Genomic DNA, 144,179 nt, shown 5'->3' on the forward strand with positions numbered 1-144,179 from the left:
GCGGAGGGGGGAGGTGGCCAGCAGGTGCCTGGGCTCCAGGCCCCTACCCCCACCCTCGTCCCCACCCTCACCCACACCCAGGGATTGGCCTCGCCCCCTGGCGGGCGAGCGGTAGGTGTCGAGGCACTGGGGTGGGGGGTGCAAACCCCGCGGGCAGCGGAAAAGAGGCCGTGGGGGGCCTCCCAGCGCTGGCAGACACCGTGAGGCTGGCAGCCCCCGGCACGCACACCTAGTCCTCAGTCCCGAGGAACATGTCCGCAGCCAGGGCACGGAGCAGAGTCCCGGGCAGGAGAACCAAGGGAGGGCGTGTGCTGTGGCGGCGGCGGCAGCGGCAGCGGAGCCGCTAGTCCCCTCCCTCCTGGGGGAGCAGCTGCCGCCGCTGCCGCCGCCGCCACCACCATCAGCGCGCGGGGCCCGGCCAGAGCGAGCCGGGCGAGCGGCGCGCTAGGGGGAGGGCGGGGGCGGGGGCGGGGAGGGGGGTGGGCGAAGGGGGCGGGAGGGCGTGGGGGGAGGGTCTCGCTCTCCCGACTACCAGAGCCCGAGAGGGAGACCCTGGCGGCGGCGGCGGCGCCTGACACTCGGCGCCTCCTGCCGTGCTCCGGGGCGGCATGTCCGAGGCTGGCGGGGCCGGGCCGGGCGGCTGCGGGGCAGGAGCCGGGGCAGGGGCCGGGCCCGGGGCGCTGCCCCCGCAGCCTGCGGCGCTTCCGCCCGCGCCCCCGCAGGGCTCCCCCTGCGCCGCTGCCGCCGGGGGCTCGGGCGCCTGCGGTCCGGCGACGGCAGTGGCTGCAGCGGGCACGGCCGAAGGACCGGGAGGCGGTGGCTCGGCCCGAATCGCCGTGAAGAAAGCGCAACTACGCTCCGCTCCGCGGGCCAAGAAACTGGAGAAACTCGGAGTGTACTCCGCCTGCAAGGTACGCGCTCGCCGCTCTCGGACCGCGGATGGGTGCTAGGGGCCCAGCCCGCGGGACCCCCCTCCCCCTCCCGCTTCCACCTCCGCCTCCTGCCTCCTGCCTCTCGCCTCCCGCCTGGGGCCGCTGCACCGCGGAAGTACTCTTGTCGCCCGCGCCCAATTAGCTTCTTCTTGGATAAGAGTCCTGCTGGGTTTGAAGAAGGGGGATCACTAAGACGGAGAGCCCTTCATTCCTTCCGCTTGAAAGGAGTAGCTTCGGCATCCGAGCTCCTGGGCTACCTTGGGGTTTTGTTGCTCTGTAGGAGCTCGCTGGAGTCACTTTCCCGGGAGTGGAGCGGTGCTCTCCATGTGGCGGGTGACCCAGGGGCAAGGAAAAATCTTTTGGGGGACTGAGTGGTCCCTTCTGCAATCGATCCCTTCCTGTGTCCCACTGGGAGGAACTGGGTGCAAGGAGTGGGGGTGGAGAAGACTCCCGGACTCCTGGCGCTTTGGGAAAGCGAATGGGAGGAAAGCGCGGGGTGGGAAGGTGGGCAGAGTCCGAGGCGAGGGTCTTGTGGCGCCTGGCGCCCTCGGCTGGGGGCGGAGGCACTGCCGCGCGCGGTGACAGCCCTGTCATTATTGTATTATTACTTGTTTAGTTAAAACGCTGTCCCAGCTGCTCGAGGTGTAAACAGGATTTGGCAAAGTGACAGCCCAGCGCGGCGGGCGCTACTGCTCAGTTTGAGGACACCCATTTCTTGCTACCCACTCTCCATGCCAGTTTAGGCACCCTGTCACCCCCAGCTGCAGATCCAGATGTGGAGGCTGTGTTCCCGAGGTGGGAGGATTGCCCGAGGCCGCGGGGCAGGCTGGCCCTGCGCTGTCAGCAGCGGCTTTGTTTTGACAGGGTGACAGCTGAGGGGGGCGGGGACTTGGCCTTGTCAGCTCCTGCGGCCTGTGGCTGAGGCAGGGAAGAGACACACTCACACACACTCACACCTCCCTGTATTCTTCCTGCCTGCTGCAAAGAGGGTCAAGTTCCCAGATTCCAGATTCCCGATTGTCACAACCAAGCTGCAGTGACCACTTCTGAATTTTGACATAACTATAATTTATTCTACTAGAACATCTAGGTTATACTCTTCTTGGTACTTGCAGGAGCTTCTCAGTCACAATGGAATGTCTATGCTTGCTCTTTTTCCACACCATACGCTCAGGTTTATGTTAAGCACCTCTGTATCCTACACTGGTTCAATAAATATTTGTTGAGTGAATGTAGGATCTAGCCCAGTGCTCCTCAAACTTTAATGTGCATGGGAATCTCCTGGGGAAGCTGGTTAAAATGCTGATTATGAATCAGGTGGTCTGAGGTGGAAGCTGAGAGTTTGCATTTCTGACAAACTCCCAAGTGATGCTATGCTAGTCCACAGACCACATTCCAATTCAGACCTGGACAATATATTATTTGTCCCCTTTGATTTTAGCAGAAAAGACAGAAACAAATAATAATGCTATGTGGTTATTTCTGAAGAAGGAATGCAAAAAAGATGAAGTGGGGAGTGTGCTTCTAAGAAAGGTGCAAGCCCAGGAGTTGATCATGAAGGGCATTAGACGAATGAGAACAGGACACTGACTGTAGTAGGCAGAAGGGCGAGCTATGTACAGAATTAAGAACAAGGTCATGGGTACAGGGCATACTGCTTGGGTGATGACTACACCAAAATCTCACAAATCACCATTAAAGAACTTATGTAATCAAACACCACCTGTTCCACAAAAACCTATGAAAAAAAAGAGCAAGGTCAATTACTTGGTGGCCTTGGCGTTTTGCAGCCAAAGTGGGCTCATGCAGGAACTGTCTCAACTCAGTGTTTCTGTTCTGGCTTTATTTTAAAATTTATTTATTGGGTTCTCATCACCAGCACCTCTTAAAGATTTCCTGCTGCCTGCTGTAGCTTTAATATCTGAAAACTTTCCTGAAGTTTTGGTTTTGTCTAAAACCATGAGCATATGTGGCCTGCATTGATATTTTTGATCTTTTCAAATTTCCATGGGTGAGATGTAGCACCACTTCCAAGTGGGATTTGAGTGTTTCCTGGTCACTTTCATGACCCAACAAGAGAAAGAGAAAATTTATTTTAACGTCTTTTTTTTTTTTTTTTTGAGACAGGGTCTCACTCTGCCACGTAGGCTGGAGTGCAGTGCCATGATCGTAGCTCACTGCAGACTCAACCTCCCTGGGCTCAGGTGATCCTCCTACATCAGCCTCTTGAGTAGCTGGGACTACAGGCATGCACCAGTACACTATTATTATTATTATTTGTATTCTTTGTAGAGATAGGGTTTCACCTTGTTGCCCAGGCTGTTCTCAAACTGCTGAGCCCAAGCAATTTGCCCGCCTTGCTTCCCAAAGTGCTGAGATTATAGGCATGGGCCACCATGCCTGGCTGAAAGTGTTCATTTTTATGTATCCATTCATTCGGTAAATATTTAGAGGGTTACCAACTGGGTGTCAGGCATTGTGCTAGGTGCTGGGCCTATGACACACAGAATTTGTCCTTCAGGAGTTACTTGTTGTGTGTGTGCACAAGTGCATGTGTGTGTATGCATGTGTTGGGGGCCTAGGGATGAGGGCAGTGAACCAAAATTACAGAGAAGTTCAGAAAAACTACTTTCTTGGAGTAGTTGCGGACCCAGAGCAGGACAGTTCATAGACTAGGGCACTGGTAGGGTGGGATTGGCTTCCTGGAGGAAGTGTCAGTGGCTGCTAAGAACTCTTGGCAGGGCAGAGTGGGGTGGGGTGAAGCTTCTTGTAGTGGAGAAACTGAAAGCAGTTGTGGAAGCTTGGAGGTGGGCCAACTGAGCCAGACCTTTGTTGCCTAGGGCCACCGGCTGGAGTGCGTGGCCAAGAGGGCACTGAGGAGTGCAGGAATCTTAACCTGGGGAGTGACACTATCTCAGATTTGCTTTTTAAAAAAAAAAAAAATTTAACTGGACTTGATTGGGTACGAGGGAGTGTAAGAGAGCAAAATCTGTGGTTCTCTCTCAGCTTGTTTCTGCACTTAATATGAGCAAGCCCAAAAGGACAGATTGCTCTACCTTTGCCACAGGCCCCTTGGCAAGTTAGATTAGAGAGATTAGAGAATGAGGAGGGATCTAGAAAGAGATAAAGTAGTTCACTGGGGGGCTTTTGAAAGAAAAACAGGTCCCAGGCCTGATATAAATCTGGCCTTTAAACTTCACAAACGAAACCAAAAAAGAAGGGAGCTAACTCATCCAGGGTGATGTGCCACACCCCAGAGAAAAGAAAAAGAAAAAAAAAAGAAAAAAGAAAAGAAACAAACAAACTTGTTTCACAGGATCCAGATCTTTGAACTGTGTCCTGGTAAAGGTTGCTTCAGAGTCGTTTTGGTTCTGTGTTCATTAAAAATGTAGATCTAGGCCAGGCGCAGTGGCTCAGACCTGTAATCCCAGCACTTTGGGAGGCCGAGGCAGGAGGATCACTTGAGTCCAGGAATTTGAGGCCAGCCTGGGCAATATAGTGAGACTTTGTCTCTACAAAAAATAAAAAATTAACCAGGCGTGGTGGCAGAGGTTGCAGTGAGCTGTGATTGCACCACTGTACTCCAGCCTGGGTGACAGAGCAAGATTCTCCCTAAAAAAAAAAATAAATAAATAAATAAATAAAATAAAGTAGATCTGACCATGTTATACCCACACTTCAGGCCCTTTAATTTCTCTTTATTGTGGTCCACAAGGCCCTGCATGGCCTGGCTACTGCTATCTGTGGCTCCTTATGGAGGGTTCAGGCACATGGTTTCCTTTCACCTAGTGGGGGGTGAGGTGGGGTGAGGGGCTTTGCACATGCTGTTCACTGGGACTGGAAGCTCTTCTTTCCACATTTTAAAATTAACTCCCAACCCTTCCTATAGAACTCAGATTCCTTGCCTTTCCTTTACCCCCCTGAGCAGCCTTCCCATTAGAAATTATCCAAATTCATCTGTACTCTTCCTGGTGCTTATATTATGATTTTTATGATTTGTATGATTATTTGATGTGCATTTAGAATCTTTGAATAGATTCTTAGCGATGCGGTTATTGACTAAGCGAATGAACCAGAGAAGAGAAAATGGAAGAAATGATTAGCTGTGATGTTAGCAGTTGTGGAATTTTAACTTAATCACTTCTTGACAACTAAGTAGAGATTTGTCATATAGGACAGTTCTAGGTGTCCCACAGATATTGATAGGATTGGGTTATTTATTTATTTATTTATTTTTTTGAGACAGGGTCTCGCTCTGTCACTCTGGCAGGAGTACAGTGGCGTGATCTTGGCTCACTGCAACCTGTACCTCCCAGGCTCAAGTGATCCTTCCACCTTAGCCTCCTGAGTAGCTGAGACCACAGGCATGCACCACCATACTTGGCTAATTTTTGTATTTTTTTTGGTAGAGATGGGGTTTCGCCATGTTTGCCAGGCTGGTTTCCAACTCCTGGGCTCAAGCAATCTGCCTGCCTCCACCTCCCAAAGCGCTGGGATTACAGGTGTGAGCCACTGCACCTGGCCTATTTATTTATTTATTTATTTATTTATTTATTTTAGAGACAGGGTCTTGCTCTGTTGCCCAGGATGGGGTACACTGGCACGATCATAGCTCACTGCAGCCTTGAACTCCTTGACTCAGGTGATCCTCCCACCTCAGCCTCTTGGGTAGCTGGGACTACAGGTCTGCACCACCATGCCTGCTTGGGATTGGGTTTTTAATGTTATAAAAGAAACCTCAAGTGAATGTATGAGTAGGCCAAATCCAAATCTTCTTGAATTAAAGTATATCATCTACTAACTTCAAAAGAGAAACAAAACCCATTGACTAACCCTTCCTAAAGGAGCAGGCCATTTATATTAATACGTAAGAGGAGACAATAGGGTATAGTGGCTAAGAACATGGGCTTCAGAGTTCAGGCTAATCTGAGTTCAAATTTTGGGATATCCAGCTCTGCAACCTTGGATAAGGATTTCATTTAAGCCTTTATTTCCCTGTCTGTAAAGGAATGATGTTACCCGCCTCATGGCATAACAGTGAGGATTTAAAATGGGCTGTATTAGACATCCAGCATGGTGTCTTGCCCATGGCAAGCCCTCAGAAGGTAGGGGAGACGCTGTTAACTTGAAAGTCAAGTAAGAGCAACAGACTCAGTCCTGAATCCACCCCAGCTCTGCCACTTGTGTGATCTTAGGCACAAGTCACTTAGTTTTTCTCTGAGCCTCAATGACTGCATGTATAAAGTGGTGATCATGACTTCAACCTTAAAGTTAAAAGAAAAAAGTGTCCCCAGAATTCCTAGAACATAAAGATGCTAGGTTAATGCTGGCTAAATAAACGGAATTGCCTGGTGCTTTACTCATATATCAGAGTCAGTGGCCACAAAGCATTTATGGAGAACCCCGTTGCTTGGGTTCTTGGCAAGGTGCCACATTTAAGGAGTTTCATGGGTACAGGACTATAAAATTAGTCTTAATTGAAAAAATAGGCCCAGGGCATGGTGGCTTATGCCTGTAATCCCAGCAGTTTGGGTGGCCAAGGCAGACGGATCACTTGAGCTCACGAGTTCGAGACCAGCCTGGGCAACATGGTGAAACCCTGTCTCTACAAAAATTACGAAAATTAGCCGGGCATGATGGTGCGTGCCTGTAGTCCCTAGCTACTCAGGAGGTTGAGGTGGGAGGATGGCTTGAGCCTGGGAGGCAGAAGTTACAGTGAGCTGAGATCATGCCACTGCACTAGACCTTGTCTCAAAATAATAATAATAATGATTTATAATCTAGAAGTAGCACTGGTTGTAGAATATACAGAGAGCAGAGGTAGATGTGCCACCACAAAACAAAAAGCATCCTCTGTTGGCTAAGGGCTGGTGGGTGGGGCACTAGAACAGGCCTTATAGTTGGAGAGCGCCCCCCAACACCTTTGTATTTGTCAGTCACTCCCCCAGAGAGCAAATTGTCTTTTTCATTTGTCAGCATTTAGAGCAGTGGCTCTCACCCAGGAGCTATTTAACCTCCCAGGGGACATTTGACAATGTCTGGAGACATTTTCAATCTTTGCAGTTGGGAGGAGGGAATGCAACTGGCAACTAGTGAGTGGAGGCCAGTAATGTTGCTATACATCCCACAATGCACAGGACAACTCCCCCCAACGAATAATTATCTGGTCCAAAATATTAATAGAATTAACAGAAGTTGAGAAAGCCTGTTTTAGACAAATACCTTTGCAGCACAGAAAGAAAAAACATCAATGGTTTTTGTTTTGCCCCCCCCTTTTTTTTTTCTGAGGCTTTTTTGAGGCGGGGTCTTACTCTGCTTCCCAGGCTGGAGTGCAGTGGGCTCAGGTGATCCTCCCACCCTAGTCTCCCAAGTAGCTGGGAGGCTACTTGGCCAGGCTCACGTCACCATGGCCGGCTAATTTTTGTATTTTTTATAGAGATGTTTCGCCAACCTGGGTTTCGCCATGTTTAACAGGCTGGTCTTGAACTCCTGGGCTCAAGCAATTGGCCTGCCTTGGCCTTCCAAAGTGCTGGGATTACAGGCATGAACCACCACGCCTAGCCTAAACCAATGCTTTTAATATGAATATGACTAACACTTAAAATCTGAAAAATCTCACTTTGTGAATCATGGGCATATATTTTAAACAGCTTTATTGCGGTATAATTTATAGATCATAAAACTTGCCCACTGTAACTGTGCTGCTTTTGAGTTAATGTATGCAGTTGTGCATCCATCACCACAACCCAGTGTTATGACTTCTTCCATCCCCGAAAGTTTCCTCTTGCTGTGAGTACGTTTTTTTTTTGAGACGGAGCCTCACTCTGTCACCCAGGCTGGAGTGGAGTGCAGTGGTGTGATCTCAGTTTACTGCAGCCTCCACCTCCCGGGTTCAAGCAATTTGCCTGCCTCAGCCTCCCGAGTAGCTGGGATTACAGGCAAGTGCCACCATGCCCTGCTAAATTTTTTTGTATTTTTAGTAGAGACGGGGTTTCACCATGTTGGCCAGGCTGGTCTCAAACTCCTGACCTCAAGTGATCTGTCTGCCTGCGCCTCCTGAAGTGCTGGGATTACAGGCATGAGCCACCACACAAGGCCCATGAATACCTTTTTAAAGTGATATTTTGTATCAAATTGGTTGTTGGTTTGCAAACAGAAACTAAATTAGAAATATCTTTTTGGCAAGGCTTCAGATAGGCAATATTGTCACAGCAAAGTACAAAACATGGAGGGAGGCGGATAAGATGTTGTTTTAAAAGATCAGTCTTTAGCCACATAAGTTTATTGCATACAATTGTATCCTGTGGTGACTTCTCTAAAATGCGGTAAGTGTCATAAAGCCAAGCATACAAAGGAAAAAATGTTTCATTTGGCAGGCGCGATACAAAAAGCCTGAGAGAAAGATGTCCAAATTTAATTCTGTATCCTCAGAAATTTTCAGGGAAGATGGAAATTCAAGCCTGCAAAGCCTTCAGATTGCAATTTGTAGTTTTATATAACTGAGAAAGTAGTTTACAGGGCAAAACAGCAAAATCTGCTGAGGACTGTTTTGTTTTAGGAAGTGTGTGCTTGGAAATAGCGATTTGTGATATAGCACGGTTTAAGGTTTTTGTTTTGTTTTGTTTTTAAAAATCATCTGGCAGATTTAAACTCAGTTGCCTCGGTGTTAGCCAGATTTAATTCTGCGGTTGTTAAGTAAATCCATAGGGTCTGATCCATCATGGTGACTATGAAGGGTGAAATATAAACTTTCCTGTAAGATGCCTGGGAGCAGTCAGCACATCTGCTTCTCAGATGAATACTCTGTGTAGTGCCAATAAAATTAGGATTTTCAAGGCTCAGTGGCTTCTGATTTAGTCTGTCGTTAAGAGAAAAGTGGCTATTTAGGAAAAATTGTCAACAGTTTCCTACTCTTGCATGGTGCTTTTCTGCCGTGGTCATCTGATTCAAACGGGGAATTAGAACAGGCACATTGGCTACTCGCACATGGGGAGAGAAGAGGGGAATCCTTGCTTCTTTCCCTCTATGCTGGGTGCCTTTGGGCAGCGCCCCCCTTTTCTTTTTTTTGAGACGGAGTCTTGCTCTGTCGCCAGGCTGGAGTGCAGTGGCGTGCACTGCAACCTCCACCTCCCAGGTTGAAGTGATTCTCCTGCCTCAGCCTTCCGAGTAGTTGAGACTACAGGCCCCCGCCACCAAGCCCGGCTAATTTTTGTATTTTTAGTAGAGACAGGGTTTCACCATGTTGCCCAAGATGGTCTCGATTTCTTGACCTCGTGATCTGCCCACCTTGGCCTCTCAAAGTGCTGGGATTACAGGTGTGAGCCACCGCGCCTGGCCGGGCATCGCCTTAACTGCCTAGTTTCAGTTTCCTCGGTGAAGTAGGAGTCCAGGTGCCACCTCATTGACTTATTGTGAAGATTAAATACTTCAGGATATATGAAAGTTCTTGGAACCTGGGCATTCCACAAATGTCTATTTAATTTTATTTGTAAAAAACGTTCCATTGGTATTAGCAGTTTGTGTGTTTGCCAAAGCGTTATGTCTCACGTCATTTGATTCTTCTACCCGGGGTAAGTGGAAGGTAAGGGAGGTCATTTTACTAGCAGGGAACTGAGACTCAAAGAGGTTAAGTGACTTCTTCAAGCTACAGTGGTTACTCAGGAAAGCGTCTGCCCAAGTAGATCCTCTTTCCTATGCACCATTTTGCCTCCTCTTCCAAAACTTTCGCATGGGGTAGAGGGGGTTGCTTTTCTTCCAGATGGTTTCTTGAGAGGATTACATTTGTTTTAGGCATTCTGCTGTCGTTTGAAATTTATTGTACTCCAATTGAGAGGTATGTTCAAAGGATTTTCTAGTCCATTGAACCTGTGCAGGCCATAAAGTAAACAAAATAAGCATTCTTTATTACTGGCCCAGGACAGACATATACATGCTCTTGATTGTTTTAAAGTTGACAATCAAGACTGGTCACTGTGCTGGCCCAATAAAATTCTCTGTTGAAGAAAGATGAAAGAGATACCTACTCAGGCTATAGAAGGTGCCAAATGTGTCAGAAAGTTAAGAAATTGACTGTCTTGAAAGTTTAGAAGTCCAGCTGGGCCCCGTGGCTCCCCCTTGTAATCCCAGCATTTTGGGAGGCTGAGGCAGGCGGATCGCTTGAGCTCAGGAGTTCGAGACCAGCCTGGGCAACACGGTGAGACCCGGTCTCTACTAAAAATACAAATATTAGCAGGGCGTGGTGGCTTGCGCCTATAGTCCCAGCTACTCAGAAGGCTGAGATGGGACGACTGCTTGAGCCCAGGAGGCGGAGATTGCAGTGAGCTGAGATCATACCACTGCGCTCTAGCCTGGGTAATGGAGTGAGACCCTGTCTCAAAAAAAAAAAAAAGATTTAGAAGTCCCCCAACCAGTTTATATAAGACGGTTCACACAACAGTATCTCAACATGATAAAAAGGAGTCATTAAAAAAAACTTTTAGTTGCATTACACATAAAGGGCCCAAATCATGTTTATAGCGCAATTAATTTTTACATGTGTATACATCTATGCAACTGCCACCTAGATAAAGCTGTAGGACATTTCCAGCATCTCAGAGGGTTCTCTTGTGCCTCCTCCCCACTCCTGGTAATCCTTATTCTAACTTCTATTACCAGAGATTAGTTTTGTCTGTTCTTAAACTTTACATAAATTGAGTCATATGGTATGAATTATTTGTGTCTGGGTTCTTTCACTCAACATTATGTCTGTCAGATGCATCTATATTATTGCATATAGCAGTAGTTTGTAAAGACACATGTTTTTAAATTAAAAAATTAAAACATTGCCAGCAATTTTCAGGAGGAAGTCATTGGATGTGGACAACCTCATGGGATGAATCTTTTTTTTTTTTTTTTTTTGAGACGGAGTCTCGCTCTGTCACCCAGACTGGAGTGCAGTGGCATGATCTCGGCTCACTGCAAGATCTGCCTCCTGGGGTCATGCCATTCTATGGGATGAATCTTTAACTAAGCTTTTGAAAGAAAGGATGGGAATTTGATAGTCAAATTTGGAAGAACCCAGGAGGGCAGGAATGTGGATAAGAAATCAAGGAGGTGGCCGGGTATGGTGGCTCATGCCTATAATCCCAGCACTTTGAGAGGCCGAGGTGGGCAGATCGCTTGAGGCCAAGAAATCAAGACCAGCCTGGCCAACATGACAAAACCTTGTTTCTACTAAAATACAAAAATTAGCTGGGCATGGTGGCACACACCTGTAGTCCCAGCTTCTTGGGAGGCTGAGGCATGAGGATGGCTTGAACCCAGGAGGCAGAGGTTGCAGTGAGCCAAGATCACACCACTGTACTGTAGCCTGGGTGACAGAGCAATACTCTGTCTCAAAAAAAAAAAAAAAAAAAAAACCCAAACAAAAAAAACAAATCAAGGAGGGGTACTTGGCCAAGTAGATGTAGATAAGGAATATGAAAGGAAGAGAGGCAGAATGATAAGGAGGTGGGTGCATGTGGGCTGATGATGTCACTGCTGGTAGTATGTCTAGCCTGCATAGCTCCTTCTCCCCTGGAGTCCGTATTGGTGAGTCCTTACTGGTAAATATTCATGTGAAATCCTGTTGCCACTTGTCCCTGGTTCTGTAAGATGACTAGAGTTGCTGTACGTTGTAGTCGGTGAGCCATGCAGAACCATACATGTTGAGAGTGATGGCAGCTTTCCTAAAAGGCTGGCAGAGCCCAGTACATAAAGCTCCAGTGGGCAATGCCACCTTTCTTATGTGGGCCTAGGTGATAGGGATGTTGGAAAGAGAACATTCAGTCCTGTGTTCTCTAGAACTACTTGCTGAGGCCATTAAATGCCACCCTCTCCCCAGGAATGACAGTGAGAAGCAAAGATTACTCTACAGCTCCACAAAGATTTTTCATAACAACTGTCCCTGAAAAGTAGTATTGAATATATGATGAGCTCGTTATTTAATGGCTGATTCATTTGAACCACCCACTTATAAATTAGTCTTTTCCGTAATTGGTATATTTAACAAAATGGGAATTTACTTAAAGATTGTGTGTTTGCACACATGGGGTGTTATATCTATTGCCATTTATGTATTCATTTAACATTAAATTCCATGGGCTGCTTTGGAAGATTTCTGCTCAGGTACCTCCTGTTCAAACTTCTTAAGATAATTTATCACCTAGTTATAATTGAAATGGAATCAAGTCTTTTATAATTTTGAATCACATTCATCTCTAGCATCTAATTGTGCATGTGGTTACCTGCTGCTTTGCACACTTTTCTCTGCCATGTATCTCTGTATCTTGTTCTCAAAGCCTCATTCCAGTCTGTTCTTAAATGCCAGCTTCTCAGAGAAGCCTTCCTGACTCTCCGGTCTAAAGTAGCAGCACCCCACCTATCACTCTATAATCTTATCTTGTTTTGTTTTCCTTTACTGCACTTCTTAATATTTGGAAATTGTGTTTTAAAAAATGATTTCCTATCTGTTTTCCTTATGACAATAGAAGCTCCATGAAGCGGAGATTTGGGTTCATGGAGCCCATAAGGCCTCAGCCCATAGGAGAAACAGACAAGTTGTACTGGGCATTAAATTCCATTAAATTTTCCATTAAATTCATATCTCGGGTGGATCATACCTTGCACATAGTAGGCACTTGATAAATATTTGTTGAATAAATTGGTAATTTGATATTCACAGGCTTTGTGAGATTGGTGGAAAGGAAACTGTATTGTAAAGATGGCCAGGCATGGTGGCTTATGCCTGTAATCCCAGCACTTTAGGAGGCTGAGTTGGTGATCCAGCCTAGGCTACGGAGAGAGACCCCATCTCTTAAAAAAAAGAAAAAAAAAAAAGAGAGAGAAAAAGAGGCCGGGCACGGTGGCTCATGCCTGTAATCCCAGCACTTTAGGAGGCCGAGGTGGTCACATCACCTGAGGTCAGGAGTTTGAGACCAGGCTGGCCAACATGGTGAAACCCCATCTCTACTAAAAAAACAAAAAGACGAAAATTAGCCAGGTGTGGTGGCAGGTGCCTGTAATCCTAGCTATTCGGGAGGCTGAGGCAGGAGAATCACTTGAACCCAGGAGGCGGAGGTTGCGGTGAGCTGAGATTGCGCCACTGCACTCCAGCCTGGGCGACAAAAGCTAGACTCCGTCTTCAAAAAAGAAAGATGAGGAAACTAAGGTGCAGGGAGGTTTAGTAGCTAGCTTTGTGGTCTGCAGCAGGGCAGCCTCCAGCTGAGGCTGGAACAACACCTACTCATAGTTAAGTGTGTTTCCCCTTGGTTCATGGCAGACTTGATGACAAGCAACAGTTATCTTATGGCCTGAACGTCTCCTACAAATCAAGCAAAGAGGAATCACCTATATTTTAATCCTCTCCAACCACTGTTTCCTCTTCTGCAAGTTACAATTAAATTCTCAAGGCCAGGAATGTGGCTCACGCCTGTAATCCCAGGTGTGGGATCCTACTTTTGGGTGGCCAAGGTGGGCAGATTGCTTGAGCTCAAGGGTTTGAGACCAGCCTGGGCAACATAATGAGACCCCCATCTCTATAAAAATACAAAAATTAGCTGGGCATGGTGGCACATGTCTGTAGTCCTAGCTACTCAGGAGGCTGAAGCAGGAGGATCACTTGAGTCCAGGAGGTCGAGGCTGTGGTGAGCCGTGAGTGTGCTGCTGCACTGTAGTTTGGGTGACAGAGTGAGACCCTGTCTCAAAAAACAAGACAAAACAAAAAAACTCAGGAAGGTATATGGGTGTTATAAGATCAGTGAGTTAAAAGCTACAAAGTGAGACAAAGTTTTAGCATATATTCTAGAAGTCTGTATTATATTAGTAAACTTAAAAATCAATTGTATATGAAGGCATTCTTTAAACTACTATTTATATTTTTTGTTACTTTGTGGCCCACTTTAAAGTCTACAATAGACTTTCTTTAATTGTTCCTTTACCGTTTAGGCTTATTTTTTATTTATTTTTATTTTATTTTATTTTTTTGAGATGGAGTCTCACTCTGTAGCCCAGGCTGGAGTGCAGTGGCATGATCTCAGCTCACCGCAACTTCCACCTCCAGGTTCAAGTGATTCTCCTGCCTCAGTCTCCCAAGTAGCTGAGATTACAGGCATGTACCACCACACCGAGCTAATTTTTGTATTTTTAGTAGAGATGGGGTCTCGCCATGTTGGCAAGGCTGGTCTCAAACTCCTGACCTCAAGTGATCCATCCGCCTCGGCCTCCCAAAGTGCTGGGATTACAGGCATGAGCCATTGTTTCCGGCTTTAGGCTTATTTTTTTTGTTTTTGTTTTTTGGTTTTTTGTTTTTTTTTTTGAGACGGCGTCTCGCTCTGTCACCTAGGCTGCAGTGCAGTGGCGCGATCTTGGCTCACTGCAATCTCCGCCTCCCGGGTTCAAGCAATTCTCTGCCTCAGCCTCCTGAGTAGCTGGGATTACAGGGGTCTGCCACCATACCCAGCTAATTTTTGTATCTTTAGTAGAGACGGAGTTTTACCATCTTGGCCAGGCTGGTCTTGAATTCCTGACCTCGTGATCCACCCTCATCGGCCTTCCAAAGTGCTGGGATTGATTACAGATGTGAAGGAGATGGATGCATTTATTTTGGAAAAAAGTGTGAATAATGTCTCTAATGGTCCACTTGGAACAATACATCACCTAATATCAGGAGGAGGTTTAGGGTAATCTTGTCAGTAACCTCAGGGCAAGTTGTATGGGGTTGCTTCCATTAAATTCCATGCCATCCTAATCAGTCCCCATGCGTTGCGTACTCTTGGCTTGTGCAGCCTTTTGCGAGGTTTGTGTGGTATGCAGGAGGTTCCAGAAGTACGAGGATGAGACCTGAGTAATATCATAGTGATTGATGGTGGCAGTGCCAATTTGCATCAGCTCTGACAAGCTGGTGTTGAAACTAGATGGCAGAATGCCAAAGACGCCAAGGTCAGCATACTTTGAAATAATGAAGTGAGTCATGTAACCCAGGATTGGCACATACTCACAGGCCTACCTGACTCATCCCACCTCTAAAGGAACACATCTGTGAGTGCCGGTTAGGGGCCTGTGGCCACTTCTCTGCTACGTGTGCAAAAGGAAGCAAAAGCCACAAGGAGCCCTTTTCTTGTTGAGGAGACAGATATTAAGTGAAAGAAAAATTAAAATGAATAATCAAGCATGAAGTCAACGCAGAGAGAAACCATTGTGAGCCAGGGGGAGGTGAAAGGGTGGGAGAGAGACCCAGCCCAGATAGAGGGAACAGAGTAAAACCAAGCAGAGAAGCAAAACTGTTGTGAGCCAGACGTGAGAGTAGTTTAGAACATGGACCTGGGCACCAGACTGCCTGGGTTTGAACCCTGATGTGTGACTATGGGGAGGTTACTTATGCTTTACAAGCCTCAGATTTCGCAGCTGTAATATGGAGACAGTGATATATGTCAACTTTTTCCGTTTACTCAACAAATTGTTATTTAATGTGCCAGGTGTTGATTTAGATGCTGGTGATACAGTGACAGATGGGTCCTTATTCTTGCAGAGCTTGCTTTCTGGTAGCAGAAGCAGACAATAAGCCAGAAAATAACAGAAAGTGGTAAGTGCCTCGCAGAGAATGAAAACAGAGAATTAAATGAGAATGCCTGGGGAATTCCTCTAGATACATGCCCAGGAAATCCTTCTGCAGGAGGGACACGGACCGAGGCCTACATGATAAGAAGTGAGGAAGAGGGTGCTGTAGAAAGACTCTGGGGCCAGAAGTGGCTTGTCGTGTGTGAGGCCTGTCAGGAGACCTGTGTGGCTAGATGGAGGTGGGTGGGGTGGGGGGTATGAGTGTAGGAGATTAGGTGGAAGGGATAAATGGGGGCCAGATTGCCAACATATAATTTTTACACAGTGATGTCAAGATCTTTAGTTCTGATAAGTTTCAACAAATACGTATCAAGACAGAACATTTCCATCCCCCTAGAAAATTTCCGCCTGCTCCTTGCCATTCAAGTCTCTCTCCCTTGGAAGCAAGCACTGATCTGATTTGTGTCACTTTAAGTTAATTTAGCTATTTTTCATATAAATGTTACCACATAGTACATACTGTTCTTTCACTCAGTATATTTTTGAGATTAATCCGTGGTGTTGGATGCATTGGTAGTTAATTTCTGTTTATTGCTGAGGAGTATTCTGCTGTATGGACGTACTAGTTTGTTTATCTGTTGACTTGTTATGGACATCTGGGCTGTTTCCAGTGAATTCAAATTAGATTTCCGGTTTGAAGTGACCCCTCTGGCTGCTCTGAGAAGAATAAAGTATATGAGAGAAACAGTAGATAAAGAGGGCCAGTTGGAAGTTATTATAGTCTAGGTATGAGTAGATGGTGTCTTGGGCTAGGGTAGCAGGAATGGAGGGGTGAGAATTAGTTTGGGCTATATTGTAAGGGTAGAGGCAACAGGACTTAATTTGTTACAAGGGAGGTGGTGATGAAAAGACAGAAATGAAGGATAATGTCCAGGTTTTTGGCCTGAGCAACTGAATGGATGGTAGTTCCATTTACCAAGATAGAGAATACCATAGGAGAAGCAGGTTTGGGTAAGAATAAAGAGTTCTTTGTTGGAGGTGATACATTAGATATGTCTGTTAATAGACAAATGCTATTTTGAGGATAAAATGAAATAATGTATTTAGTAACTTGGTATAGAATCTGGAACATTCTGAATGCCTCATAGATGTCAGTTACTGTTACAATTAAAACAATGCTAAATAATAATTATTGTTTTTAATAAAGAGGCTAACCAACTTGGAGGAAAAGAGAAATATGGTCAAAGAGAAACTGGGAAATAGGGTCTGCTAGGTTAGGAAGAAATGAGTTGATAGAAGGTCTTGAATTTCAGGTAGAAAATTTTGGACTGAATCCATTTGATAATAGTGTCCTTGCCCTTTAAGACGGAGGAGGCACAAGGTATTTTAGAATGCCACAGAGGAGTTCTAGGTTTTGATGTTGGCTTCTTGTTCTTTGCCAGCTGAGTGAACTCAGGCAAGCCACACCCCTTCTCTAAGCATTGAATTACTTGTCCTACAGGGTTGTTGGGAGGGGAACATAACATGATTTGGACTGCAATTGCCTTGGAAAGTAGTAAACACAAATGCTTGACGTTCTTAAGTGGCATTTTAGAGTACAGTGATGTGAGCTGGTATTAGGAGGAAGGTTGGGAGTGGGAATGTATTGGAAGAGGGGAGGAAGTATTTCTTCTAGTTGGCTGATAAGGGCCTGAACTGGGGCCCTGGCAATGAGAATGGAGAAGGTATAGATCTGACAGAGTTTGAAAGAAGAATCAGGTGGCCTGGATGAGGGCATTGAATGCAGATTAACCTTAGGAGCTGGGAGAAGGACAGTGCCAACAAAGGGAATAGGGTAGTTGAAAAGGGAGTATTGGGATGGAGGGCAAGCCTTTTTGTAAAACTGACTGGGCAGAAATGCTGGATGTAAGCAGTTAGAAATGAGGGCTGGAAGTTCTGCTTTACAGGTTGGGCTGGTTATGTGGATGTGAGAGTCATCATCTCAGATAATGACTGATACCATGAGAACGTGAGCTGTCCAAGGAAACAACATATAAGGCACTACTTATTTTGCTCATCCTGGTTGATTTGGTGCCAAAACAACAGGCGGAAGGCTGAAAAATTCTATTAGTCAGCTGGTTGTCTGAACTGCTCAATGTTAGCCAAGCAGTTTGACAGATCTTTCCACTGTGTCGAAGTCTGAGCTGACTGCTCTGGCATTTTGACAGATAATTTCTGATAAATTCTGTGTGTGTGTATTAAATGGAAAGAAATTGTCTTGGATTTAGCATTCCAGGGTACTAGTTTCTAGGCCCCAGTGTCACCCAGGACCTCCTGAGGCCTTTTCAGGGGTAATGCATGCTTAGGTTTGCTCCTGGAGAGGTCACTCGGATGTAATGAAGGGTCTGGCCAACCCCTAGGCTATTTGATAACAACTGGAGCCATTCCAGCATCTTCAGAGAGCCTGCCAAGGGGGTTCCAGACCTTTCAGTCAGCGGGACCTAATTATAATATTTAGCAAAGGGAGGGCAGTTTCTTATTCAACTCCAGCATAAACACAAGGATTTCTTCCAGACAGGGATGTCATGAAGATTTTCTGTTGATTTGATTTTGGAGTAACCATGGAGAGCATAGATGAGAAGAATTTGAATGAGGTGTTTATTTATACCTGGGTTGTTTTGTCTTGGGTCATTTCCTCATGATATGCTTTCCACTCTCTTTCTGTAGCCTTGACCACTCTTTAATATTTGTTTTTTTGATTCCTTGTGGCTTCACAGACCAAAATGGCACTCTAAATTAAGGTATTCAGCCAGGTGCGGTGGCTCACGCCTGTAATCTCAGCACTTTGGGAGGCCACGGCAGGCAGATCACCTGAGGTCAGGTGTTCAAGACCAGCCTGGCCAACATGGTGAAACCCCGTCTCTATTAAAAATACAAAAATTAGCTGGGTGTGTTGGTGGGCAATAATCTCAGTTACTCGGGAGGCTGAGGCAGGAGAATTGCTTGAACCTGGGAGGCGGACTTTGCAGTGAGCCGAGATTGCGCCACTGCACCGTAGCCTGGGCAACGAGCGAGACTCTGTCTCAAAAAAAAAAAAAAAAAAAAAAAATAAGGTTTTCAGAGATGCTTCTGATAGTGAATTACCTCACTAGTTATCTTTTCTCTCTATTTCTATCTCAATCCCAGGCAATTTTGTTCTCCTGAGGGAACCCTGATCCCCACCCTGTATACTTTCCTCTTTTCACTTGTGTCAGATTTTTAAAGTTCCCATAGTTAAAAAAATCCCAGCTTGAAGTCATAGCATTATGGTATCTTCTCCTGGCCTTCCATGTACAACTGTGTGAACTGGAAGGATTGTCACACAGTGGAGGAAGAAAAAGGGCTTATGTCCCAGGGAAGGATTACTGAACCATTTAATCTGTATATGAAAAGCTAAAGTTAATTCAGGGAGAAGAGAAAGGTGTTGCTGAAGTCAAACCATCTTTATCTCTTCAAATCTTGGCTACTCAAAGAGTGGTCTTCACCCAGGAACTTTTAGAAATGTAGAATCTCAGGTTCCACCCGACACCCACTGAATCTTAATCTTCATTTTGATGAGATCTCCAGGTGATTCCTGAGTAGATTGGAGTTTGAGAAGCACTACTCCTAATTACATCAGCATAATTCAAACTGCTCATTTCCAAAGAGAAAACTTCTGGCAATCCCAGCTGCTTACAGTGGACTCCAGGTGTTGTTTTTTAAAAATATAATTAAAATATCTTGCTGGGCATGTGGCTCACACCTGTAATCCCAGCACTTTGGGAGGCTGAGGTGGGCAGATCACTTGAGGTCGGGAGTTCGAGACCAGCCTGGCCAACATGGTGAAACCCCCCGTCTCTACTAAAAATACAAAAATTAGCCAGGCGTGGTGGCATGCGTCTAGTAGTCCCAGCTACTCGGGAGGCTGAGGCAGGAGAATCGCTTGAACCTGGGAGGCGGAGGTTGCAGTGAGCTGAGATCATCATGCCACTGTACTCCAGCCTGGGCGACAGAGACTCTATCTCAAAAAAAAAAAAAAAGGCCAGGCGTGGTGCCTCACGCTTGTAATCCCAGCACTTTGGGAGGCCGAGGCGGGCGGATCACGAGGTCAGGAGATCGAGACCATCCTGGCTAACACGGTGAAACCCCATCTCTACTAAAAATACAAAAAATTAGCCGGGCGTGGTGGCGGGCGCCTGTAGTCCCAGCTACTTGGGAGGCTGAGGCAGGAGAATGGCGTGAACCTGGGAGGCGGAGCTTGCAGTGAGCCGAGATCGCACCACTGCATTCCAGCCTGGGCGACTGAGCGAGACTCCATCTCAAAACAAAAACAAAAACAAAAAAAACTTTACTGAGTTATGATTTAGGTACCATAATATTCTCTAGTTTTAAGTGTACAATTCAATGATTTTTAAGAAATTGACAAGTTGTACAATCATCACTACAATCTACCTTTTAGAAGATTTCCATCACCTCCAAAGGATCCTTGGGTCCATTTACAGTTAACCCTGTTCCTACCCCCGACCCCAGATGACCACTAATCTTTCTGTCTCTATAAATTTGCCTTTTCTGGATGGTCATGTAAATGGAAGTATACAGTATGTGGCCTTTTATGATGGGCTTCTTATGCCGAGTGTAATGTGTTTGAGATACATCCATGTTGTAGCATATGTCAGCACTTCTTTATTTTTCATTGCAAGTAATAATCCGTTATATGACTAGAACACATTTTGCTTATGCGTTAACTAGTTGATGGGCATTTAGACTATTTCTGCCTTTTGGCTATCATGAATAATGTTGCTGAGGTATCTGCATGCAAGTCTTAGTATGGATATATTTCTGTTTCTCTTGGGTAGATACTTAGTGGATTTGCTGGGTCATGTGGTAAATTTATGTTTAACTTTTTGAAAAAATTGTTGTTTCTTAAAAAACTGTGGGCTGGGCATGGTGGCTCACGCCTGTAGTCCCAGTACTTTGGGAGGCCAAGGCAGGCGGATCACCTGAGGTCGGGAGTCTGAGACCAACCTGACCAACAGGGAGAAACCCTGTCTCTACTAAAAATACAAAATTAGCTGGGCATGGTGGTGCATGCCTGTAATCCCAGCTACTGGGGAGGCTGAGGCAGGAGAATCTCTTAAACCCAGGAGGTGGAGGTTGCAGTGAGCTGAGATCACGCCATTGCACTCCAGCCTGGGCAACGAGAGAGAAACTCTGTCTAAAAACAAACAAACAAACAAACAGCAAACTGTGGTAATGCTGGGCATGGTAGCTCATGGCCTGTAATCTTAGTACTTTGGGAGGTTGAGGTGGGAAGATCCCTTGAGTCCAGGAGTTTGAGACCAGCGTGAGTAACATAGTAAGACCCTGTCTCTACCAAAAAATAAAAATAAAAAATAAAATAAAATAAATTATCCAGGTATAGAGGTACGTGCCTGTGGTCCTGTCTACTCAGGAGGCTGAAGTTGGAGGATTGCTTGAACCCAGGAGGTTGAGGTTGTAATAAACCGTGATCATGCCACTGCACTCCTGGGCAACAGAGTGAGACCCTGTCTCAAAACAACAACAACAACAACAACAAAACTGTGGTAAAATATAGATGATCTAAAGTTTACCATCTGAACTATTTTTAAGTGTCTAGTTCATTGGTATTAAGAAATTCACATTATTGTGCAATCATCACCACCATTCATCCACAGAACACTTTTCAGCTTGCAAAACTGAAACTCTGTGTTCACTCTTCCTTCCTCCAACCCCTCGGCAACCACCATTCCTATCTCTATGAATTTGGCTACCATAGACACCTTACCTAAGTGGAATCATACAGTATTTGTCATTTTGTGACTATTTTACTTAGCATAACATTCTCAAGTTTCATTCAGGTTGTGGCATGTGTCAGAGTTGCCTTTCTTTTTAAGGTTATATAATAGCCCTTTGAATGTATATACTACGTTTTACTTATTTATTCATCTCTTAAGGGATGCTGGGGTTGCTTGGACCTTCTTGCTGTTGTGCTTAATAATGATACTAGGACATGGGTGTCCAAATATTTCTTTGAGTTCCTACTTTCAATTCTTTTGGGTATATACCCAGAAGTGGAATTGCTGCATCATATAGTAATTCCATTTCTAATATTTTGAGAAACTGTCATACTGTTTTCCATAGCAGCTATACCATTTTACGTCTTCAGCAGGAATATTCAAGGTTTCCAGTTTCTCTACATCCTCTCCAACACTGTTTGCTGTTTCTTTTGTAGTAGCCATGCTAATGGGAGTGAGGTGGTATTTCATTGTAGTTTTAATTTGTATTTTCATACGTATATATGAAAAAATAATGTATATGAAAAAATATACATAAAATATATAATTTATAATACATAATATATAATATATATTATATATTATACATAAAATATATAATATATAATATACATAAAATATATATAATATACATAAAATATAATATATTTGTATAAAATATGTATTATATATTATATATGAAATATATAATATATAATATATAAAATATATAATATATATTATATAAAATATAAAATATATAATATATAAAATATATAATATATAATATATAAAATATATATTATATATAAAATATATAATATATATTATATATTATATATAAAATATATAATATATATTATATATTATATATAAAATATATAATATATATTATATATAATATATAATATATATTATATATAAAATATATAATATATAAAATATATATTATATATAAAATATATAATATATAAAATATATAATATATAATATATATAATATATATTATATAAAATATATTATATATAATATATTATATATATTATATATAATATATAATAATATATATAAATATATATTTTATATAAAATATATAATATATAAAAATATATACAAAATATATAATATATAAAAATATATATAAAACATATAATATATAATATATAAAATATATATTATATAATATACGATATATATAATATATAAAATATAATATATAATATATAATATATATTATATATATTATATATAATATATAATATATAATATATAAATTATATAATATATATTATATATAATATATAATATATAATATATAAATTATATAATATATATTATATAATATATAATAAATATAATATATTATATAAATATAATATATTATATATAATATAATATATAATTTATATATTATATAATATATAATATATATTATGTAATATATATTATATATAATATGTATTATTATATATAATATATAGAAATTATATATATATATTATATATATATATATATATATTAGAGGTAGTTTTGCTCTGTCACCCAGGCTGGAGTGCAGTGGCATGATCTTGGCTCATTGTAACGTCCGCCTCCTGGGTTCAAGCGATTCTGTTGCCTCAGCTTCCCGAGTAGCTGGGATTACAGGCATGCGCCGCCACGCCCAGCCAATTTTTGCGTTTTTAGTAGAGACGGGGTTTCGCCTTGTTTGCCCGACTGGTCTTGAATTCCTGAGCTCAGGTGATCCACCTGCCTCAGCCTCTCAAAGTATTGGGATTACAGGCGTGAGTCACCGTGCCTGGCCCATTTTCATAATTATTAATGATGTTGAGCATCTTTTCATGTGTTTATTGACCATTTGTATATTTTCTTTGGAGAAGTGTCTGCTCAAGTCCTTTGCCCGTTGTAAAATTTCGTTGTTGTTGTTGTTGTTGAGTTGTAGGCATTCTTTATATATTTTGGATATTAATCTGTTATCAAATATATGGTTTGCAAATATTTTCTCCCATTCTCTGGGTTGCCTTTTCACTCTGTTGTGTATGTCTTTTGGTGCACAGAAATTTAAAGTTTTTACTAATTCCAGTTTATCTGTTTTTCTTTTGTTGCCTGTGTTTTTGTTACTTATTTTTAGACAGTATCTTGCTCTGTTGCCCAGGCTGGAGTACAGTGGCACAGTCATGGCCCATTGCTGCCTCGAATTCCTAGGCTCAAGGGATCTGCCTGCCTCAGCCTTCTGAGTGGCTGTGACTGCAGGCGTGCACCACTATGTCCAGCTAATTTTTAAAATTTTTGTAGAGATGGAGTCTTGTTTGTCGCTCAGGCTGGTCTTGAACTCCTGACCTTCCCAGCGTGCTGGGATTATACACCTGAGCCACCACACCTGGCCGCCTGTGCTTTTGGTATTATATCCAAGACACCATTGCCTGATCTAGTATCATGAAGATTTTTTCTGTATTTTCTTTTAAGAGATTCTTTCTTTCTTTCTTTCTTTTTTCTTTTGAGATGGGGTCTCGCCCTGTTGCTCAGGCTGGAGTGCAGTGGTGCGATCTCACCTCACAGCAACTTCTGAGTAGGCCTTTTTTTTTTTTTTTTGAGATGGTTGCTCTGTTGCCCAGGCTGGAATGTAGTGGCACAATCTCAGCTCACTGCAACCTCTGCCTCCCAGGTTCAAGCAATTCTCCTGCCTCAGCCTCCCAAGTAGCTGGGATTACAGACGTGAGCCACCATGCCCGGTTAATTTTTGTATTTTTAGTAGTGACAGGGTTTCACCATGTTGGCCAGGCTGGTCTTGAACTCCTGACCTCGTGATCCAACTGCTTTGGCCTCCCCAAGTGCTGGGATTACAGACGTGAGCCACCACGCCCGTCCGAGATTCACAATTTTATGTTGAAGTCTTTCATCTATTTTGAGTTCATTTGTGTGTGTGTTATTAGCTAAGGGTCCAGCTTCATTCTTGTGCACGCAGATACCTAGTTTTTCCAGCACCATTTATTGGAAAGACTGTCTTTTCTCTATTGAATGGTCTTGGCACACTTGTCAAAATCATTTGACCATTATCTGTGAGGGTTTATTTCTGGGCTATCTATTCTGTTCCATTAGTATATAAGAAGCTAACAAACTGTTTTCCAAGGTGATTGTACCTTGTTACATCCCACAAACACTGTATGAGGATTCCAATTTTTCACATGCCTGATAATTTGTTATTGTCGGCTCCTTTTGAAAAAAGAACTTATTTTGTGTTTAATTGACACCTAATAATTATACATATTGATGGGGGCATAGTGTGGTGTTTTGAAACACGTATACATTGTGTAATGGCCAAATCAGTGTAATTAGCATGTTCATCACCTCAATCACTTGTCGTTTCTTTGTGATGAACATTCAAAATCCTCTCTTGTAGCTATTTTGTAATATGCAATATATTATTGTTAACTATAGTCACTCTGCTGTGCGATAGAACACCAGAATTTACTCCTCCTATCTATATTTGGTTAGAGAGATCTTATTGGGTGAGAAGTTACGGTTTTGATCCTTGACATTTAAACATTATGACTTTGTCCAGCATGGAGCAGAGAGGTAGTGAATAAGAGTGAGTCCTTCCTCTCTCACAACCACAGTGCCAGTTACCTGCCTGGACACATTTTGTGCATCTGCAGGGTAGAATGAGTAACCCCAGGCAAGTCTCTTATCACCTAGAGCCTCAGCTTTCTCTTTTAATAATGGCAATAATTCATACTTTACTTACATCGAGTGAGATAAGAGTACATGTACATTTTTAATTTTGGGTGCTAAATAAATGTTGGATCAGTTATACTGAATAAATTTTCCATCAACGTGTTCTTGCTGTGGGACATCCTTGACACTAATTTAAGTTTTCCAACAAATGCGACTTTCCAATATTTTAAGCATGACAGAATTTTGCTAGACAGCTGGCTGTCTTTCTCCTGTTCCTCTGGATGCCACTCAAATATCTTCACACCCATCTCACTCATTAACACTGCGTGAACTGTGAGCTCTCCACCCCTTGTCTGTCTGTAATCTGGGTTGTGACTACTTGTTTATCCAGTTTATCTTCTTTCTCATCATCCATCCTGGTTTCTGCATACTATAACAACATCGGTTGCATACTATTGACCTCTAACCCTGGATCCTGTTGGGATGAAAACATTATCCCAGTCCTGTTGAAAGTAGTGCAGTGGCCTTTTCTTCTTTCTTGGTTCTGCAATGTCTGCAGAGATGTGCTCTTGGGGGGATGAAGTCATCTGGGTAGCTTTCCCCTCCCTGTGCCCAGGTTGCTAGCTGCTACAGTAATTGGCTTGGCAGTGCACTCCCTAAAAGGTTGTCCTTCAGCTGGTACTTCATTAAAGCTGCAAGGCCAACTCCCTTGGGAGTTCCCTTAGACAGCAGCTGTCATGCCTAATTAAGGAGAGACATGGGAAAGGTGTTTTGAAAGGAGACCTCTTATCTCAAAGAACAGTGGCCAGGCCTGAACATTGGAATGGGGAGATGAAGGCCAAAGTGGAGGGCATGGTAGCAGCAGCTCAGAAAACTTGGCAGAAAATGCTTTGCTGGCAGTCAAGGATAAGAGCATTGACTGTTTTTTAAAGGACACAGTATGTCCTTTTTAGCAAATCAAGCAACGAGTCCCATATATATTAAACATTTTCTACACTTAGGTTGTTAGGTGTCCCATGGAGCATGCACACATGCAAGAACCAATTTTCATATCCTGCAAAAAATACTGAAACAAGTAAGGAAAACTCAAGGGATTCTCATATATATCAACAGGGTATAACTTTAAAGAGTTAGGACCACTTAGGGATGCTGAGACTATTCTATGCTTAAACTGTTAGGGTCCATAGTGAAGACCTGGGGCTTGGGGGTGGAGTCCCTTTATAGTCTAGTGCACCAATATCCAATAGTAATATGGAGGCCGCATGTATTATTTAACATTTTCTAGTAGTCCTGTGTATTAGTTTCTTAGGCCTGTCATAACAAATAACCACAAAATATGTGGCTTAAAACAACAAATACAGTTTTTTTTTATTCACAGTTTTGGAGGCTGGAAGTCTGAGATCAAGATGTCATCTGGGCCACACTCCTTTCGAAGGCTGTAGGGAAGAATCCTTCCTTGCCTCTTCCTAGCATCTGGTGGTGCTTGGCAATCCTTGGCATTCTTTGGCTTATAGTGAGACCCTGGTCTGTCTCATAGTGAGATCCAGCCTCTGCTTCTATCTTCACTTGGCCTTGTTTACTGTTTGTCTGTGTCTGTCTCCCAATCTCCTTCTTCTTTCTCTTAGGAAAACGCCAGTCATTGATTTTAGGGCTTAGGATAATTTCATCTGCATGTCCTTAACTGATCACATCTGCAATGAACCTATTTCCAAATATGGCCCCATTTTGAGGTTCCAGGGGAACATGAACTTTATTTATTATTATTATTTGAGACAGTCTCACTCTGTCACCTAGCTGGAGTGCAGTGGTGCCATCTCAGCTTACTGCAACTTTGGCCTCCTGGGTTCAAGCAATTCTCCTGCCTCAGCTTCCCGAGTAGCTGGGATTACAGGCGTGTGTCACTATGCCTGGCTAATTTTTGTGTTTTTATTAGAGACAGGGTTTCACCATGTTGGCCAGGCTGGTCTCGAACTCCTGACCTCATGTGTGATCCTCCCACCTCGGCATCCCAAAGTGCTGGGATTACAGGCATGAGCCACCACACCTGGCTGGGACATGAACTTTAGGGCACACACTATTTAACCCACTGCACCGCATTAAAAAAAATCAGAAAAGCCAAAAATTTAATTTTATTAATTCTAACTTTTACTTTAACTGAATATTTCAAAATATTATTATAGTATGTAATCAATATAAAATAATTCTTAATGTGATATTTTAACATTTTTTAATACTAAGTCTTTGAAATTCAGGATGTATTTTCAAACACTCATAACACATCTCAATTTTTATTGCCAATTTTTAAAGACTCCGTATTCGCTTGTGGCTGGCTGCCACATCTTGGACAGCACAGTTGGAGTGCTGCGGGGCTGACAAAACTTTTATGCTTCTCAGTGTTTCACCCCATGTTGTCTCCCTCTCTTCATTCCTCTTAGTTTTCAGGGAATTTTAATTTGTTTGGGAAGTCTCAGTCATTATGAACAAAAGAAATAAAAATCTACTTTGTACTGGGATCCCAAGACTCAGTGGAGGAAGTAAAATCAGCCAATTTTGAAAGAAAAGATCTTTATTCAGTTACATTTTTAAGCATCAGTGTTTATTGTATGGTAGAATTCATTAAGCACTCTATCACAAGTGGTTTCAACACGTGCGGTTAATATTCAAGATGTAACTTTTTTTTTTTATTGAGTAGGGGAAATATAAGACCTTATTATTACAAATCTCCCTGCCATGAGATTTGTGACTCACCCATTTATGAGCCCCCAGTGAACACAGCCATTATTCTCTGTCATGTTAAGACAAGAAGGGGCATAAACAAACTTTTTTTCTGGGCTGACTGAACTTAGTCTGTTGCAACAATGAAGTTAAGATCTATATCTCTAAAACTCTGTGTTGTCTTCTCCAAGAATTTAAAGCTTGTTACTTGTTAGCATGCATCTCAGGGCAAGGCAGAGTTTTATAAGCAAGCCCATAGGAAGAAAAGTTTTAGATCCTTGAATTCTTTATTTATTTATTTATTTATTTATATTTTTTTAAACTTCTGAGACAGGGTCTCACTCTGTCACCCAGGCTGGAGTGCAGTGGTGCGATCTTGGCTCACTGCAACCTCTGCCTCCCGGGTTCAAGCGATTCTCCTGCCTCAGCCTCCCAAGTAGCTGGGATTACAGGTGCCCACCACCACACCTGGCTAATTTTTGTATTTTTAATAGAGATGGGGTCTCGCCATGTTGGCCAGGCTGGTCTCGAACTCCTGACCTCAGGTGATCTGCCTGCCTTAGCCTCCCAAAGTTCTAGGATTACCTGTGCCTGTCCCGTCTGGCTTAGTTTCATTTCTTTTTTCTTTCTTTCTTTCTTTTTTTTTTTTTTTTTTTGAGGCAAGGTCTTACTCTGTCACCCAGGCTGGACTGCAGTGGCGCAATCTTGGTTCACTGTAACCTCTGCCTCCCTGGTTCAAGCGATTCTGCTGCCTCAGCCATCTGAGTAGCTGGGATTACAGGTGTGCACCACCATGCCGACTAATTTTTGTATTTTTAGTAGAGATGGGATTTCACCATGTTGGCCAGGCTGGTGTCGAACTCCTGACCTCAGGTGATCCGCCTGCCTCGGCCTCCCAAAGTGCTGCAATTATAGGTGTGAGCCACTGTGCTCGATCCTGTCTGGTTTAATTTCAACACGTCTTTACCCACTGTGCTGTAGCCACATTGGCCTTTACTTTCTGTTGAGCAAGCCAGGCACTCTCTTGCCTTTGCGCTAGCTGTGTTTCCCTTATACTAGATACCTAATGACCAACTCCCACCTTTCTTCAAGTCTTTGCTCTAAGGTCATCTCAAAAAGTCCTAGTTAAAATTATACCTTTTATCCCACCCTCTGCTAAGTTCCCTGTACTCGTCCTTTTTTCTTTCTTTCCATAGCACCATCACATTCTCCAGTATATTCTATAATTTACTCATTTGTGTTAATCTTGTTTTCCCCATCCCCGGCTACCCCTAATGTAATCTCCAGGAGAGTAGAATCTTTGTTTCATAGTCAATAGTACCTGGCATGTAGTAGGCCTCAATAAATATTGTTGAAAGAATGAGTCAGTGTGCATAACTGCTTGGCTTGAAATGCTGTTCTCCAAACTCAAGGTGTTTTTGGTTATTACTGTTTTTTCCTTCTAGGTTTGGCCTGCCATATTTAATTGCTTTGTTGGGGCCATTTAGTCATTTTTCTTTCCCTAACTTAAGGTCCTTTGGGAAAGGGCTGTGGATCAGACCAACTATTCAGAAAAGCTGGAGGCTTAGGGAGTTCCTGGAAGTAGCTATGCGGCAACTAAGAGAGGTTGGTCCACAATAAGGGTGGTTTCCTCTGACTCTACAAAATCTTAGTGATACTTTTGTAGGGGAAGAAAGCTGTTTTCCGTTTACCATTTTAGGTGCATTGGTTGGGGCCCTGTCAGTCAGACTAACAAAATACATTAACAAGAGAAAAACAAAAACAAGTTTATTGACATATTCATTGCGTATGAACATGAGAGCACCCAGTGAAGAGTAACTCAAGGAGGTAGTTAGAACTTGGGCTTATAGGCTATCTCAGCAAAGACTAGTAAATTTTTAGAGAATCCAGAAGACAAAGGAAAAGGACCTTGAGCTGCTAGGGACAGCAGATTGTGGGAAGGCAAGTATGTGGGGAAACCAATGGTAGATCAGGGCTGGTTTTAGCAAGGTTTGTTAGGTAGATTCCCCTGGTACCCTATCTGGGCTGATAAAGGTCAAGAGTTGTCTCCAAGATCAACTTCTGTCCTTCTTGTTAGAGAGGGAAGTGGGGATAGCTTTAAGAATTTATGTCCTGCTTCTGGGGATATAGGGGAGGGCAGAGAGCTTTTCTTTTTCTTTTCTTTTCTTTTTTTTTTTTGAGACAGAGTCTCACTCTGTCGCTCAGGCTGGAGTGCAATGGCGCAATCTCAGCTCATGGCAACCTCTGCCGCCCGGGTTCAAGTGATTCTCCTGCCTCGGCCTCCTGAGTAGTTGGGATTACAGGTGCCTGCCACCATACCCTGCTAATTTTTGTGTTTTTAGTAGAGACGGGGTTTCACCATTCAAGACTGGCCAGGCTGGTCTTGAACTCCTGACCTCATGATCCACCCGCCTTGGCCTCCCAAAGTGCTGGAATAACAGGTGTGAGCCACTGCTCCCGGCCAAGCTTTTCTTGTATCTGCATTTTAATAACCCTTAGGCCAAAGTTGTATATTTTGGTTTGCCATATTCTCCTATTCACTGTCTTCATTGTAAATTCTCATGACAATTTCCTTCAAGAACATGGCCTCTGAGATCTTTGCAACCTCTGAAGAGGTGGATGGCTCATTACAGAGAATTTCAAGGCCAGGTTCAGCCTGGCAACAGAGAACTCTGGGGGTAAGAGTTGGGCCTGCCTGATGCCTAGACAAAAGACGGTCACTTGAGCTACTCACTGGGGGATGTAGCTATGGGGATGCTGATGTAGGTGCTTCTCCTGGCCCTGCCTTCTCCATCCTCATTAATACAAAATGTGAAAAGCAGTCAGGTTAGGTATTCCAGATTCACATGGCCCACTGAAAAGGACTCATTCAAAGGCAGATTTTTCTTCTACCATGACCCTTCTTACCTTGCCAATCGTTTATTCTCTTTTCTTTCTTTCTTTTTTTTTTTTTTTTTTTTGAGATGGAGTCTCGCTCTGTACCCAGGCTGGAGTGCAGTGGTGCGATCTTGGCTCACTGCAATCTTCGCCTCCCAGGTTCACGCCATTCTCCTGCTTCAGCCTCCCGAGTAGCTGGGACTACAGGCGCCTGCCACCACGCCCGGCTAATTTTTTGTATTTTTAGTAGAGATGGGGTTTCACCATGTTAGCCAGGATGGTCTCGATCTCCTGACCTCGTGATATGCCCACCTTGGCCTCCCAAAGTGCTGGGATTACAGGCATGACCCACCGTGCCCGGCCTCTCTTTTCTTATACTGTTATACATATATACACACTTCAGAAATGATCTCTGTCCTGGAGAATTTTATGTATGAGGTCAAAGCAGCAGCCACTCTGACAATTTTCTTCAAATTAGACTTATGCTGCTGGTCACGGTGGCGCACGCCTGTAATACCGGCACTTTGGGAGGCCAAGATGGGCGGATCACTGGAGGTCAGGAGGTCGAGACCAGCCTTGGCAACATGGCGAAACCCTGTCTCCACTAAAAATACAAAAATTAGCTGGGTGTGGTGGCGCATGCCAGTAACCCCAGCTACTCAGGAGGCTGAGGCACAAGAATTGCTTGAACCTGAGAGGTGGAGGGTGCAGTGAGACAAGATTTTGCCACTGCACTCCAGCCTGGGCAACACAGAGAGACTCTGTATAAAAAAAAAACAAAACCCAAAAAGTTTGGATAACTGTATTACAAAAGTAAAAATAAGTCAATATTAATAATATCTTTTCTTTAACCCATATATCTAAAATAATACATTTAAACATATAATTTCAATATATAATATAAAAATTGTTAATGATATATTTTATATTTTGCGCTAGTCTTCTAAATCTGTATATTTTGCAACTACAGTGCACTTTGATTTGAACTAGCTGGATTTCTAGTGCTCAATAGCCACATGTGGCCAGAGGCTACAGTACTGGATAGTATATGTAGATGGCTCTACCCTAGAGTAACTTCATCTGTGTTACATGTTATTCTAACAATGTATCTTCTGGTTTCCCAGCCACAGCTGACTTGAAGCAGTAAATAAATGGTGAGAGTGACAGAGTGCTAAGAATAGTAGAGAAGGGGCAGAAGAATTATTTTTATAAGTGGCTGAGGTCATTCATTGCAAGCACAAATGAAAGGTATGAACCTTTCATACGTTGAGACCTGCTGAAGCATACAGTGTGGTACCTGGTAGAATAACTGATAATTTTTCATGCTTCCATTTCATAGGTCAAATCACTTAAAGAAGGCCACATCCTGTTCACTCTTGTCTACAAACATAGGGAAGTGTGAAGAGTATGTGGACAAAGTTAAGGAAGCTTTCTATCAAGTGTTGCTAAAATAATGGTGTTCTAGTACAGGAAACCTGGGAAATGTATGTGTAAGTAGAAACCCAGGACTACATGATGAAGCCCTCTTCATTTCTAAAGCTGGGAGCTCACAGAAGTCTTGGAGGAGCCTGCAAGTGTGCCTTCAGCTGGGTGTGCCCCGTCTCATCTTCCTAAGATTGCTAACTTCTTCTCTTCTATGGGTTTCCCTTCTGGTCCATGGGGCAGAGATGCAGCTGGTGCCTTGGAACCTGCAAGGCTCAACCTTAGCCTAGACCTTAGCTGTGTTTGTGGGACATCAGGAGTCTGGCTTGTGGATTTGGAATGTCCATCTTTTGAGATGGACTTTCTTGGAACTCACCACTTCATGGACACCCACTGGGGGCAATGGTAGCAAAGTGTGTGGGTCAGCTGCGTGAGCTGTGGCATGCAGATTCCAGCCAGCAGAAAACAAAAGAAAACAAAAAGCAAAGCACTCAAATCAAATACCACCTTTGGGTTTTCTGTTTTTCTCTTGTGTATATGGAAGACGACAAAGTCAGGGGTGAGGGGATAGCTGTTGTATAATTAGTGTACATTGTTCTCATGTAAAACCATCAGTCCACGGCTGCCTGTTAAATAATTTTGTCTCTTTCTTTATTCCATTTTTAGGCCGAGGAGTCTTGTAAATGTAATGGCTGGAAAAACCCTAACCCCTCACCCACTCCCCCCAGAGCCGATCTGCAGCAAATAATTGTCAGTCTAACAGAATCCTGTCGGAGTTGTAGCCATGCCCTAGGTGAGTTCCTAAATCTTCAAGGAAAGTATAATGAGTTCATTGTAGCGTGAGACTCTTAACTTACTGAATTCTGTGGGTTCACCAAATTTGAATGCTATGTACCTCTGTATGAGACCAACAACAAGAGTCTCTCTAGTCTCACGAGTTTGCTGGGAAGGGCTTCTCGTGAGAGACAAATGCTGCACTGTGTGCAGTGACTTTGTCCCTTCTTCCTTTCAAGAGCTGAGTTGGACTGGGGGATTGCCAAATAAGATGAAACATGACAATCGAGCTAGTTAGCATGAATAATGTGTAACATGTCCTGATTCATTTTGGGGGTTGGGGCCTGAGGGTCTTTGACCTCAGGGTTGAAACCTCAATCAACTGGTTTAATGATAATAATGATCATTTTTATTATTTCTGTTGCCCTGAACTTTCTGGGGTGCTTCATTTTATCTTCATATTCCTTAGTTTTATGTATCTGATAGCTCTTTCTTCACTGGGCTGCTCTTTATTGTGTTTATTGAATGTTTACTGGTGGTTTCCCTTTCAACTTTCTTATCTGACCCTGCAAAATAATCATTGTCAGTGATGGCTCAGTAGGCCCTGCTGCAGTCACTCAAAAGGCCTGTGCTAGTATATTGTTCTTTGTCCTAATACTAGTTTTATGATTAAAATATTTAAAAAAATCATATGTTGTTTGAGTAGATAAAAGTTGAGGAATTAGTTTTTCCTAGATACTAAAATTTCAGTCCACGAAGAATCTTAGACTATTCTTACTTTCCTGCCTTCAGTTATACAGTCTCCCCCAAAATGTCAACAAGGCCAGTTTGCTGTCCGTGACTGAAAGGACATAGCACTCACTGGGCAGAACGTTCTTGCTAAGGTACTTGCTCTTTCCACCTGACCATTATAAGTGGGTGACTTCTTATGCCATCATTTCTCTAGAGCTTCCTGCTTACAAGAAATGGTGTCGCCTCCAAGGTTAGCATGGTGTTAGGTCGTCTGAAATTTTATTTTGTACTCAGAGAGTATTTCAATATTTACAGAGCATAAAAGTAGATAATGTGATCTTCCCAAGAAGTCATCACATTGGAATAACCTTCTGAAAACAGAAATAGTCCTGATCTCACAAAAGCAACACACTAATAATTTCATCATTTTGTTAACTTAATTGGTATCTCAAATAATGTGAGCTCTGAGTTTTGAAGCACTCAATACAGAGCAAAAATTTCAAAAGTTAGAGAACCGTCCTTGATTATAATTTACCTTTTTTTTTTAAAAAAAAAAAAACAAAACAAAATGAAACAAAACAACCACTAACTATGAATGGAGTGAATGGAGTTTAGGATTGCCTCAGGAAATATGACGTAATAAATGTCTGGACTCAAGAAATCCTTAAGCCCTAGGCTTGAAGTGTATTTGTTATTGATTGGGAAATCCTATTATCCTACATCAATTAACGTTTAAAACAGGATCTTCTTTCTTTCTTAGCTGAGCAGATTGTCTCCATTCTAAGCACGTAAACACACATGAATGCCTGAAGGCAGAGACAGTGCTTCACAAAAAAAGCCAACTTTGTTTCCTTTTTTATTTCTTACCAAGCTTTGAAAACAAATGCCCTCATTCTGCAATACATAATCAAGAATGAAGAATGAAAAAAAAAAAGTCACATATCCTTTGACCTGGCAAATCCATGCCAGAAATTTAATCTGTGTGTAAATTAAGATGTGCCCTCAAATTAAACTAAAAGGACGGTGACAGTGTTTTCTGGCCTTACTTACGATAGTAAAAAGCATGAAACAACCTAAATATTCCAATGTAGGAGATGATTGTGAAGAAATCAGGTAATAAAGTAGCTTGATAGGAGGTTTTATAATTTAGGACTAAATTATTGGATCTATCAGCCTGAGTTCAAATCCTAACTCTGTAACCAGTAGCTGTGAGTATGAGCACATTACTTAATCTACCTGGACCTCAGTTTTTTCAACTCTGAAATGGGTTAATACATAGTAGTATTTACCTTGCAGGATCATTGTGAGGATTAAATGAGATAAGAAAAAATCTTAGAATAGTACCTGGCATGTAAATACATGATTATTGGCTGATGTTGTTAGTAGTAGTGGTACTATAACACTATCAGGGTTCTTTCACTTCACACAGCAGATATATACTCTGTCTAGCTTAAATAAGAAAACAATGCATATAAGAAGGGTACTAGTAGCTTCTAGAAGCTGAAAACAATGGGAAAACAGGTTTTGATCTTGTTTGGGGATCTCAGCTGCAGAAGTTCACAGAGCTTCTGTTCAGTCTGCTGCCACTCAATGATTTAGGATTCAGCTCCAACTGCCTCTGTCCCTGTGAGTATTGGTTCAGGATTTAAATACCCTGTGGAGGAGCTTGTGCCTGTTATGTGTCTAACCCCGAAGTTTACCCCAAGGGAACTAAGAAGTTGGTCCTTTCCCAAATACAGGATGCTGACTCAGAAACAGCATTGATGTTTCATGAGTATAATCCCATTTTATTACTTTAGAAAATATAATACCATAAGGCTGGGCGTGGTGGCTCACGCCTGTAATTCCAGCACTTTGGGAGGCCGAGGCGGGCAGATCACAAGGTCAGGAGTTCGAGACCAGCCTGGCCAACATGGTGAAACCCCGTCTCTACTAAAAATACAAAAATTAGCTGGGCATGGTGGCAAGCACCTATAATCCCAGCTACTCGGGAGGCTGAGGCAGGAGAATTGCTTGAACCTAGGAGGCGGAGGTTGTAGTGAGCCGAGATTGCACCACTGCACTCCAGCCTGAGCGATATTGCGAGACTCTGTCTCAAAAAAAAAGAAAAAAGAAAATATAATAGTATAAAACTTTTTTCTACTTTACTCAACACAGAACACTTCTGTGACCAGATGTGTGGGGTTTTTTTTTCTTCACTCACCAAGCAATTCTCCCACTCTCTGAACACTAGCTGGAGGTCCCATAATTCATTTCGGTTCTGACATGACCTACCTGGAGATAGCATCACATCCCACAGGTTAAGGGCACAGTCCCACAATACTGCTCCCACTTCAGATGCCAATTGCAAGTCCCAGGTTATGACCTTTGCTTCTGACCGACCGGCTATAAATCAGGGTTCCCATCATACCCCTTCCTTGGTTTCAATAATTTGCTAGGATGGCTTACAGAACTCAAGGAAACACTTCAGTTTACTGGTTTAATATAAACGATACACAGACAGCCAGATGAAGGGATGCACATTGCAAGGTTTGGGGAAGGGGAGTGAAGCTTCCTTGCCCTCTCCAGGTGCACGACCCCCCAGGCACCTCCACATGTTCAGCAACCTGGAAGCTTGAGCCTGTAATCCCAGCTACTTGGGAGACTGAGGCATGAGAATCGATTAAACCTGGGAGCAGAGGTTGCAGTGAGCCGAGATCTCACCACTGCAGCCTGGGCGACAGAGCGAGACTCCCATCTCAAAAAAAAAAAAAAAAAATTTTTTTTTCATACGGCTTTATCTCTACACTTTCCCTCCCTTACCTTTCTTGTAGATTGATGGGTGGGGTTGAAGGTTCCAATCCTTTAATCTTCTAATAACCTGGTCTCTCTGGTGAGCAGCTTCATCCTGGGTTATCTATGCACTATCTTAAGTCACCTCATTAGCATAAACTCAGGTATGATCAAAAGGGGCTCATGATGAACAATAAAAGATACTCCTCCTGCTCAGGAAATCCCAAGGGTTTTAAGAGCTTGTGACAGGAACTGGGACAAAGACCAAGTATATTTCATACTCTACCACAAACATATATTTTAATATATATGATCAGGAAAAGGTCTGGAAGGATGTATATTGAGTTGCTGACTGATTTTCTCAGGGTACGGGGGGTATAGGTATTTAAAAAATATTTCCCCCTACTCCTTCCTTTCTTCCTTGTTTCTTCTCTATTCTTTAGTCTGCTTTCTTAAAACTGAAATTACTGCACATTTTCAACTGGTCTTGGAATTATTGTTGGAATGCCAGTGTTTATTTATTGGTCTTAGTATAACAGCTCTAGAAAACCTTTTTCTGAGATTACTCTTCCTTCCTCCCTCCTTTCCGTGCTTTTTGAAAAACTTTTTTTCTTAATGGAAAGTTTCAAACACCCGTAAAGGCAGAAGGGATAGTTTAATGAACTGCCTTGGACTCAGCACCCAGCTCTAATGATTATTTACATTTGCCAATTTTGTTGTATCTAACCCCCTGCTTTTATTTGCCAGAGTATTTTAGCAAGTTTCCTACATTTTTTCTTATCTTATTCATGCAGATATCTTCTTAATTGTTACCGACAAAGTACAAGTTGGGGTCTAGGAAATTCTGTTAGGAATTACGCAAGCCTGAATTCTCAAATACATTTCAGTTGGTATACATTGTTGTTCTGTTTTCACATACAGTAGTCACCATTCTGAGCATGGTTGATTTACTCACCAGTAATTGTACACACGAAATGAAATATTCTTGAATTTGTCAGAACAAAACATACTGGCTTATTGATTGAGATAGTATCAATTCTATTGATTAAATGTTGGGTTTCTTTTGCCTCAGCCATATATGTTCTTTGGAGCTCTGGTTTTATGTAGTCTCCTGACAATTTCTTTCATCCCAGACATCTTTGGTCTACCATAATTTAATACTGTTCTGTGTTTCATGGACATAAAACACAGGAGTGAGATAGTCTGATCAAGTAGAAAGAACATTCAGTTGGGAACTAGGAAGTAATAATTCTAGCCTGTCTGGGTATGGTGGTTTGTGCCTGTAATGGCAGCTACTCAGGTCGCTGAGATGGGAGGATCCTTTGAGCCCAGGAGTTTGAGGCCAAAGTGAGCTGTGATGGGGCCACTGTGTGCGTAGCCTGGGAGACAGAGCAAAACCCCACCTCTAACAAAACAAAACCAAGAAAAGAATTCTAGCTTGGCCCTGCAGTTTACCAAGTTCCTTAACCTTTTTGCTGTTTAGTATCTCCATCCACAGAATGAAATGGTTGGTCTAGACCTATGCTGTACAATACGGTAGCCACTGGCCACATGAAATGTGTTTACTCTGAATTGAGATATGCTGTAAGTGTAAAATACACACAGTTTTTGAAGACATCATAAGCAAAAACAATGCAGAATGTCTCAGTAATTATATTTTATATTGATTATATGTTGAAATGATAATATTTTGAATATGTTGGGTTAATGTATTATTAAAGTTATTTCTACTGGAAAATTTAAAAATCACATTGTATTTCTATTGAATTGTGCTGGTTTAGAATATTCTAGTTCATTCTCTGAAATTATATTTGGGATTGGCACAATAATATTCAGTTTACAAAAATTTGACAAAGGGATCTAACAAAGTGCTTTAGTTGGTGCCAGCATTTCTCCTTATTTTAGTATTAATAAAGATTTTTCTTATTTTGGGACTGCTATTTAAAAAGCAGCTTGGGTCTTGCATGGTGGCTCACACCTGTAATCCTAGCATTTTGGGAGGCTGAGGCAGGTGGATTGTTTGAGCCCAGGAATTCGAGACCATCTTGGGCAACATGGCGAAACTCCACCTCTACAAAAAATACAAAAATCAGCTGGTGTGGTGGCATGTGCCTTTAGTCCCAGCTACTCGGGAGACTAAGGTGGGAGGGAGGATGGCCTGAGCCTGGGAGGCAGAGGTTTCAGTGGGCCGAGATCGCACCACTTGCACTCCAGCCTGGGTGATAGAGTGAGGCCCTGTCTCAAAAATAAATAAATAAATAAATAAAAAAGCAGCCTGTTTTTATGAGTAGGAAACAAATCCTTGTGATCAAAACATAATTGGAATTTCTATTGTTATTTTGGAGTCCATTGTTCTGAACTGTTTCAGAATAGACTGATTATTAAATTTGTCTAGTAATAATATTTTAGTTTAGAGGTTTTTTGATTATTTTTCAGTGTTGTCACGTTTTTCTTTCTCTTCTGTCCAGGCTGGTGTGCAGTGGTGCGATCTCAGCTTACTGCAACCTCCCCCTCTTGGGCTCAAGCGATCCTTTCACTTCAGCCTCTCGAGTAGCTGGGACCACAGACATGCAGCAACATGCCCAGCTAATTTTTTTTTTTTTTGTATCTTTGGTAGAGACGGATTTTGTTATATTGCCTGGGCTGGTCTCAAACTCCTGAGGTCAAGCGATCTGCCCACCTCGGCCTCCCAAAGTGCTGGGATTACAGCTACCGCACCCGTCATCATCTTTTTCTGATATATGTGTATATATATGTATATATATATGTACACATTCAGCAGTGGGAACTGACTGTTTTTTGTCACTATAGATTCCTTGCTTTCCTGCTTGTTTACAGTAGGGAATTTCTTTTCTGTTAACTTTTAAAATTTTGAGTTAGGCAGACCCCTCACCCTACAACCAGAATTGATTCAAAGAGACTCCCAGAGCTTTTTTTTTTTTTTTTTTTTGAGAAGGAGTCTCACTCTGTTGCCCAGGATGGAGTGCAGTGGCGTGATCTCCACGATCTCAGCTCACTGCAACTTCCGCCTCCCAGGTTCAAGCAATTCTCCTGCCTCAGCTTCCCAGGTAGCTGGGATTACAGGCTTATACCACCACACCCAGCTAATTTTTGTAATTATTATTATTATTATTTTTTAGTAGAGAGTGGATTTTGCCAAGTTAGCCACGCTGGTCTCAAACTCCTGATCTCAGATGATCCACCCGCCTCGGCCTCCCAAAGTGCTGGGATTACAGGCATGAGCCACCACACCTGGCCTCTTTTTTTTTTTTTTTTTTTTTTTTTTGCCACAGAGTCTGGCTCTGTCACCCAGGCTGGAGTGCAATGGTGCGATCTCGGCTCACTGCAACTTCTGCCTCCCAGGTTCAAGCTATTCTCCTGCCTCAGCCTCCCAAGTAGCTGGGATTACAGGCACCCACCACCATGCCCGGCTAATTTTTGTGTTTTTAGTAGAGACGGGTTTTATCATGTTGACCAGGCTGGTCTCAAACTCCTGACCTCAGGTAATCTGCCCGCTTCAGCCTCCCCAAATGCTGGGATTACAGGCGTGAGCCACCGCTTCTGGCCTGAGACTCCCAGAGATTTTTAAGGAAGGTCAAGAGTTAGCTTTAACAATCACACTAGAGCTTACTTCTTGAGTATTATGAAGAAAATACCAGTATTTTTCTCATGGAAATTTCAAGTATTTAAATCATTTATGCAGATCATTTGACTCAACACATTTTCTTTGATCATACGACATTTGCATAGACTTGTACCATATAATTGCCCCCTCAGTTCCCATTTATACATGTACTGTGCAGATGCCAAAGGACGTAAACATGGGGCCCAGCTAGCACAATGACGCAGCCTCCTGAATTGAGCCAGCATATTCCTCTTGGCTGGATGTCCACTGCTGGCTAATGCAGCCTTTCAGATGCCGGTTTCAGAGTTTTCAGGAGCTGTGGGTCGGGCACAGCAGGAGTTAAGGGGATAATACTGGTAATATTTTCTCTGCTCATTTGGTATAAGTTATGTCTCCCTGACGTCCTCTGGTCATGAAATCCTGTTTGATACTCCCTTCAAGTTCCTGCCTCTAGCACTGGCTGAATTTAGGCTTTTCCTCATTATTCCTTGCCTGTGTCTGCTGCAGCTTCTGGAGTTCTTATTTCCATTCCTGCATACCTGGCTTTCCCATAAAGTGATGATACAATGTGATCCCATTCTCCTGCTTAACCCCTCTGAGCTTCTCATTATCCTCAGAGTGAAGGGTGATCTGTAGTTGAGCAAGCAGGTTCAGTTCATTGAGGCCTCTTTATTTTCAAAGCTTTTCTCTAATTATCTTCATTGCATTTTGGCCATCAGGCTGCTCCATGTTCTCCAAAGGTTCTTTGAACTTTCTCCCACCTCTGCCTTAGATCTGGAAGCTCATACCACCTTCAATGCCTTTCCTTCATTTTCTGCCAGGGAATTCTGCTTATCCTCCAAGGCTTGACTGCAGAACTCTGTAGAGAGAATAAAGGCCCTCTTAGAGCTCTGTGGCAATGTTCCTTCTTATATAACTATAATTATATACCAATCTGTACTGAACTGTGATTAAGAGTTGACTTTTTCTCTAGTTTGTAATATATTTAGTTCGTTGTGCATAATTGTGCTTATTCTTTTGTTGGTAAATAGTCATTGAACTCAATAATGGTAAAATGAGGGCTGGTTGCATATATTTGCAGAGGAGCTTTCAAAGTTTATAATCTATACCTGCTGTGTCCAACACAGTAGCCACTAGCCATGTGTGGCTATTGAACACTTGCAATTTCACTAGTTTGAATTGTGCTGTAAGTGTGAAATGCACACAGGTTTTGAAGACTTAGTACAAGAAGAGGAATGTAAATAGTAACTTTTAATATGGCATACATATTGAAAGAATAATACTTTGGTATATATTAGGTTAAATAAAATATATTATTAAATGAATTTCACCTGCTTCTTTTGTCTTTTTAAACACAGCTACTGGAATACTTAAATTTACATATGTGGCTTGCATTATATTTCTACTGGACTACTCTCATCTAATGGGCTCTTACTCTTAGGCTTCTCTTTTTTTTCATTCCAGATCTGAGATTACAGAAAATGAAACCACTTTTAAATGATAAGCCTTTTGCACGTTAGTCAATTTGACAGATTTCATTGCAGTCATTAATTTTACCTCTTCTAGCCTCGATGCCAAATTCCCATGAACAAAAAATGTATTTGAGCAGCCTTCAAATCCTATTGTGTTATTTGCTTCTGGTCCAGAGGAGCAGGGACATGTTAGCTGCCTGCCCAGCTGCTGCCTGTTCACACTGCAGGGCATGTGAGGACTGGCTGGCTGTCTTCACGAGAAGTGCAGGCCAATGATACACGGAGCCAGAGCTTAGTGAGGGTCACGGCACACAGTGACAGTGTGCTTCCTGTTCTCAGCAAGGTTGACAGCTGCACCGTGATTCTTGGCAGCAGTCACACGGCGGGTCACTCTCTGGCACCCTGGGTGTTTGCAAGTCTGACACAGCACTGAGAGGTGCCAAGGTATACCCTTCTGGAGTGATCTAAAGAAGGCAAAGCCTCCCCTCGTCCCCTCACTTGCACCTTCTGTCTGCTTTCTTGTGCCCTTCACACAAAGTGGACACTGGGGGAACTGTGGCCCACCAAAAGGAATAAACTTTGTCACAGCTCAAGGGTTGGTCAATCTTGGGTAATTAGTGTATATCAATGCTTTGTATCAGGCTCTTGGAAGACTATTTAAAGTAAAAGCAGGATTCTTTAATGATCAAATTCAGGTGGAGGAAACATTGTAAAAAAACTTTTAATTTGCAAATAATTAAAAATTTACATAAAAGTCATGAGAATAATAACGAAGAATATCCCATAAATCCTTTCCCTAGATTTACCTATTAGTAACATTTTATTTTATTTGCTGTCATTGGCTCATATATATATATATATATGTATAAATGTATATAGAGAGTCTCATATATATATATATGAGTCTCTATGTATAAATTTGTTTTTCTGGAACTATATGAGAATAAGTTACTTATATATCATAGCCCTTCCTCCCCTAAATATTTCAATATACAGTTCCTAATAATAAGGTTTTCTTTTTTTGAAATGGAGACCCACTCTGTTGCTCAGGCTGGAGTGCAATGGTGCAGTCTTGGCTTACTGCAGCCTCCACCTCCTGGGTTCAAATGATTCTCGTGCCTCAGCCTCCCAAGTAGCTGGGATTACAGATGCCTGCCACCATGCCCAGCTAATTTTTTTATTTTTAGTAGAGATGGGGTTTCATCATGTTGGCCAGGCTGGTCTCGAACTACTGACCTCAAATGATCTGCCCTCCTCAGCCTCCCAGAGTGTTGGGATTACAGGTGTGAGCCACCGCACCTGGCCACGGTTTTCTCTTAAAAACCTCAGTTCAATTACCAACTTTAGTAAATTTAACATTAATATAATACCTTTATCTAATCTACTGTTTGTATTCTAATTTTATCTGTTGACCCAAAAATGTTCTTTATAACATATTTTCCTTTCCATTAAGCATCCACTCAAGAATCACATATCTGTTTAGTTGTCATGTCTCTTTAGTTTTCTTTAATCTGGAGTTCCTCAGCATTTTATTTTATTTGTTGACTTTTATAACATTGACATTTTGATGGAGGAATGTTTTAAATTTTAAAAACAAACTCTTTAAAGAGCTAGGAAAAATACATTTTTTGTTATTTTTTGTTTATGTAGGAAAAACCTTTGCAAGCAAAACCTTAAAGAACTGCCAACGTAGATATGGCTTTCTAAAAAGATTAACATTTTTCTACAGCCAAACCAAATAAACCAAAAATCCCTCCCCACCAAATACGTAAGCATTTGCAATGAGTATGGCAGACTAAAGGTTAGTACATAAGGTTTATTCAAGGTGGTAAGAAAAAGACTAACATCTTAAAAACCAAGCAAAGGAACTCAAATTGGCAGGTACACAGGAGATCAAATACAAACAGCCAGTAGTATGAAAAACAAACAACTCCCTGGGCCTTCCGTTGAATGCAGATCAAAACAGTAGGGGGTGCTTATTAATTTTCAAAAGATTGGTTAAATTACCGAGGATGGTTCTCCACTGTAGGCAGAGCACAGGAAAAAGGAATAGTCTCTCACTACTGATACAGTGTACATTGATGCACATCTTGATGAGGGAGGTTAAATTAGGGAGCAATACATCAAAGTTTTACATAGCAGCGACTTCATATCTTGAGTTTTGTGGCAGGTTGACTGCTATAGATTTGTGCATTGTAGTTTATAGATTTTTATTTTTTATTTTTTAATAATATGCTCCTAGACTCATAAATAATAGAGGCCTATCTCTTTAAGAAAACATACTTTTAGATAATTGAAGGGAGCCTATTTGCATCAAAAAGTCTTCTTAATAAAAGGTTAAGAGAAGGGTTTCTTTTAATAATGAATGACTCTTTTTGGTTTAATATGAATTGATTGTCAGTATAGTAAATAGTTTAGCTTTGCAGTTAGAGTGAGGTTCACCTGGGTGTTGACATGGGTTGGGATTAATTAGGAGACTGGTAAATCTAGAGATAAGTTAAACAAGTCTAATTCTGGTCAGCATCCCCAAAGAGCCAGGAGTAGTCTCTGGATCTGGTAGAGATGGGGTTGTTTAAGGAAAGTGGTATTTTAGGAAGACTACCCTGGCAGCAGAGAGAACAGTCTAGGGGGCAATTTTATTACAGTAGGTTTGACATTCCAATGGAAGAAAGGTAGGATGGGGAAATGCAGTGTCTCTGAGAGAGAATGAGGAAGCTCAGTGGAGTCTGGTGGCTGGTAATGTGTGGAAGGTAAAGGACACTAAAGGAATGAATGATGGGCTTGTTGGCAGAAACAGGGCCAGCAAGAGGTAGCTGCCATTTTGAGGAGGGCCATGAGGAGTTCAGTCTTTGAGTCATTTTCCATGATGGTGGTGCACCTATTTTGTTGGGATAGGGAGGATGGAAGGTGGGGTTCGGGGAAGATTGGAGCTGGAGAAGAGGTTAGCTGGTGATGTGTATTTGTTGAGAACAGAAAGTTCAGCGCTACTTCCTCAGAGATTGAGTTAGGTGAGAACTGAAAAGGATTTTTGGTCAAAAGGGATCTGTAGTTGGCCTCCTTGGAGAGGGGCTACATTGGAGGGTCTGAGAAGTTGGCACATTTAGACAACTACGTATTTATATAGTGTAGTCATAGCTGTTCTTGTCTGGCTTTCTTATTACAGGGAAGCTTCTCTTTGATAACTTGTCTGGACCTTTTTCCACCCTTCTCCAGCAGACTGTCCACTCCATCTACTTTCATTTGATCTTCCTCCACCTCATTGTTTATTCTAGGAAGCTTAACCTTTCTCATACAATATTCTCCTGCTTCAGTGCTCCCCCTACCACTCCAGACCTGCATTTATTTCATTCTCAGAGTAAGAGCTATCCTCTTCTGCTATGAAAGTTACTCACCCTTTGTACAGGGGAGCCTCTTTCTTCTCTTCTGGGAAACTGTTGCTGCTTTATTTACATTTTCCCCCATCTCCATCTCCCTATTCCTTTTTACTTTGGATTTCACACAGAGCCCTGAGGAGAGATCACATATTGCATTATGGTAATAAATAAATAAATAATTAATAATTGCAAAAAAAATCACAAAGCCACAAGCACATTTCATTATGGGCAGAGTCAGAGGGAAATGAGCCTCCTCAGGTTTCACTTAAGCATTTTAATTTTTATCAGGCTACTCTTCAAAATATGCAAAAAGTTGGTTCTAAACAGTGGTTTTAAAGCTGCAGAATCCCAACAAGGGAATGGGATGGGTTCTTGAGCCTTCTAAAAATAGAAGCTTTCACCTCTATTTCATCCAGAGCAACTCCTTCTAATTCTGATTAGTAATTAATTTTGGTAAAGTGTTTTGGGGCTTTGAAAAAGTAAGCTACTATTTCAAAAGTAAATCATGGCATGTACTTCCATGAGTTAAACCTACTATATGTAGCACCTTAATTAGATGGTTTCATATTATGGAGCATCTGAAGGAATTTACTTGATATTGTATACTGATTGCTTTCATAGCTTATCACAAAAAGAGATTAAAAGTTTCTAAGACAGGCCAGATGCAGAGGCTCACACCTGTAATCCTAGCACTTTGGGAGGCCAAGGTGGGAGGATTGCTTGAGCCCAGGAGTTTGAGACTAGCCTGGGCAACATAGTGAGACTCCCTCTCTATGTCTATTAATTTAAAAAAAAAGTTTATAAGACAAAAATAGTCCTAAATAAAATTATTTCTGTAAATAACTGACATAAAAATGTTGACCTAGTTGTCTCCAGAATGAGGCCTGTTTCCCAAAGGCTTCAGAGTGACCTCAAGGAAAATTTTGCAGTCTTAAGAAAAAGATGACCCAGCAAATGTTCTACCTAAGATGAAGTCTGATTTTGGGTATCTTTTAGAAAGTGATGAGGTAACGTATTGTATAGTCAAATAGCAAATAATATATTTAAACATTAATTTTTGTGTTTACACACACACATAGTTTTTCTTTTTTCTTTCTTTCTTTTTTTTTTTTTTTTGCGGGGGGACAGAGTCTTGCTGTCTCCCAGGCTGGAGTGCAGTGGTGCAATTTTGGCTCACTGCAGCCTCCACCTCCTGGGTTCAAGTGATTCTCTTGCCTCAGCCTCCCGAGTCGCTGGGACTACTGGCATGCACCACCACACCCGGCTATTTTTTGTGTTTTTAGTAGAGACAGGGTTTTGCCACACTAGCCAGGCTGGCCTCTAACTCCTGACTTCAGGTGATCCACCTGCCTTGGCCTCCCAAAGTGCTGGGATTACAGGCATGAGCCACTGCACCCTGCCTACATGTAATTTTTCTATGATGTAAGTTATTTATATACTTAGAAACAATTTAATTGATTATTCTTTTTCTGTTTGATAATGTAATAATACAGTGTTGACATTTTATTCAATACTGCTGAAGTCAGACAGATTATAGAGATTAATTCCTCTCTTCTTACCTTTTAAAAATGCTGTTTTGAGCTGGGCATGGTGGCTCACACCTGTAATCCCAGCACTTTGGGAGGCCACAGTGGACGGATCGCTTGAGCTCAGAAGTTCGAGACCAGCCTGGACAACATGGTGAAAGCCCATCTCTACATAAAAATACAAAAACTAGCTGGGCATGATGGTATGCACCTGTAGTCCCAGCTATTTGGGAGACTAAGGTGGGAGGATTACCTGAGCCCAGAAAAGTCGAGGGTGCAGTGAGCCATAATTGTGCCACTACAATCCAGCCTGGGTGACAGAGTGAGACACTGTCTCAAAGAAAACAAAAACAAAAAGGAAGAAAAACAAGCTGTATTGGAGTCTGGGCATGGTGGCTTACACCTGTAATTCTAGCACTTTGGGAATCCGAGACGGGAGGATCAGTTGAGCCCAGGAGTTCAAGACTAGCCTGGGCAACATGGTGAAACTTTGCGCCAACGGAAAATACAAAAAAATTAGCCAGGCGTGGTGGTACACGCCTATAGTCCCAGCCACTTGGAAGGCTGAGGTGGGAGGATCGCTTAAGCTCAGGAGGTCAAGGCTGCAGTGAGCCAAGATCGCACCATTGCACTCCAGCTTGGATGACCAAGGGAGACCCTGTCTTGACACTGCCCCACCCCCCAAAAATGCTGTATTGGGGTGCACACCCATGCATATTCCTCATCACGGGTCCATCACTCTGCCTTTCAATTACTTTTCTGTATTAGAGAGAAATGAAAGGTGGGTGCCTTCTACCTCTCTAATTTTAAGCCCTTTAATCTGTCTTCCTCTAGGACATTTGTGTTATTTAAAAACAAATAGTTTTTTTTTTTTTTTTTGAGATGGAGTCTCGCAGGCTGGAGTGCAGTGGCGCAGTCTCGGCTGGAGTGCAGTGGTGCAATTTCAGCTCACCACAACCTCCACCTCCCGGATTCAAGTCATTCTCCTGCCTCAGCCTCCCAAGTAGCTAGGATTACAGGCATGTGCCCCCACGCCTGGATAATTTTTATATTTTGAGTGGAGATGGGGTTTCACCATGTTGGCCAGGCTGCTTTTGAACTCCTGACCTCGTGATCCACCTGCCTTGGCCTTCCAAAGTGCTGAGATAACAGGCGTGAGCCACTGCGCCTGGCTGAGATTTTTTAAAGGATACAAAATTACAGCTGGATAGGAAGAATGAGTTCTAGTGTTCTATGCCACTGTAAGATGACTGTGGTTAACAATAATATCTAGTTTCAAATAGCTAGATGGATGATACCGAGTGTTTCCAACACAAAGAAATGATAAATATTTGAGATGATGGATATGCTAATTACACTGATCTGATCACTGTATATTAAATGTATCAAAATATTGCTGGGTACCTCATAAATATGTACAATTATATGTTAATTAAAATGAGAAAATAATTTTTTTCAGTTTTATTAAGGTTTAATTGACAAATAAAAATGTATATATTTATCATGTATAATGTGATATTTTGAGATGTATATATTATAAAATGATTAAATCAGGCTAATTAGTACATCTATCACCTCACATACTGTTAATTTTTTGTGGTGAAAATATTTAAAATTGATTCTGTTAGCAATTTTCAATTATATAATTACAATGTATTATTATTAACGATAGTCACCATGCCACACAATTGATCTCCAGAACTTCTGGGTAAATGAAACTTTGTACTCTGTGACCAGCATCTCTACCCATACCTCACGTTCCAAGTCCCTAGTAACCATCATTTTACTTTCTGCTTCTGTGAGTCTGACTTTTTAAGATTCTACATACAAATAAGATCATGCAGTATTTGTCTTTCTGTGCCTGGCTTATTTCACTTAGCCTTAAGACAGGCTCTCACTTTGTTGTCCAGGCCAGAATGCAGTGGTACAATCATAGTTCACTGTAGCCTCAAACTCCTGGGCTCAAGGGATCCTCTTGCCTTAGGTTGCTAAGTAACTGGGGCTACAGATCTGAGCCACCATACCTAGCTAATTAAAAAAAAATTTTTTTTTGTAGAGACAGGGTCTTGCCATCTTACCAAGGCTGGTCTTGAACTGAGCTCAAGCAGTCCTCCTACTTCAGCCTTCCAAAGTGCTAGGATTACAGGTGTGAGCCACTGTGCCTGGCCATTTCCTTAGTTTTTAAGGCTGAATAGTATTTGATTGTGTTCATATACTACATTCTCTTTATCCATTCATTTGTTGGGGTGGACACTTAGGTAAATTCCATATTTTGGCTATTGTGAATAATGCTGCAGTGAATATGGGAATGCAGATGTCTTTTTGACATACTGATTTCCTTTTCTTTGGATATATATCCAGAAGTGGAATTGCTGGGTCAGGTCATATGGTAGTTCTGTTTTGGATTTTTTGAGACATATCCATATGGTTTACCATACTGGCTGTACTAATTTACATTCCCACCAACAGTGTGCAAGGGTTCCTTGTCCCCACATTCTTGCCAACACTCATCTTTCATCTTTTTGATAATAGCTATCCTGAGCGTGAAGTGATATCTCATTGTGATTTTAATTTGCATTTCTCTGATTAGTGATGTTGAACATTTTTCCATATGCCTGTTGGCCATTTGTATGTCTTCTTTTGAGAAATGTCTGTTCATATCCTTTGCACATTTTAAAATTGGGTTGTTTTCTTACCATTGAGTTGTATAAGTTCCTTATATATTTTGGATATTAGCTTCATCAAATGTATGGTTTGAAAATGTTCTCTTCCATTCCATAGGTTGTCTCTTTACTCTGTTGATTGTTTCTTTTCCTATATAGAAGCTTTTTAGTTTGATGCAATCCAGTTTGTCTATTTTTGTTTTGTTGCCTGTGCTTTTTGATCATATTCAAAAAATCTTTGCCAAGACCAATGTCAAGAAGCTTTTTCCTATGTTTCCTTCTAGTAGTTTTACAGTTTCAGGTCTATATTTAAGTCTTTAGTCCATTTTGAATAGGTTTTTGTATATGGTATGAGATAAGGGTCTAATTTCATTCTTTTGCATGTGGATATCCGGTTGTCCCAACAGCATTTATTGAAGAGACTGTCCCTTCCCCTTGGCATCTTTGTTGAAAATCAGTCGACTGTAAATGGATAGATTTCTGGGCTGTCTATTCTGTTCAGTTGGTCTATGTATTTGTTTTTTATGTTGGTAGCATTTTGTTTTGATTGAGATAGCTTTGTAGTAGATTTTGAAATCAAGTGTAGTGTGATGACTCTGCCTTTGTTCTTTTTGCTCAAGATTGCTTTGGCTATTTGGAGTCTTATGTAGTTCTGTACAGATTTTAAGATTATTTTTTCTATTTCTGTGAAAAATGTCATTGGAATTTTGATAGGGATTGCATTGAATCTGTAGATCACTTTGGGTAATATGGACATTTTAACAGTATTAATTCTTCCAATCTGTGAACATAAAAGATATCTTATCACTTATTCGTGTCTTCTTCACTTTTTTTTTTTTTGAGATGGAGTCTCACCTTGTCACTCAAACTGGAGTGCAATGGCGCAATCTCAGCTCACTGCAACCTCCGCCTCCCAGGTTCAAGTGATTCTTCTGCCTCAGCCTCCTGAGTAGCTGAGATTACAGGCGTGCGCCACCATGCCCGGCTAATTTTTTTTATCTTTAGTGGAGATGGGTTTTCACCATATTAGCCAGGCTGGTCTCAAGCTCCTGACCTTGTGATTTGCCTGCCTCAGCCTCCCAAAGTGCTGGGACTCCCAGTGTGAGCCACTGTGCCTGGCCTACTTTCTTTCATCAGTGTTTTATAGTTTGTAGTGTACATATCTTTCATCTCCTTGGCTAAATTTATTCCTAGGTATTTGATTGTTTTTGATGCTGTTATAAATGAGATTGTTTCCTTGATTTTTTGTTTTGTTTTGATAGTTTGTTGTTAGTATACAGAAACATGGCTGGGCATGGTTACTCTTGCCTGTAATCCCAATGCTTTAGGAGGTGGAAGGATTGCTTGAGCCCAGAATTTGAGAAGAACAGCTTGGGCAACATAGTGAGAAGCCATCTCTATTAAAAAACAAACAAAAAAAAAAAAAGAAAAAAAAAACGAATGGTACTGATCTTTGTGTGTTGATTTTGTATCCTGCAACTTTACTGAGTTTGTTTATTAGTTTTAAAAGTTTTTTGGTGGTGTCTTTAGGGTTTTCTGTTTATAAAATTATGTTATCTGCAGAGACAATTTAACTTCTTCTTTTCTGATTTGGATACTTTCATTTCTTTTTCTTACTTAATTGTTTTGGCTAGGACTTCCAATACTACGTTGAAAAGAAGTGGCAAGGGTGGGTATATTTTTCTTGTTCTTAATCTTAAAGGAAAAGCTTTCAGCTTCTCACCATTGAGTGTGATGTTAATTGTGGGTTTGTCACATACGGCCTTTTTGTGTTGAGGTACAGCACATTCCCTCTATGCCTAATTTGTTGAGAGTTTTTATCATGAAAGGATGTTGAATTTTGTCAAATGCTTTTTCTGTATCTTTAGAGATTACCATATGATTTTTCTCCTTCATTCTGTTAATTTGCTATATCAATTTATTGCTGAACCGTCCTTGCATCCCTGGGATTAATTCCTCTTGCTCGTGGTGAAGGATTCTTTTAATCTGCTGTTGAATTCAGATTGCTGGTTTTCTGTTGTGTATTTTCGCATCCATGTTCATCAGGGATATTGGCCTGTAATATTCTTTTCTTGTAGTGTCCTTGTCTGGCTTTGGTATTAGTATAATGCTGACCTTGTAAAGTGAGTTTGGAAGTATGCATCCCTCTTCAGTTTTTTGAAGTTTTTTTTTAGAGTTTCACTTTGTCATAAAGGCTGGAGTATAGTGGCACAAGCATGGGTCACTGCAACCTCAATCTTGTGGGTTCAAGCAATCCTCCCACCTCAGCCTCCTGAGTAGCTGGGACTACAGGCATGTGACACCACACCTGCCTAATTTTTATTTATTTATTTATATTTTTTGTAGAAACAGGGTCTCACTATGTTGTGCAGGCTTGTCTTGAACTCCTAGGCTTAAGCATTTCTCCTACCTCAGCCTCCTGAAGTGCTGGGATTATAGGCATGAGCCACTGCACTTGGGCTTTTTGAAGAGTTTGAGAATAAGTATTAGTTCTTTTTAAAGTGTTCGGTAGAATTCAGCCTTGAAGCCATCAGGTCCTGGGCTTTTCCATGATGGAAGATTTTTTATTTAATTACTGATTCAGTCTCCTTACTTGTTATTAGTTTGTTCAGATTTTCTATATTTTCATGATTTAGTTTTGGTAGGTTGTACATTTTCAGGAATTTACCCATTTCTTTTAGATTATCCAATTTATTGACATAACTGTTCATCATAATCTCTTATAATCCTTTGTATTTCTGTGGTATCAGTTATAATGTCTCCTTTTTCATTTCTTATTTTGAGTCTTCTCTTTTTTTTCTTTTGTAGTCCAGCTAAAAGTTTGTCCATTTTTTTATCTTTTCAAAGAACCAACTTTTAGTTTTGTTGATCTTTTCTATTGTTTTTCTTGTTTCCATTTATTTCTGCTCTGATCTTTTTTGTTTACTCTTTCTACTAACTTTGGACTTTAGTTCGTTCTTCTTTGTCTAGTTCTTTGAGGTGTAACATTAGGTTGTTCATTTGAGATCTTTTTTCTTTTTTAATATAGGCATTTATTGCCATAAGCTTCTTTCTTAGAACTGCTTTTGCTGCATTTTGTAAGTTTTGGTATATTGTATTTCCACTTCTGTTTGTCTTAAGATATTTTTAAATTTCCCTTTTAAGTTCTTCTCTGACCCATTGGTTGTTCAGGAGAATGCTGTTTAATTTCAACCTATTTGTAAATTTTCCAAAATTCCTCCTGTTAATGATTTATATAGGTTGGTCCAAAATAATTGCGGTTTTTGCCATTGAAAGGAATGGCAAAAATGCTATTATTTTTGCACCAATCCAATACTTTCCTACCAGTGTGGTTGGAATAGACAGTTGGTATGATTTCAGTCTTTTAAAAGTTGTTAAGACTTGTTTTATGGACTATCATCTGATCTGTCCTAGAGAAAATTTCATGTGCACTTGAGAAGAATGTGTATTCTACTCTCATTGAATGGAATGTTCTGTATATGTCTGTTAGGTCCATTTTCTTTAAAGTATAGTTCAAGCCCAGTGCTTTGTCATTGATTTTCTGTGTAAATGATTTATCCATTGTTGAAAGTGTAATATTGAAGTCCCCTACTATTATTGTATTTCATTCTATCTCTACTTTCAGATATTTATTTATTTATTTATTTATTTATTTGAGATGGAGTGTTGCTCTGTTGCCTAGGCTGGAGTGCAGTGGCATGATCTAGGCTCACTGCAGCCTCCACCTCACAGGTTCAAGTGATCCTCTCCCATCAGCCTCTCAAGTAGCTGGGATTACAAGCATGTGCCACCACATCCAGCTTATTTTTTGCATTTTCAGTAGAGACGAGGTTTCACCATGTTGGCCCCACTGGTCTCAAACTCCTGACCTCACATGATCCACCCACCTTGTCCTCCTAAAGTGCTGGGATTACAGGCATGAGCCACTGTGCCCAGCTCAGATTTATTAATGTTTGCTTTATATTATATTATATATATATTTTATATATTTACAGCAAACATTAGGTGCTGTAACATTAGGTGCATGTGTATTTACAATTGTTATATCCTCTTGATGAATTGATCCCTTTATCATTATATAATGCCCTTTTTGGTCTCTGTATCGTTTTTTGTTGTTGTTGTTGTTGTTGTTGTTGTTGTTGTTTTTGAGATGGAGTCTCCCTCTGTTGCTAGGCTGGAGTGCACTGGTGTGATGTTGGCTCACTGCAATCTCCGCCTCCTGGGTTCAAGCAATTCTCCTGCCTCAGCCTCCTGAGTAGCTAGAACTACAGGCACGCACCACCATGCCCAGCTAATTTTTGTATTTTTAGTAGAGATGGGGTTTCACCATATTGGACAGGCTGGTCTCGAACTCCTGACCTTGTGATTCGACTGCCTCAGCCTCCCAAAGTGCTGGGATTACAGGTGTGAGCCACCGCGCCCAGCCAGTTTTTCACATAAAGTCCATTTTGTCTGATATAAACATAGCTGCTCCTGCTCCTTCAGGATCCCCTACCCCTTGGTGTTTAATCCTCTTAACTTTCTGAAAATGCATTTGTTTAGACATGTTAGTTTGAGTTCCCCAAGAAACAGACTCTGAGACAAGGATTTGAGTGCAAGTAGTTTATTTGGGTTGAGAGTAGGAGAGTTAAAAGTGAAACACTGAGGAAAAGGTGGCCAATAAAGAGTGAATTACTAAGCCAGCTCTCACTGTGGGCAACTGGTACTCAATTCTGTGCAGGAATAATTGGGAGCTGGTGTAGAACACTTACCTCAGAGTTATTCCATCTGAAGAGTGAGGAAATGAGTATTTATACCCTAACTTCTTTAGTCTTTGGCTAAGAGCTGCTCTTGAGGGTATATAGGTGGCAGAGTAGGTTACAGTGATAAGAAAAGCCCTTAGGCCAAATGGAGCTGCTGGTAGTTGGAAACCAGGAGTTGTGGTAAGGAGGGGGGATATATAGGTGAATATTAGCAGCATCCTCTATCCCAGGCTTCTGACTGAGCATTGTGGTTCAATGGTGAGCGCATCATGGTCTCCAGAGTAGACTGACCTGTGTCCAGCACCTGGCAGATATTCCTCAATAGCCTTTAGTTTCATCTCCCTTTAAAAGAACGAGGAAAAATCTATCACTTTTTAAATACGTATTTTAATCTTTCTTTAAAAATCATTTCAAGCACTTTAATCTTCAAGCATTTTTAAGCCAGCACACTTAGAGCTATACCTAAGAGGATCATTCTTGAGGTGCCGCCTCCTGTTATGTGGCAAACGTAGTAATAGATGTTGGGGATAACAGAAATAAAAGACATGATTCCAGCCCAGAGAAGTTCCTGGGCTAGTGGGTGATTATTAGATGGTTTATCTAGGGATCCTTTTTCAAGTGAAAAGGGACTTGAAGTGAATCATTTAGTCAACAAAAATATGTTTGTAGGTGCTTTAGAATTTGGGTCAAACCTTTTTCAGTTTCAAACCCTAGCTCTGCCTTGTTGGCTGAGTGACATTTGATGAAACAATATTTAGTCTGTCTGAGACTGTATTAGTTCATTTTCACACAGCTATAAAGAACTACCTGAGGCTGGATGATTTATAAAGAAAGGAGGTTTAATTGACTCACAGTTCTGCATGGCTGGGGAGGCCTCAGGAATCTTACAATCATGGTGGAAGGTGAAGGGGAAGGAAGGCAAGTCTTACATGGCAGCAGGAGAGAGAGAGCGAGCGAGCGAGGAGGGACCTGCCAAACACTTTTAAACATCAGATTTCATGAGAACTCACTATCATGAGAACAGCATGGGGAAAACTGCCTCCGTGATCCAATCACTTCCCATCAGGTCCCTCCCTTGACATGTGGGGATTGCAATTTGAGATGATGTTTGGGTGGAGACACAGAGCCAAACCATATCAGAGCCTTAGTTTCCTCAATTGTAAAATGGAATTACTAATACCGACCGCATGGGATTGGGGATTAAATGCAATAACCTTAAAAGATGGACTGTATTTGAGTAGAAGAGATCACAAAGGGATGAGTGAGAAGAGGGTCAATGGACAGGTCACAAAACTATAGTAAGACAACAGAACAAAGATGCAAAAGTGGGTTTGCAGCTGGATCACGGAGGATGTTGAATGTCAAGCTAAAATAGGCCGTGGGGACTTTGCAGCAGACAGTGAGGTTTTAGTGTGTCTCAATCAGAAAGGCTGAAGATAAAGGCCTTCAGTCTTTACACTGTCATGATATTCTTTGGTGAATGAGCTCTCCACAGGACTTAGAGCTATACCTTTAGGGAGCTTGGTTTTCTGCATCTCTGAACCACCAACTTACAAGTCCTGCATTCATGACTAGGACCATAGAGAACCCTCTTGACATGGTGGAGAATTTGCTTATATGGAAACCTAAGAAGTTGACCCTATTAGGACCAGTCTTGATGCTACCAGTACTGATTCTTAAAATATACATTATTTGCATACATTAGCCACCAGCCCATTTTTAATGTTGGATGGGGAGGCTAAGGCTCAAGAACATGGTAGTCTCTTAATTATAGGTAGATTTTGTGAGAAGACTTCAGTCCTATAGGAGTTCAGAAATTTTCTCTTATTACCAATGAACTTAAAGGATTGATGGTAAGACTGATGAAAGAGGACCTTCCACTTAAAAATGGGGAATGTTTGGTTTCCAATTGAGGTCTTACATATGTTTCTTTGATCTTATCATAAGCTGCTCATGTTTCCCACCTGGAGAATGTGTCAGAGGAAGAAATGAACAGACTCCTGGGAATAGTATTGGATGTGGAGTATCTCTTTACCTGTGTCCACAAGGAAGAAGATGCAGATACCAAACAAGTTTATTTCTATCTATTTAAGGTGAGATTTTAACATTTTAAAAACATTTTCTCTCATTATTCAAATGTGCCCAGTCTCCATATGCCAGGTCGTGGCTGTGAAGGCTTTCAGCTCGTGGTACATTTTGCCCTCAGAGTTTGCTGAACAATACGTTTCTTCAGACGGATTCTCTAAAATGGCCCACCATAGTTTGAACACATCATTCTCTTTGAGGCTTTTACACTTGTATGCAAAGTTGAGTATCTTGGTTTGCATATGCAAATAGATTTTTTCCATCCACCCAACAAATATTTATTGCACATCTGTTCTGCATGTGGCACTAACGTAGGCATGAGGGATAGAACAGTGGACAAAACAGAGTTCTTCCCCTCATGCAATATATATTTCAGTAGAAGAGACAGTCAACAAGTAAATAATATCTTTGCAGGTGGTGATAAGTGTTGGCCGAAGAGAAACAAAGTAGGATAAGTGGAATCAGAATGGCAGGGATGGTGGCGAGTTGGGGACATGCCAGCGAGGAAGGTCAGTTAGGATAGCCTCTCTGAGGAGATGGAAGTTGAGCAGAAACCTGAGTGGGAGATAGGAGCCATCTGTGCAAAGTGCTAGGGGAAGAGACTCCGAGGCAGAGGGAGGAACAGGTATTTTAGGCCGTGCACTAAGAGAGCTTGAAGTGATGTCTGTACAGCAAGGAGGGCAGCGTGGTGGAGCCCAGCGAGCAGAGGGTTGGGTGGGAGGAGATGTAGTTGAAGGAGTGGCTGTAAGTCCTATCTCTAATGCTTTAAGAGGAGGAATCAAGATATTCCAAATTTATTTTGGTATCTTAGCCACTGTTACCTGTTTCTCACTGACACCAGTCACCGATTACTGCTGCCATTCCCCGTAGCTGCCTCTTCACTAGTTCTACCTCAGCTCCATGTGGGTCACATCCATTCCCTACTATAGACATACATCTCCTCAAGCTTCTGATTAGAGCCAGGACTAACGATGTGGGAAGGAAACTGGTGGTGGAAATGGATAGCAAAACTTCAGGTTGCCAAAAATAGATCTATAAAGGAGGCTGCCAGAAGGAATAACCTTAAAAAAAAAAATAAACCTGCTACTGAGGGCATTGTAGATTATGTTGTATTGTGTAACCCTTACAAGGATGTTGAAAGCAAAACAAAAGCACTCAGAGCTTATGGGTAGGAAAAGTTTGCCTCTTCTAATAAGAAGCACTGTGCTTCATTTTATAATAACTCTCCTTCAACTCATTTATATTTATTTGTACTTCATTTTTATATGACAAAAATAGCTGAATTTTCCAGTGAGTTCCCTCTTTTGCTTTGGCTGCTAGGAATCTTAGTGCAAATTTTGTACCCAGTTCCTATAGCTCTTTTCTTTTCTTTGTCTGAACTTATTTGATTCATAATTTTGCCTTTCCCCCTTTTTATTAACTTTTGTCTTTTATTGTACTAATGGGTTTTTTTGGGTGGTTAGGAGATAGGAGTGGGAGGTAGAATTATATTTTTAAAATTTGGTAGATATTAAATTTGGAGATATTAACTTTAAAAAGAATAATAGGAGACGGGGGGGGGGAAGAGAGAGAATATGAACAGGGGGGAAGAGAGAGAATATGAACAGCTGGATTCCCCACAGCCATTAGCAGGCACTAGACCACTTTAGGCATCCAGGTGACAACTTGTTGACATGGCTGTGAGGTTTGAGTCATTCAGCTCGAACCCTGGCAGGTTCATAGTGTTTAGAGCTTCTTTGGAAAAAGATCTTAGTAGAAGAAAAACAAGGTCTGCCTGACTACAGCTATTATTTGTCTTGGAACTGTGCTCCCTGGCAGCTTCCCACTACCCTGTTGGAAGTGAAGGTGGTGTCAAGGTTTCCATCCTGTCAGCCTCTATTTAGTTTATAACCAACCAAACAGGCCAGAAAGCATTGCTCTGCTTTAAAGTACATCTTCTCTCTCTTTCTTCCCTCCTTCATCTTAAAATAACAGTGCAAATATATTTGCTTGTGGAAACACAATCCAAAATATTCAGCATTCTCCCCACCTCCTGCAAAAAGTATTATTCTTGGGCAAATAAGTTATAAATAATCTATTCCTTAGCTTCTGAAAGGCAATTCCTAAAAACAAAACAAAAATAATGATTAAATTTTTTTTTAATTTTAACTTTTTTGAGACAGAATCTTACTCTGTCATCCAGGCTAGAGTGAAGTGGTGTGATCTCAGCTCACTGCAACCTCCACCACCTGAGTTCAAGTGATTCTCCTGCCTCAGCCTCCTGAGTAGCTGGGATTACAGGTGTGTGCCGCCATGCCCGGCTAATATTTGTATTTTTAGTAGAGATGGGGTTTCACATTGTCGGCCACGCTGGTCTTGAACTCCTAGCCTCAAGTGATCTCCCCCCTCGGCCTTCCAAAGTGCTGGGATTACAGGCATGAGCCACTGCATCTGGCCCATGATTTTTTAAAAAGAAAAAAAGAGAAAGGCAGTTCCTGTGTCTCATGCGTCAATAATTAAAGTAAAAATGTGTTATATATTTTAGTAGAATTAAAAAATTTCAGTCTTAGTCTGGGCACGGTGGCTCACAACTGTAATCCCAGAACTTTGGGAGGCTGAGGCAGGCCCATTACCTGAGGTCAGGGGTTCAAGACCAGCCTGGCAAACATGGTGAAACTTTGTCTCTATAAAAATACAAAAATTAGCCAGGTGTGGTTGTGTGTGCCTGTAAATTCCAGCTACTTGAGAGGCTGAGGCAGGAGAATTGCTTGAGTCCGGGATGCAGAGGTTGCCATGAGCTGAGATCATGCCACTGCACTCCAACCTGGCCGACAGAGTGAGACAACGTCCCAAATTAAAAAAAAAAAAAAAAAAAAAAAAAAGTCAGTCTTAGATGTTGAACATAAACCCAATGGAAAGCTGCGTCCTAAAGTTGAAGTATATCTTAGTGCTTACAAATGTGGCTCTGGAGTCTAACTACCTGGGTTTAAAACTTTGCTCTATCACTTACTAAATGTGACTTTGGGCAAGTTAATCTGCCTTGTTAGTAGTAGCACCTACCTCAAAAGGTTGTAAGTATTAAATGAGATAATATATGTGAAGAACCATGAAGATTGTCTGTTGAAATTAAGGATGCAAATGCCTGCTGCTATTAAGAACTTTTTTTTATATGCACACTTATCCCAGCTTCATCATCTTATAGATAAACTGAAGTTCAACATCTCCACAATCCATCAGCTTACCTCCAAATTGAAACCCCCAATGGGCCAAGTTCCTAAATGGTCTTATTTTAACTGGGGAAAAAAAGTAAGCAACCAGAATTATTTGTATTTAATTTTTATGACCAATCTTTAGATATTCTTAGAAACATATACAATGACTTATCTTTATTGCAAATTTGCTTTTATAAAGATGGGCATAATACTTGAAAGGATGAACAGATGCCCCATACTCATAATTTGTATGGCACCCCTGGAAGGAGTTGAGGTCCTTGTAAGACACAGTTCAGTGGTGAGACATGGTCATCTTCAATCTTGGTGGTTCATCAGGTTCCATTTACCCCTGAGAGAATGGTTTCCATGTTTTGTTTCTACTGAAAAGGCAGTAAGCGAGAAAGGAGGGAAAGATGTTACTTAAATAAATGTGTGGCCATATCTAACTGACCCACATGTAAAAGTTACAGAAGATTCAAGCAAAGATCGAAGGTAAAGAATTTCAATATCAAATTTATTTTCTGCGTTGTTCTTGGTAAGTGGCTCTGTGTTCCCTTTTCTGTTTGCTCTTTGAGAGCTTTAAATTCCGGTGGCAGGAATTAAGAGCAGTGTTTTTGTTGTGTGGGCATTGAGATGCCAGAACAGTTGGCCTGCATTCTACGGATGGAAGGGAAATGAAAAAAAGACTGTAACAGTGAAAGTTGCCCATTTAGAGCTCTGCAGACTTTCTTCCTAAAGAGCCTGTGCCCTAGATGATGCGTATGCCGTGCAGCTGCTGTAGACAGCTCCTGTCCCCTGGCCTCTTTTGTGCAGAATAGATCTTGGTCTCTCATGTCTTTAAATAAGATCCTCTAGAGCTTCAGCACACCTATAGTGGCCTGGATGGGCATGTGCCAAGTGTGTAGGGTTGCATACCAGGCCTCTGGGTCAATGGAAAGCCAGAAACAGTGGGGAGAATAGGGAAGTGAATGGGACAGTGGTGTCTGTTGGACCAGCATGGGTGGCCTAGGCTGCCCAGAACGTGAAAGGTGTCCATTTCTTCATAACTCTGGCCGTGGACATGAAGGCCAATTTGGGTTACCTGATAGTTGCCCATTTTATTGACTTAAGGATTTGTTTATATATAGTTAAGATAAATAGAATACGGTAACTTCCTTTAAAGGCTGTGTGTGTGTGTGTGTGTGTGTGTAAGAGAGAGAGAGAGAGACAGACAGAAACAGAAGAGAGAGGAGAGAGAGATAGACATACCAATTAAGTTTTTCTTTTTCTTTTTTTTAATGATTTCTTTGCAGCTCTTGAGAAAGTCTATTTTACAAAGAGGAAAACCTGTGGTTGAAGGCTCTTTGGAAAAGAAACCCCCATTTGAAAAACCTAGCATTGAACAGGTAAAAAGATTTTAAAAGCCCTCTTTTTATTGGCTTAAGGCTGAAGAAATCTTTTAATCCTCCTTTTATATCTCTATCTACGGCTTCCCTCCTCCATACCCAGGTTAGAGATGTTTACCAGTCTGTGGAAATTGTCCTGGAGGCTTTGGATCAGAGGTGTATACCTAATTTAATACATGATCTAGCTTTTGCCTTTTAGGGTTGTTACATACTCACAGTTTACTGTGTGTTTGGGGAAGAAAAACATTAAGTAGAACATGTAGTTTGTAAGAAGAACACATGAAATGTGCTTTTTCTTGTTGTTGGTGCTTTAAAATGAAGTCTTTGTCCATTTGCTTGGCACTGTCTGAGAAAGCCTATTGAGGTGAGGGGATTTAGTAGCAATGTGAAAAACATTGTAAGTCAAGCAAAAAAAGCAAAAAAGAAATGAGATTTTGTACCCAGAAATGGACTTCCTGCTACATTATGATTCCTGGAAAGAAGCCGTTTTACTCAGGGAATCTGTTAAAATGTAAAGAGTTTTTCTGTTAGGTGTTGTCAGTATCTCTCATTAGCATCACTTTTTTAGCCTTTGATTGTTTGGCTAAACAAAAACACTCTGGACTGAATTTTTTGATGAGAATGACTACTGAAGTCATGATACCAGAATCCTTAAAAATAAATGCATTTTTATCAGTCAGTTTTCAGTAAATTTTATTTTGCCTCCAAACTCTATTAAATAAGAATTCATTGCTCTTTTATTTGAAATTAGATGAGATGGAAATATTCTGTAGAAAGATTAAATTAACAGTTTTTTTAAAAGCCCATAATTTTGAATGATATATATATTTTGGTAAGCTTATTGACTTCAAACAAATGATAGTAAAGAGTTTAAATTGTAGTTGTTTAGTTCAGTGGTAGGCATGATAGCAGCCTTTTGATTAGCATTTTTGTAATGTAAAAACAATATTTATCTAAGAACTGCATTATATGTGGGCTACTCTGCTGATAGTAAAGCAATAATTATTCTGCACAACAGTCATATTTTCTTGTTTCAGGGGTTTTGACCTTTTCAGTCCATGGTTTTGATTTTCTCCTTAATGCTTCAGGATTTCAGCAGGCGTAGAATCACAACTCACAGCCTCTCTGTCTTGTCACTTTTCATCCACTGTGATCTGAGGCAAGATTCCCTCTGGGGATTGCTATTTTCTTTTAGGGAAAAGGAAGAGATTTTTGTGAATAGAGAAATGTCTGTTATTTTGCTAATAACCACCAATCATGCTGGCTGTGTGGGTGTTCAGAATTAGTATGATTGCATAGCTGCATGAAGAAATTGCCTTCCCTCTTTTTAAGGGTGTGAATAACTTTGTACAGTACAAATTTAGTCACCTGCCAGCAAAAGAAAGGCAAACAATAGTTGAGTTGGCAAAAATGTTCCTAAACCGCATCAACTATTGGCATCTGGAGGCACCATCTCAACGAAGACTGCGATCTCCCAATGATGATATTTCTGGATACAAAGAGAACTACACAAGGTAATCAGATGCAAGTTCTTTTCCTTTGGCCCCATAAAGCCTGTTACAGACCTAAAATTCTACTTGACTCTATAAGTATAGGGCTGCCTAGTTATCATTATGACTCCATCAATTCAGAGATAATGTCTTTATAATTTAACTTGCAAACTCCTGCTTTTCATTGCTATCATAATATGTTGAGGTGTGAGGGATGTAAATCATCTATACCCAGTGTGATAGCCACTAGCTATATGAGCACTTGAAAATGTGGCTAGTTTGAATTGAGATTTCTGTGATTGTACCAAAAAAGAGTTTAAAATTGCTCATTAATACTTTTAAAATATTGATTACATGTAGAAATGATAGTACATTGGATACATTGGATTAAATAAAATATATTGAAGTTAATTTTACCTGTTTTTACCATTCCAGTGTGGCTACTAGAAAATGTAAAATCCATATGTGGCTTGTGTTATTTATCTATTGAATATAGTTGACTAGATAGGTACACTATAACTCTGAAATTAATTAGAGCCCTCACTCAAAAAATGCAATGACCATATAATGAAGTTAAAGAATTTTTTTTAGGCTGGGCATGGTGGCTCACACCTGTAATCCTAGCACTTTGGGAGTCTAAAGTGCGTAGATCACTTGGGTCGGCAGTTCAAGACCAGCCTGGCCAATATGGTGAAACCCCATCTCTACTAAAAATACAAAAATTAACTGGGCATGGTGTCACGTGACTGTAATCCTGGCTACTTGGGAGGCTGAGGCAGGAGAATCACTTGAACCCTGGAGGCAGAGTTTGCAGTGAACTGAGATCGTGCACTCTGGGCAACAGAGCAAGACTCTGTCTCAAAAAAAAAAATTTTTTTTTAAAGGAAAGATTAGCTTAGTTCCAGAACTGTGATGGAACTGATATCATTATACATATGATCTTCCAGGTTTTGTCCTTTTAAATAACATTTTACATTAGTTATAATGAGAGAAAATGTAGAATTTTGTAGCCTTTATGTCTCTTCACTTAATATCATATCAAACATTTCACAGGTTACATTATAGTCCATTGAGTTGATTTACCACAATTTACCTAACCATTTCTCTATTGCTGGACATTCAAACTCTGCAGATAGTCTTGGATTGAACATATATTTTCTTCTAAAGTGGAAATTTATTTTTATTGCTTATTACTTGCAGAATAACAGAATTGGTTTTACAAATCTTAAACTTGTACCATACAAAATATAAGGACCTACATTTATTTTCATCTGAAGGACTGTGACTTGGGTCATCCATTCTTTTCAACTTTTTTATAACTTTTCTATAACTTTTCTCTGTTTATATTTCAGAGGCACATCAAGCTTGCATCAGGGGATATTAGGGAGCTTTAGTGCCTACTTTTTTCCTGATTTAAAGTGGGCAGTAGTATCTTTTGATAGCCTGTCAAGACCACTTGTGCCCAGGTTATTTTCTGTAACAGCAGATAACATGGAAGAATTGTATAATTTAAAATAAGCTTTCCTCTCTGACGTTGACCTAGTTTCATGTGTAACACACCCTTTTCCTCTCTTTCTCTTCACTTTTGCAAATATATGCAATTTCAGTTATAAAGTATTTTCTCCTTAATAATTGATATTTATAGGAATTGCAGATTTCTTCAAAATAAGTTTTTAAATTATATCTTTATTTCTGTATCTTTCATTTTAGGATTTTACATTAACAATAGTTCTGTATTATTGAAACTCTGCTATATTATTGAAACTCTTGTTTATAATAAGAGTTGAGACGATAAGTCTCTCAAAAATATGTATTTTTTAATCCCGTCTGTGAACAATTGACAAAGCTGAATATTTGTCAAAGCCAGGGCCCTGAATGCATTTGCAACTTTTAACAGAGAAAATAATCGTTTCATCAAGAAAAAGGAGAATTAATTGTGAAGCAGCTTGGGAGACATTAGTATATTTTGTTTTATTTTTATTTTTATATTTTTTAGAGATGGTGTCTTATTCTGTATCCTGGGCTGGAGCGCAGTGGCATGATCATAGCTCACTGTAGCCTCAGCCTCCTAGACTCAAGCAATTCATCTATCTCGGCCTCCTTAGTAGCTGGGACTACAGGCACATGCCACCATGCCTGGCTATTTGTTTATTTTTTATAGAGATGGGGTCTCGCTGTGTTGCCCAGGCTGGTCTCAAACTCCTGACCTCAAGCAATCCTCCCACCTTGGCCTCCCAAAGTGCTGAGATTACATGTGTGAGTCACTGTGCCCAGCTATGATATTTTAGAAAACAGAAGAAAAATGCAAGGCAGCCTTTGAGAATTACTAAGAAATTGGTGGCACTTATGAATACTTAAGAAGTAGTAAAAATGGAAATTGGTTTGGATGAGTGCTGGGTTTGAATGGTGTGGGTCCATCTTTCCCTTTTTACTTGAGCTTTAGACCAGTCTCTGGTCTAAAGAGACTTTTGGTTTCTTTCTCTGTCCAAGTGTCATGACTTTTGTGAGTATTCCATGGGTGGTTTGTATGTAGTTTCTGACACACAGAACAGGTGCTGGGAAGATGCTCATCATCATTTTCCTCCCATGCACATTGTTCTCTAAAACTCAGTCACTGCCAATGTGGAGCTATTAAGCTAAAGACTTAAATGTATAATTGAGTGAGTGTGTAATTATTTGAATATCGCTTTAGAAATTAAGATAGCAGGGAATAGAAAAACGGCGAAAGAGTCCTTTATAGCCCAGCCTCCTGAGCCAACAGCTGAAGGCAAGAAGTGGAGTCAGACAATGGGAAAGAGAAACTTGCTGAGAGAAACTGAAATGAATATGCCCTAATGAGTTCTGAAACGTGCTGATTTCCAGGTGAAATGTAGACCAAGAGCCCCTATTAATAATAAATAAGGAAATGAAGGTAGATGACACCAGCCTCCCCCACGTCCCCACCATCACGTCATGTTGATGAGGAAAGGGAAGTAGAGAGGAACAACCTGTGAAAATTAGGAGAATCAATATTCGGAGTAAAACCTCACTGCCATGACCACATGGGGAATTAAAAAAACCACATACCACCACAGCGTGATGTCTCACTGATACTGATCTTCTCAAAAATGGGTAATATTACTGGCTGCAGGCACCAGCAGGCTTTATCTTGATGTTGCTGTAAGAGAACCTCAGGACCTATAACGCTGGTTCAGCTTATAACTTACAGCAGTTACTGTAAATATTAGAACAAAGATGTGCCAAAAATGTTTGCAGTATATCAGTCTGAAAATGAAGTTAAACAGGATTCTTTGTGGAAAAGACTGGACTTAGAAAATGATTGTGTTCATTACAGAGCTAACTTGTAAATATTTATTCCATAAAAATTAAAAGCAGACTGAACAGTAGTACTGCTTAAATTACTTCTCTGTTCTGAAGAAAAGAAAAATATAAATATTCTTTTTTTGTTGTTTTTTTGTTTTTTTTTTTTTGAGATGGAGTCTCACTCTGTTGTCCAGGCTGGAGTGCAGTGGCGTGACTCAGCTCACTGCAACCTCCACCTCCTGAGTTCAGGCGATTTTCCTGCCTTAGCCTCCCAAGTAGCTAGGATTACAAGTGCGTGCCACCATGCCTGGCTAATTTTTGTATTTTTAGTAAAGATGGGGTTTCACCATGTTGGCCAGGCTGGTCTCGAACTCCTGACCTCAGGTGATCTGCCTACCTCGTCCTCCTAAAGTGCTGGGATTAAAGGCGTGAGCCACCTTGCTCAACCTAAATATTGTTACATAAGTGTATGTTAACTGTACCTTATATATACTCCCAGGAGCATTGTGGTTATAGAAAAAAATGTGGGCAAATATTTTGAAGTTCCTGAATTTCATGATAGTACACTATTTAATGCCATGAAGAAATAACCTAAAAAGAAAGTGTCAGAGGATTATGACTTTTTAAAATACAACTGTCCAACAGTCTGCTGAAGGAAAGTGCAAGTAATTAGTCTTAGATTTTGAATTGTGTAGAACTTTTGAAAGTTGAAGCTTACCCCCACACTGGGGAGATGTTTCATAAGAATACAGAGCGGCTGTGTGCAGTAGCTGATGCCTGTAATCCCAGCAACTTTGGGAGGCTGAGGCAAGAGGATCGCTTGAGCCCAGGAGTTTGAGCCCAGCCTGGGCAACAGAATGAGACTTCATCTCTACAAAAATAAAAATAAAAAACTAGCTGGGTGTGGTGGCATGTGCCTGTGGTGGCATGAGCCTGTGGTCCCAGCGACTCTGGAGGTTGAGGTGGGAGGATTGCTTGAGCCCGGGAGGTCAAGGCTGCATGGAGCCGTCCATGATCCTACCACTGCACTCCGGCCTGGGCGACAGAGCACGACCCTGTCTGAAAAGAAAAAAAAGAAGAAGAAAAAGAATACATAGCAAGTTAGCTAGAACTAACTTGTTTTTGGGAAACAGTTTTATTTAGCCATTCTTCTATGATGTACAGCCTATTGCCATGTATACTGAGCATTCATTATTAGACATGTAAGTCTAGAACAGATTTATCAGGAAGCATGGAAAGAACACTAGGAAACAGGAGATCTGACTTCTAGTCTGGACTTTAATTAAGTAACTGGGCCTCAGTCCCTGTGAACTAGGGCAGGTCAGTTTATTCCTGAAAACCACAGGATTTTCAGTTCAGCAAGTCAGTAGAATGACATGGTCTTCTGTGTTCACATTTTTAAATTCTGTTCACAGAAGTTACAAATCATCATCATGATGTGAAAAATCTGGGAGTTATTTGAACAGTAAGAAAATAGCATGGAAATACCAGCTTTATTAGACATACAAAAATGAACGAACTATCATTTTGCTTCTTTTTAGTAGACCTGAAATCAGTCATGTAGGTAAAATCTTTTCCACAGTTACTTCTTTGGAGGAATACATGTGCTCATGCATGTCCGTTTCCTTCTTTCTGTCTCACTATGTGCAATAATAATATCAATCAATTTATTAAAACAACACCAGAAGTACACACACACACACACACACTCTCTCTCTCTCACACACACACACACACACATTGACTCAGCCTCATTGTCTTAATCTACAGTGAATTTAACAGATTACAAAATAAGATTAATCTTGGAAGTTAAGAAAAAGCTGGAAAGTATAAATTGAGGTCTATAAAATGACTTTGAGGAAATGAATGAAAGCCCATTATTTGAACATTTTTACTAGCTAATAACAATCTATGCTGTCTTCTACCCTGGGAAGATTGAATAACCTGTTAAAGCACTTTTGGATAACTTTTTAGGATTTTATGATAATATTTATAACCTATCATCTTTGTATCAGAAATAATGTCAGTCTTAGAGCCTTAGACATCTGCAGATCTCTCCTCAGATGGAAATGCTGTTTAGACTCTAAATCAGCACTGTCCAGTAGATATATAATATGAGCCAAAAATGCAAGCCAGATATATAATTAAAAATTTTCTGGTAGCTACGTATAAAATGAATAGATATAAGAAATTATTTTGAATTTTATGTGTGTATATATAGATACATATATATATATATTTTTTGAGACGGAGTCTTGCTGTGTCGCCCAGGCTGGGGTGCAGTGGTGCAATCTTGGCTCACTGCAACCTCCACCTCCTGGGTTCAAGCCATTCCCCTGCCTCTGCCTCCCGAGTAGCTGGGATTACAGGCATGCGCCACCACAGCTGGCTCATTTTTGTATTTTTAGTAGAGATGGCGTTTCACCATGTTGGCCAGGCTGATCTCGAACTCCTGACCTTAAGTAATCTGCCCTCCTCGGCCTCCCAAAGTGCTGGGATTATAGGCATGAGCCACCAGACCTGGCCAATAATATATATATTTTTTACCCAGTATATCAAAAATACCATTTCAGCTGGGAGCGGTGGCTCACGCCAGTAATCCTAGCACTTTGGGAGGCCAAGGCGGGTGGATCACTTGACGTCAGGAGTTCAAGACCAGCCTGGCCAACATGGTGAAACCCTGTCTCTATTAAAAATACAAAAATTAGCCAGGCATGGTGGCGGGCACCTGTAATCCCAGCTACTTGGGAGGCTGGGGCAGGAGAGTTGCTTGAATGGGGAGGTGGAAGTTGCAGTGAGTCGAGATCATGCCATTGCACTCCAGCCTGGGGCACAGAGCAATACTATGTCTCAAAAAAAAAAAAAAAAAAAAAACCACAAAAACAAAAAACCCACAAAAATATAATTTCACCATGTAACCATTGTGAAAAATTATTAAGGATGTATGCTTACTTTCTTAGTACTGAGTCCTTCAAACCTCCAAATCCAGTGTTTATTTTGCTTTTTCCTTTTTTTTTTTTTTTTTTTGAGTTGGAGTCTTGCTGTGTTTCCCAGGCTGGAGTACAGTGGTATGATCTCAGCTCACTGCAACCTTTGCCTCCCAGGTTCAAACGATTCTCCTGCCTCAGGCTGCCAAGTAGCTGGGACTACAGGCGCCTGCCACCGTGCCTGGCTAATGTTTATATTTTTTAGTAGAGATGGGGTTTCATCGTGTTCGCCAGGCTGGTCTTGAATTATTGACCTCTGGTAATCCACCTGCCTCAACTTCCCAAAGTCCTGGGATTACAGGTGTGAGCCACTGCACCTGGCCAAATCCAGTGTGTATTTTTCACACATCTTAATTCAGTAGCTAAATTTTAAACAGTTAAAACTAAATGGAGTCCTACTAGAACAATCAAGTTGTGTTTAATGGGAAAACATTTTACACTGTTTCCATTTAAAAGTAAAATTGAAATTGATTAAATAAAATTAAAAGTTAAACTTCTCACTCATACTAGCCACATTTCAAGTGATCAATAGTTACCAATGGCTGGTGGCTACTGTATTGGATAGCAGAGACATAGAATCATCCCCATCATCAGTGAAAGCTTTATTGGACAATAAATCTTTAAACCTTTCATTGCAGAAGATTGGACATATTTTGTTATTTTTAAAATTTAGGATCTGCATAACAACGTTTTAGTCAGCAATGGACCACATATAATGACAGTAGTCCTTTAAGATTATACCAGAATTTTGCTGTACCTTTCTATGTTTAGGTATATTTAGATATACAAATACTTACCATTATGTTACAGTTGTTTGTAGTATTCAGTACAGTAATATGCTGTACAGGTTTGCAGCCTAAGAGCAATAGACTAGACCATAGAGCAGGGGTCCCCCACCCCTGGGCCATGGTCCACCATAGGTCCTTGGCTCATTAGGAACCGGGCTGCACAGCAGGAAGTGAGTGGTGGGCGAGTGAGCATTACAGCCTGAGCTCCACCTCCTGTCAGATCAGTGGTGGCATTAGATTCTCATAGGAGCCTGAACTCTATTGTGAACTGTGCATGTGAGGGATCTAAGCTGTACATTCTTTCTGAGAGTCTAATGCTTGATGATCTGAGGTGGAACAGTTTCATCTGGAAACCATCCCTTCTACCCCCCAGCCATGGAAAAATTGTCTCTCATGAAAGCAATCCCTGGTGCCAAAAAAGTTGGGGACCTCTGCCATAGAGCCTAGGTGCCAAGTGTGTAGTAGGTTCTACCATCTAGGTTTGTGTAGGTACACTCTCCAGTGTTTGCACAATGATAAAATCACCTGACTCATTTCTCAGAATGTATTCCCATTGTTAAGCAAGACATGAAAGACACGACCATATTAATTCTTACAGATAGTCTTGTGATTGCCTAAGTCTCACGAAATTGAACTTCTGATTATGAAGATCTGTGACTGTTTAACTGTATAGTTTCATTACTAGTTATTTGATCTGACTTCCCCTCAGCCCCAGATAGATAGATAGATAGATAGATAGATAGATAGATAGATAGATGGATAGATAGATAGCATGTCAGTGTCTCATTCTGTCACTCTGTCACCCAGGCTGCATTGCAGTGGCACAATCATAGCTCACAGCAGCCTAGAACTCCTAGGTTCAAGTGATCCTACCTCCTCAGCCTCCCAAGTAGCTAGGACTATAGGTATGTGCCAATACATCTGGCTGATTTTTAAACTTTTTGTAGAGATGGGCATCTTACTATGTTGCCCAGGCTGGTCTTGAACTCCTGGGCTCAAGCGATCTTCCTGCTTGGGCCTTCCAAAGCACTGGGATGACTGGTGTAAGCCACCATGCCATGCCTAGCCAGCCCATTCTTTTAACTTAATTAAGTGGCCACAGACTAACATCTAGCAAACAATTGGCTTTGAAAGCAATGAATTTCTATATGAAACACCTTATGAATTACAAAATAAATGCACTTTATAATTTTTTTCTGCTACCAAGATCACTGTTTCAGACAAAAGACAACAACATTAACACTTAAGATACCCATTTCAGTATTGTAAACATAAACAACATTTGGGTGTAAATTATTAAAGGAAAAAAGTTGAGAGAAGACATAGAAATAGTAGCAGAAATTTTAGGTTAATTTTTAATGTAGGCAGATGAACTAACACTAATGAAAGCTTTTTCTCCAAAGGTGAACCACTGCCACAGCCACCACCATTTCCACCACTAGCACACATACAGTCGAAATATTTTATAATGCAGAATAAGATTTAAAAAAAAAAGTCAGGAGCATGAATAAATTAATATTATTCCTCTCTTCATTAAAGGGCTCAAAGTTCATTGGGAGCTTTTTGTAGCAGCTTGGGCGCATTAGAAAGCTGTCTCCCATTTGAAAGGAGAACAGGAAAGCACATAGGGAGGAGAGGTTTGATTTTTGGAAGGCAGTCCTTTCCTAGGAGAGGATGATTTGGGTCTGCTCTGAAGGAATAAGAATCTGTGGAATAATGCTTTTTGACCTTTTCCTCGTTTGGTGCCACCCTCCATGGCTACCACTGTTATATTTATGTTTTTGGGTCCTGGGAAATTCACATCTTCACTTCTGGGAGATAAAAAAAAAATAGGGTTGTCTCAGTTTGGTAGCTCATGCCTGTAATCACAGCACTTTGGGAAGCCGAGGTGGGTGGATCTCTTTAGTCCAGGAGTTCGAGACAATCCTGGGCAACATAGTGAAACCCCGTCTTTACAAAAAATAAGAAAAAATTAGCCACATGTGGTGGTGCATGCCTGTGGTCCCAGCTGTTTGGCAGGCTGAGGTAGGAGGGTCACTTGAGCCCAGGAGGTAGAGGTTGCAGTGAGCCGAGATTGTACCGCTGCACTCCAGCCTTGGTGACACAGTGAGACCCTGTCTCAAAAAAAAAAAAAAAAAAAAAGAAAAAGAAAGAAAAAGAGGTTTATTTTTGAATAGACTTTTACTCTCCACTGTATGTTGGCCGAATGCACTTTCTAAATTAGATGACCTGTATTGTCAGTGTACCCTAGAACTGTGGTCACATCTCAAGAAAAGTCCTGGCTTCCCTCTGGTCTGGGTCCTCTCCAGCGTCGTGCAGTGATGCTGAGGTGCATTTTTGACTTTGAGTCTGAGTCATTGAAAAATGTACCTGGGCGACAAATGGTAGAAGCTTAATACTTCCTACATTTTTGACTGAGTTTTAAACAGTCCTGAAGATCATTATCTTCCCACCAAACCTCCGATAAGTGCTGTGTAGGCATTTTAAATAAATCTTACATTTTACTCAAAGGACTAGGTGGTTAATTCTGATTCTTTCACAAAAGGGTCTTCCTCAGCTTCTCCTTTAATTTTTTCTTTTATCTAAACTACCATTAATGTGCCAGTAACTCCAGTTATACTATACACTTTATATACAGTATTTCATTTAATGCTCACAAGAACCCAATGAAGTAGGTATTATTGTTGTCCCCATTTTACAGGTAAGGAAAGAAAGGCTAAATAGCGTAATCAAATTTTCAAAGTTATGCAGCTAGTTAAGTGGCACAGCTGGAATTTGATCCCAGGGGCTGTTTCATTCCAGGACTCACTGTATGATGCTGCAGAATAAGGTGATTTTAACAGAATTAGACACAAGTGGTGATGTAAGGGTAATCTAATTGCATTCCCAAGTTTCACTAGCTGGCAGGGATATTGTTGCTTGTTATTGCAGGCCTAGTTTTTTTCTGCTATAGTTAATAGTACGAGATAAACATAATTGAATATTTCTGATGACCTGGGGGTTTACGGGATATTTATGGTGCTTGACTTCTCTTGTCACAGGTGGCTGTGTTACTGCAACGTGCCACAGTTCTGTGACAGTCTACCTCGGTACGAAACCACACAGGTGTTTGGGAGAACATTGCTTCGCTCGGTCTTCACTGTTATGAGGCGACAACTCCTGGAACAAGCAAGACAGGAAAAAGATAAACTGCCTCTTGAAAAACGAACTCTAATCCTCACTCATTTCCCAAAGTAAGGGAGAGTTTTTGCTGGTCTTTGTTTGATCCCAGAGCTTGAGGTTGCTAAATACAATGCCAAAGCCTGCATAAATAACAAGATCGGAAATGATAGAAGAAACATTCCAAGGGGGTGGGAGAAAAGACCCTCAGTTCCCTTTGTGAGTCTTCTTGGGTATTTTCCAGTCCATTTATTAGCCTGACTTTGGGTTGACTGCCGTCATTGCTCCCTTATCCCCTCCTCGTCCTACCTGAGTCATTGTCTCTGACTCACTTAGAATGGGGCAGTGCTTTCTTTTGTATATTCAGCGGCCAGGAAGCTCTAGGACGATGAGGGAGAATGTTTAGGTACATTTTCCAGCCACTCAGAAATGGTGCAAAAGAGCTCAAGTGGCTTTTTTTTTTTTTTTCCCATTCAATTTCTCCAACTTTTTCCAAGCACTGGTGAACCATCCCTGCCTCAGCTATAGTAGACTTGCCCCCACTCTTTGGAAACTAGACTGCAAAAGCAGGGATGAAGAGGAATAGAGAGCTCCTTCAGCGTGATGAACCTCTATACTAAATTTCTTGTAGAATAGGCATACTTTGGTGCTCCTTGCTTCTTGCACCTGTCAGAGCTCCAAGGCATAAATGATCATTTAAATATTTTAAATGGAAGGAAATGCTGCAAAGCAATAGAAAGTTGCAGTGCTGCACCATTGGCCTTGGAAATGCATTTTTAATGCTAAAAACCAAAAATTTAAGCTAAGCAGTTGGATGCTGGTGAGATAGGCCAAGGGTGCAGTTGATGACTTCTCATGGAGCAGTAACAGTGAGAAATGAATGAGACAATTCATTCTGTGATTATCATTCCGCCTAGATCAGCGCTTGGTCAGGAAGGTAAAAGGCGTAATTTGAAAAGGCTGGCTAGGTATGATATAGCCTTCCTTCCCCATGCCATTCTGAACTGCTGATGTAGAGAATAGAATTTGAGAGGAAATATTCTTTGATCAAAGATTGATGAAACACTGTTTTGTTTGAGAAACTAGATTTTTATTATTCAGATAGTGTTATTAGATTATGGAATTTTTGTCTCAGTGAAGATAGAGTTTTAATTCATAACAATAAGTTAGGTTCAAAACAACAAAAATAAAATGGTTTTCTGACAGAATTTGACTGAAGATTCCTTGGCAGTTTAACCCAAGTCCTAAACCTTAGATAGATGTCATGGGTAATTCTGATGGGCTTTGGCCAAACACCCAATATTTGCACAAATATTTCAACAACCTGATTGTCAAATTTTTCTTTAGAGAACCAGTACATGAGACTAAGTCATGACATGAACATTTTGTTGTCCTCTGTGGAGGGAGATTCTGAAGCACTTAAACTGCAGTTTAGATGTTGCTCCCAAAATGGGTTATGAAATTAGGGCACACTCATGTATTTCAGTGTCTTTTAACTGATGTAAGCTCCTTTCCTTAGAGATTGAAGCAGTTTTCTTACTTATGTATCTATTACATTTGCCATATAAGCAGCATTTTATGTTTTCAGGTGATAGTTGTCATTCTGTGTCTGAGTCAAGGTACAAAGAAGACTCCTCCCTTCCCAACACCTGTTATGGTATTTAAAGAGAAATTTTAGTTACTTTGCATAATAAATTTTTTTCCCATAACAAATTCATTTTGCTTCTTGCAGATATTTGCTAATTATAGTGTGTTTTGTTCCCTCAGCCCATAGTTCTGGCATGCTTATGCTAGGAGCTAAAACATCAATGCTGCCTTCTTTTCTTCTCTATTACTAATGGTGGGGTAAAACTACCACCCACTTCTCCTTTTAAATCCTTTTCACCGAATATGACAACATTTAAGGCTATTGGGGATTTATACCTACAGTTTTGGCAGCAGAACCACACATGTTGAAGCCTGAGGTATTATTTGAGTCTTGGGCACTGTTTCAGAGTGAGAGCTGGGACCGGCTTCCCAGCACCCAGGGAGGTCTCTGCAATTCTCAGATGTGTTTTCAGGGCTTACATTCTTATCTTCCTATTCTTCATATGTGCTGCCTTTTTTTCCACTTGGCTTTAATGTGTGCCTCTTTCCCCATTCACCTATTTACAAAGTGTTTTTTTTTTTTTTTTTTTTTTTTAAGTTGTGTATCTATATTTCATTCTAAAAGTGAAGAAAATTTGGTTCAGGGAAAAAATGAAGAAGAAGACCACTGATAGCTTCACCACTCTGAACTATTTTTAGTGCTTTTAGATATTTCTGTTTTTCCCCCATTTATTGGTGAAAAAAATTCAGTAAGCCTCAGAGGGACTTAGGTATCTGTGTTTCTTTTCTCTTTTTTTCTCTTTTAATTTTTTATTCTTTTTAAATCACCTGCCCTATTCTGATAAGCATCTGTATTTCTAATAAGGTTTCCAGATGATTCTATGGGTTGCCAAAACTTGAGATCCATTTAGTTTAAAGTTAGCATAGTAATTAATCACTGGTTCCAATCCTGATCCTGCCATTTACTAGTTGTGGGAATTTGATCTAAATATTTAACTTCTCTGTGCCCTAGTTTCTTCATCTGTGAAATGGGTATGAATTTTATTTCATAGGGTCGTTATAAAGATCAAGTGAGTTAATATACATCAACCACTTACAACACTGCCTATCATGTAGTAAGAGCTATATATGTGCGTGACAAATAAAAATAGAATATATAACTCATAGGGTTGATGTGAGGATTCAGTAAGAAGTTCTTAGAGCAGTGCAGGCACAAAGCAAGCACTCGATAAATATTAGTAACTTTTATGATGGTAATGACAGTGACAGTGCAGCTATATGGAGGGCTGAAATCGTGCTCTGAGATTCACTGAGGAAGATTAATGCATTTCTACTGATGTAATTCATATGTCTGTATCCTGTGCTGTGTTAAGCTATGCAGGGTCAAAAGAGTAAACATTTGTATAAATGCATTTCTGTATTTGAATATACCAGGGCTGCCCAACTAAATCATAATTTGAGTTGTAATTCTCCATTATATTTCTGATTGAAGGTTTGAGACGCTGATGTTAAGGTGATTGCCACAGATAATTAGGGCTGTTATCCTTACGGCAGTTTTTTTTTTAAATCTTATTGCTATTACTCTTGTGTCTAGATTTCTGTCCATGCTAGAAGAAGAAGTATATAGTCAAAACTCTCCCATCTGGGATCAGGATTTTCTCTCAGCCTCTTCCAGAACCAGCCAGCTAGGCATCCAAACAGGTAAGTTTCCTTTTACATGAATCAGAGAACAACCAGGAAGGCCAACCTGAAGTGTAAGTTGCAGTTCACTGCAACTTATACTTAGCTCTATAGTCAAATGAGCTTAGCTCTATAGTCAAATGCTGGCTATTTTCAAACCCAATTATAGTCTCAGTCGATGGCTAGATACACCTAGGAATCAAGTCTCAGTCTGACCTCTTAATCTATGATGTCTGTTTTATACATCAAGTTACCACCAGGTATAATGGTGGATAGTGAGTGAAAGCGGCAGTCTTGAGTCTCAGGATGTGAACTACTTCCCTGTGGGGCAGGGCATCCTTGCTATTGCTTAAATCAGCCAGTGGCATCAGTTGGCATTTTGTGAGGAAGGAAGACAGATGCCTTCTGGAGTCATAGTGATCCCAGAAAGAGGATCTGAATTCCTGCCTTTGACACTAGGAAGACTCCATGGAGAGGTTTGGCAAGAAATACCAAAGCAGTTTATATCTGGCCATGGGGAAAGACAGGATGCAAAATTTTGATGTCAAGAGTTTTTTGTAGTGCTCTAGGTCAATGTGTAATATGGGGGCTTGTGAGTATTGCCTCTAATGCCTCCAGCAAAGAAAAAATGATTTATTCTTGCCTTAAAAACAAAATTGAAGTATAATTTATATATAGTAAAATGTACTCTTTTTACTGTACTGTGTTTTGACAAACACATATACTTGAGTAATGACCACTGCCATCAAAATATAGAACAGTGGCCTCCTTCCAGACAGATTCCCTTGTACTTCTCTATAGTGCATTCATAGTCCTACCTCCAGCTCTGGGAACCAGTGATCTGTGTTTTTGTTCTTACAGTTTTGCCTTTTCCAGAATGTCATAGGAGTGGAATCATATAGTAGATAGCTTTTTGAGACTGATAACTTTAATTCAGCATAATGCATTTGAGAGGTGATTTTTGAAAAAGGTTTTCATCTGAACCTCAAGTTTAGGTGTAAATATAACTAAATCCCTACAAACCAAAGTACTAGTGAATGAGGAATTTTATTTGAATCATACTCTTTTTGTTTGAGCTCATTACCAAAAACATGTCAAAAACATCTTTGTGTCCTTTTTTTTTTTTCTAACCTGAGATCGTAATTTCATGTATCTCTGGTCCAAAACCTGTAGTGCTTTGGGGCCTGTCTGTGCCTATTACATGTTTCTTCTACAGTTGAGCAGTCAGCATTTAGTGGACATGTTTTCTGTGGTTACTGGACATATCCTTTGCATTGCTCCCTCTGTACCTGTGCTATTCACTTTACCTTGGATTTGATCTCACCTAACTTTCAAATGGTATTTCTTCTGCAAACTCTTCCCTAAGTTCTCCCATCCCCTCTAGCAAGGACTGGATCTCTTTTCTTCCAGACTTTCATAGAGCCTTGAATATATCCTATCCATGGTTCTCAAACATGGCAGCACAATGGAATCACCCATGGAATTTGAAATGCACTGTATACTGTTTTCTGAGTGCCATTCCAAGAGAGTGTGAGATTATTGTCCTGGGGTGTGGCCTGGACATTGGGACTTTTAAAAAGCTCCCCAGGTAATTTTAATATGCAGCAACATTTGAGAATGACTGTGTTAGACAATTCTCACCTCATATTATCCTAGCCCCTTTTTTTCTGTATGTCTTTTCATCTCCTGTGAATGCAGCTTTTTGATGGTCAGAGACCCAGTTTTGTCACAATAATTGATACATTTATTAAGTGCTCAGCTAAGATGCTTCCTTGGTATCTAAGCCTTTTCACAAACCCTGGGAAGTTGGAATTATGATCTCCTTTACATAGTTGAGGAAATAGAAGCTCAGGGAGGAGCAACAAATTGCCCAAGATAGACCTTGTAAGTGATGGAATTGGGTTTCAAATCCGTATCTAATTCCTAAATATTACACTGTATTAAGAGAGCCAGAACTCTAACCACTACATCACACCATCTTGGTGTGTGCTGCCAATATACAGCATACACTTGTGGAAGGAATGAGTGAAGAACAGTTTCCTCCCTCAGGCAGTGGGGGACCAAAGTTATTCAGCAGGATCAACATAGTTCTCCTTTGGTGGGTCTGTGGAGAGGATTTCTGTGTGTGAAAACTCCCTTTGACCCTTGTTTGCTCAAAATTCTCCAGTCTGCTCAACTTCCAGCCACATTGTTATCTGTCATAGTACAGGATGGAGAAGGAAGAGGTTGTTGCCTGTGACCCTATGGGAATTTTATTTGTTTTTCTGTGGCTAAGGTTGTCACCAAGTTAAGTTGGCGTGTACACTTTAGTATTACCTGAAGCCATCAGAAGTGGGCTGTCTTCTCTTGTTCTACTGTAATTGCAATGTGTTCTCTTGGGGGAACAGAAGAGTGTAATCATCTACTTAATTAGCATGTCTGCATATCGATGCAACTGTGATAAATGACATTCATAAGGATGAACCTGAAATTTTACAAGATACTCAGATGTCTTCTGAATCACCAGAGCTTTCTCTTTGTTCAGAATCACTCCAGTATGCTTTGAAATTCAGAAGGCCTATATATTGGGAGAAAAAAACATAGAGTCTGGCACTTTAGTATATTCTGATTTTTGACAAACCACTGGCTATTCAGTTAGAAGTGCTATGGGTTGGTATCTCTCTTGCTTGGTTTACTTATTTTATTGCCTTCTTGGCTTCTGGGAATGTCCTTGTTGACTGAACTGTGGCTGTGTTGAAACGTAGATGAACGTTCTCTCTCACAATTGTCTGTACTGCCATGCTGTGTCCTGTATGTGACCAGTGTTATTGAGAATGTCTGTACCCCTCGTCACCTCTCACCTCATCAGCTACCAGTCAGCAACACAGCTAGCAAAGCAGCATCCTACTTTTTACAATGGCCTTTTCTAAAATACAAAAACAAAAAAACCCTTTTTGTTTGGAAATACTATCAAACTCACAGAGTTACAAGAAGAGGACAAAGAAATCCTGTATATTTTTAGTAGAGTTACAAGAAGGTGACAGAGAAATCCTGTGTATTTTATATGCTTTACCTGGTTATAAACCAATTGTTAACATTTTGCCATCCTTGCTTTATTATTACCCTTTCTCTATCCCTTCTTTTTCTCTTTAATTCTCTCTCCACTCTTCCCCTAAGTTATTTACATGTATATATAAAAAAAAATTTAGGAGAAAAAAATTAAATATAGATAAAATATATTATATAGTTTTAATTTATATATAATATACTATATATTTACATATCTAAATATGTAAATATATTTACATTTTTACAAAAATATGTAAATATATTATTTATATATAAATAAATAATTATTTATATATAGCTATATATATTTTCTCCTAAATTTGTGTGTGTGTGTGTGTGTGTGTATGTGTGTGTATATGTATATATAAAACTTAGGGGAAGAGTAGAGAGAGAGAAAAAAAGAGAAAGAGAGCTATATAGGCCAGGCATGGTGGCTGACACCTGTAATCCCAGCACTATGGGAGGCTTAGGTGGGCGGATCACCTGAGGTCAGGAGTTTGAGTTTGAGACCAGCCTGCTCAACATGGCAATACCTCATCTCTACTAAAAATACAAAAAATTAGCCGGGAGTTGTGGCAGGCACCTGTAATCTCAGCTACTCGGGAGGCTGAGGCAGGAGAATAGCTTGAACCGGGGAGGCAGAGGAGGTTGCAGTGAGCCAAGATGGCACCACTGCACTCCAGCCTGGGCGACAAAAGCGAAACTTTGTCTCAAAAAAAAAAAAAAAAAAAAGAGAGCGAACTATATATATAATATATATATTTATACGTTATATATAAATACAAATATATATTATATATATTTTTTCTCCTAAATTAGTTGAAAGTTACAAACATCATGCCCCTTTAGTAATTTTGATGTCTCTCATATATTCTCTAACATAAAAACTATAGTTTTCTGTCAGCAAACGTAACATTGATATAGTATAGTTACCTAAGCTATATGCTGTCTTCTGTTTTTGCCTCTTGTCTCAATAATGTGGTTTATTGCAATTTTTCCATTGCATCAGGAGGCATATGATGTTGGCTTGTCCCATCATTGTTGGTATTAAGTTTGATCACATGGTTCTGGTGGTGGTCACCAGCTTTCTCCACTGCAGTATTACCACCTTTCCTTTTTAATCAAAAAAATACTTTTGTGGGGAGATATTTTGAGACTGTATAAATATCTTGTCTTCATCAAAATTATACTCATAGGTTTTAGCCTACACACATGATCTTCCCCAAATCAGTTATCATATGGTGGCTGCCAAATAGTGATTTTTTTTTTTTTTTTTTTTTACTAACTACCATAACTCCGTCCTTATTTCTTTGTTGGTATTCTTGAGCTTTTCTCATCTCCACTAATATATTTATGTATTCATTTATTATTTTATCAATATAGACTCAGATATCCTTATTCTATTTAATGAGTTATAGTCCCTGCTGTCTTTACTATCTTGATGCCTTGTGGCTTATGTTTTAAAGATGACTTATTTTGTGGCATTGGGCAGGAGTGGGGTGGTCCCATGTGCACTTCGTTTCTTGTTGCCTAAGAAAGGAGTCAGTCATCTAACACCTTCTTCTCCTTTTGCCGGGGCAGTTATCAATCCACCTCCTGTGGCTGGGACAATTTCATACAATTCAACCTCATCTTCCCTTGAGCAGCCAAGCGCAGGGAGCAGCAGTCCTGCCTGCAAAGCCTCTTCTGGACTTGAGGCAAACCCAGGTAAGCTCTTAAGAGGGGATAAGAGAGGGCTGTGACTTGCTCCAGGAGCTCCATTACCTGAGGAGTGCAAAAGGTAGACTTGAACCAAGTACAGATTGTGCATGTCCAGGATTTTAACACCTAGAAATAACTTTGTATTAGGCTTTTGGCTGTACTGGTTAGTTATTGCTATCTTAAAACTGTAATAACTTATTGTCATAGCTCACTCATTTGGTGTGTTGCCTGAGAATTGGCTGATTTCAGCTAGTCTCACTCAATCTTGGCTGGGCTTGCTTGCAAGTTACCCATTGATTATAATCTCTGTTTTGGGCTTGGCTTGGCTAGAGCACTTAAGCTGAAGCAACTCTGCTTCACATATTTCTCATAATTTTCCTGGGACTATTGGGCTACCCAGAACATGTCCTTCTTGTGATGAGAGAGAGCAGGAAGAAATACACAGTCTCTTGAAGCCTAGGCTCGGAACTTGTAAACCACCACTTCTGCCACATTCTTTTTTTTTTTTCCTTTTCTTTTTATTTGAGACAGAGTCTCACACTGTCACCCTGGCTGGAGTGCAGTGGTGCGATCTCAGCTCACTGCAACCTCTGCCTCCTGGGTTTAAGCGATTCTCCTGCCTCAGTCTCCTGAGTAGCTGGGATTACAGGTGCCCACCATCATGCCCGGCTAATTTTTGTATTTTTGGTGGAGATGGGTTTTTGCCATATTGGTCAGGCTGGTCTCAAACTCCTGACCTCAGGTAATCTACCTGTCTTGGCCTCCCAAAGTGCTGGGATTATAGGTGTGAGCCACCATACCCTGCTGACTTCTGCCTCATTCTGTCGTCCAAAGCAAGTCACGTAGTTGAACTCAGAGTTGAGAGGTGGAGAAGTGGAAAAAGGTAGTCTATTCCTTTCGTAGGAATAACTGCAAAGTCACATAGCAAAGAGTGTAGATACCAGGAGGGTAAAGAATTTGGCCATTAATGTAATCTACCACATGGGCAAAAATATCTCTTGATCCTAGAAGCATTTCACAGTTAGAGAATGTTTTGAAGGTTGCATTTCTGTCCACAGACTTGACATCAGGCAAATCTTGGATGTGACCAAATTTTTAAATAAAAGAAGTACCATGAAAGAGGGAAAGAAGAGGACCTTATAATATAAGAAGTACCATATATTTAGCATATGCCACCATTCCCTTTCACTTCCAAGGGAGATATCACTAATCCATGCAGAAACTCTTTACCAGTGAGCTTGGATTCAGCCTCAGATTTTTTAAAAAAAATCATAAACACCATTAGCAGTCTAACAAGCAGAGGGCATATCAAGTACAAACCCCAGCTATGAAATAAATAGTTTTCAGCATTACTCTTAGGGAATCATGGAATTTGAGGACTTATTGGTCAGATGTCTGAAAATATTGTTACTTGTCTCCAAAAACAAACAACAAAAAATTGTAAAAAAAAAAGAACTCGACAAAAGTGATTTAGTAAATAATATGTAATACTTCTGGAAGAATCTTCTACAGTCAAGTTACTTTATACTGTTCTGCTCCTTTTCAACTAGAGATAGTGAGACTGCTATGTGGAGAATGTTACATTGAGATAGCAGTGGGATTCACATGTGAGGAAATAAATTAGATCTAGACATCTTAAAAATTCAAAAAATTTACTTGTAAAAATAAATACATGTTATGTCTGGAAAAAACTGGAAAAACCAAACATGAGAATAGAAAGGAGAAAAAAACTACCATGCAATCTCATGAGGAAAGCGGAAGAAAGTTCTCTCTGCCTTTGCATGGCTCTCCTATTGTGTGGAATGGTGAGATTGCATCTACTTGATAGGCTAGTGGCCCTGCTCACTTTGTGAGGCATCATTTTAAGGCAAAAAAGCATTGTAAAAGATAAAGTGTGTCATTTTATAATAAAAAATTAAATCCATAATTTCATTAAAAATAATTTATGGTATATTTCAAATATATAGCTATATATACATAATATATATGCATACATACACATTTGCATATGTGTGTGTGTGTGTGTATAGCCAAGCCCAGCACAGAGATTCCAATCAGTGGGTAGACTCATGAGCAAGCCTGCCAAGATTGAATGAGATGAGCTGAAATCAGCCACCCGTCAGGAAACATACGAAATGAATGAGCTATGATAGTAAGTTATTATGGTTTAAGACTCATTTGGGGTTGGTTTATTACATAGCAATAACTAACCAATAAAGCCCAAAGCCTAATGCAAACTGATTTCCGTACATATATGGTGGGATGCCGGCGGGGGCGGGGTGGATTAACATGACTACAAGGAGAAATAATCAAATCAACCAATGGTTAGGGTTTAAACAAACAACTGAGTAATTCATAGGTCAAACAGACAAAAATATCAGTAAGGCTCTTACTGATATCCATACAACATGATCTGTAAGCTTGAGCTAATGGAGTTATAGAGATCAAAATATGAAAATACACATTCTTTCCAAGAAGACACTGCACATTCACAAAAGATTGGTCTTATTTTAGGTCATAAGGTAAAAATTTCAATACATTTTGACGTTTTGGTGTCATATGGACCATGTTCTCTGACCTTGAAGAGACTATATTAGAGAGTACTAACAAACAATAGCTAGAATCACCCCTTTGCATTTGCAGATGAAGGAACATGTGCCTTAACATTTCATGTATCTAGTTAAAAATCATCATAGAAAGTAGAAAATATTCAGAATGAATTGGGTTGGCAGTTATTGTGAGCTCACAATGGCTCTCTTTCCTGTCTTCCTTTGTCACCCCTTCCCCTGGTGGTAAAGATAGAGTTGACCTCCATGCCCATCAATGCTGTTAGAAAATTAGTTGGCGTGTATTATTTGTTTTGTGTTTAGAACCACCCATTGTTTGCCTTTTATTTTGATCATCATAGGAGAAAAGAGGAAAATGACTGATTCTCATGTTCTGGAGGAGGCCAAGAAACCCCGAGTTATGGGGGATATTCCGATGGAATTAATCAACGAGGTTATGTCTACCATCACGGACCCTGCAGCAATGCTTGGACCAGAGGTCAGCAGGGTAAACCTGGGCAGCCAGCTGGTAGACCTCTTCTGCTCTCCTGGCCACTCCAGCTGTCAGAAGTGGGGATGCTAATGCTGAGAGTTAACATGTTATGCTACCCTGGTTTGCATTTAACCTGGTGGTCAGTGTGGAGAGGGCAGGAACAACTGATCAAGAGGTAATTCCCCTTGATGAATATCACATCACAGGTCCACTTACTAATAATCTCACAGTTGAAGGCATCGTTCCCAGCTTTTTATCTTGAAAAATTTCAAGCCCTCATAAATGTTGCAAAAATTCTGTAATAAAAATCCATAGACTCTTTACTTAGATTCAGCAGTTAACATTATGCCACATTTGCTATCTCTCTTTCTCTCTGCGCCTCCCCATATGCTCTTTTTCTTTCTCTCCCCACTCCCCATGAACCATTTGGAACCATTTCAGAATTAAAAACACATGTCATAATACTTCACCCCTAACTATTTTTGCATGTACTGTATCTCATAAGGAAGCTATTCTCTTACATAACCACAATGCAGTCATTACTCTTAGAAAATTTAGCCTGGTTACAATATTTTCTAATACAGGGTTGGTGAATTACAGCCTGCAAGCCAAATCTGGTCCACTGGCTGTTTTTTTCAAATAAAGTTTTATTGAAATATATTGTCTGCAGCTGTCTTTGCATTACAACAGTAAATTTGAATAATTGAGACAGGGAATGTGTGGCTTGCAAAGTATGAAATATTTATTATCTGGCTTTTCACTGAAAAGTTTGCTGACCTCTGGCCTAATATAAAACCCATATATTTTTATTTCCCATATTTAAATTTAAATTCCCGTATTTAAATTTCCCATATAGCCAGATGATGTCCGTTATAACCTTTGTTGCCTTGTTTTGGTCTTTTGCAGCACTGCCATTGGTGAAGAGTCTTGGTCGCTAGTTTTGTATAAGGTCCCTCTTTTTGGATTTGTTGATTGTTTACTAAGGATTAGATTCAAGTAAGGCATTTTTGGTAAAAATGCTGCTGTCATCTCATTGCCTTGCATCTGAGGGCATGCAAGACAATGACATTTCTTAAGACATGCCTGTCTTAAGACATTTCTGACAGCTTCCAGGAAATGAAGAAATGGCTTGGAGATTATATTACAGTGTTAATTTTCAATTTGTCATGTTTCTTTAAATATTTATTTTATGATATTGAGGATACTTCAGAGAACCAGAATGTTGTAACAGAAAAATCTCTTCCTAAAATTGATCTTTCCGTTTCCTTCTAGATGTCCAGTCTGTGAGGGCTTAAGACTATAGTTTTTTAGGGATTTAGTAACATTACAGATTAGCTGAGTTTAGGTTTTTTTCAGCTATAAAATGGGGATTTGTACTAGTCTATTGCATTGCTACAAAGAAATACCTGAGACTGGGTAATTTATTTTTTTAAAAAAGAGCTTTAATTGGCTCACAGTTCCACAGACTGTACAAGAATGGCATCAGCATCTGCTCAGCTTCCGGTGAGGCCTCAGGGAACTTATACTCATGGTGCAGGGTGAAGTGGGAGCAGGCACATCACATGGTGAGAGAGGGAACAAGAGAGTGAGGAGGAGGAGCCAGACCCCTTTAAACCACCAAATCTCATATGAACTAACTGAGCAATAACTCATTCATCAACAAGGGGATGGTGCTAGGCCATTCATGAGGGGTCTGCCCTGATGATCCAGCACTTCCCACTAGGCCCCACCTCCAACATTGGAGATTGCATTTCAGCATGAGATTTGGAGGGGTCACACATTCAAACTACATCAGGATGCAGTCACATGTTTGAAAATATTTTGGATATATTAATATTTAGTAGTGTACTAGAGCTGGCTTGTACTGGAATGCACACGAAAATTGTTAAATTTTCAGGAGTTTTGTGAGCTGGTTGTTCCATATGTTGGTAGCTTGAAGTTGACTACCATGGCACCTGGTTACCTGGATAGCCAGTTCTGGACTAATGAGATGAAGTGTCACCAGTTAGGGCCTTCCTTCCCTGAAGAGCTGTTTGTGGAGCATCTACTTGCAAACCACTAGGCAGATTAAATAAGATGCGGAGCATAAGTGCTGGCACATGGTTGTGCTTCCAGCTATGGTTGAGTGTAGGTCAACAGATATTCTCTGGAAAGAAAACTGTTCTTTAAAAAGAGGTGTTAATAATATATACATGAGGCCGGGTGTGGTGGCTCAGCCTGTAATCCCAGCACTTTGGGAGGCCGAGGCGGGCAGATCACAAGGTCAGGAGATCGAGACCATCTTGGCTAACACGGTGAAACCCCATCTCTACTAAAAAATACAAAAAATTAGCTGGGCGCCGTGGCGGGCTCCAGAGGCTGAGGCAGGAGAATGGCATGAACCCGGGAGGTGGAGCTTGCAGTGAGCTGAGATAGCGCCACTGCAGTCTGGCCTGGGCGAAAGAGTGAGACTCCGTCTCAAAAAAAAAAAAAAAAAAAAAAGAATATATACATGAGTGCTACTATTGGGCCTGTAATGAGAATTTGAATCTGTCATCTCAAGGGTCCTTAAAGCTCAGCTGGAGAGGATTCCTTGAAGCCAGAGGTTGGCAAACTATAACCCACAGGCCACATTTTGTCTGCTTACTGTATTTTTAAATAAAGTTTTATTGGAACAGTACTGCACCCATTCTTTAACATATTGTCTGTGGATGCTTTTGCATTATAGCAGAAGAAGGAGTAGTTGTGACAAACACCTTATGGCTCACAATGTCTAAAATATTTTCTATCTGGCCCTTCACAGAAAACTTTGCTGGCCCCTAATCTACACTGAATATCATCCGTGTACACATATAATACTCCAATTTCTCAAAATGCTTTACCTGCCTTTTCTGTCTTGTCTTCATAACTTGTATGTGTATGTGTCTCTGTGTGTATGTGTGCACATGTGTGGATTTAGGACTCTGAAAATCCACAAATGTGTATCTTATTAGAACAAAGATGAGAAGCTTGGATGTGTCCCATCCCCACTGTCTTGAGAGAATAGCTCTGTGTAATTTTTTCCTGTCTCTTGCATCTCAGACCAATTTTCTGTCAGCACACTCGGCCAGGGATGAGGCGGCAAGGTTGGAAGAGCGCAGGGGTGTAATTGAATTTCACGTGGTTGGCAATTCCCTCAACCAGAAACCAAACAAGAAGATCCTGATGTGGCTGGTTGGCCTACAGAACGTTTTCTCCCACCAGCTGCCCCGAATGCCAAAAGAATACATCACACGGCTCGTCTTTGACCCGTAAGTGGTACTTTCTGTTCCTTCTTCCTTATTTCCTTTTTAAATGAAAGAGGAACTGCTTAGATAGTGAAAGTCAGCCATAGTCATCCACCGAATACTACTGCTCCTGTCTTGCTGTGGATACAGAGCTTCACCAAGCTGATTTTCATGTCTGAAAGTGCTAAGAGTAATTTTCAACAATTTACAAATTTTCTTGTTAATGATGATGAAACTTTATATTTTACATTGCTGATGACTCTCCTGTGCTTCATTCTTTATAGCAGTGAGAGAATGTAACACTAAGATGTTCTGCTTTCTTCATAATCAAAATATTGGTTTTGGTATCTTAACTAGGTGCCATTATTGCCCAGGTCTGTGGGCAATTATTGGGATATAAGACAGGTTAACTTTGAAAATCCATTGCTTAAAAAAAAAAAACAAAAAACTAGGCCGGGCATGGTGGCTCATGCCTGTAATCCCAGCATTTTGGGAGGCTGAGGTGGGAGGATCACCTGAGGTTGAGAGTTTGTGACCAGCCTGACCAACATGGAGAAACCCCGTCTCTACTAAAAATACAAAATTAGCCAGGCCTGGTGACACATGCCTGTAATCACGGCTACTTGGGAGGCTGAGGCAGGAGAATTGCTTGAACCCAGGAGGCGGAGGTTGTGGTGAGCCGAGACCATGCCATTGCACTCCAGCCTGGGCAACAGAGCGAAACTCCATTTCAAAAAAAAAAAAAAAAAAAAACCCACGAAACCCTAAAGAACTAAACTTCTCTAATTGAATTTATTTTAACATACATAGCCCAGTAGCCTATGGGGACTGTGATCCATGCCTGTGACAATTCAGAGTGATGCTTTAGACAGAGGGAAGGATTCTGTAATGCGGAATTTTGCAAATTGTATATGTAAATTTTAAATTCTTTTTCATAATGTTTCTGTAATATTTTGGAGTAAGACTTAACTCTTCAGAGACACATACCATGTTTGTCCATGACTTCCTGCTCTCCCTGACCCCTCCTTGGCACTGGCTGTGCCAGTTCCAGAGCACATACTCTGTTCTCTATTTGTAAACCTCAGGCACTTCTTAGGTGACTGGTATTTTGTTCTGATGGGAGTGCTGATGACATCTTGTGCAGGCAACCTAGCTCTAAAAAGTTCAGATAAAAGGATGGTCTAGCGAGATAGGGGCTACATGAAGGAAGTTTCTATAGAAACTTAGGACATGTCCCTCTTTCTTAGTTGGTTAATAAGGAACACCCCAAAAAGTATATTTATATAACTAGGATAGGTAAAACTTTGACATAATCTTATTCTTTCAGGAAACACAAAACCCTTGCTTTAATTAAAGATGGCCGTGTTATTGGTGGTATCTGTTTCCGTATGTTCCCATCTCAAGGATTCACAGAGATTGTCTTCTGTGCTGTAACCTCAAATGAGCAAGTCAAGGTAAGGGTAAACCCAAGGTCTTAGAAGAAGAGCAGAATGTGGGGCTTCTCACTAAGGCCTGCAGAGCTTGGGAAGATCTCTCTGTGCCATGTCCAGAGAAGGTTCAAAGTGGAGTTAAGAACTTTCTGGGAATAGTCCTCTCACTCCAATGGTCTCCAACCTTTTTGGCACCAGGGACTGGTTTCACGGAAGACAATTTTTCCACGGGTCAGATTAGGGCTATGGTTTTGGGATGAAACTGTTCCAGCTCAGATCATCAGGCATTAGTTAGATTCTCATAAGGAGCATGCAACCTAGATCCCTTGCACGCGTAGTTCACAATGGGGTTTGCACTCCTATGAAAGTCTAGTGCCACCACTGATCTGACAGGAGGCAGAGCTCAGGCGGTAATGCTTACTTGCCTGCCACTCACCTCGTGCTGTGCAGCCCGGTCACTAACAGGCCACGGACTGGTAATGGTCTAGGGTTTGGGGACCTCTGTCTCACTGTGAGTGTATGTGTATGTGTGTGAGGAGAGTAAGTGGTTTCACCTACCAACAAGTAGGGTTGTACCAAGGCTTTGTTGGACTTTGGGGCGAGGTACCAGGATACTGTACAAGTTCAATATGTAACTCAAGTGTAGTCTATAGCAAATGAAGGGATATTTGAAAAATAGATCTCAGTGTTCATTGTTAATTTACACATACACGCAAACATGTAATCACAATTAGTGACACTGAACTACTGGAAAGGATATGGTTAATGTGGATTAGAAAGATGATTTAGGCAGCTTACACTTCAGAAAGATTTCTTATGACCTTGTCCCTAAGGGAAAACAAGGACTAAGGAAATTCTTTAAGGGAAGTCATGAAATTCTATAAGGGAAGTCATGTAAATTTATGAATAAATTTCAGAAGTTATTCCTGTAGGGTTTGGCATGTGTTGGAGTGTCTTTCTGTTTTGTTTTGTTTTGTTTTTGTTGCTAATTTATCTTCCCAGTTGTCTTTGGCTTAGGTCCCTTCCTTTCCAGGAACTGTGTCCATGTTTTATTGGTATTGCAGTTGGTGTCGCAGTCTGGCGAGAATAAACCAGACTCTGAATTGACAGAAAGAGCTCTCATCTATACCTTGTCCTGTTCTACTTTCTTGCTTTTAAGAAAAGGGAACCAGAAAACATGTCCTTAGAATGTTATTCATTTAGGGCTGGGCAGTGGCTCACACCTGTAATCCTAGCACTTTGGGAGGCCAAGGTGGGTGGATCTCCTGAGATCAGGAGTTTGAGACCAGCCTGACCAATGTGGTAAAACCCTGTCTCTACTAAAAATACAAAATTAGCTGGGTGTGGCGGCACATGCCCATAGTCCCAGCTGCTTGGGAGGCTGAGGCAGGAAAATTGCTTGAACCCGGGAGGCTGAGGTTGCAGTGAGCCAAGATCACAGCACTGCACTCCAGCCTGGGCAATGAGAGCGAAACTCCATCTCAAAAAAAAAAAAAAAAAAAAAAAAAAAGAATGTTATTCATTTAGGATTTTCATGGGTGGACTAAAGATTAGCAGCTCCGGATGATTAAGATGGCTGCTGAGAAAAATTATTGGAAGGTCTAAAGCAATGTGTCCAATAGAAATATAAAGCAGCCTGTAAATATGAGGTTATAAAAGCACACATATTATGTGCTTTTAAATTTTCTAGTAGTTATATATATATATTTTTTAAAAAGCAAGTGGAATCCAGTGAGATTAATTTTGGAAATTTATTTTACCCATATATCCAAAGTATTATTAATATAACTGCAACAGGCATTCAATGTCACGAAGAATTATGGAGACCTTTTACATTACGTTCTTTGTTCTGTACTGTCTTTTTTTTTTTTTTTTTGAGACAGGTTCACACTCTGTTGCCCAGGCTGGAGTGCAGTCATGCGATCTTGGCTCACTGCAACCTCCGCCTCATGGGTTCAAGTGATTCTCCCACCTCAGCCTCATGCGTAGCTGGGAACTATAGGCACATGCCACCATGCCCGGCCAATTTTTGTATTCTTAGTAGAGATGAGGTTTTGCCATGTTGGCCAGGCTGGTCTTGAACTCCTGACCTCAGGTGCTCTGCCCTCCCTGGTCTCCCAAAATGCTGGGATTACAAACATGAGCAACCACACCCAGCCTTATACTAACTCTTTGAAACCAAGCATGTATTTTACATTTACAACACATCTCAATTTGGACAAGCTGCCTTTCAAGTGCTTGATAGGCACGTGTGGCCAGTGGCTCCTGTATTGGACAGTGCTGGTCTAAGTATTTTGTTGACTCCTTCAGCTTCAAAGAAGCAATACCATTTACAGAAACCAAAAGTAAGTCCCTGAAAGGAATCATTCTCTGCATTAGGGGCACAGCCTGTGCTATTGGTACTTTAGCTTTCATTAACAGCTTCACTCTCTGGTCACAGTACCCATTTTTAAAAATTATTATTATTATTATTATTATTATTATTATTTTGAGACAGCGTCTTGCTCTTTTGCTCTGGCTGGAATGCAGTGATGTGATCTGCTCGCTGCAACCTCCGCCTCCTGGGTTCAAGTGATTCTTATGCCACAGCCACCTGAGTAGCTGGGATTACAGGCGTGAGCCACCACGCCCGGCCTCAGCACGAATTATAGCTGCTGCAATGTATTTATTCTCACAAAGCACAAGTGGAGCTTTTTGTCTTTGACTCCTAGCACTAAGCATCAAAGGGCAAATGCAATTCAGCAGTCTTACATTCATCATTCTGACTGGGGAAGGTGAAGACCCACATTTGCTTGAAACTGATCTGTGGCTCATTTTCAAGGAATTCTGACAGTGTGTCTTTAGATGGTGCTGTTGCTGTGTTTATCATTATTCTCCGCTAGCCAAAGTGACAAATGTCCAGATGTTTCCAAATGTTCAAAGTTTAAGAACTTACTTAAAGGAAAATTTTATTTGGCTTTTCTTAGGGTGAAGACCTGGAAAATATGTCGTTGGTTTGTAATTTTAGAAAAAGATGGCATAATTTTTATTTTCAAAGATAGCTATACCAAACACCTTGTTTGGAAATGCTGATTAAGGTTGAGTTGGACACTTTTAGGGATACTAAAGGGAAACTGAAGGTATTTAATACGAATTGGATACTTTGTCTTATTACTTTCCAGAAAGGCAATTCCCCCCCATAACCATGTAATTTTCTAAAGACTTGAAGGAAGGTGGCCAAGCATCACAAACTCAGTAGGAAGAACAAGAAAAGCAATCACTTCTTGTAAGTGACTTGAAACTGTAGTTTTAGAAAATGAAGATAATGAAGATTAGTCTTTCAAAACAAAATAGAATGGATGAGTTTAGTGTGTGTGTGTGCGTGCATGTGTGTGTGTTTTAATGGTAAGAACGTGTGTGTGTGTGCATGCGTGCGTGTGTGTGTGTGTTTTAATGGTAAGAACCAATCTTTAGTAGAAGTAAGAATGTGAGAAACAGTTCTTCCTTTAGTTTCCTGGCCTTTTTTTTTTTTTTTTTGAGACGGAGTTTTGCTCTTGTTGCCCAGGCTGGAGTGCAATGGCGTGATCTCGGCTCACCGCAAACTCCGCCTCCTGGGTTCTGGTGATTCTCCTGCCTCAGCCTCCCGAGTAGCTGGGATTACAGGTGTCAGCCACCATGCCCGGCTAATTTTTGTATTTTTAACAGAAATGGTGTTTCATCACGTTGGCCAGGCTGGTCTCGAACTCCTGACCTCAGGTGATCGCCTGCTTCGGCCTCCCAAAGTGCTGGGATTACAGTTGTGAGCCACTGTGCCCAGCCAATTTCCTGATCTTTTTACTGTCCTGTGTCATTAATGATCAATGAACAACTTTTGAGACATCACACTGCCCAAGATATTTACATTTTCACTGGCGTATAGTCTAAGATAAAGATTGCTGAGCTCTGCCAACCCAGCAACACTAGACAACATGGAAGCACTTCTTCAATATGGAGTAAAACTGAATGGGTCCCAGTGGCTATAGCATATATTACTGAAAACAGCAAATTCATAAGCAGAGGTTTTATTTTAATTTTAATTTTTTAATTTTTTGAGATGGGGTTTTGCTCTGTTGCCCAGGCTGGAGTGCAGTGGCATGATCACAGCTCCCTGTGTCTGCGACCTCCTGTGCTCAGGTGATCCTCCTACCTCAGCCTTCTGAGTAGTTGGGATCACAGTTGTGCACCACCATGCCTGGCTAATTTATTTTTTGTAGAGATAGGGTCTCCCTGTGTTGCCCAGGCTGGTCTTGAACTCCTGGTCTCAAGAGATCCTCCCTCCTTGGCCCCCCAAAGTGCTGAGATTATAGGCGTGAGCCATTGTGCCCAACCATAAACAGAGGTTTTAAGTATTTATTTACTATATTAAAAATCTTGGCTAAATGGCACTTTAAAATCTGTATATGGTCATTTTGGAGAATCATGCTGATAAATTCCTGTGAATTCTTTAAATTAGATTTTTATGTGGATTTATTGTGCTGAAAACACAAGATAACATATGAGAATTTATTTGAAGCTCCTCTCCTGATTTTGGAATATCCTGTAATCTAAAAACAATTTGGGCCAGGCGTGGTGGCTCACACCTGTAATCCCAGCACTTTGGGAGGCTGAGGCGGGCGGATCACCTGAGGTTGGGAGTTCGAGACCAGCCTGACCAACATGGTGAAACCCCATCTCTACTAAAAATACAAAATTAGCTGGGTGTGGTGGTGCATGCCTGTAATCCCAGCTACTCAGAGGCTGAGGCAGGAGAATCACTTGAACCCAGGAAGTGGAGGTTGCGGTGAGCCAAGATTGTGCTATTGCACTTCAGCCTGGGCAACAAGAGTGAAACTCCATCTCAAAAGAAAAAAATATTGAATTTGATATTATATACAGCTTTAAAATTATGTAGCTAATGTTTATTTACCATAATAGGTATTTAAATAAACACTGAAGTTACCAGATAGTTAGAAAATGATCCTTTTGATGGCAGGTAAAAATAAAGGTGTACAAACAAGGGGAAATAGGTCTGGGGTTAAAATCTAAATAAACATTTGCTTATAATAGCTTTATGTTGTCACTGCCTCTCTAACCAAGGCAGTACTTAAACTACCATGACTGCTAGTCACAAATACTAGCTAGATACAGAGGAAGTTCAAGTTAAAAGACACAGCCCTTTCTCACAAGCAACTTGGAATCTGGAAAAGATTTTTGGAGAGATGGCAAATTTGTGGTCACTGATGAAAAATATCTTATGCAGGTTTTCAGAAGCTATTTACCAAAGAACCATTGTTGTTCTTGAGTAAAATTAATTGGATTATGGATGAAGGGGACAAATTTATAGTTTCTATTAACTCCTTACAAGATGGTGCATACAACAATCTCTCTTGCATCGACATCCGTGTTAAAGTGAATTTCATCAGAAGACACATTTCTTACTAATTTTTAGACATTACTTTTCCTGTGCACATGCAATTCACTCCAACTGGCCAACCATTTGCTTTCCTCTAGTTAAAAAAATTTTTTTAGAAATAATTTTTAATTATGTAAGACATATACAAATGCGTTTTCAGATAAAACAAAAATCCCATTTCCCCTTCCCACTACCATCCTGCTATTTTTGTCAGCTTGGTACGCATCCTTCCAGGTACTTTGGTATTGACACATATATTGGAACTTACTGAACTTACAGGTAAGAGGTGATTGTGTGTTTTGTTGTTGCTTTTTTCCCATTTAAATAAATGGAATTCATATTGTATGCATTGCATTACTGGAAAAAAACTTTACATTGTCCTAGAGACCTTTCAGCTTTAGTGCATATATGTGATTGTTTAAATTTGTATTTAGATACCTTAAATTAAAATGAATATTTACATCCTTGGTTACTCAGGTACTCAGTAGCTACATGTGACTAATCATTACCATATTGGATAGCATAGATAAAGAACATTTTCATAATTGCAGGAATTTCTATTAATGCTGATATATAGCTACTTTATTCTTTTTATACAGTATTTTATAATATGGATGCACCATAATTTATGTAATCATTTCTCTATTGAAGACATATTTGCTTATTTCTGGTAATTTTCTATCACCAACAATGCTCTGTTTGGAAATGTTTCCTTAGACACTGAGAAGCAGAATTCCTATATGAATGAATATGGCCGGTCTAAATTTAAAAAATTATTTCCAGATTGTCTTCTCAGTGGGTCTCCCAGTTTACATTTTTCACCAGTGGTGTTGGAGAGAATAGTTCCCCCTACCATTGCTGGCACTGGGTACATAAACTGTAAACGTATTTGCACGCCGTCAAGTGCAATATTTCATTTTATGGTAGAGCGCTCTGATCACTATTGAGGTCGAACATATCTCTTATATTTACTGGTAATATTTATTCTTGTTCTAGCCTTTGACAAATTTTCTTTTATTCTATCTCTTTTTTGTATTGATTCTATAGAAGATATTTATGTATTTTTGATATTAAATCTTTGTAATATATGTTGCAACTACACCCCCCTCACTTGTCATTTGTCTTTTGTTTATGGTATCTTTGATTACTTATGGTGCCTTGAAGAAGTTTTAAAATTTGAAGTATTCTACTTAATAATCAGTCTTTTACTTCATGCTTTTGCATTTTATATTTTCTTTAAGAAGCCTTTTTGTATCCCTAAGTTATATGCCCACTTTTCCTATATCTTTTTATAATACTTTTGTAAAGGTTTATTTTACCTTACATTTAGATTTCTAATCCATTTCCTTCTCTTGTTTTCAATTTGACAAGCTCTTTTAAGGCCTAGCTTAAACATTTCCTTTTCCTCTATTCGCCTTCTCTTTACCACCTTGATTATGGTCTTTTTCACTATCGTTTTGTTTTGTTGTTTTTGTTGTTGTTGTTGTTTGAGACGGAGTCTCGCTCTGTCGCCAGGCTGGAGTGCGTTGGCGCGATCTCAGCTCAGATCTTGGCTCACAGCAACCTCCGACTCCCTGGTTCATGCCGTTCTCCTGCCTCAGCCTCCCGAGTAGCTGGGATTACAGGCACGTGCCACCATGCCCAGCTAATTTTTGTATTTTTAGTAGAGATGGGGTTTCACCATGTTGTTCAGGATGGTCTCAATCTCCTGACCTCATGATCCGCCCACCTCAGCCTCCCAAAGTGCTGGGATTATAGGCGTGAGCCACTGGGATTATAGGCCACCGCGCCCAGCCCACTATTGAAGATACAAATATATCACTCTGTACAAATGCTGCATAACAGAAATGTAATGCAGGCCTCAAATGCAAGTCACATATGTAATTTCAAAATTTTGAGTAGCCATATTTAAAAAAGTGAAAAGAAACAGGTGAAATTAATTTTGACTTTTTTTTACTTAATATGTCTAAAATTATTGTCATATCAACATGTAATAAGTATAAAATGTTAGTAATGAGAATTTTTTTCCTAGTGTGTTTTTATACTTCAGGACATTTCAAACTGGACTAGTCTCATATCAATTGCTCAATAGCCACATGAGGCTAGTGTCTTCTCTGTTGAGTAGTATACCTCTATACACATGTGTTTATATGTTTATCTTCCCCATTTTACTATCGTCTCCTCAAGGAGAGAAATAGTTCATTTGTGTTTTTATCCAAGTTTTATTCAAACTCTCAGTGTTCAGTATTGTGATATGTTTGGGAAAAGTTAAAAGCTAAAATGTCTTTGGGTGACATCAATGGAAGAATAATTTGCAGAAGAGGGAGATGATGATACTGTTCTGTTTACTGGACATACCGTCCCCTTATTATTATGCTTGGTCCTAGGATCCATGCTTTAGAAAGGCATTGTTGTATTAGAAAAAACTCTGAAAAAAGTGATTAGTGGCCGGGCGCGGTGGCTCACGCCTGTAATCCCAGCACTTTGGGAGGCCGAGACGGGCAGATCACAAGGTCAGGAGATCGAGACTATCCTGGCTAACACAATGAAACCCCGTCTCTACTAAAAATACAAAAAATTAGCCAGGTGTGGTGGCGGGCACCTGTAGTCCCAGTTATTCGGGAGGCTGAGGCAGGAGAATGGTATTAACCTGGGAGGCAGAGCTTGCAGTGACCCAAGATCGTGCCACTGCACTCCAGCCTGGGTGACAGAGCAAGACTCCATCTCAAAAAAAAAATAAAAACCAAAGTGATTAGTTTGATAAGGTGTCATTCAGTCATGCCATATGAGGAATGACTAAGCCTTGATGGTGCTTGGCTTGGGACTGGGGAAGTACGGATGGGCATGTGTGAGAGAGCATAATCTTTGAAGGCTTGAAGGGCTGTTAAAAGCAGGAATGAGTCTTTGTAACTCTAGGAGTAGAACTAAGGTCAATAAGTAGAAATAACAACGACCAGATCTTGGATGAACGTTAGGAAGGAATTCCCAACTATATGATGCCTGAAAATGAATTGGTCTATCTCACCACCAAGGAATTGGCCTACGTTGGAGGTGTTCTAGCAGATTGCCTTTTCATGATAGATAGCAAAAGACCTCTAGCCTCATATGGATTAGGGGGTTAGATAAAATGACTTCCAAAGATCCTTCTGACCTTGAGGTACTGTGATTCCATGAGATCATACCTGGGAATATATTTGAGTTCTTGAGAAAAATGTGCCACCAAATTGCAGAAAATTTATGTGAAGATATTTGGGTCTGGACGCTTGGATTTACTTTTATCTCTCTTTATGCGGTTCCAAAACAATCACATTAGATTTATACGTTTTCTGTAAGCTTTGTCACTGAAAAAACTTGATATTATAAAAATATTTCAATCACTGAGTTTATTCAACATTGTTGACTACCTTTAGTTACTTTCTAATGTCTTCTGGCTGATTCAGAGATTCTGGGCTTCTCAGACCTTACTTGGAAAGGTCTGATAAGACCAAATTTAAAATGCTATGTATGTGATGATTCAGTTCTTTAGAAGGGTTGCCAGTTTGTGGTGTACAGTAAACACTTGCATTACTAAATATTCTAGTGAAGATTAGCACTTTTCATTTGCATCTTTTTTTTTCTTCTGAGATTCTCAAATACCTTAAAGATAAGCAGAAATTCATAATCTACATTCATTCTGAAAACTTTTATATTAATATTCAGCAAGTGATCTTTAAGATTGAGCTAGGAACTTGTGGCCCTGGTGTGTTATTTTCAAATAACTAGAAACTTACATTTTCAAATGATGATTTTTATCTTTGAAGCAAGGATTTTGATTTTGTTTTGGTTTTATAGCTTATTTTCAAAGTTAAGAAACGCAAGAAAGGATGTTAATATATTTCCTTCAGGAAAGGTCCTGGTTGGTAAAATATGTAAAAGTACAAACTTCTGAATTCACCATCATTTCCTGATGGATTTGTAAAAATTTTTCTCCCCAATCTAATGTATTTGTTTGTATACTAACTTCCACACAGGGCTATGGAACACACCTGATGAATCATTTGAAAGAATATCACATAAAGCATGACATCCTGAACTTCCTCACATATGCAGATGAATATGCAATTGGATACTTTAAGAAACAGGTTGGTTTCTCACCACGCAACACTGTTTTGTCATTCCTTTTCTTCATATGTTCTCAGGTAGCGTTCTTCCAAATAAGTTTCTCCCCCAGTGTTTTCTACTTATAAGAACAGGCATTTGTTTTACAAGCCTTATGTCAAAAATAAGCTTCAGCCTGGATTAGAGAGTGTCACTAGCACATAGTAAGTATTGAATAACTATTTGTTGAGAGAATGAATGAATGTCACCTGTCAGTGAGGTATAATATTGCATCCTAACGTTCTAAAATATGGTTTCTAATAAGAAATTCCCAGTCCTGGAATTTGGTGGGTAGCATTCTCTGTGAATGAGAAAAACAGATTCAGTTTCTGGAAGGCCTCCATTTATGACAGCAGAGAGGAAATCCTGGAGTTTATAAAAACCTGCAAACAGTCCTGATTCTACAGCACATAGTGGGCTAGGAGCTTGGCTGTCATCTTTGCAGTTCCTTCCTTTCTCCGTTCCTCCCTTCCTTTCTTTTTTTTGAGACAGGGTCTCACTTTGGTGCCTAGGCTGAGACTGCAGTGGTGCAATCTCAGTTCACTGCAGCCTTGACCTCCTGGGCTCAGGTGATTCTCCCACCTCAGCCTCCCAAGTAGCTGTGACTACACCCAGCTAATTTTTTGTATTTTTATTAGAGACAGGGTTTTGTCATGTTACCCAGGCTGGTCTCGAGCTCCTGGACTCAAGCAATCCACCCGCCTTGGCCTCCCTAAGTGCTGGGATTATAGGCGTGAGCCACCTCACCAGGCCTCTGTCCTAGCAGTTTCTTATCAGAAGTTTTCAGCTCAGGCCAGGTGCAGTGGCTTATGCCTGTAATCCTAGTATTTTGGGAGGCCAGGGCAGGAGGATTGCTGTGCTCAGGAGTTTGAAACAGCCTGGGCAACATAGTGAGAACTTGTCTCTCTTTAAATAAGTCTTAAAATAAGTTTTCAGCTCAGCTTTTTGAGGACTATTCTTTGACTGCATATTATTTTTAATAGTGATTTATAATTCCTAAACATTTTCATTTACTTTTCTGACTATAAAAGTAATGTGTAATCATTGTAGAAAATGTAATAAAGCAAAAGAAGGAAAGAAAAATGGCTTGTAATTCTGTCACCCCAAGAAATTTACTGTTAATGCTTTGATTTTTTTATTTTAAAATTTTTTCTGTTATTTTTCCTCTCAGCTCATACCTATGCTGTTAATGCTTTGACATAAATCTTTTTAGTATTTTTTCTGTGTGTATATAAACATAAAAGTTGGTTCATACTGTGTATATAATAATTTTGGTGGTTTCCTAGGATTTTGTTGTAGAAATAGAAAATTATTTAACCAATACATTTTTGACTATTTAGGTGTTTCTTGTAGGTAATGTGCATGTGTATGGGTGTGTGTTTGTGCACATGTTTTGCCCTCATTGATGGTAATTTGCTTAGAATAAATCAAGGTTTTTGTAATGTGTTGCTAAATATTTTAAAAATTTCCATTTTTGTCAGCAGTGTATAAGGGGGTCAGGAAAGGAGTTGGTAACTGAAAAAAAATTTACCACTTTTCCAGATAATAAATTGTGTATGTTTGAATTTATTTATGTGAAGTTTGATTTATTTTTCCATGTTTATCAATTCTTTGTATTTGTTCCTTTTTTGGATTGCTAATTCATTTTCTTTTGTCCCTTTTTCTATAAAAATGTTTAGTTGTACATTGATTTGTGAGAACTATTAGTATATAACTATATTAACCTTGGATAATATTTGTTTCAACATTGCTTATGGCTTTTTCTTTAAATCTTCAGAATGTTAAAGATGTTATTACATAAAATCTATTGACTTGTTTTGGTTTGGATTTTGTTTGTTTGTTTGTTTTGAGACAGGGTCTTACACTGTCACCAAGGCTGGAGTGTTGTGGCATGATCATAGCTCACTGCAGCCGCAACCTCCTGGGCTCAGGCGATCCTCCTGCCTCAGCTACCTGTGTAATTGTGACCTCAGGTGCATGCCACCATGCCAAGCAATTTTTTTTTTTTTAATCATTTGTAGAGATGGTGAGGGATTGGGAGAGAATCTTGCTATGTTGCCTGGGCTGGTCTTGAACTCTTGGACTCAAGTGATCCTCCTGCCTCAGTCTCCCAAAGTGCTGAGATTATAGGCATGAGCCACTGCACCCAGCCAGACTTCTTCTTTTTTTTTTTAAATGTGTTCTTATGTAATTAGAAAGCTTTTTGTGCTCTGAAGACAGATAAATAATCTCCTATTTATTATCTTCTCATTGTTTGAGATGCATTTTAACTTTTATGGTAAAACTCACTGAGAACTTAATTGGAGTGTTTCACTGGGGTCTTGAGCATCAGCTTTCCTCAGCTGTAACTGTAGTGCAAAGCATAAGATCTCAGCTATGGTTCTTAAATGACTTGTCTGTAGTCCTCTTTGAGGATGATGGCAATAATTACTTGGAAAATAAGTTTTTGTTGAAAGATGAGGCAGTGAACTGCTGGCGATGGTGCTGAAGTTCAAGAAATTTTCTGCAAATAACTGAAATAGATACTTAAGGCAAATTATGTTTATATTATAAATATATTATTTATAATTTTGAATATATACTCTGAAGCAGTCTGTTATTATGGCTTAAAGTGTGTAAATGAGTATATTCCAAAGCATTAATGTCATTGAAACAACCACACATTGTGACTGTCTGGAATTTTTTTGCCTGCAAAGAAAGGATTTCATTTCCTCAGAAACATTAAGTTTCTAATCACTTTATTTTTTTGACCATCTTTTCTTTGATAATTTAGATCAATGTTAGTTATTGATTTGTTGAGAATCCTGGGGACCCCCTCACCACTTTTGGAGAAATTTGCAACGGTCATATTTAATTATGTAATTCAGTACAAAATTAAACCTAATTTTTACTTAACACCTGTTTCTGTTTTAAACTTTTTAATATTTCTTGCATTTTATTAGGGCCATTTAAAAAATGTTGTCTTGCTTCCTATTTACAGTTAGATTTCTGGTGTTTTTGAACTTCATGGGTGGTTTTAAGCTAATCCTCTTCAGAATAGTACAATGAGAACTTCAAAGAAGCTTGTCTTGATTCCTCACACAGTGCCTGGAACATAGTTAGCACTCAGTAGATATTTGGTGCATGGTGTTCATATGAATGAATTTACTTGCTTTTCAGGGTTTCTCCAAAGAAATTAAAATACCTAAAACCAAATATGTTGGCTATATCAAGGATTATGAAGGAGCCACTTTAATGGGATGTGAGCTAAATCCACGGATCCCGTACACAGAATTTTCTGTCATCATTAAAAAGCAGAAGGAGGTAAGCAGGTGGTTGACTCCCTTACCTTCTGTACAGGCCAGTCTTAGCTGGGGTGGGTTGCATTTCCTTGGGTGCTGCGTGTATGTGTTTACTGGATAGCAAACTCTCGGTTTGCTGTGGGTTATCTAGATTTCTTCTCTCTCTCTTTTTTGACACAGAGTCTCTCTGTCACCTAGACTGGAGTGCAGTGGCACTATCTCACTGTAACCTCTGCCTCCTGGGCCCAAGCAATCCTCGTACCTCAGCCTCCCGAGTAGCTAAGATTACAGGTGTGTGCTACCATACCCAGCCAATTTTTCTTATTTTTAGTGGAGACAGCGTTTCACCATGTTGGCCAGGCTGGTCTCGAACTCCTGACCTCAAGTGATCCACCTGCCTCGGCCTCCCAAATTGTTGGGATTACAGGTGTGAGCCATCGCTCCTGGCCATAGATTTCTTTAAAGGTATCCTTGATCTGTTTCCTTTCTCGGTTACCATTTCTACAAGAGTCATTACTTTTTAAATTTGTGTACAATACAAAATATGTAAAATATGGTGACATATTTTAACTTCACCTTCAAGCCATTTTGCATTCTGGCCTCAATTATTGTTCCCACTCTTATCTCTTTACTTTCATCTCCAAATACTCCAAGTGCATCTATTTACTATTCTCCAAAGTGTCTTTGTCTATTAGCCACCCCCTTCACTCAGCACACACATAAATCAAACCGTTTCAGGGTGTGTTCCAGTTCCTCTTCTGAACTTCTCTAGCACCAGTTTGATCCACCTATTTGAATTTCAGTTATTCATCTTACATAGACATTTACCTTACTGTATATTAATCTCTGCTTTTACTTGGCAAGTTCTGAAGGCTTATCCTTCTAGGTATTAAGTGATTTGTTATCTGGTATTGAGGTGACTTTTTTTATGCATATGAATGAAAAGAGAAGCAGTAAAAGGGAAAGGTTGACAGAGTTGAATACATAATAATTTTAAATTTTCTAAGGCAGAAAAAAAAACACTCATGATGAAAAGAACAGAACTGGGGAGTACACAAAGGCCATTTATTGAAAGAAAGAACTTTGTGTGTTAAGTCCAGGATCACCTCCTGGCTGCCCCCAGTTGGGTGGAGTTTGCAGCTGTGTCATCCCACATAAATTCCACTTGATACTTCTGTTATTCGTTTAGTGCACTTTTCTCTAACAAATAGCTTAGGAGGACATCTGTCTTATACCCGTCTTTGTTTTCTGGTTTCTACTAACCTCCTTAATCCCAGTTCTTAGTTTTTTGTCAGGCATTATCTACCTAACAGCCCTAAAGCTTTTTACACAGTGTCTGGTGCATAGTAGTTACTCATTAAGTATTTTTCTTTTACTTAAAGTGGCTCAGTCTTGTTCTTGTGTTTCCTGGGGAAGTGAGCAAAGGCTTTTTTTTTTTTTTTTGGAAAATACAAACAACTTTTGTTGCTTTTTGTTCAAAGATGTCAGCCTAAGAGAGAATTCCAAGTAGGCACTTGGAAGAGTTAATAAAGCACAGCAGGCTCCTCTCTCTCCCTGTCTCTCTGAAGAGCTGGCTTTCCTCATTGTTCTCTCTGGAGCTTAATGAGCAGGTCTGGATTCAGCAGCACATCGTTCCGCATTAGAGGCTGCTGGCCAACTAAAGCCATCACCCCGCTGTCAGCTGCTCTTTCCTCATTCCTCCTCCCAGCAGCACTAATTCATCCCCACGGTGTTAGCTGAGAGCAGGATTCCCTTGGCAGAGTCTGCAAATTCACATTGTACATGATCTGTTGGCCCTTCACACCTACAGGGGAACGCCAGAAGCGCAGAGCTATTTTAGATGGCTAACAAAGCAGTCAACTTTTTAGAAGCCAAGGCTCCCTCCCCATTCTTTTTTCTCTCCTCCCCCTCTGCCTCCAGCCTTCCCTCACACATTCCGTTGAATGGGTGATGGAGGTTTGGAGATCTTAACCTAGTTTTTAAAAAAGCTATCTGAAGTCACTTCAATAAAAATATATTTGGATTCATGTAGTATTTTTTTCCACAGAATTCAGTTGATTTTTTATAAGTATTATTTATTCCAACTGTGAAAAACCCCTCAAGGAAGGTAGGGATTCATGGTGGCAGCAAAGAAACAGTGAATATTCTGAGGCATTTCCTAGCCCCTAAAAGTATATAGGAGCAGAATAAGTTGTACTTGTCATTAGTAGAGATAGAGAGAGAAAACTAGTATAGTTGGACAGGTGGACCAAGAGTGGAGAGTTAAGTGCTACTTTGTGAGTGTTGACTCCAAGGGAAAGGTAGGATCTGTAGGGGCCTCATGTCACCTGACATGGCTTTGTGGGACATTTGTTTTGAACTGGGCAGCCTGGTAATGAAATCTGCATTAGCAGAGGCTCCGAGTCCAATGTAAACAGATTTGTGGGCACATGAACAGGTAGGACCATTGTTATGTCGGTGATGAAGGCACTATTTGAGAAAGTGCGAATAGGCTATGGGCAAGCATAATTGGGTATATATGTGCCTGTGTGTGTGTGTGTGTGTGTGTGTGTGTGTGTATACATACATATACCTATGTACATGTATGTGTGGATAGGCTGGGTGGTGGGTGGGGGGATAAGTTCTTAAATCTTAATCTACATGTGACAATACAAGGAATTGGGGTTGGAGAAGCCAAAGTAAGGATGGGGAAACTCAATGCAGTTTTTATAAGGAGACATGCAAAGACTGGGTGATGTATTGGAGATGGGGAACTACTCCACTGAAATTTTCTGCTTTGGGAGACCCTCAAACTGACAGCAGTAGATCATAGGACTGAGCTATGGACTTCAGGAGAAGAAGATGAGGACATACTTTCATTTGGAAGGCATTGATTTTATCGTCATGGTAGGGAGTTGAAGATATTTTCTAGGGAGGTGAAGTTAATACACTAGAACACAATGAAAATATCTCCTTTCTGAGATGCAAGTCAAAACCACAATGTGATACCATCTCACACCAGTCAGAATGGCTATTATTAAGAAGTTAAAAAAATAACAGATGTTGGCAAAGCTGTGGAGAAAAGGGAATGCTTATACACTCTTGGTGGGAATGCAAATTAGTTCAGCCCCTGTGGAAAGCAGTTTGGAGATTTCTCAAAGAATTAAAAATAGAATTACCATTCCACACAGCAATCCTATTACTGAGCATATACCCGAAGGAAAATAAATTGTTCTTACAAAAAGATACATGTGCTTTTATGTTCATTGCAGCGCTATTCACAATAACAAAGACATGAAATCAATCCAGGTGCCCATCAAAGGTAGATTGGATAAAGAAAATGTAGTACATATACACCATGAAATATTATGCAGCCATAAAAAAGAACAAAATCATGTCCTTTGCAACAGTGTGGGTTTAGCTGGGGCCATTATCCTAAGCAGATTAACACAGGAACAGAAAATAAAATACTGCATGTTTTCTGTTATAAGTGGGAGCTGAACATTGGGGATATATGCTCACAAAGATGGGAACAGTAGACACTGGAGTTTCCAAAAGAGGCAAGAGAGGGAGAGGAGTAAGGGTTGAAAAACTACCTGTCAGGTACTGTGCTCACTACTTGGGCAGTGAGATCATTAGAAGCCCAAACCTCAGCATCACACAGTATACCCATAATACCCCCTGTATCTAAAATGAAAACAATAAATTAAAAAAGATCTCTTCTCCATACTGATTACTGGAGGTACAGAGAGCTTAGGATGCCTTCCATTCCCATTAACAGTCACTTCTCAGGAGCCCACAATCTTTAAGGTGCTACATGAGGTGAGTGGAAGCCATCTGTAGGTCATTGCATTTGAGAGTCCCTTGGTGAAGAGAAGGAAACTTTTCAAATTGAAACAGTCTTCAGCATATTCTCTGAAGGTGTCGATTTAAGAGACTGCCCTTGGGATTCTTTTTTTTTTTTTTTTTTTTTTTGAGACGGAGTCTCACTCTGTCACCCAGGCTGGAGTGCAGTGGCATGATCTTGGCTCACTGCAAGCTCTGCCTCCTGGGTTCCCACCATTCTCCTTCCTCAGCCTCCCGAGTAGCTGGGACTACAGGCGCCCGCCACCACGCCCAGCTAATTTTTTGTAATTTTTAGTAGAGAAGGGGTTTCACTGTGTTAGCCAGGATGGTCTCGATCTCCTGACCTCGTGATCTGCCCACCTCGGCCTCCCAAAGTGCTGGGATTACAGGCGTGAGCCACCAAGCCCAGCCAGGTTTCTTTTTTCTTTTAAGATTTGGACTTATAATAAATAAATGGACTTAAAATAAATAAATGGAAAGCACCCATCTAGATCAGCCTTGTCAAAAGTAGCAGTCACTAGCCACATGTGGCTACTGAGGACTTGATATGTGGTTAGTCAAAATTAAGGCATGCTGTAAGTATAAAATCCTCTGATTTTCTTTTCTTTCTTTTTCTTTTTTTTTTTTTTAAGAGGAAGTCTCGCTCTGTCACCCAGGCTGGAGTGCAATGGCACAATCTTGGTTCACTGCAACCTCCACCTCCCAGGTTCAAGCAATTCTCCTGTCCCAGCCTCCTGTGTAACTGGGATTACAGGCGTGCACTACCATGCCCAGCTCATTTTTTGTATTTTTAGTAGAAATGGGGTTTCACCGTGTTGGCCAGGCTGGTCTCGAGCTCCTCGCCTCAAGTGATCCACCCACCTCGGCCTCCCAAAGTGCTGGGATTACAGGTGTGAGCCACTGCACCTGGCCAATCCTCTGATTTTCAAGAGTTCATATGAATACAGCAATGTAAAATATCTTACACTTTTTTCCAATTGTATGTTACAATGACATTTTAGATATAATGGGTTAAATGAAATACATTATTAAAATCAATTTCACCTGTTTCTTTTTGCCTTTTAAAAACGCGGCTAGTAGAAAAATTTAAATTACATGCGTGGCTTGTATTATGTCTCTATTGGACAGCACTGATCTAGATTTACTAGGAATATACTTTTACTAGTCCCATTCATTTTATGAAGTTATTTGTTTAACTGTTAGGATTACATATTCATGCTGCAGTATTTACCAGCTATATGTTTGAAATCAATCAGGAAGTAGATTTTTTTGTTTTCCTTTGTGAATGCAATTAGTGATTTCTATTGTTTTGTTTCATTTTTCCAAAATTTCGTTATGATATGTTTAATTTCCGGATGGGATTTTTTTAGTTTTTTTTTTTTTTTTTTTTTTTTTTTAATTAAAGGGATAACCTCAGTGTCTTGGAAGTAGTTACCTCAGCATATTAATAATTATTTTACAAAACAAACAAAACATCTCTCAAAATTTCTCAGTCAGTGTGATGGCTCATGTCATGGTTGTGTTGCTTTAATAGATGATACTTTAAATTGCATTATTCTTTTCTTTCTTCTCATGACAGCCTACTATTATAGAGCTGCTTTTTTGATGCAGCCAGAATAGGTTGGAGCTCCAGCCTTGAAAATTTTAAATAGTAAAGCTTTAACTACTGTAGGCTTTTGGGACTTTCTGGGGCCCGTTTACCTGCTTCTCTAGTCTGAAGGGAACAGTTCCTAGTTATGGGAAGTGAAGAGGTTCTGTCACTTGACTGAGTAGTGAATGCTCAGGGCTGCTTTCCTGTAATTCTGGCAGAGCCTCCTCAGAGAAGCAGGGCAAAATAATTGGCTCTTATGCTACAGATGACAAGTGGGCCCTAGGGGCTGTGTGTTTTCTCAATATTGGCTTTTCTGGATGTCAGGGACAAGTAACTCAAAGATGTTTTTGTGAATGTCACTAAATAGACATGGTATAATATAATCTGTTCATTTCTTACTTGTTAAATAGCATTCACCCCTTTCTCCCATCTTATTTCATAAAAAAGACTGTTTTGTTAGGAAAACATTTCATTAGGTTGACTGACTTGAACTGTATCCATAGAATTCTTTCCCTAAACACATTTCCTTCCTGTGCTTTACAGATAATTAAAAAGCTGATTGAAAGAAAACAGGCACAAATTCGAAAAGTTTACCCTGGACTTTCATGTTTTAAAGATGGAGTTCGACAGATTCCTATAGAAAGCATTCCTGGAATTAGTACGTATAGACCTTCTTTTAAAAGCGAAATTTTTTAGTAATGCCGTGGTTTGTGTTTGAAACAATTTCCAGAATGCAGTAACTTCGAAAGCTTTATTGCCCTGCCCGTCTCTGTGTTATCTCTAGTCTTTTAAGAAGGCAGCAAATGTCATCCTTTTATGTCTTCCCTACCACCCAATACAAACAAACCAAAGGGAGCTTAGATGCCCCCTTGTAATAGCTGTTAATATCCACCACTTATTAAGAGTCTGCCATTTGTAGCACAGTGCGAATTATTACACATATGCAACCTTGAAAGCAGGGAATCCTATTTTATAAATGGGGAAATCGAGTTCCAAAGCAGTTAGATCATTTACTGTTAAAGGGCACATAGCCAGTAACGGTCAGAATTAGAAGCAGCCCAGTTCTGATGGCCGAACACCTTACTGTTTGCACCATGTCTCATTGCCACCATGGTTGCAGCCTCCAAGATCTGTGCTTGACTAGTCTCCCCAAACTTCTAAAAAATACTATTTGTTATGTGTGGTGGAAATCATATACCTTGTTTCATATTCCCTATTTTACAGTAGTTTTCCTAAGGGTTCTTGTCTGTATGTTAGAGTTGAGTTGTGTTGGGTTAAACCATACCAAATAGTTGTTTTTATAGGTCAAAAGCCATTGAATATCATTTGGCAATTTTGTTCAGTTCAAATCCAAGTTCTTTTTAGTATATTTAAGCTTTAATAAAACAAAATCAAACAAGCAAAAATTTTCCAGAAAAAATAAGATGTTATTTGGACAAGATATATCACTTTATTACATGTGCCCTCTGGCAGATCTTACTTTTATGCTAAATCCAGAAATTCTACTTCCATGTATTATCTCTATTAATGACATAATAGCAACCATATCATTGAATGCCTACTTGTGCCACGCATTTATCTGTTTTTTTTTTTTTTTTTTTTTTTTGTACATTAACTACTCTCAACAGGGATAAAACCACCTAATTTTTAGGGTTCTGTTTTATAGATTGATAAACTGAGAGGCAACTTACTCTTATTTAGGGTGAGTTACCTTTTAAGGAAAGAACAGGAAATCACATCCAGATCTGTCAGACTCCAGGCTGTTTTCTATCTGCTACACTAAACTTTCTTGCATTACAAGCAGGGCCTTAGCCAAATAGAACAGAGACCAGGACAGAGTTTGTTCTGACCTAAAATAACAGCTTAACTCTTTTACAGGGTGATCAGCCAAAAATTTGACTTTCAGTTTAAAAAATACACAGGCCCACAGTACTGTACATATTTATTTTTTATGCTCTCCACTGAAAGGTTGGTGTTCCTGCTTTAAAACACTAACATATGGGGCAGCGTTGTTAGTCTTGGAAATGTTTTATATTGTTAGTGGTATAAGGAAGTAACTAATTGCCATTAATTTCAGTCTTCTCTCAGAAGTAGACTTTTATTGAGTCATGCCTATAATTTCTTGTTTTTGATAAGTATTAACTATGTTATTCTCTTGACCAAAAGCATTTCTCATTCAGTGTTTCACTTTGTTGACATATAGGAGAGACAGGCTGGAAACCGAGTGGAAAAGAGAAAAGGTAAGTATGACGGGCAAGAGGATGTTAATGGAAGTGATTTTTTTTTTTCCCCACCAAGCAACTTAAAGAAAAACGGCAAACTAATTGTAATCACTAACACAACCGTTGGTGGGTTTTGAGTTTCCTAAAACATTCTGGAATGGTTCCAATTTTAGGTTTTTGTAAGAATGAGCTGAATAGTAATCAGCTGGCAATAGGGTAAAACTCTAATCATTGCTCCTTGTTTCCCTTTTTCCTTTCAAGTAAAGAGCCCAGAGACCCTGACCAGCTTTACAGCACGCTCAAGAGCATCCTCCAGCAGGTGAAGGTGGGTGTCCTCTTTATTCACCTCATGCAAATATTTTGAAATGATTTCCCACATGGAATTTCCATATTAGATACCTTACTTTTTTCTTTACCCAAGAGCCATCAAAGCGCTTGGCCCTTCATGGAACCTGTGAAGAGAACAGAAGCTCCAGGATATTATGAAGTTATAAGGTTCCCCATGGGTAATGCCATTAACATTTTCTAAGTATAGATTTAAAACTCTGGATGGCGGTGTGGGGGACAAATGGTTGCTGAGGTTGATTTGTACTCCTCTGCTTAGGGTAGGAAGTGTATGACGGGTGGTGGGATTCCATGCACCGTGGCGGGTCAGTGATGGCAGAGAAGTGGGTGGCTGTGTTCATTAGAGACATTCTGCAGCTGTCGTTTAGAGCCCACATGAGCTTAACGACACTAGACGCAGAAAATCCAGGGTAACTGCAGACAGCACTAGATTTGAAAGCTGGCACTTTAGATATAACTTTGCTTATATTCTAACTCTTTGGTGCAAATAGAAAAACATCAGCTTATCCTCTTGATATGCTTTGCGTCTGTCGTAAATAGGTATTCCTTTGAATAATTATTCAGGATAATAATGAAAGAAGTTAGATTAAACTACTTGACTGCTGTACTTTCAGAGGGAGAAATTCTACTTACCACAATTCTTGATTTTCCATGCCCTTGATGGGTACTGTTAATGTCACTGTATATACTCTTTATTTTACGCTTTGTCTCATATCCAAAATCAAACAAAAAAGGATGTCTTCAGAAATGTAGAATTGTGCAGTTTGGTGCTGTGCCACACCACTCTAAAATTAATGATTAATTGAATCAATTGACGTCGCTCAAATTAAACTAATTTGGCATTGTATGGGTGGCAACCAGTTGAAATGTTTTCTTTTTATCAGCTATGTGGCCATATTTTTGGACAGAGCCAGAGTCTTCTGTCTCTTTTCTACCTGTAATCTATTCCAGGTGCTAAGAATTGTGAAAGTCCAGCTTGGGTAATGTAGTGAGACCCTGTCTCTACAAAAAGTAAAAAATTAGCCAGGTGCAGTGGCACACGCCTGAGGCCCCAGCTACTTGGGAGGCTGAGGTTGGAGGATCACTTGAGCCTGGGAGTTTGAGGCTGTAGTGAGCTGTGATTGCACCACTGCACTTCAGCCTGGGCACTGGAGGGAGACCGTATCTCAAAAAAAAAAAAAAATTGTGGAAGTGTTAAAAATGTGAAAAGGAAGAGTGAAAGGGACGCATTAGCTCCTTGAAAACTGAGTTATTTACAGGTGTTTTCTATAGCATTTAAATGTTTCACATGAATATTTTATATATTTGTAGTAATGATTTCAGTAGCCTACACCCTTTAAAGTGAACACACATCTATATGCTTTTCTTTCTCTCTTCTCTCTGACTTACCACTATTTATTTCAGTACAAGAAAATAAAGGGTATGGTTGACTCAGTCTAGAATTCTGAATGGAAGGCTGATTTGGGAATCAATATTGTCCACTATGTGCAAAATGTGTTAAAACTCTTTGTGTCCATTTCCAACCATAAATTAACTGATTTTTGCATCCTCTTCCTCTGGACCATCTCAGCTTCTTTTGGGAAACCCCCATGGGAAGCTGTGTGACTTTGGGGCCCTTTCAGCCCCTGTGCACATGCACTCTGATGACGTGCAGCGATAGGTCTAGCAGATCCCGTCGATCATAGCCTACTTGCAGCCTGCTTTCTGAAAGTGTTTTGCTTGGTCCCACCTGTGAAGGTTGTGAACTTCTCCAGTTGGATACCACCTGTATGCATAGCTGACTCTCACAAGGGGGGAAACTGACCTAATTGAGCAAGGCCAGTGATGGGCTGAAATGTGTGCTGGACAAAGTTAAAGCTATAAATGGTGTTCTTCAGTAGGGCAGTATTTTTTTTCTTGGTATTGTTCAGATGCTGAGTAAAATATTTAGTTTTGTCCCCAAGATTATCTTGTATTTGAAGACAAGATTGACAAATCAATAATTTTACATTTTCCCACTATTTCCTTATTTGATGTTTCTAATAACATTACTTTTCTTTCCCCAAATTCTAAAAAACTGTTTCTCTCATATGGATGGGATCTAACCTGTTTTACTTAGGGAGTCACACACCGGACATCAGCTGTATAGTCTGGCCCAAGCATGACTTCTTGTTACCCATGGATGGCTAGGCAGGGTTTTCCTGCTTACCCAGAATTCCCAAGTTAAGGGGAAAGGACATGAAAACAGAATAATTTAATGGTGTCTCTATATTTGGTACCACCAATATTTAGTCACCTTTTTTAACCCACCTCATTTTGTCAATTGAAAAAACTCTACGAAGGCCAGAGGAAGAAGAATGCTATCTATAGCTTTAGAATAGAAAGGAAGTATTCAGAATTGGTTATAGTTATTCAGAAAAGTCCAGACACCGCCATAATTCTTGCTTTGTTTCTGCTGCATTTTAGGCTCTCTCCATCTTTTCTTACCCATCTCCTAAAAAAAGTTCGAAAAGCTTTTGGACAAACTTCTTTGTGTTGTGTCATCTTTTTACTCCTCCTCCCCCTTTTTGGGGGGTACATGTTTCTTCCTTTTAAAACATTATAAATATTATATTGGGCAGCATATCTTAAGTGGTAGACATTTAGGTGGAAAAGTGAAAGGAATGTAAACATCTACTTTTACTTAGGGCCAATTTCATTGTTTTTTTCTTCTTTAAATGAGAGAACATTTTGATCTGTTCAGTCACACTTGGATGGGACATTTAGTGTGGGATTTGATGAGTCTTTGTGTTTCTTAGCGCTTTTAGATTTTTATCTCTCTCCAAACTGTTTTAGAGAAGAAAGAAAAGTTGAAAGTTGAATTTACAGATGTGATGACATACACTCTAACCAAGATAGGCTTTATTCAAGAGATAGGCAGAAGCAGCTTTTTTGCATTTCTTCTTTGATGCTTTTGTGGTGGATTTAGGATATTGATGCAAATGAATTCCTTCCCATTTGGGGATATTGTACATACATTTACTTACCTTATTAAATGATGATCCCAATGTATTTGGTTATAGGTTTCTTTCCCCCTGGAAATTTTATAACATACTTATAATTTGGGATATTGGTAGTCAGAAGTGGGGTTTTTTTTTCCCCCATTTGACTTATTTTTCCACACATAGTTAATACAATTATAGCTTTTAACAATAAAGCCAGACTTCAAGACAACCAGGGAACTATAAATAGACAAATGTTAGCGTCTATTCTAATCTGCATAGAATTCCTTAAATTAGTCCTGACAGTGAGGATTGAAGAAACCCTACTTTAGTTTTATCAGTTTAGATGGAGTACTGTTTTCACCTGTAAAATACTACAATTTAAAGCAAGTAGCTATATTGGGAAATATTCTTTGCAATAGTCTCACAAGGCTTACTTGCTTTAGAAAATAGATTATTAAATGAAGTTTGTTATTCTTATTTCATTGATGGAGCTTGAAGCAAATTCATTTGAATCATTTTACGTGCAAGGGCACTGGTGTGTTCACAGATGTATTTATTATCAGTTTCTCTATATGACACCAAAACAACTGTGAGTTTAGTGAAACAAATGCAGTCTGATTGTTTTAAGTAATTAAATGATTGAATACAAACGTTCCACCTGCTCTACTCCGTATAGATAGAGCCTCTTCTGTATAATTCTGACTGAATAGCTAACAGTAGTCAGTTCATCATACTTATTGTTGCTAATCTACTTAGCTTCCTTGTGCTGAATAGGGGATTGAACCAGATGACTAATAATGGTCCCTTTAATGCTAAAATGGCTGTGATTTTACATTTTTAAAAAACCCACAAAAGAATGAACTTAAGATTTAAGAACTGTTTTCCTTGGTCATAAGAATTTCTCTTAAATAAAAGCATTGGGATGATAAAAATGTAATCAAACCAACAACATAGATTTCTTTCCCAGTCCCAGTTTTGTCAGCTGGTGTTTAAAGGGAGTCAAAGATTGCTAATATTTTTTTTTCCTGTGCAGATCTGAAAACCATGAGTGAACGCCTCAAGAATAGGTACTACGTGTCTAAGAAATTATTCATGGCAGACTTACAGCGAGTCTTTACCAATTGCAAAGAGTACAACCCCCCTGAGAGTGAATACTACAAATGTGCCAATATCCTGGAGAAATTCTTCTTCAGTAAAATTAAGGAAGCTGGATTAATTGACAAGTGATTTTTTTTCCCCTCTGCTTCTTAGAAACTCACCAAGCAGTGTGCCTAAAGCAAGGTGGTTTAGTTTTTTACAAAGAATTGGACATGATGTTTTGAAGAGACTTGTAAATGTAATAATTAGCACTTTTGAAAAAACAAAAAACCTCCTTTTAGCTTTTCAGATATGTATTTAAATTGAAGTCATAGGACATTTTTATTTTATGGAATAGATTTTAATCTATTTACTACTATTAAGGTAAATTTTCTATGGCATGTCCATTAGCTGACTATTTCATGATAGATGATTAGGGGTTTCCTCAAAACCTGTGTGTGAGGAAATTGCACACAGTAGCAAAATTTGGGGAAATCCATAACATTTTCAGACCATGAATGAATGTTTCCATTTTTTTCTAATGGAATGTGAGAGTTTATTTTTATTTTATTCTGAAGGACTTTAAGGAAGGATACATGATTTTAAAAAAGCCTGTAAGAGGTGAAATATGTGATGTTTGAAGTCTCTTTATAGACTTTTTATATATATTTTTTAAAACACTCATCTAGATGAGGTGCTTTGAGCAGTTCTGAAAAATGCAGTTCCAGGAAAGCAACTGCTTTGGTTCCTAAGGAAGAAATTCTAAATAATGCAAACTTTTTAAATAAGCATCTAGGTTTTTGATAATTCTGTCTACTTACAACAAACTTGTTAGTACATAACCACTATTTTAATAATTATTTTCTCTACACAAATGTGTAATATCATATTTGACTTTGCTTATGCAGGCCATAAGTTCCAAAAGATAATTTCCCTGCCCACAAAGGCATAAACTTGAAAACACATGAGATTGAATCAACATGCTTTAATAGGAAAAGATGTGTGGTCTATATATGTATCAATCTGGTGAATCCTCGTTCTAATAAAGGTTCTTTTTCTTTTCTATGATACACACAGCCACGCTGATAATATGCAAATGAACATTTTCCTTTATGTCTCTCCAGATAATGTTTATTGTCTGAGGTAAATTAAATTCCCACCAGGGTTTGCTGTCAGTATTTTAACACCCACATTAGTATATGCGTCCAGGGTCATAACCCCCTAAAATCCATCATGCAACCTTATTAATCTGTCTTGGGATTCCAGTTTAGTGCTTGGATTTATTTCCTGATTACACTACATAGAAAAGTGAGACATCTGCCATTCCCAACTCTGGGAAAACCAACTAATATACAACCATATAAATGAAGGCCATCTTGATGGTCTCAACACTAATTTTTATGATGCAAATTTATAAACTGATTTTTGTAAAGGACAAAGTTTTAAAAGCGTATTTAACTTGATGTTTTCTATCAGCATAAATAAAATGGTCATGAATAGTCATTAAAAACAGTTGCCAGTGATAATCTGCATGAAGGAAAAAGAACCCTGCAAATGGCTATTGAGTTGGAAGTATTGTTTTTGATATGTAAGAGATATTCAGAATGCTCACACTGAAAATGCCTCAACTTTTTAAAGTATAAGAAACCACCATGAGTGGTGTCTAGATTTCTAATGAAGAATCATCATACAGTTTGGATTAAGTATCTTGGACTGGTTTTAAACAGTGCTTTGTACCGGATCTGCTGAAGCATCTGTCCAGCTGGTATCCTGTGAAAGTTTGTTATTTTCTGAGTAGACATTCTTATAGAGTATTGTCTTTAAAATCAGATTGTCTCTTCTATATTGAAAGCATTTTTATGTTTTCTAATTTAAAAATTAATATTTTCTTATAGATATTGTGCAATAAAGCTGAAGTAGAATGTGTGGTTTTTGCAAATGCTTTAACAGCTGATAAAAATTTTACATTTGTAAAATTAATATATTGTACTGGTACAAAATAGTTTTAAATTATATTTTAAAAAGCTTCCAATCTTGTGGTGTGTTTTATTCATTCAGTAGGCTGAGGTTAACAGAACAAATTATGATCTGGTTGATGACCATCAATTGAATCCTTAAACCTTAGATCTTAAGCATTCTGTTGCATTTGGGGGAGGTTTCATAAAAAATCCATAGCTCATCAGTAAGAGATTTTCAGGAGAGACACTTACTCTGTCTTTTGAGTTATCCACTGCATCTTACCCACTCACCCGCTAAACAATAACAAAAAAGATTCATTGAAAGAAGAGTGTTGTTGGTTTAGAAATTAAAAGATTTTTGTTTTTATACTTTGCATCTGTGAAATATACATGATGAGAGAAAAATACAGCTGATTTTTAAACATCTCCCATATGAGCTTCTAATGTGATTCAAAATGATGTCTGTAGGAAAGAATACTATATCCTTTTGGGGTTTGAGAGGACCCAACCAAGAGAACCCCTCTTCCCTAATGAAATCTAAACCAACTGAGAAGTTAAAAAAAAAAAAAAGGCATATGATGGCCAAAGTATTACCTTTAATACTAGTAAAATGGATATTGGAGAATGTGGCTTCCTTTTACCTGTGGAAAATGAGCTTTCTAAGGCTGAAACCCAGAATGTGATTGACCAGCTGCTCTCTACCACTGTTCTGTACCCCAGAATGTATTGACAAGCTGCTCCGTCCCCGACTAATGGGGCAGGGACTTTCCCATTAAGCTTAGTGCAGGCCAAGAGCAGTGGTGCTCTCTCAAGGCAGGCCGACGCTGAAGAGGCCCAGGTGACAGCGGGGCATATCAACGTATGTCCATAATCTATGGTAAGTATGTTCTTACTTAACTCCTTAATTAGGCAAGTCCCTCCCAGGGGAAGAATGAATGAGGAGACAGAAGGAAGCCAGGAGATGATGTATGTCCTCTTTCAAGGAAGAAAACTTCTGTAATGGAGAATAAGTCTACTTCAATCAATAATTAAAAATTGGTCATATTTATTAGAAGCAAATGGTGAGAGGGAGACTTTGAGGTTTTCATTTTACCTGGACAATTTATATTTTCAGAAACTAAGAAGTAGAAACAAGATCAGACTGAGGTACTGTGGACCAGTTAATTATTATTTGTCACCCCTTTAAGCTAATATTCTTTAGACTAACCCTCAGTGTTTATTTAAAAGGATTCTAAGTGCTGCACAAGGAAGGGTAACTGGTGGCAGCTCTTGTCGTTAGAGCTACTCTGCTCTATCCCTTAACTAGCATTCTCCTCTTAGCAAAGTGAAAATGCCAAAGAAAAGCAATCAGCTATTCTGGAATATCAAAGGTCAGAAATGGTTGCAAGTTCTTACTTAAGAGGTAGTAATTAGGTTGATACTTTTTTCATCTGTTGAAATATAGGTTTACAATTCTTGACCATTGAGACATTTTTTCCTGGCAGAAAAAAGGTATCTGTGTAGGGGGTAGTGGAGGGTGGACAGGGAAGGTGGTGGCAGGGACTGAAATCGATGGCTCTGAGTCTTAAAGCTCCTGGTATTAAAGTGGTATTTACTTTCTCCTTTGGGTGTATCAGTGCTATCAATAAGTGATGATGAAGATTGACAGGATGAAAACAATGTTACTAATGTCTCAGGTAAAGAGCTGAAAATGAATTTAAAGAGACAAAAAGAGCAAATGAAAGATTTCCAGGTATACTCTGGAGGAAGAGCTTCAACAAAGTAAAAAAAAGATGCTATAAGGAAGTGAGAAAACAACCATAAGCATTATGAAAGGTCCTCTTTAATGTATTTATGTATATTTATGTATTTATATATAAATACATAAATTCATATATATAAATACATAAATATACAAATATATAATATATTTATATATTGATTTATTTATGGGAACATCTTTACTTGTGGAAAAAGGAAGCTAACAATGACAAAGCTAGAGATTTTCTTTGGGTTTATTAAAAAGCAGTATTATTTCAACAAAGCAGAGAAAAATTAAAAGTCAAGCTTCCTGCCCCCTCTTCTTATTGGGAAGTCCGACAATTTTCACAGGATCAGGAGTTGAAAAAGATGAGAAATGATACGTGTAATTTGTGTGTGTGTATTTATATACATGTATATACATTTATATACAGTCATGTACCACTTAACGATGGGGATACCTTCTGAGATGCAATGTTAGGTGATTTTGTTGGTGTGTGAGCATCCTAGAGTGTACTTACACAGTCCTGAAGCTCCATAGTATGGCCTATGGCTCTTAGGCTAGAAACCTGTATAGCATTTTACTGTACTGAATACTGTAGGCAACTGTAACACAATGGTAAGTATTTGTGTATCTAAACATATCTAAACATAGAAAAGGTGCAGTAAAAATATGGTATTATAATCTTATGGGACCACCATAGTATATACAGGCTATTGTTGTCCAAAGATCTTCATTTGACATGACTCTGGGTATGTGTATGAAATTTTATGAGCTGAACCAAGGGTTACCAGTCTCAGTTTATCTAGGTTTGAAGTTCTTTAAAAGCAATCCTGGAGAACTTGGAGGCTAAGGACCTTCTGAAAATAATGCACATGTTTACATGTGTGCACTTTCTACATATCAGTTCACTTGGTCCTTGGACCCTCCGGAAGTTCATTGATGAACCCCAGTTTAAGAATCTTTGCTCTCACTAGCCTGGGCAACGTAGTGAGACCATATCTCTATCAAAAAAACCACACAGAAAACATTTAGCCGAGTGTGGTGGTGCACAGTGGTGGTCCCAGCTACTTGGGAAGTTGAGGGGTGGGAGGATTACCTTAGCCAAGGAGGTCAAGGCTATGTGAGCCTTGATTGTACCACTGCACTCCAGCTTGGGTAACAGCGAGACTGTCTCAAAAAAAAAAAAAAAAAAATCTTTGCTCTGTCAACCTGCCATCTTCTGCTGTTAACAGATGGACATCTAGTTTCTACTTAAAAACATCTGTGAATGGGAAATTTGCATTTTTATGCAATAGTACTGCCCATCAGTGGGACAGGCAAAGCTTTATAAGAAAGCCCATAGGTTGGGTTGAAGTCAGCTGTTTATGATCAAGCTCTAATTCAAGTTTCCCACACAGTACTATTAAGTTAGTGTGCCAGCACTGTTCCTATCCCTCAACACACCCAAGCATACTTGTACAGTTGTAGCTATGTGCACAACTCAAGATCCTGTCTACATTTTTAGGCTGGGCACAGTCGCTCACGCCTGTAATCCCAGCACTTTGGGATGCCGAGGCAGGTGGATCACCTGAGGTCAGGAGTTTGAGACCAGCCTAACCAACATGATGAAACCCTGTCTCTACTGAAAATACAAAATTAGTCGGGCATGGTGGCACATGCCTGTAATCCCAGCTACTTGGGAGGCTGAGGCGGGAGAATCACTTGAAACTGGGAGGTGGAGGTTGCAGTGAGCCGAGATTGCATCATTGCACTCCACCCTGGGCAACAAGAGCGAAACACCATCTCAAAACGAAAAACATTTTAAAAAATTGAGGTATAGTTAACATAGAAGAAAATGCACCGGTCAGGCCAGGTGTGCTGGGTCATGCCTATAATCCCAGTACTTTGGGAGGCCAAGGCAGGAGGATCGCTTGAGCCCAGGAGTTTGAGACCAGCATGGCCTAACATTGTGAGACCCTGTCTCTATTAAAAAGCATAGGTCTTAGGTGCTAAGTTTGATGACTTTTGGCAATTGTCTACACCAGTATAATCATGACCCTAAAGACAGGACATTCTTATCACCTAAGAAAAGTTCCCTCGTGCCCCTTTCAGGTCAATTCTCCTTCCCTGTCTCCAGAAAACGACTTCTGATTTTTGTCACCATAGATTCGTTTTGTGTGTTACTTGATTTCATATAAATGGGGTCACAGTTTGTACTTCCTGGGGTCTGGCTCATCCACATTGTAATATGTATCAGAAGTTCATTCCTTTTTATTGCTGAAGAGTATACTATTGTAATATTCCACGATTTGTTTATCTTCTCAAGTTTAGTGGACATTTGGGTAGTTTCTACGTTTGGGTCTTACAATAAGCCTGCTATAAACATTTTTTTGGTAGGTCTTTTTGTAAACATATGCTTTCATTTCTCTTACGTGAATACCAAATAGTGAAACTGTTAGGTCAAGAAGTAGACGTGGGCTTAATTTTATAGGACGTTCCCCCTACCCTTGTATTAACCTGTGAGGCATTTTTTATTCCAGTTCCAATATTTACTGTTACCTATTCCTTCTAAGTTTTACATTTATAAATTACGAATTTGTCAATTATATGTTTTCTCATATTCATGTTATTGAAAAAAATATTGAACAGGATGAGGGAGAGGATGAAACTTTCCATTATGATGCTGGATACCAATTTGCAAGATGCTAAAGATCAAAATCACTCGAGTGTGATCATGCAGGTGTATGTGAACTTACCTAACAATCCCGATCCAGGCTACATTTCCCACCTTTTCTATAATACCAAGCTGGAATAAATTTTAATTACTCTCTGTTTTACTTATTACATGTATCTTCTTGCACAAATGCTACTTCCCAACACCCTTTATGATGAAACACCATATTTATTATCTTGAGTCTATTCTCATTAGACACTTTTTTTTTTTTTTGAGACAGAGTCTCGCTCTGTCGCCCAGACTGGAGTGCAGTGGCGCGATCTCGGCTCACTGCAAGCTCCACTTCCCGGGTCCACGCCATTCTCCTGCCTCAGCCTCCTAAGTATAGACACATGCTTTTCTGCTCAAAGCTGTAGTGAGGATGTGTTTAATGTATGTGAAGATGGTCTCAAGTGAATGTAAAACACTATATAAAAATTTTAAGTTAACACTATAAATTTAAAAAAGGCTTTTCACCTAAACCAGTATTGAAGTATTGTTAATATGACTATTGTTTTATTTGTACTGGTACTAAGTAGGTTTGAATGAGCAGATAGAATTTAGTGCAGATAGTCAATCTGTGGATGCTGCATAGATTCCCATAACCAAGTAATTTCCTCAGGAATCTACCACTTATCGAGCACTTAGTTATAGCAGTTATCACAATACATGTACACTTACAATTCCCAAGGGAGAAAAATTAAACAGATTCAAGAAGAATTAGAGAACGTGTAAGACTTATAATTATTAAAAAACTAGTACAAAATTTCCCCATGAAAACATAGAAAGATAAGATGGTTTTGGTGTCAAGTTCACCAAACCCTCAACAGGTGCAATTTGTTCCCACAGAGCAAAAAAAGAAAACATTGCTAGTATAGCCTTGATACCGAAAATAGGTGTATACAAGAAATTATACAGGCAAATTTTACTCATGATCATAGATACAAAAAATCCTAAACAGAATTGTTGGCCAGGCGCAATGGCTCACGCCTGTAATCCCAGCACTTTGGGAGGCCAAGGCAGGCGAATCACTTGATGTTAGGAGTTTGAGACCAGCCTGGCCAACATGGTGAAACCCCGACTCTACTAACAATACAAAAAATAGCTGGGCATGGTGGGCACACACCTGTAATCCCAGCTACTTGGGAGGCTGAGACAGGAGAATCGCTGGAACCCAGGAGGTGGAGGTTGCAGTGAGCCAAGATTGTACCACTGCACTCCAGCCTGGCTGACAGAGCGAGACTCTGTCTCAAACAAAAAAAAAGTTAGCAAACAAATCCTACCTATGTATTAAAAAAATTATGACTTAGAAGACAACAGAAGAGAAAATAGACAAATTGGATTCAATCAAATTTCAGAACTATTGTACATCAAAGGACACTATCAACAGTAAAAAGGCAACCAACAGAATGGGGGAGGACATTTGGAAATCACATATCTGATAAGGGACTAATATCTAATATATATAAAAACTAAAACACAACAACAAAAAACAACCTATTGGATTTCAATAGACATTTCTTCAAAGATATACAAACTTAAATGTTCATTGATGGATAAAGAAAATATGTATACATACAATGAGATGTTACTCAACCTTAAAAAGGAATAAAATTTTGATACATGCTATAACATGGATGAACCTTGAGGTTATTATGCTAACTAGGCCAGACACAAAGGACAAATATCCTATGATTCCATTTCTGTGAGGTACCTGGAACAGTCAAATTCATGGAGATAGAAAGTAAAAGTAGTGGTTACCAGAGGTTGGGAGAGAGGGGAGAAGAGAGAGTGATTGTTCAATGGGTATAGAGTTTTAGTTTGGGAAGAAGAAAAAGTTCTGGAAAAGGGTAGTGATGGTTGCACAATCATGTGAATGTACTTAATGCTACTGAACTTTACAAATAAAATGATCAAAATGGCCAGGTGTGGTGGCTCATGCCTGTAATCCTAGCACTTTGGGAGGTAAGATTGGAAGACTGCTTGAGGCCAGGAGTTTAAGACTGGTCTAGGAAACATAGCCAGTCCCCATCTCTACCAAAAAAAAAAAAAAAAAAAAAAAAAAAAAAAAAAAAAAAAAAAGTAGCCAGGTGCAGTGGTGCACACTTGTAGTCCTAGGTTAAGGGGATCCTTTGAACCCAGGAGTTTGAGGCTACAGTGAGTTATGATTGGCTACTGCACTGCAGCCTGGGTGACAGAGTGAGAATAAAAAAACAAATAAAATTTAAAAAGATCAAATGATAAATTCTATGTATATTTACCACCCCTACCAACACACAAAAAAATTGTGACTATACAATATACCCAGCATAAAGCTAAACAAATAAAGCAATGCAAAGAAGCCCATTCTATGACAAAGCTAGGAATATTCAGCAATGGGGAAAGAAGACATTAGTCAATGAATTGTGCTGGGACAACTGGTTATCCTCATGGGAAAAAATAAAATTAGATCCCTAGTCCTCAAAATAAATGCCATATGGTTTAAAGACCTTAAAGTGAAAAACAAAAATGTACAAATTATAGACAAAATCTTAAGGAAGAAGGTGGTAGACGATACTAATATTTAAAACTCCTAAATATCAAAGGGAATTATAAGCAAGGTATAAAAAAGGGCAGAGATTGAGGAAAGATACTTAGAATATGTGTCAACAGAAAAAAAGGAATAGTGTGTAGACTATATAAAAAATCCATAGTTTTACGTTCTATTAGAAAAGCAGGCAAAAGATATAATAATTCATAAAGGAAGAAATGAGAATAATAAACACTTGAATTCTCATAAATAAATCAATCAGATACAAGTTCATAGTAATTAAAACAAAGAAATAATTTCATACTTCCTGGCTTGGCTAATTTTAATGTCTAATAAAACTAAGTGATCGACAGTGTGTGGTGCTACTGGAACTTAGAAACTGCTATTAGGAGAGTGATATACTCCTTATAACAGAATTGGTGGAACCAGTGTAGGAAGCAATTTCCTAACTAATAGTAAAGTTAAAGTTCAATATACTCTACAACCAAGCAACTCCACTTCTAGGTATTAACTTTATAGAAAGTTAAGCACTTTAAGTGTACAAAGATGCAGAATATTCACTGCAGCACTAATTTGTAAATAATAAAGTGGAAATGAATTGTGTCTCAAAAGAAGAAATGAATAAGTCTGATTTATATAATAAACTGTACAATGATGAAAATAATCTACATCTGCCAACACGGATAAATCTCAAAAACAATATTGAGTTAAAAGTCAGTTGTAAAACGATGTATACAATATTCATATAAAATGTTAAGATATAAAACTATTTAAAAGCCTATGAACAAATATGACAGCAAGACTATAGGAACACTAAAAATACAAACAATTCAACACTGATTTTAGGATAATGATTGACTTTGGGGATGAAGGGAAGGTAAGGATCAAAGCTAGATCAGAGTGTCAGACCAGAATGATCTTTAAGGCAAAAGTAAAGTACTCAGTGGTCTAGAGCAGGAGTTGGCAAACTTTTTTGGTAAAGACCAGAAAGTAAATATTTTAGGATTGTAGGCCAAGAGGCAAACTCAAGAATATAATGTAGGTACTTTACTGGGGTTCAAAGTTAGTGCTTCTATCATTAAAATTGATTTCAAATGTTTGCTTTTTTTTTTTTTCAACTATTTAAAAACGTAAAAACTATTCTTAGCTTGAAGACCACCCAGAAGCAGGTGGTGTGCTCGATTTGGCCCATAGTCCAACTGTACTTTCTGTGATGATGGAAATGTTCAATATTTCCTCAATTGTCTAATATGGTAACCACTAGCCACATGTGGCACTGATCACTTGAAAGGTGGTTACATGGACTGAGAAACTGTTTTTTTTTTTTTTGAGATGGAGTCTCGCTCTGTCACCCAGGCTGGAGTGCAGTGGCGCCATCTCGGCTCACTGCAAGCTCCGCCTCCCGGGTTCATGCCATTCTCCTGCCTCAGCCTCCTGAGTAGCTGGGACTACAGGCGCCCGGCTAATTTTTTGTATTTTTAGTAGAGACGGGGTTTCACTGTATTAGCCAGGATGGTCTCGATCTCCTGACCTCTCGTGATCTGCCCGCCTTGGCCTCCCAAAGTGCTGGGATTACAGGTGTTAGTAGTTTGTCGTGCCTGGCTGAGAAACTGACTTTTTAATGGTCTGTAGTCTTAGTTTAAGATAGCTACTCTAGTGTTTCCATGAAATTAAAGAATAAGTATGAAGGGAGTAGTAAAAAAAAACTGAAAAATTAAGAGACTGTGATGGGAGACTAGGGTGTATGAATCAGTGATGTGGCGGACAGAAAAATTTGGGATGATGAAAAGGATTTTGGCTCTGACTGACATAGAATACAGAAAGATAGGGAGATAACAGCCAAGAAAATCTGAGATATCAGGATTATAACAGTCCTTCAATAAAATTATAATTTGTTAATCATGAACTGGGAGATTACACAGAGATAAGTTGGGAGAGAGAAGTGTTAGGTTGAAAGTATGGAGGGGAAGCTGAGAGTTTTATAGCAATGACTACTGAAAATACTAAGGATTAACTCACCTAGAACACACCCCCCTCCAAAAAAGAGAATACTAAGGGGAGGGGAGAGGAAATGTCCAAGGATGAGAATAGTGAAGACAGAGAGATACTCTATTTTTGATATTTAAAGAATAGAAGGAAAGCAATCACTATCTTATACAAACTTTATTGCTCTTTAAAAATGAATAACCTACAAAGTTCTAAAATTTAAAGAGGTATATACAAGTATAGACATCAAACTTTCTAAACTGAACTAATTCGCTTTCATTGGTTGGTCAAAAATATGCAAAAACCCTAAATATTCACACATTTAATCTTTGAGATTTCTGACTAAATAAGGAGCTACCCTGAAAGTACATGACATTTGTAATTTTATGGAGACATCACTCTGAACATACAATTAGAGCTTGGGGTTCACAATTAGTCACTTATCTTGTCCCCGAGCCTAAAAAAGAATCAATTTCTCTAGTCATTTTCCCATACATATTTTATCTGAAAAATTAAATACAACAGTGGTATAAGGAATTCATAAACAACTTAGGGTGTACCCTACTGTAAATGTCAAATATTTATTTTACTGGAATACTACAAAGAGTTTCGAAAGATCCACAATAATTTATTTTACTCAAATATTGTACTAAAGAGTTTCAAAAGATCCTCTTAGAAAATCATTCACTTTAGTATCCCCTACTTAAGGGAAAAATAGAGATGCCAGAAGCTTATAATTAAAAGATCTTAATTTGAGTAATCATTATTCATTTCTACAATGTTTGTATAAGATACATTTTGGGCTGGGCACAGTGGCTCAGTAATCCCAGCACTTTGGGAGGCCGAGGCAGGCAGATCACCTGAGGTTGGGAGTTCGAGAGCAACCTGACCAACATGGAGAAACCCTGTCTCTACTAAAAATACAAAATTAGCCGGGCATAGTGGCACACGCCTATAGTCCCAGCTACTCGGGAGTCTGAGGCAGGAGAATCGCTTGAACCTGGGAGGCGGAGGTTGCGGTAAGCTGAGATCGTGCCATTGCACTCCAGCCTGGGCAACAAGAATGAAATTCCGCCTCCAAAAAAAAAAAAAAAGATATATTTCGACTAAAATTAAGAGGTTTAGGCAGCATAAGAAATCTATATGATGATAATGCTTAAGCTCATTTATATTCAAAAGAAAAAATAAATTAAATTTATTAAAGTTTTAATACAAAGCATCCCATTTGAAGTATAGTTCTGAAGAAATGTTTATGAGCTAGGGTCCTGTCAAGAGAATATTCTATGGCAATGGCTCACTCTGTTTGTGTACTCTTACAGATCCTCTCCTGAAGCAACAGAAAGAGGTGTAGATTGAATTTAAACAATATCCAACAAAACCTTCATTGTATTTGTTTCATACTTTTTTTAGAACGTCTCAAATCCTTTTTCTGCTTGAAAATAGGAGAATTCAAAAAACACAAATCTGTAAAAGGGTCCCCTCTTCTCAGTTTCCTGTAAGAGTAAAAAGAGATCTCAGGAATAATGTAAGCATCCCAATATTAACTTACTCTTCCCTACCAAGTTATGGTAAAACACACCAATTTTAAATGTTCTCACTTCGGTTTTTTTGAATCAAATGTTTATATTTCAGAAAAAACTCATTCTTGAACAAAGCTCCATAACCTTATTCCCCCGACATGTATCATTAAAAATAAGTTCCCACAAACCAAATACTTACGAAGCGAGGGTGGGCTCCTTATAGTTCACGCTGGCTGTGCACCTACGTTTAGGCAGAGCCACTGCTGGGCTTGCTTTATTCTCTTTTGGAGAAAGAGAAAGTCTTCTGATTTTCACAACAGGATACAAGGAGACATTGGTGATATCCTTCAGGCTAAGATGAGGTGACTGCTGAGTTTCAGGTGGTGTAGCTACAAAACAATTTTTACTGAATATGATTTAAAAAAAAACCCACACAAAAACTTAAATTGTACTCAATTTTATATATCTTAACTGTACACAAAATCCAGCATTTAATAATAGAATTTTTTTTTAGATGGGCTCTCACTGTGTTGCCCAGGCTGAAGTGCAGTGGTGTGATCTCAGCTCACTGCAACCTCCGCCTCCTGGTCTCAAGCAATCCTCCCGCTTCAGTCTTCCGAGTAGCTGGGACTACAGGTATGCAGCACCACGCCCAGCCAATAATACATTTTTTTTAAAGCTTTTTCATCATTTTTTCCTCTTCCTTTCAAACCAGACAGTGTTGAAATATTAATTATAACAGAACACTTTACTAAAACTTAAAATTCTTCTAGGATAGCTTGGGCATAATAACTTTGTTTAACCATGGAATTTCATTTTAGTCATACCTTGCTATTTGGAATCAAGTCCTCTCTCTTTCAATACCAAGGTTTATTATCAAGTCTCTTCCTATAGTCTTATAAAGCCGCTAAAACTCCTTCTATTAAATAAATGAGAATTCTAAATAACAGCCTCTGTGTAAACCAGGAGAAAAGCTAGCATGTAAAAAAGTTACTCAGTGTTTTTCCCATCATAAACATCCAAGTTATTATACTTTGAAGTTACACCTATATTGGGAGGCAAATGTCCAACACATAGTAAAGACACTGCAAAACAATCTCCTCAAATAGCTTTAAAAAGCAAACTGTATCCCCACAAAAGTAAAAACTATAACTGTGAAATGATTGTATACTAAGAGCCATATGCTCCAGTGTTATCTGGGTTTTACAGTCTGTCCTTTTTGTTCCCACGTAAATATACTGTACTGTATTAATTATTCCAACTTTCAGTTTGAGAAATATGTCGTTTGGAACAATATCAGATCAGTTGCTATATTCTGGAAAAATGCTTCTCAAACTTTAATGTGTATATGAATCCACAGGAGGACTTCTTAATGGCCAGGCACAGTGGCTCATGCCTGTAATCCCAGCACTTAGGGAGGCCGAGGTGGGCGGGTCACCTGAGGTTGGCAGTTTGAGGCCAGCCTAACTAACATGGAGAAAGCCTGTCTCTACTAAAAATACAAAATTAGCTGGGCGTGGTGGCACATGCCTGTAATCCCAGCTACTCGGGAGTCTGAGGCAGGAGAATCGCTTGAACCCAGGAGGCGGAGGTTGGGATGAGCTGAGATCGTGCCACTGCACTGTAGCCTGGGCAACAAGAGTGAAACTCTGCTTCAAAAAAAAAAAAAAAAAAAAAAAAAGATGCAGATTCTGACTCCAGGGTATGGGGTATGGCCTGAGATTCTGCATTTCTTAGAAGACGTCTAGGGATTAAACTCTGAGTAATATCATTTTAGAGTATACTTTTTTCTTTTAAAAATGTATTTTTTATGGATTTTATGTATTTTTATGGATACAGGCTCACACATCTGTAATCCCAGCACTTTGTAAGGCCAAGGCAGAAGGACTGCTTTAGCCCCGGAATTTGAGACCACCCTGGCAACACAGTGAGACCTCATCTTCACAAAAAGTAAAAAAAAAAAAAAAAAAAATTAGCCAGGTGTGATGGCGCATGCCTGTAGTCCCAAGTACTGGGGAGGCTGAGGTGGAAGAATCACTTGAGCCTGGGAGGTTGAGACTGCAGTGAGCCATGACAGTGCCACTGCCCTCCAGCCTAGGTGATAGAGCAAGACCCTGTCTCAATTAAAAAGTGAACAACAACAAAAAAATCCCAACTTTTTCTGGACATTTTTAAATGTACACAAAGATGGCAATAACAGTATAATAAACTCTGAGTTACCCAGGTTCAATAATTATCAACACTTTGACAATCATGTTTGATTTATTCTAACATCATTATAGCATTTTTGCTTTTTTTTTTTTTGAGACTGAGTTTCGCTCTTATTGCCTAGGCTGGAGCGCAATGGCATGGTCTTGGCTCACTGCAACCTCTGTTTCCTGGGTACAAGCGATTCTTTTTCTCCTGCCTCAGCCTCCCGAGTAGCTGGGATTACAGGCACATACCACCAGGCCTGGCTCATTTTTTTGTATTTTTAGTAGAGATGGGGTTTCACCATGTTGGCCAGGCTGGTCTTGGACTCCTGACCTCAGGTGATCCGCCCACCTCAGCCTCCCAAAGTGCTGGGATTACAGGCGTGAGCCAACCCGCCCGGATTACAGCATATTTTTAAAAAAGATACTTGCCTGCCACCACTGACTAACTGGCCGATTTAGAAAGTTGGTTTGGTTTTTAAGGTTTTAATCTCCTTATAAACAAAATAAGCATCATAACACCTATACTTCACAGAATTGTTCTGAGGATGAAATAAAATGATGTGACAATATTTTGAAAATGATACAATTTGACTATAAATGTTAGTTTTACTTGTATTAACTAAAATTGCCAAATGAGAATCTTTGTGGACAGGTGTAGGTTGTATTACGAACATTTGAACTATGCCTACTTTTGATCTAATAAAATATTTTCTGAGCCAGTTTTTAGAGATGTCTTACAAAAGAATACTAAGCCTATCAATTGAGGAAATCTTCACTAACTAGAAGATTATTTTAAATCATGGTTCCTGTCAAATTTAATATAAAACAAGGCCATTAAAATAACAAGTCACTGGATTCAAATTTGATTTCACTTTCAAGGGGATACTTCAGTTAAGTGTATAAAAGCTACTTCAATTCAACCTAAGTCTACAAAAAAGTCCCTCTGTCCCCTTGGGAGTCCTAATTTACTGAAAATAAAAATTCTGTCTCCATAACAAGCAATCTCTGAATTAGGTCAGAGCAATACAACTGTGATTTCCACACCCAGCCCCCCACTGTTTAATCAGACCATAACTTCCACCAAAGAGAGACAGATGGTAAGTCTCCAACCTCCACCAGAGAAACAGATGGTAAGTACAGTATATAAGCATCAGGAGTGATCATTTATCACGAACATTAAAAATACAGGTAAACAAGTAGATCACTTACTGGTAGGAGTTTTTGTTGGCTTAGAACCCTCCGTCTCTTTTTCATCTGTGTATTTCAGTGCTCTTTTAGCTAGAGGCCTGGTGACTGGTCTATCTGAATTGCTCGTGGGATTCTGAACGTACTTGCAAGTGGGCAAATAGAGGTCATCGGAATCATCTCCTGAACCACTTGATTCACGGAGGCTCACTTCAGACTCGTTGTTTTCTTCTCTATTAGAGTCATTGCTCATTTTTTGTCGGAAAGGAGTAAGATGAACACCCTCTTCCAAATTAAAATTGTAAGCATCATTGGAACTGACAGATTTGTGCATTTTTTTTTTGGAAACAGTTTTTTTATTTTCGCTTTTATTCTTTCTATATTTTGACATACGTTTTGATTTTCTCCTGTTAGCTTTTCTTTTCTCTTCTCTTTTTCTTTCTTGTGTATCTCTTTGCTTACTTTTAGTTTGTTCAGATTTAGATTCTAAAATGTCTTCTTTTGTTTTAGTAAACGTTCCTGGCTGAATCAGCTTTGGTGATAAGTTAACTTGGTCCTTGCTCCATTGACAAGCATTGTGTTGTACATTTTCAGGTATGTGCATGTTTACTAGTGGGTCTAAAAATCCAACTCTTTCGAATTCAAAAGACTTCCCTGCCAAATGACTGGTTTCAAAATCATCCAAGCTATCAAACTGACATATACTGTTACAATGTTTCTTTAAACTGCTACGAACAGATACAGTTCTAGGTAAGACATTATCAGTAGACTTAGCTTCACCTGAATCAAAATCAACTCCCAGTGTGTCTTGAGGAATAGTAGGTATCTGATCTGAGAATTTAAAAAATAAATGAGAAAAGTAGTTTTACTTTGTGGAAATTTGAATTTCAAGAACTTTAGAATTCAAAGTAAAAAAGTGAATGACCAAAAGGTCATTCTGTAGTTTTCCTACATTATAAAATCTGTAAATAAAAATCTGGGAACTTAAATATTACCATCTATTTACTTGTCAGTGATCAACTGATGGCTTATATCTGACATGTAAAAGAATCTTGTACAGGTTCAGTATCCCTAATCTGAAAATCTGAAATCCAAAACTTTTTTAGTGCAGTCATGATGCTCCAAGGAAATGCTAACTGGAGGGTTTTGGATTTCAGATTTTTGAATTAGGGATGATGAACTGATATAATGTAAATATTCCAAAATTTAAAAAATAAATCCAAAACACTTCTGGTCCCAAGCATTTTGAATAACGGACATTCAATCTTTATAATCTTTAAAAACATTATAGGCCAGGCACGGTGGCTTACGCCTGTAATCCCAGCACTTTGGGAAGCCGAGGCGGGCAGATCATGAGGTCAGGAGATCGAGACCATCCTGGCTAACACAGTGAAACCCCGTCTCTACTAAAAAAAAAATACAAAAAATTAGCCGGGCGTGGTGGTGGGTGCCTGTAGTCCCAACTACTCGGGAGACTGAGGCAGGAGAATGGCGTGAACCCAGGAGGCAGAGCTTGTAGTGAGCTGAGATCGCACCACTGCTCTCCAAGCCTGGGCGACAGAGCAAGACTGTCAAAAAAAAAAAAAAAAAAAAAAAAAAAATTATAACAGGCTTTTATGTGCTCTTGGTTTAAAGAAAATGAATAGTCTATATGTATCATTGAGTACAGATTCAGAGAAGTAGAACCGCATATTCCAAAGTGGGACAAATGAGAAAGTGGGAGCTAAGTTGTTCTTTGAAAAATAAATAAGATTTGAATAACTAGAAAGCTTCTCAGTAAGAAATATAATTTGTATTTTAAGGAAAAGTGGGGCTATGTCTGGTTTTGCTTATTCAAATACTATCCTTTCTTCGACGTCTGGTTTTGCTTATTCAAATACTATCCTTTCTTCAATGCTTAGTTCAAGTGGAGGAGATTGACATTTGAGAACATGGACATATCAATTTAAAAGTAGTAAGAAAGGGATGGCTTTGGAGTTCAACTTTGATTTTAAATGCTAGCTGTTAACATCTAGACTTCTTCATGTGAGATATTTTACCTTCTTGAGTTCCTATAAAACGGGACTAACTGTACTTATAGTCCTAGGTTGTTGTGAGGGTTAGGTGAGATTATGCACATAAAATGCCTAACATAGAGCCTGACATGTAGTAGCAATCAGTAAATTGCTGCCATAGTTATAGCCAAAGTTTCAGATTACAGATTTGACACAATAAATATATTTTAACACTCTATTACTCTGTGTAAAATAAACAGATTTGCTTTGAGCAGAATACCAGATGAACAAATTTAAACAGTTAAAAAAAAAAGAATTAGATAAATTTAATTGTATTATTTGTTCTCAAAGACCTTATTTTGCCCTTAATAATATTTTTAGATTTTCATTTGAATTACCTTCTATTTGAAATGATTCTCCTTGTCCTGGAAGTTTACTTTCTTCAAGAGGAATTTGCCTTAGAAAATACCAATGAAAAACAGAAATTTAACAATTATATAATAAAAACAAATTCAGTATTTTCCTAAATTATAATTTTTCTTTCCTTTAGTATCATTTCATAATTCGATTTCAAATCAATACATCTATTCTGTATCAAAGGAAACCAAAGGACACTTATGCTGATTACAGGGAGATTGATTTGTTATGACTGACATTCAATTCCCACTTGAAGAACCAACCTATCAAGTTGGAGAGTTCCACCTGAAAACACGTTATATAACTCAATTTCATTTAACTAAGGAAACAGCCCATGAGAATTAATTTGTTAAATGTTTTTTAAAAAATGTAGTTTGATCACTCAACTCTTTAGGAGCCTGCTTTATCATTAGCAGAGCTGTGATTTGTTGGTAATATATGCTTTTATGGTGCTTAACTATTGAACTCTTCTGAAGTTAACATTGTTCATTTTCTTTACAAATGTTGTTCTTTGGTTCATGAAACATGAAGTTCACTATTACTGGCAGTTTCATTCTAATTGTAATTTTATTCTTTATTCTCTGTAGAGAATTTTCTACTCTAGACATTAAACAGATTTAGGTAATGGCTGTGGTAACTAATAACTACTTCAGAAATCTTCTACAAACTCAATTACCTTATCTTACCTTTTGCCCACAACATAAGTTTGTCAGATCTTAAAGTACAACAGTCTAAAAACTACTAATGATTAAAAGTAATCTATGGCGATAGAAATCATCTTAGTGGTTACTTCTGTGGAGAAGGGGATGGACTTGATAGGCATACAAAAGAACTGTCTATAGCAGTAGTTCTCATACAAGGGCAATTATGCTCTCCAGGGAACATGCCGCAATATCTGAAGTCATTTTTTGTTCTCCTGATGATGTTACTGGGATTCACTGGGTGGAGGCTATGGATGCTGCTAAACATCCCATCATGCACAGACAGCCCTCTACAACAAAGAATTATCTGGCCCACAATGTTAACAGTGAAAACACTATGTCTTCATTGAAATTTTAGTTCCACAATATATACATTAGTCAAACTCATCAAACTGTAACTGTGATCTGTGCATTTTACTGTTTATAAATAAATCTTAATAATTCATAAACAAAGTACATTTGATCCAAGAGAAGGGGAGGAGGGTATATGGGATCTAGAAAAATGAACTGGATCAGCGAGACAATGGGACAACTGTGTTAAATATGATATTTTATTTATTTATTTATTTATTTATTTTCTGAACCAGACTATTCAGAGGGCTTGCAAAACACCTCATTTCAATAGCTAATCCTTCTTAGAATAAAAACATGGTACACGGAAAAGTATGACTGAAGGAAAGTATGAAGTAGAATTAAAAATTCTGGTAAGGCTTCTTTTTCCTAGGCATCAAAAAAGGAGTGAAATATAAGAAAAAGAAGGGTTTAGCTTGGCTATATGTAACAGAATTTCAACACATCAAATTCTCTTAAATATATTCTCAGTAGAGAAAGCACCAGACTACAAATATAAGAGTTGACATGATGCACATTTCCTTTCGTAAATGAATCACAGAATTAAACCTTTCTTAGTATTAATAATCATGATAAAGAATTTGATACTAACGGTAAATCCTTCACAAATAAATTTCTGGAGCTGTCATCACTATTGGGGTCCATTCCAGAGGGACATATTTCCTGGTTCTGTTAATGTATTAAAACAAAACACTGTTATAACTGAAGTATTCATAAGAAAGCATTAATTTATTCAACAATATGCACTTGTTGACAGTCTATCATGGTGCCATGCCATGGTTCTAGGAACTGAGACTGTAACAGCTCAAAAGCAGAGTAAGTCTTATCCTTTTAAAGCTTACATTCTAGTGCAGGGAAGTAAAATTTTAAAAAGAGAAGATATATGTACAAAATTTCAGATTGTGATAAATGTCATGAAGGAAATATCCAGGGTGAGGTGATAGAGAGTAACTCAGGTTGGATTGCTCTTTTAAATACAGTGAATCTGATATAAATCAGAAGACTGCAAAGGAGCTAGCCACTGAAAGAGCAGGAGGAAAAGAAGGCAGTGGAAACAGCAAATACACATAAGAAAAATCTTGCTGTGTTTAGGAAAGAAAGGCTGTTGTGGCTGGAACATAGTCACTGAGAACAGTAGGAGATGTACATGCAGGGGCCAGATAATGTAGGGCCTTGAGAGCCATGAGTTTAGATTTTAGTCTAAGTATGATGGGAAGGTACTTAATATTAAGAAAGGAAGTAAACTGATTTAAGTTTTTGAAAGATCAGTCTGAATTGAAAGAGGCCGGGGGTAGAAAGAGCTGAGAGGTCATCATTGCATATCTGGCAAGATATGATATCAGCTAAGATTAGAGTCATGGCTATGGAGGTGAAGCCCAGTGGAAGGCCTTGAGATGACAGGTCAAGCTCAAGGACTGAAAAGGGATGGAGATGGGAACAATGAGGGAGAGGAAAGCCTCTTGTGGTTTTGGCCTAAGCAAATATGTAGGCTACTTTACTGAGTAAGACTTATAAAGGAAGGTAGGAAGTATACAGCATCTTTGGGGGAGACAAGGGGAAGTTGTGCTTTATATAAGGTATGTTTGAGATCCCTTATAAATCTTTAAGTGGAGATAGCAAATGGTGGCTGTGGGTATATGTGTGTATGTGTTTGTTTTTAGATTTTGTACTATTAACTGGGAAGACATCAGCAGACAGTACATAAAGCTACGAGAGGGTATAAGATAAGTCTACAACAACTGGCATTCATTCATTTTTTTGAAATAAAGTCTTGCTTTGTCACCCAAGCTGAAGTGTAGTGGTGCTATCATAGCTCACTGCAGCCTTGAACTCCTGGGCACAAGCAGTCCTCCTATCTCAGCCTCCCAAGTAGCTGGGACTACAAGTGCATGCCACCACAACTGGCTAATTTTTATTTTTTATTTTGTAGAGATGGGAGTCTTGCTGTGTTGCCCAGGCTGGTCTTGAACTCCTGGGCTCAAGCGATCCTCTCACCTCAGCCTCCCAAAGTGCTCAGATTACAGCCATGAGTCAATGTGCCTGGCCAATAAAATGCCTGACATTTAAAGGTAGAATGAGGAAGAAATCAGCAAAAGAGACCGACATGGAACAGTCAGAAAGGTAGAATGAAAAGCAGGGGAGCATGATATCATGAAAACTAAGAGATCAAAGTATGTCAAGTAAAGAGTGGTCCCTGTTTTGCATATTATTACTGCAAGGTCAAGAAGAAAGAGAAGTGACCACTGAATTTGGTAACATGGAGGTTTTGGTGATCTTGACATGCAGTGACAACAGAATGGTAGGGATAAAATCTAGATTCAGAGTGGCTGCAGGCCAGGCGTGGTACCTCATGCCTGTAATCCTAGCATTTAGAGAGGCCGAGGCAGGGGTATCACTTGAACCCAGGAGGTCAAGACCAACCTGGGCAACATAGTGAGATGGTCTCCACAAAAAAGTTTTAAAAAATTAGCTGGGCGTGGTGGTGTTCCAGCTATTCAGGAGACTGAGGTGGGAGGATCACTTGAGCCTGGGAGGTCAAGCCTGCAGTAAGCCATGATATGCCACTGCACTTCAGTCTAGGCAATGGAGCGGGACCCTGTCTCAAAGGAAAAAAAAGAGTCGTTTCAAATGTGAATGGAAGCTGAGGAAGTGAAGAATATACTGTTTTCTTTTAAAAAGTTCTGTGAAGGGAAGCAAAGAAATGAGGAGATAAAGAAATAAGAGACCAGGAGAGGTTTCATTACTTTTTCTCTAAGGTTGAGAGATACGAAAGCACATCTTTATGATGACTGAAATGATCCAGTGGAGAGGGGTATATATAGAAGAGAGAACAATATTCCAGGAATAAAGTTGTAGAGGAGGTGAGAAGAGAAAATCGGATGCATGGGCTGGGGAGTGGCTGGGGGTGGTGCTTGCCTTTAGTAGGAACAGGGGCCATTCTGCCACTGTAACAAGAGGGAAGATGAAGAACCTAAGTATAGAGGTGGATTTGCAGATCTCTGTTATGAAGATGACAATTCTCACTCAATTCCTAAGAAGCCAATTCTAATTTAATTATCTTTTGAAATTTGATGAACATATGTTGACATTATAATAAATAAGCTAAAAATGTTCATTAAAAACAAAACAACTAGAAATTTAGTCCTGTTAAAAGCTTTAGGCCAGGTGTGGCGGCTCCTGCCTGTAATCCCAGCACACTGGGAGGCCAAGGCCAGAGGATTGCTTGAGACCAGGAGCTCAAGACCAGCTTGGGAAACATGGCAAGATCCTGTCTCTACCCCCCCCGCCAAAAAATTAGCCAGGTGTGGCAGTGCATGCCTATAGTCCCACCTATTCAGGAGGCTGAGATGGGAAGATCGCCTGAGCCTGGGAGGTGAAGGCTGAGTGTGCTTGAGCCTGGGAGGTGAAGGCTGCAGAGAGCTGTGATCACACCACTGCACCCCAGGCTGGGCAAGAGCGAGACTCTGTCCACCCCCAACCTACCCCGGCCAAAGATGAAAACTTTAAATTTGACATGAATATAGCTAATGTTCTGAAACTAATATTAATGCAGGTAAATAAAAAAGAACATTTAACTATATACTAATATAACTTAAAAACAAGTCATTGAAAAATCTACTATAAAATTAGGGAACAAAAGGCTGTTAAAAATTACCTAAACGTTAACTATTGCTAGGGCTAGGCAAGAAAACATTCTTGTAAAATTCTTACATTTTAAGCTTCTCCACCACTGCTAAATTGATTTGATAAGCACTGAAGCATGGGTGTACAATGAGGTTGAGAATGAGTGACACAAGCAATTAGTACATAGCAGAAAATAGAAACAATGACCTTCTAAATGCTAAGAATATATTTGCGTAGCAACTAACAATGTTTTTAATAAATACTCAAGAACTATTGAGCTGCAGTAATAGAATTTTTTCCCAACTGCTTTTGTAATTATCTCATTGAGTATTTGCTTCACTATTTCTGTTTTTCAGCAAAAACTTTGTAAAGGAAGGAGGAAGATTCAAATGCCTTTAGAGGAACTGTTTCCCCCTACTAGTTGACTGAACAAGGAAAATACGAAATTAGAAAAGATTACATTCTGGAAAAGAAAAAGAAAAAGTAATCTAACACGCCTGGCACAGTGGCTCACGCCTGTAATCCCAGCACTTGGGGAGGCTGAGGTGGGTGGGTCACTTGAGGCCAGGAGTTCGAGACACCTGAACAACATGGCGAAACCCTGTCTCTACTAAAAATATAAAAATTAGCCAGGTGTGGTGGCGCATGCCTGTAATCCCAGCTACTCGGGAAGCTGAGGCACGAGAATCACTTGAACCCAGGAGGCAGGGGCTCCAGTGAGCTGAGATTGCACCACTGTACTCCACCCTGGGTGACAGAGCAAGACTGTCTCAAGAAAAAAAAAAGAAAAAAACCCATAAAGTTCCCATGAAGAAAACATATCTAATCTTTATAGAGGCAGTTCTCAAATATACCATATATGTACTTATTGTCTATGTGTGTATATATGTATATATTACACGTATCTTAATCGCATGGAGAAAAAAAAAATAAGGAATCAATAGGGAAGCAAGAACTCTTTCACTGACTTCTCCTGTCAATAGAGAAGTGACGTTAATTCCATTCTCAAGTACCTGCCCACCTCCTGCCACCCCCCATATCCCTCCCATAATCATAATGTTCTCGCTTTCTTATCTGACCTTCCGGCCTAAGTGCCAACTCAACTGTTTTCACTGGCATAGCGAAGCAATGGCCACTGGGAAGAAATTCAACGTCCTGCACACCTGACACCACTGCTTTTTTTTTCTCTGCCCCATTTCCTTGGCAGTGGCTACTGGAAAAAGGGAAAAATAAACTAGCTCATCATTACTTTTTTCATAAGTAATGATACACATTAGTGTGTACACAGTGATACACAATGGTATAGCCAGACACAAAGAATATCCTAAAGCAAACTTTCTCCGTATCTGTTATATTTTGGCTAGCAGGACCATATTTGAACACCTTCTTTACAATCTTAGACACAAAGAGAATCAGATTAAAAATTTGAGGCCGGGCGCGGTGGCTCACACCTGTAATCCCAGCACTTTGGGAGGTCGACATGGGCGGATCACGAGGTCAGGAGATCGAGACCACCCTGGCTAACACGGTGAAACCCCGTCTCTACTAAAAATACAAAAAATTAGCCAGGCGTGGTGGCGGGTGCCTGCAGTCCCAGCTACTCCAGAGGCTGAGGCAGGAGAATGGCGTGAACCCGGGAGGCGGAGCTTGCAGTGAGCCGAGATCGCGCCATTGCACTCTAGCCTGGGCGTCTGAGCAAGACGCCGTCTCAAAAAAAAAAAAATTTGAGCAGCAAATGTTTATGATCTTACTTGTCTGGGAGTTAATAGTCTTCTCTACTTAGCCAACAAGTAGGTAAAAATGGTTCTCCAAAAAGCACTTAAATACTCCCTATGTCCTAAATAAAGGTAGTTCTTATAAAACCCCACTGGATAAAGCAAAACGACATAGCAAAACAAAAGGCTAGGTAAAAGCTAAGATAGCATTGATTAAAACTTTTGGATAAGTCCACTTCAACTACCACTTTTATATCTTTAGCTTAGTTGCACTATCTTTGACTCACTTAGTTGAACATTCAAATGGACCAGCAATGCAAAAGGCTAAACTATTTCTTCTGGATCCTGTTTTGCTACCTGCTTTAAGAATGAAACAGACAGGAACAGGCCTCAATCACCTATATGCTTGAAGCTTTCTTAAATGGCCAAATGCAATAGCTATGCTGGAGCACTAAAGAAGGATGTTTTAAACAATTCATGCATAACTGAGCTATCAGTAATTCATTTAAATAACATAATTGATCTAAACTACTTATTCATGGCTTAACTAAACTAAGAAATTCGGCCTTAGTAATGAAAATACCTGAGCAGGTTCTTCTGTTTGTTGTGATGTAAGTTTTCCTTTCAATGCATATAGCTGACATGTGAGATAGTAACATTCTTTTCTCAGCTGTAGGATGATATCTTGGGCTTCTTTCACTTTGGATTTTTCATTTTCCAAAGCTAAAACTAACATTTTGTTGTTGTCTTGGTAATTTTTCAGCAGTGTAGAAGTGTTGGCTAAAAGAGGATAAAAAAATTTATCAGTTATTAAATCTAAACTTAAAAGTGATATAAAAGGACAACATAAAAATCTCTTACTGATTATTTGGCATGGTGCAGCTATAAAAGACCTGCGTTTGCCAATCTCTGCCAAGTTTTTATTCCTTTTCTCTTTCATTCGCTTCTTTATGTCTTCAAGACTATCTTGAAAGGACTTTTTCAGGCATCTTTCCTTGGCCATCTTTTGCCTAAACAATAAAAAATAATTTTTCTCAGAGAGAATATTATCAAATATAAAACTTAAAAAACATAGGCTGTTCATAAAGAATGCATTAAATAGACTAAACTGTAGAATTAGCTCAAAGTAGATAGTTAACCAACTTGATAATATAAATTTTCCCCTTTTAAAATCTCATTCATATTTTTGATATTCTCTCTTCCTCCTCAGGCACTTTATAGAAAAGGTTTATTGAATATAGATTTCCAACCCAAAGATTCCACAATATGCCACTTATTCATTCTTTAACAAATACTCACTGTGGGGTATATGCCAGACACTATTGAAAATGCTTATTATTATATTTTGATGCATTATTTACACTTTTTATAGAAAACGTTTAGGACCAACTTTTACTGCTTAAGCTTACAGCATTAGTTCTGAGGCAATTATATATTTGGGTTTTGTTTTCCAGCTCTTCTCTAATGATTAATTCATCAGATTAGGTCATTCAACTATTTTTCCATACTCTTTAAATGCAATTATCACTTATGATATGCACACAGTCTCAAGAAAGTCAAGGTACTCCTTAGAGGTTTAAACTATGTAGCACTACATACAATTTTAATAGGCTATTGTAACAAGTACAGAGCTAGAGCAGGAACTTGGGCAGAGGAACACTCTAGTATTCTGAAAGTGTGGCTAAAAGTTAGGGCTGTTAACTCCCAGTAAATTATGAACATAACAAATCAGACATTAAATATTGTTGTACATACAGTTAAACGTTGAGTATTAAATACATAACTATACTTAATCTTTCAACGTTGCAAATCAGGTAGGCTTTAGCATGCTACTAAACATGTCAAACCACTTTTCACAAACATCTTTTACTCTAGATTGCACTTTGCAGATCTTAAAATTGCAAAAAAAAAAAAAAAAAGACTTGTTTCCAATAACAATCTATGCACAGAATTTTCACTACAAAGGATATCTTCATCTCCTCTATGATAGTCAAATATTTTCCTAAACCTTACACTTAATCTTGAGTATTTCCTCCAGGCCTTATTTTCCTCTATGCAGTGTCTGGAATCTTAAATATAGGTATTGTAGATACCACTTAAGAACTTTCTTTCTACCAAGGTATATACAATATATACTGGGAGGTTCCTAGCAGAGATAGGGTAGCTATTTTTAAAAGCACGAACGGTAAAGGGGTTGTTTTACACAACTAAGTTAGAATTGGAGATGTTTGAGAGTCATACAGATTAAGTAACGGATCTAGTTTAGTTAAGGTATTTTAAAGGCAAAGCCTTATCTAAAAAGCTTTCGTTATTACTTTTAATCAAGTTAAAAATCACAAAAGAAACTTGCCATATCAAAAGTTTTATATCCTGTCTAAATAAGGCGATGGTTATTAGCAGGGGGTGTGGTAGACAGAAGGGATGAAAGCAAAGACAGACCACAGCGTGAGATGACGGCCTCAATCTGTACAGTACTCGTGTAAGCGCTCTGGATTTAAAGAACCTAGCATATTTGATCTCCGTCCATAATTCTCCAATTAGTCCTGCTGCGAAGACAGCCAGGTAGGATACTAGTCAGTGCCGGCCTCTCCAGGGTAAGTGAGGAAGAGAATGGCCTGGACAAGGAAGACGTCAACGGTATCACGCTGCACAAAGAACTGCTGTCAATTTTCTTGTGTCCTTACGTTGAGCCAGGCTTTTAGCTATTGTAAAAGCTTTATTTGCACATCACTTAATCTACACAATTTTGCAAAGTAGGAAATTAGGGTCTCCATGGAAGCCGGAACATCTGAAAGCGCAGATCGAGTGGCTGAACGGCGAAAAGCGCGGCGAGTGGGACTCCACAGCCCGAGCTTTCGGCCACCGAATTTAGAACGATACTGAAAACCGAAGGGAAGTCAAACAGGGATCACTACGCCGTTGTTTCGCACCTTAAAACCTACTTCTTCCTCTTTCAGGGACTCCAGGAAGGCGAGGGGAGGTGGGGCTGGCGGAAGTGGACGCGGCGACCCTCCTGCCGCAGGCGCGTCCAGAACGATACCTTGGCCACTACTTCTGCAACAGCTATCTTCCTCCTCCTCACATTTCAAGGCTCTTCGAAGCTCTCCAGCCACGGCTAGCCCCGCGCACTGGGCCCTCCAGGACCGTACCACCGTCCGCCGTCGCCTGGAACTACCGCCGCCACATTCGAAATTTTCCGCCTCGCTCCTCCATTGGTTGGCTGGGAGGCGGTCACGTGGCGCAGGATGCACCCAACACCACCGTCGCAGGCAGAGTCCCGCCCCGCCAGGCGGCGTCACGTGACGCACATTCGCTCAAGTCCACATCCGGGCATCCACCCGGCCCTGGGGAGGAGCCTGCGGTCGGGTCTCGGCGACCCGCCGGGACTTTCTAATCAGAGTCGTGGGGATTTTACGGGTGGAGTTACTCCGAAACCTTTAAGGCCGAGTGTGATAGGTAGTTCAAAGCTTCCTGTTTCTTCAGTCTGACAGCTTCAAATGTCCCGGGTTGTGCTCAAAGCCTCCCTCTTGTGAGAAGAATCTCTTTGGTTGCCTGTTAAAGCGGTCAGCCAGCTTGCAACACGGAAGCAGCTTTTAGAGGAATTAAAACCAAAACAAGGAGCAAATTCTGGATTAAAAAGGTATTAGGGAAACTGCAGCTACCTGAAAATTCTAGCTCCATGTTTCTCTTTGCCGGCTATCTCTGGCTCTTTAATTCTTCTCGAGAAATGGCACCAACATCCATCCAGTTACCGACTAGAAGCCTGAGAAATCGTCCTTAATGATTATTTATCCTCTCTTAACCTTTGCCCGTCCAGTCGGTCACACGATCTTCTCAACTCTACTTTCCAAGTTTCTCTCATGCCCATCTTTTTCCCCCCAATCTAGCTTCCAGCCTAATCTCATTCCCTAAATTGCACTAGTACCCACTCTGACCGCAGACTCCACTCCCTATATTCTTCATAGATTAATATTTTTACAAAACAAGTATCAAATAGGAAACTTTACAATGGCTCCCTATTGCATTTGAGGTGAATTTCAAACTCCTTTAAGATATTTTGTCCTTAAAGAGCCCCATGATTCCTGGTTCCATCACATGTACATTTTCTTTAATTTTCTTAAAGTTCTTGCCACTTTTGCCAATGCTGTTCTGTCAAGAACATTCTTTCCCTTGGCCGAACTTACTCCTATGTATACTGAAGTTTCACTGTACAGATGAATTCTTCCAGAAAGACTTATCTACCCCTAAAGCCCCTGAGTATCTGCTTTACACTTTCTTAGTGCCCTGCATTTTCCCCTTGGTATTCCTTGTGACACTGACTTGTCGTTCATTGCCTGTTTCTTGAAGTTGAATAAGGGCAGGAACTACATCTGCTTTGTTCATAGCTACATTGTCAGCATCTCGTTGCAATTTGAAGTAAGTAGTAAATATTCACTGGGACAATAAAGGAACAAATAAGTGAAAACGAAACAAATGTTTTGAATCTAGGCATTCTTTATGAAGGTGTGTTGTTGTTTTTTAAAGGTAGCTAACACATGCTTGCTCTAGTCTGGGTACCCATCCTGGCTTGAGTGGAAGAGGCTGAAACACCCTTCTCCAGCCAACAACTCCCTCGTTTTCCAAGTTAACCAGACCAACTCCATTAACCCTCAGTTTACTGCCACTGGGCAATGTGGCTTATATGTGTAGAAGCATCAAGAAGGAATGGGCAGAGAGGTTTTTTGTTGTTTGAGGTCAGAAAATTATGAAGTGGAACATGAGAGCAGAGAGAAGGGCCAGCTTCATGAGCAGGCAACCGGTACTTAGAAGGGCTGTACATTTGGTTTAATGCTCTGCTGTTGCCGTCTTGAAATGCTTAGGAGTTTATATTTGAACTTATGTTTTGTAAGTGATGTCTGATGAGACAATGGAGCAATCTTGTGAGCAGATGTGATTCATGCAATGTGTGTGTCTGTCACTGTTTCTTGCCCCATGTCATACAATGTTCAGGATGCGCACTAAATGGCCTCCATGAACCACTTATTTTGTAGTTAGGGACCTAAGTACAAAGTGCTCAGAAGGGCTCACCCTTGCCCTCTTGAAATTATTATTATTTTCTTTGAGACGGAGTTTTGCTGTGTCTCCCAGGTTGGAGTGCAGTGACATCATCTTAGCTCACTGCAACCTCTGCCTCCCAGGTTCAAGCAGTTCTCCTGCCTCAGCCTCCCAGGTAGCTGGGATTACAGGGACCCACCACTACGCCCCCTAATTTTTGTATTTTTTTGTAGAGACAGAGTTTTGCCATGTTGCCTAGGCTGGTCTCAAACTCCTGAGCTCAAGTGATCTGTCTGCCTCAGCCTTCCAAACTGGGATTACAGGCTAAGCCATCATGCCCAACCACGTTACTATATTTTCTAACCACTTACACTAAAAGTGATGGCATGAAAGGAAAAGGAAAGATAAGACATTCCCCAATTCCTTTTCTTTTCAGTCTTTCTCTACTTATCGGTAAGCTGAAGGTTTTTGTCTTGGATTTTGAACAAGGAGCATCATATTTTCATTTCACATTGACCCACACAGATTATATAGCTGGCCCTGACCAAAGGCTTCGAGGTTCTGACTTTTTGAGGGGTGTCTTCCCCGTTCCCAATTTAAAAATGGGTCAGACTTCAAATCAGGTGTTTATTATAGAGCCCTAAAGAATAGAAATGGCTGAATTTAGGGGCAGTGAGGGAAAATACCACCAGAGTCCTAGCATGAATAACTTTCGTACATCAAAATGTTCTACTGCCGCTGATTTTAGGGAACTGAATTACTGTTGGAATCAACAGCTCTTTTAAAATTTTGTGGAAACTACAACTGTTCCCAGGAAGAATGCACATATTCCTTTTTGAACAAAAATATGCATATTTCAAAGAGTACTAAATGGTGGACTGGAGTTTGAACCCAGGAAGCCTGGCTCCAAAGTCCATACTATTAACAGCTAGACTATGTTCTGCGACTTCTCCCTTTTGTTATATCACAGTTGTACCCAGCCTAATTCAGAGATAATCCATGGTTTAATTATATCGCAAAGTACAGTGTAGGAACACATCATCTAGCTGACAAACTGAGAAGAACCTATGAAAGGGTAACCAATTAGTGAAAATTCTTTGTTTAATTTAATAGATGTTTAGAATAGTTATGGTATAATTCAAATCATTTTAACTTCTTAGAAAGCTTGCTCTCAAATGATAGTGAATATTTGTAGCTGCATTACTTTCAAGGTTTTTCAAAATGTGAATGCATGTTATTTCTGCTTTCATTGGTTTTAACTTTATGATGTATTTAAAATATAATGAGCACTCACATTCTCCCCTGCAAGTTCCTAAAATCCCAATAAAACTGCTTGTTACTAATCTTTAACTGCCTTGTTCCTAACATTTATTACTATGTGCAGATTTTATGATTTTTATTTACGGAGCTGAAGTCCTGCACAGACTTGATATCTTCTTCTGATTTCTTCTTGGTGGTGGTGGTTGTTTTCTGACAGGGTTTGTCACTGCTGCCCAGGCTGGAGGGTAGTGGCGTGATCATGGCTCGCTGCAGCCTCAACTTCCCAGGCTCAGGTGATCCTACCACCTCAGCCTCCTGAGTAGCTGGGACCATAGGCATGCATTGCTATGTCCAGCTAATTAAAAAAAAAAATCTGTAGAGACAGGGTCTTGCTATGTTGCCTGGGCTTGTCTCGAACTCTTGGGCTCAAACCACTCTCCTGCCTTGGCGTCCCAAAGTGCTGGGATTACAGGCATGAACCACCATGCTTGGACTTCTCCTTAGTTTTTATCAATATTATTATTTTGTATTTTATTATTTCTTTCTGGTTCATGTTCTCTTGTGATCTCCTTATTTTTAAAGAAAAAAATCGAACTCCTCTCTATTTGACAATCAAAAATATATTAATGTGTCTCCTCTC

At 39.8% G+C, this 144,179-nt stretch overlaps 2 protein-coding genes across 15 annotated transcripts; one reads left to right on the forward strand and one right to left on the reverse strand.

The window, feature by feature from the left end:
- Window positions 1-529: 529 nt before the first annotated feature.
- On the forward strand, window positions 530-114,665 carry KAT2B (lysine acetyltransferase 2B). Of its 2 annotated transcripts, XM_009445018.5 has the most exons (18): window positions 530-911; window positions 32,651-32,777; window positions 55,612-55,757; window positions 60,233-60,325; window positions 61,658-61,839; window positions 71,935-72,126; window positions 75,234-75,340; window positions 79,949-80,074; window positions 82,977-83,113; window positions 86,168-86,376; window positions 87,680-87,806; window positions 97,203-97,313; window positions 100,489-100,632; window positions 106,570-106,684; window positions 108,230-108,266; window positions 108,510-108,573; window positions 108,670-108,754; window positions 112,590-114,665. In XM_009445018.5, the coding sequence occupies exons 1-18, from the start codon at window positions 609-611 to the stop codon at window positions 112,781-112,783; spliced, it is 2,499 nt and encodes an 832-aa protein (XP_009443293.2). In that variant the 5' UTR covers window positions 530-608; the 3' UTR covers window positions 112,784-114,665. The 2 variants fall into 2 exon arrangements, with proteins under 2 accessions (XP_009443293.2, XP_016796053.1); XM_016940564.4 differs by lacking the exon at window positions 108,670-108,754.
- A 9,036-nt stretch (window positions 114,666-123,701) lies between these two features.
- SGO1 (shugoshin 1) lies at window positions 123,702-140,536 on the reverse strand. 13 transcript variants are annotated; one of them, XM_001163173.7, is made up of 8 exons: window positions 140,176-140,536; window positions 138,107-138,255; window positions 137,829-138,025; window positions 132,499-132,575; window positions 130,836-130,894; window positions 128,468-129,274; window positions 125,263-125,452; window positions 123,702-125,036 (listed from the first exon to the last, which is right to left on the reverse strand). In XM_001163173.7, exons 2-8 carry the CDS (start codon window positions 138,246-138,248, stop codon window positions 124,925-124,927), a joined length of 1,584 nt encoding a protein of 527 aa, XP_001163173.1. In that variant the 5' UTR covers window positions 138,249-138,255; window positions 140,176-140,536; the 3' UTR covers window positions 123,702-124,924. The 13 variants fall into 13 exon arrangements, with proteins under 13 accessions (XP_001163173.1, XP_063661596.1, XP_063661595.1 ...); XM_063805526.1 differs by having other exon boundaries at window positions 129,224-129,274; window positions 139,596-140,536; XM_063805525.1 differs by having other exon boundaries at window positions 139,596-140,536.
- Between the last annotated feature and the right edge of the window lie 3,643 nt (window positions 140,537-144,179).

The sequence above is a fragment of the Pan troglodytes genome, chromosome 2 (genome assembly GCF_028858775.2).
Source record: "Pan troglodytes isolate AG18354 chromosome 2, NHGRI_mPanTro3-v2.0_pri, whole genome shotgun sequence".
Taxonomy (NCBI): Eukaryota; Metazoa; Chordata; class Mammalia; order Primates; family Hominidae; genus Pan; species Pan troglodytes.

Coding starts and splice junctions, on each gene's coding strand:
- KAT2B (XM_009445018.5), top strand. CDS start 609: ATGTCCGAGGCTGGCGGGGCCGGGCCGGGCGGCTGCGGGGCAGGAGCC. Junction 60,326..61,657: donor AAAAACCTAGCATTGAACAG/GTAAAAAGATTT, acceptor CCTCTTTTTAAG/GGTGTGAATAACTTTGTACA. Junction 100,633..106,569: donor TCATTAAAAAGCAGAAGGAG/GTAAGCAGGTGG, acceptor TGTGCTTTACAG/ATAATTAAAAAGCTGATTGA.
- SGO1 (XM_001163173.7), bottom strand. CDS start 138,248: ATGGCCAAGGAAAGATGCCTGAAAAAGTCCTTTCAAGATAGTCTTGAA. Junction 129,275..130,835: donor AGAATCATTTCAAATAGAAG/GTAATTCAAATG, acceptor TTAAATTCTCAG/ATCAGATACCTACTATTCCT. Junction 125,037..125,262: donor AAGGAGCCCACCCTCGCTTC/GTAAGTATTTGG, acceptor TTACTCTTACAG/GAAACTGAGAAGAGGGGACC.